Genomic DNA, 119,275 nt, shown 5'->3' on the forward strand with positions numbered 1-119,275 from the left:
AACAGAATGTGCAAACCATCTCAACATTCTCCCAAAGGACCCTTTGGAGGTATTTTGGGATCATCATCCCTTTTCTTGATTTTCCTTTACTGCCCTCTCTGGACATCCTGCCATGTTTTACACCCTGAGGGTCCCACTGCACTCACTGGTGAGATCTCCAGTGGTCTTTTCCTGTGGACTCTTCTTGGTCCCCCTGGTCTGCCTCTTGTCTGTCACCTGAACAGTCTCAGGTACCCCATCAATTGCCCGCTGCTGGCCAGTGCTGGAGGGATTTGGGCCCCCAAAAACTGGGCAAGGCACGCCTCCAACTCCTCTTCCTGTGTGCCAGGCCCAGACAGTGAAAGGACCCCGGATGAGTCCCCCATCTTGTATGGAAAATCATGCTATGAGAAGCCAGTGTTCATAAAGGAGACAGAGAAGTTATGCAACTTTATTTGAATAAAGGGAGAGAGGCAACTGGGGTACATGCCCATGGGGTTTTATCTCTCCATGTTTTGGAGGATGCAGCCTCCTTTTATCCTAAACTCTTGGCTGCATGTTGCCCTCTTCCCTTCCCCATTGGCTGAGGTACTAGGAGGGTACAGCCTCCCTGAACTGCCTACCACATATCCCCCCTTGAACCTGTCATTTTCCCCCAAAGTTCAGCAGCTCCGGCTTGTGCAGACTCATTTGTCTATTTCAGGAGTCGAACCTAACCCCAGCCCAGCTCTGGGTTCTGTAACAAACATGCAACTTGAAGTCAAAGACATTAACACCAATACTTTCACCTATCGAATTGTTTGTAAAGACATTAGTACACATCTTTCTTACCACCTTCACTGCCTCCCTTGTCACCTCGCAGTCAGCTCTGTGTCCTCTCTGTTCCCATCTTTCTCCTTTTAATAACACATCCTGGTTGCACTGAGGATCTTCAACCCTGCCAGGAGCAGAGACACACTCATAGTCTGTTTCCACAGTGTTACAGTTTAAGAAAGGTATTTCCCAATTTAGTGTTCGAAGTGAAACCTTCCAAATTATGCACCACCCTGCGGGTGGCTGGAGAGGAGAATTGGAGGCACAAAAGGTAAAAAATCACAGGCTGAGATAATAATTTACTGGAAACATCAATGAAATAAGAAACAGAACAGTAACAGAAACAGAACTAATAACCGAGTGTACAAGATGGGAACAATTCACATGTGAGTGCTCACCAAGTGGAATCTGATGTTACCCTGATCACAGGCTCCACACTAGCCACCAGAAGAGACCCCTTCCCCACCCTGTGCATAATCTGAGGTGGTACAGAATAACCCCCATCCTGGCCTGGCCCCTTGTGCCTACTGCAAAAATTAACCCTGTCATGGCTGGAACAAGAACATGCAGCAATGTGCTCTCCATGTGTTTCAGAGAAGGAAAAGATAAAATATACATAGTGAGGCAGAGGCCTCATTTCAACCCACAAATCCACAGAGAGGTGAGGAGCATGTCACCACTTCCCTGAAGCGCCTTTGAGTTTCCCAAACTTGCCATCTCCTCTTAGGAAAGTCGAAATTATACCTGAGCTTGACCCAAAAAATCTCTTTGTAGATCCCTGTTGCCAGAACAGACTGTCCTGCCCTGACTGGCATGTCCAGCAGCATCAGTGATGGCATTCTAATGGTCCAAAAAGGAACTGACCTTATGGATGTGAAAAATGGGATTTAAAAATATCCTGCTGGTTTTCTTCTGAATGTGCAGCAGCTGCTATTGACTCAGACTTTCCTTGAAGATGCAGGGACCTGTGTGTCTGCTATTTTTTGTGAGCCTGTTACCTGGGTCCTGTGGAGTCAGGTTGCCTGCTTAGAGGCTCTGCCACGGGGACAGACAGGTCTGAGGCATCAGCACTGGATTGTGAACCAAGGTCTCTTCTTCTAGTAACTTCTCATCAGGTGTGACACTGGTTGTCCTCTTCTGGCATATGAGTCAGCCATGCAGGGCAGGGCTGACACTGGATGGTTCAGAGGACTTCTTGCTGCTCTGCACTGTGCATTCTGCATTAAAAGGTCAGGATTTGGGTGCTGATAAACCTGACTGCCCTTCAGCAGCAAAAGAAATCACAGAATCACATGTGAGTGATTTGTTTCATTTGTTTGAATGGTTTGAGTTGGAAAGGACTTTTAAAGGTCACCCAGTCCACAGCCCTGCCATCAGCAGTGACATGTTCCAGTAGACCAGGTTGCTCCAAGTCCCAGCTGACCTGGCCTGGGGACACTCCCAGGGATGGGTCAGACACAACTTCTCTTGGCATCCTGTGCTGGGGCTTCTCTCTTAACTTATTGCCACTGAGCTGTCACCTGGGATCAGGGAGAGTTGAAGAGCCGGCATTGCACCACCACCATTCACTCATGGGGAGTGAATTTAAGGTTGAACACAACCTTCTCCAAAGCACTCTGGGCAGTGAGAAGGTGGATTTTCCAGGACCACAAAGCAAGCTGTCAGTCAGGACAGTCTCTCCAGGCTCATCTTCCCAGATTTAAAGTGGTCCATGGAATATGGGCTGGAGTTTATCTTCTGCAAGATAAACAGGCAACAAGGCTTTTATAAGTTTCTATCAGGCTGCCCCTTCTCTTTGGGGCTTTAGCAGCAGAAAGGGAACGTGTCCACACACAATGAAATGTTCTGCTTTAGGCGCCATGTGTGTCCTGGGCTTTGGGGTCCAGAGGGCATTGCAGGCCTTTGGCAGCCTTCCTGAGGGCTCAGAAACTGGCTGATCTGAAGGTGACAACATGGGACCACGAAAATTACCAGACTTCACCATGCAGTGTCCTGCTTGCAAAGCTCACACACTACAGACTGAGATGCAGGTGGGCACTGTGTGAGTCGCCCAGTGTTTGATCACATCCAGAGATGAGATCCTTAGGGATGAGTGGGCCAGAGGCTCTGCTGATGACCAGTCTCCTGGGTTATCTCTGGAGCACACTTTGCTATTAACCTGGCAGGCTAACATAATCAGATATAACAGGCTAGCTCTGACATTTGCATCCCACCCCAGAGTGGCTCAGGTGGTGGGCGGGCACAGCTGGCCAGCTGCTGGCCTGGTGGAGCAGAGGGGGCACAGCCATTGCCACCTGCAGCTGTCAGAGGTGAAAAGGGCTGGAAACTCTCCCAGCAAGGCAGGTCTGACTTGCTGGGCTGTGAGTGTCCAGAGGTCACTGTGGTAGCTGGGAGAAGTGTTGGGGCAAGGAGAGGCTGGTGGTGTGGAGCTGGAGCTTAGGAAGTGAGAGAAGGATGAAGGATGCTAAAGAAAAGCAGAGGAACACAGGGAAAAGCGGGGGACTTTGGAGGAAAGGGAGAATTTGGACCTGTCTGGAGAGAGGTCTCCAAGGAGCTGGAGAGGTCCTGGGAGGTTGGCAGGCTGAAGGATGGTGGACTGGGACTCTCAGGTCCCTGTGGCTGCTGTACCTACGAGGTGGATGAAGCGGAGGAGATGCACCATCAGCACAGGCCCAGGCTGCACTTCCGAGTGGAAGAGGGACCTGGTTGGCACCTGGTCAGCCTTGCTCAGGTGCCTGTTCCAGGTGTATCTGTAGATGACGGTCCCTGCTGAGCCCTGCCCAAAACTGAGGCCTGCGATGGGGCACTGGGGTCACTGCACCAGGGAGAGGGCTCTGCAGGTGGGAGGGATGGCTAGCTTCTGGAAGGGGCTCCTGCTTGGACTGATAGCTCTCATCAGGTGAGGTACCTGGAAAGTGTTAGGTTATCTCTGGAAGATATGCTTCTGGAAGATCCTGCCACACACATGTAGCCAGTTTGGTCTGAGTGGGGTGTTTTGCACTGGGTGCTGCTTGCAGGGGTGTGCTGGGATTTACAGGGAAGCACTACACAGCTTGGCATCGAAGATCAGAGCCTTGTGAACATCATTGACATCAGTGAAAAAATCATTGACTGGCACTTCCTGTACCCTGAGACCTGAAACAAGCACTTGCCATGCCTGAGGCTCACCATCTCTTTAATACAGATCTCTGTATGCAGGCATATGATGTACTTGGGCCAGTGCTACTAGAGGGAAGGCATTGGTTCATCCCTGCATCCCCTAGGCAGGAGAGCTACTGGGATGGCCATGCACAACAGTTCCTGGAGCTCCAAGTTGTGTTTCACCCACTGATTTTTAGGTTATATTTTGCTATTGGAAGTTCCAGATGGGGAAGTTTCTGTTTCCCAAGAGAACTGTTTCCCAAAATGTTGTTGGTTGCTCACTTTTATTTTTTGAGTAAAGCCTGTGTTGATTCCACTCTGCCTGGGTGTAGCCGCAGGGAGCAAAGTGGCCACAGGCAGTTGAAATGTTTAGCAAGAACAAATTAGGGATGCGAGCAAGTAGAATTTGCCTTTCCAGGAACTTAAAAAATGGTGCAATGTGTACTGAGTTAGTGCAGTGAAAGTGATGAGACGCATCTGGAGAGAGAGGAATTGCTGTGAGTAACAGGTTCTTAAGGCACATCTGACCCTGCAGGTGGCAGCCAGAATCAGTGCCAGGTTGCCTGCTCCGTGTGTGGGTGTGTCAGTGCCTTGCCAGGACCAGCAAAGGCCTGTTCTGCTGGGGGCAGGAGGGGCAGCCTGAGAACATGAGCAGCATCCCCAGCACTGAGTGTGGTTCCATCCTGCTCCTTGCTCCTGCAGGATGGAACCAGGCTGGCACGGGCACTGAGGCTGCCTGGTGCACCACCAGGGTCTGTCCCTCTGCTGGGATGGAGGGCAGCTCCTGCCAGCTGCTGTGCTGCTGCTGTGGCAGGGCTGGACCCCCATCCACAGTGACCCCCCCCAGCCCTGCAGTGCTCTTCCTCAGGCACCCTAGCTTCAGGGGAGACCTTCCCTCTCTGCTCCTCGAGAAGCATCTGTCAGAGGCGTGTGAAGGCTGATCACTGTCTCCTCAGTCTGTGTCCTCAACAACAGGGAGACATTGTCCTTTATGCCTCATATTTGTGAGAAGCCATCCTCCAGTAATCTTCACCCAGCCTTCCTGATCCCCTCAGCTGCACGAGTCCCCTTGTACACTCTCATGTGTGCTGTGACTTCCACATGCTCCCCGTGCCCCTGCAGCTCCAGCAGCTCTGCTCACCAGGCTGTCAGTGAGGAGCAGGCCATGACCTGACCTGATGATTCCTTATCTTCTCACACCTCCCTGGGGCACACATAGCCACAGCCACCCGGGTCCTTCCCTCCTACCCGTTCTCCTGGCCAGGGTGACTCTCCAGGCACCACCCCGATCTGCACCCACTCTCCCTCGTCCCTTTGGACAAATCTGCACTCACTTCCCCCAGCCCACCCTGCACTTACATGTTGGTATACTGCACAAAAAGCAGCTGGAGGTGATTTCACAGTGCTGCAGTGTCAGGTTGCTGTCCATCTGCACTATTGCAGGACAGCATTCCTGTTCAGGGGCCTGGGAGGAGCCCAGTGCCCGGAGCTCCTGCATGGAGACACCAGCACTGCGGACGTTCCACTCTGCAAAGCCCTGATGATAACACAGAACTCGCCAGGGCTGCCAGCCGTGGCCTGCTAGAGTGCCATGGCATCTGTCCCAGCTATCCCAGAAGATCCAAGGCTCTGGCTCTGTCGCTTCCTAAGAAACTGAAAGTGCCAGGTGACATCAGGGCTGATCCTCACTCAAAGTGCTCATGTGCCAGCTGAGCACTCCTTCTCCTGCCCACGGCCCTGCCTGCACCTGCTCCCTCCCCTGCACTGCTCCATTTGCACAGCCTCTCTCCCTTGTTCCCTTTCCGCTTCTGCCCCACCCGACTCCTCTTGCAGGACTTCCTTCCCAGGGGAATGCAGGGCAGGGATGTGCAGTCAAGGGCAGAAATTTTCTTGTAAGGAAACATTGAAGCTGAGGCTTCAATCCAGCCTGGAAAGCAGGTCTGGGGATGCTGGAGGCTCCACCACTGGGTTATGGGTCACCCCAGCACCTGCCCATCACCCTGTTCCCTGCATCTCCCTGGCCTGCCAGGGCTCCGCCTGCCCCAGGCTGCACGGGACACCCCCTGCCCTTGTCCCTGCTGCAGTGGCACGAGGGGCTGTTAATTCTGGGGTGCTGGGAGGTGAAGGGCTGCAGGTTGTCATCTCCATGAGAACTGCAGAGAAGGCAGAGAGCTGGGGGTTTGCAGCACCGTGGGCAGCTGCGTGGCACTGCTGGCACAGCCCGGTCAGCCCTGCAGCGAGGCACCGCTGTCCCACGTGGGGCAGACCCGCAAACTGGGCCCCAGAGCACCCATTGCCACCACCAGCAGCACGGCTGAACAATGCCCCAAGCACCACAGGGTGCCTGGGTCAGCTCAGGAGCTGGGCAGGGACTAGTGGGGCACGACCTACTTGTGACATTTCAGTGACCAACACTGCAGTGCAGGCAGTGCTCAGTGAGGGAGAGGGGTCAGGGTGATGGAGCCAGTGCCAGGAGGCCAAGAAACAACAGTCATGGAGGCATGCACTGCCCAGTAGCTCTGTGAGGTTTTTGGGGAACGAAGGACCTCTAGACATCCATCCCTCTGGGCTCCTGCCCTGTCACCCCGCAGCAGGCAGAACTGCATCTCTTGCTGTTCCTGGGGCAGCGCAGCCCCACAGTACTGCTCATGTCTCACAGTCCCACCCCTGGCGTGATGTCCTTGGATGTGTAAGGTGCAGCGGAACAACCCCAAATGTTTCCACTTGTGGAGCCAGCTAAACATAGAATCACAGATTGGTTTGGATCGGAAGGGATTTTTAAAGGTCATCTAGCCCACATCCCTGCCATTGGCAGAGACACCTTCCACTATCCCGTGTTACTCCAAGCCCTGTCCTACCCGGCCTTGGACACTTCCAGAGATGGGGCAACCATGGCTTCTCTGGGCAACCTGTGCCAGTGCCCCACCACTCTCACAGGGAAGAATTTCTTTCCAATATCCAATTTAAATCAACTCTCCTTCATCTTAAAGCATGGCCACCCACAGCTTGTGATAGAGCTTGCTGTCAGGATAATTCCCTGCAAACCCATTTACTCCTACCAAGGCTCAGTCCTTGCTGTTTGCTTGCATAGGAACAGTTTTTTACACCACGGGTCAAAAATCCTGCGCTCCAGGAAAGGTAACAAAGGTGTGCTAGGGGTCCCCGCTGCCAGCAATCCCCCATCCCATGGAGGCACAGCACCACCCGCCGGGACGCTCCTCAGCTGCCTGCAGACACTGGACAGGGGAGCATTGCTCCTGTCTTGGAATCGAGGCAGTTCCATAAGGACCCATTGTCGATCTCCCAAGGCTCTGGAAGCACATGGGTCCCTGGAGCTTCTACACTGGAATGCTCCATCCTTGGGTAGTTTTTTTTTTTTTTTTACCAGCAGTGAGAACTGCAGATGAACAGCCCAGTTAAGCCACTCATCCCACTCAGAGCAGGGAACTGAAGCTGGATATTGAAGCACAGTGATCTGCCTGGAAAGCCTTGGGACTTGTATATTTGCGGTGTAAGAGAGCAGTGACCCGAGACAAAACTGTCTGGAGGTCGGGGAGAAAACTTTCCTTTGTACCCAGGGTGATGTCAAAAGTCATCCACTGAAAATAAAGGACAGATTTGGGGTATGTGATAGAAAAAGGCACAGAGAGATGCTGACACTGCTAGATGACATGATGGGGAGGGAAAGAGTTTTCTGGGGAGAAGAAAGGTTCCAGGCAGGAGGAAGCGGAGAGTAGTGCAGATCGTTGTCTGTGGGGGGGGCGGGGGGCAGAGACGTGAATCCAGAACGAAAATGTAAAAGCAAGTGACCCGGGAAGGGCCGGGCCGGGGTATTTCAGGTGGGCAGGAATAGCGCCGGCAGTGGCAGCCCCGTGGGACCAAGCAGAACCAACTGCCCGGGGGCAGCGGGGACCGCCCGCCACGCGTGTGCCGAGAGCGGGCAGGAACGGCGGGAGCTCCCCCACGCGTGTGCCGAGAGCGGGCAGGGTCAGCAGGGACCGTCCGCCACGCGTGTGCCGAGAGCGGGCAGGAACGGCGGGAGCTCCCCCACGCGTGTGCCGAGAGCGGGCAGGGTCAGCAGGGACCGTCCGCCACGCGTGTGCCGAGAGCGGGCAGGAACGGCGGGAGCTCCCCCACGCGTGTGCCGAGAGCGGGCAGGATCGGCGGGCACTTCCCCCCACGCGTGTGCCGAGAGCGGGCAGGATCGGCGGGCACTTCCCCCCACGCGTGTGCCGAGAGCGGGCAGGATCGGCGGCACCTCCCGCTCCGCACCCGCGGCGGGGGCGGGCCCCGCTCCTGCCCCGCCCCGGACCGGCCGCGCTCCTCCCGCCGCGCTGGCACCGCCGCTGCTGCCCAGGTAAGCGCGGGGGGCGGCGGGGACGCGTCCCGGGGAGATGCGAGGCGAGGGGAGCTCCCGGTGCAGGGCCGCTGTCCGGGACCGCACCGCACCTCGGTCGGGGGCAGCGGTCGGTGCGGCCGCCGCTGCCCGCAGGAGCGGGGACACCGCGGGGATCGGCATTGCCGGGGCGCGGCGCCGGCCCGGGGGCTCCTCTACAGCCGGAGCTGCCGGCAGGGCCGGGGTCGGAGCAGGGGGCGGGCGGTGAGAGAGCGCCGCATGTCTCCGCATCTCTTCTGAGATGCAGCGAATGCCCAAGAAATCAAAGCGGCATAAAAATGGGTCGCGGAGAAAAGCTGCGTTTGTCCTGAACGGGGTTTAGGTCCCTGTGTCATGTCCTCCCGCCAGCTTGTTCTCCAAGTTTGCTTCCTCCTGACCAGGGGGGACCATGATCTTGCCTGGACAGGGGTGAATGTCTTTAAGCTGAAGAAAGGTAGGTAAGGTTAAATATTAGGAAGAAATTCTCCACTGTGAGGATGGTGAGGCAATGGCAGAGGTTGCCCAGAGAAGCTGTGGCTGCTCCATCCCTGGCACTGTCTAAGGCCAGGCTGGACAGGGCTTGGAGCAAGCTGGGATAGTGGAAGGTGTCCCTGCCTGTGCAAAGGGGTGTGGAAGGAGATGAGCTTTAAGGTCCCTTTTAACCCAAGCCATTCCATGATCCTTGTGTGTTTCTTCCAACTCATGACATTCTATGGTTCCATTAACTGTGTGGTCTCCTTTGAGAGGGAACATCTGAGTGTGATGAATGGAGCTGGACTGTGGTGTTATACTGTAGCTGTTAGGAAAACATTGCCGGGATAAACTCCTTCTGCCCTGCTCCAGCTCCTGAGGAACGCAGATTGCTTTTGTGCAATGGGGACCTGGCAGTGGCAGCACAGCAGGGGCTCGGCTGCCTGTGGTGGAGCAAATGAGAATTAAAGGTCTCTCGTGTTGTGAAATGATTTGATTTTTGCATCAATCACTCTTCATCCGTGGAGAATTTCCAACATTTATGATTTTTATTGGCAGATCTTTACGATCTGAACCAAATCCCATGATTAATGATTTCCAGTCTAGCTCACAGAGGAGTGCGGAAGGGTGGCAATGATAGTGCTGCCGAATGAGCCTTTAACCTGGCGCCAGTAAATTGCTGAAGCAGCAGCCAGGAACACAATCCTGCCTTGACTGTGCTCTGACACGGCGTTCCCGGGGTGCATGAAACGGCAGCTTTGCAGCTCCGTGTGCTGCTGCAGTCACAAACTCCTGGTGACAAGGGGAAGAGCTCGGGGCAGTCACTCCTGCCCACGTCCCTCCCTGCCCGTGCTGCCCATCGCTGGGCCCCGGGCTGGTCTCGCCCTTTTGCAGCGTGACTTCTGCTTCTGTTTCTTGAGGCCATCTGAAAGGAAATCACCTGGCAAAGCCGCTTTCTCCAGGTGGGTGTAAGGCAAATCTTGGACCCCACCAGGAAGTGGCTGGAGAGACAAAGCTTTGGCAGGAGGGCTCTACGGAGGGGCTGGGCAAACAGGGGGGAGGACAGAGCAGGATGTGAAGGAGGGGTCCAGTGCTGCTCTGGGGATGTCGGAGTTACTGTGAATCAGCAGCTGGGGGACCCTGAAGCAGAAGCCAAGCAGCAGGACTGGGATGGGTATGGAAATGGCAGGAAAGTGAAAATGGGAGAGTTGGCCAGAGGGAAGGGGAAGCTAGCTGGAGAGCTATCAAGAGGGAAGAATGGGGTGAAAAGCTAGAGAGGAGAGGTTGGGGTACCAGGGAGACAAGAAAATGGGGTTCCTATGTGCCAGCCCCTTTGATTTTGGCTCATCTGCTCCATGGGCAGAGGGTGGGCAGCAGTGCATTGCATATCTGCACAGTGTTACCATGTCCTGTGTGCAGCATCTTCGAGGTGGAGGGACAAGAAGCAGTGATATGAACACAGGAGTGGTCCCCCAGTTGGGCATCCCATTCTGGAAGGCTGATCTGCCAGTCTGGGAACCACAGCTAGGGGTTGTGGGACTCTCTTTTCATCCTTTGTAGCATCATTCCTGACAAAAATGGTAACTTCAGGATGGAGACCATCTGTTTTCATCCTCATATTATTTTAAAAATACAAGCTCTCCCTGCCCCTAAAAACATCATCCCCTGTCATGCTGTCTTCTGTGTGACTTGATTCTCTTCCCACTGTCTGCCTTTCTCTTGGCAGGCAAGCCCTGTGCCCCTCCCTGGGGTCAGAGCAGGGTTTCTGCAGGTGGTGTTGATAACACAGAGTGCACAGCATGGTCCACGGGCTGGGGGTAGAGCCTTGGGCTCCCCAGTGCTCCAGCCATGCTGGGCTGTGTTCAGAGTCCTGTGTCCTGTGGAGAGAGCTGCTTGTTTTGGCAGCAGAGTCTGGCTTGCCCTGGAGACAGGGCAGTTTGATTTTGCTGAGCCAGACCTTGCTGGGAAACATGGGGGCTCCTCATTGAGATCATGGGCTGTGGCACCCAGGGTGTTGCAGCAGGTGGAGGATGGACCCCAGGGTGAGCAGAGAGGGGAGCTGCAGGCAACTCAGGGTGTCAGAAGGACTTTGTGCCGGTGGCTGCTGTGGTTTTTTGGGGAGCAGATCTCTGTGGGATGGTGAGGATGGCAGGAAGGTGCCTGTGGGCTGTGGAACACCGGTAGTGTGGCTGTGCTCGGACAAGAGCTGGAGCCCAAATACTGTTTCACCTGCACTGTGCACCATGAGGAATGTGGTGTGTTCACTGTGGGGTCGGTGCTGGCTCCTGCTCTGACAGGCTTTGTGCAGATGGACTGGAACTCTGCCATACCAGCGGAGACTGGCTGATTTTGGGAAGGGAAGGAGGTGAGCTGTGGGAGAGTGCTGGTGCACCTTTGGGCTGAAGCCTGGTCCCTGGCGGGATCACTAGGGCCAGGAGGATGCTGGAGCAGAGGCAGATGTACTGCTTGGTGAACTGCAGGACTCTTGGGATCCATGTTATATATTTTTATTAATGTCCTCTGCCCACAAAGCAGCTGAAACTGGCTGAGGAGTTGGAGGTGGAAAGCATCACTGGTGGCTGGAGTTGCACCACTGAACACAGATGGAGGAGGAGTGAGCCTGAGACTGTGCATGGTGGCACTAATGTGAAACAAGAATGGGCCTTCAGGATATGATGGGGAAGGACAGTCTGGGTGTACTCAAGGACAGGGGGATGGGAGTCATCACTCCAAAGTCTTTCTAATACTGGCACAGGTATGGAGGGACCCGGTGGGGTGGTGGCTTAGTTCTGACTGAACACTGTGGGAGTCAAACTAGAGCAAATCCCCAGAAAAGTGAGAGAAATGGGCAGTTCTTGTAAGAACACACCATGACTTGAGTCTGGTGTGAGGGGGCTGGTGATGTGCCGGGTGTGTGGTGGCTCAGGGTGGGTGTGTGGGCCTGGGATGGAGCCACAGAGGGGAGGTGGGGCTGAGGGATGGGGTCCCTGTTGGGTGCCATTGTGTGTGGTGAGGAGGTAGATAGGAAAGAATGCTCTGGGTCCTGCTGATGGTCAGGACCAGGTGGACCAGGGTCCTTGTGTCCAGGGACCAGAGGACATGGGACAGACAATGCTTTGTGGGATAGGCTGGAGAGGCTGTGGTGGGATCTGTGCTGCCCTTTGCTTGTAGGGTGTGACCAAAACAGGTCTGCTGCTGGGACTGCTTCACGGCTCCTGCTGGCCTTGTGTTAAAGACAATATTTTGCATGTATGGAGAATTGGCAGCACTGAAGTGGACAGAGTGTGGTTTGGGATCAGGGCTTGTTTTTTCCCACAGCAGGGACCAGAGTCAGAGCCAGCTCTTCCCTGCAAGCAGGGATGGTAACACCAGATGCTCTGAGACTCCAGCTGCCCCCTCCTCTTGTGTTCCTGCTTGGGGGATGTGGAACCAGCTGGCAGAGCTGGATGTGAATGGCTGGAACGGGCACACGGTACCCTTCACTCTGCAGAGCAGACAAGCAAGTTTTCCACATGTTGAGCTCAGTCCTTAAACAGAGCAGAAAAGAAATTACTTGACCTGGGCCCTTTAGAGACATCCATGAAGGATGTCTCAACAAGAAAGTGCTGAGCTCTTCAATTAGCTGTAACATCGTTCTGAGTCCAAAAATTGTCTGTGAGAACTGATAAAGCTCCTGAAGGACAAAGTTCTCAGGGCAGAAATAAGCAAATGTTTGCAGACAACAGAGCCCAGATTCAGTAAAAAGAAATTTTTTTTGTATGCAGGAGCAGTTAAAAACCAGCAGCTCCTGTTCAGTGCAGAGCTGTTGGACATTGCCTTAGAAGACCTATGCTAAAAGTGACTGAAAGCTAGGAAAACAAAGCTGCCATGGGGAAGAGAGGTGGAGAGATCACACACACAGCTGGACTCCTGGCCCTGCCACAGCAGGCAATCCCTGGCCAGAAACAGCCTGAGGAGCCTGGCAAAGGGCAATGTTTAGAGCTATAGAGGAAGGCCAAAGCTCCCTGGCACTTGTGCCAAACTCCAAGGGAGACCTTTCCTGATCCCAAACTGGCAATGAGCTGTTACCTGAGCATGTGAGCAACCCCTGTGCCTGACCTGTGCAGCTGTCATCGCTCCAGGGCACAGCACAGCTGCCTAACCCCTTTCCTTCCTCTACTGGAGGCACCTCAGGGGGGCTCAGCATCACAAAATACTCCAGAAGTGGGGTATCTTGGGAGTAAAAATTAATTTCCAGTCCCATCAGGAGACCATTAGTGCTCCAAAGTGTTGAGGGAGTGAAATCTTTCAACATCTCCTTTTGTTCCCATTTTTAATGGGTGCTGCATCTGGCAAATGTGTGGATGGTCTGTGGTGGTCTCCAGATGCCAGGAATGGATTTTCTTGTTCCTTGTATACCATTGAATCTTTCCCACTGATACCCATCTAAAAAGGTCTTATACCCTTTTTAGGACCTCCAGATGTTAGTGGGTCCTGTCATGACTCGTGTTGGGTCCATTCTCCAAAGCTTAAGGCAGAATTATGGTTCAGTCCAGGCTAGTGTGTCACCCTGCTCACAGCTGGAATTGGGTCAGATGGCCACTAGAGACCTCTTCCAGCCTGAATTCTCCCATGGTCATGGGCAGAAGGTGCAGAGCAAGAGGTGCTATGCTGATGTGAGATGAATACCAGCCTAGTCATGACCACAACTGCCATGTTAATGCTCCCTGCACTGAAAGCTGCTGAGAGGTGTAATGTCTCTTTGATTGGCCCTTTGATCCCACTCCCTTTGAGAAACAGCCACCCCAGGGCTCACAGTGCCTGCTTTCCCTTGTGGTTTTCTTTAGTTCTCCAGTACTGAGTTGTTCTCCCTTGACCTTGGGGAAGCTCTCCTCCTCAGCCTGACAGAATGTCTTTGGGAGATACCTCTTACTGACCTCTGCTTTGATATCCTGGTGTGTGTCTGATGAGAGACCTTCCTCATCCTCACTTGTGTGGACCTTGGCTTTCCATGGACCTGTAGCCCCTCTCCTGCAGACTGGTGATGTCAGTGAAGAGACAGAAGTCATCTCCTTGGGAACAGAGCAGGTCCCAGATGTCCCTCTTGTTCACTGAATTCTAGTGGCTCTTCAGAAATCTCCTCAAAGGTCTTCTAGATGCTCTGCCAGCTTGCCCCCAGCTTTCCTCCAGATCCTGCTGCAGAGCACTGCAAAGCAAGCAGAGAGCTCACCTATGTGAGGACAAAAGTCCTTGGAGTCTGCTTGCTGGACTCATGGCAGAGATCATTCAGGCATTTCCAGCTGTGGGAGGCAGCCAGTCCAAGCAGTAGTGCCTGGACATCAAGGGAGGAGGAAGGCTGGCTGAGCACCGGATCCCGAGCTCCCTGGGAGAACAGAGGTTGGATGTGGGTGATGGCAGGATGGGAGCACCCATTGTTGTCTAGTTTCCTTGGAATGATAGGCATGTTCCTGAGCTTTGGGAACCTGAACTGTGTCCCAGCAGACCTAGGGCTGGCTTGGGTCCGTCCCAAGAGGAGGACAGGGCAGTGGAGGAGATGCAGCTGTGGGAGGACCAGGGCTGTGCAAAGCCTGCAGGATCTGGGACTGTAAGACCCAGGGACAGAGATGTTTCTTATGCTGGCAGCCAAATCCAGGATCCTCAGGAGCTGGCAGCTGCTCTAGCATCTTTGTCTCCTCCATGCTTCAGCCCCAGGGCAGGGTCCCTTCTCTGAGAGCATGTGGTGAGTTGTCACCAAGCCCCTGCCTTCTGTGGCAGCCCCTGCTAGCCCCTGGTGCCAGGAGATCACATCAGTCGTCTTCTTGATGACACTGGGAGGTCCCACATTGCTGAGGAGAGGAAACTTGGGTCCAGGGCTTGAGAGGAGGGGACAGAGGGATGGGGAGGGGACAAAGCTGCCTTGAGAGGTGGAGAAACCCCCTCTATGTGTCCAGGGGACCAGGTGAGGTGACTTGTGCTGGGCAAGTGGGAAGGGAATGGGAAGCAATCCTCTCACCTCTTCTTCCTCTGGTGGCACCCAGGGCTGGTGTGGCAAGGAAATGGGAGTCAGGGTGATGTCCACAAAAAGGTGAGTGTGCAGCCAGAAGCTCAGTGAGAGGGTCTGGAGGAGCCTGGAGAGGGCACGGGTGCAGCTGGTGTCCATGTGCACAGGCCCCCCTCACACAGCAGAGCAATCATGGCTGAGGGACTCGGGCATCGTGGCACAAGTGTGTCTCTGCTCAGTGCTCCACAGAGGCCTCCAGCTGGAGCGAGCTGGGACTGACATCTCTGGGAAATGTCCGTGTCACAGGGCATGGCCTGGTGCTCATATCTCTGCCAGATTTCTAGGCAGGCAATGCAGGATCACTCACAGCAGCAGGACAGATGCTGACAGATGCTGCAGCTGGATGGGAGGGACCTGGGTGCCAGGTAAGGAAATTATACCAGGGCAATAAACACAAACTGATGCTCAGGGGAAAAACATTTTTTCTACCTATGGTGTACTAATACGCCTATATAGTTATATAGTTGCCACATTAGGTCTTGGAAAGGATTTTGGAGTCACAGCAGAGCACTGGATTAAAACAGGAGCCTGGGGCACTGCAGAGAGCAGAAGCACAGTGCTAATAATAGCTCTGCCAGCACTGCACTGCTCAGAAGTGGTGCAGGCTCTGAATTCTACTCTGAGCCCAGCGGGGAGTGTGGGCTGGAGTGTCCCTGCCTGCCTGCCTGCTCCTGCCTGCTTGTGGCAGATGGGTGCTGTTGGCCACGCTTGGGCAGTGGACACTGGGCTGAGCCGGGTGGGCTGTCTGCTCTGATACCCCTGACTTGCTCTGAAGCTTGATGTTGCCATATTTTGCATATTTTGCTGCCTTGCAGGGGAAGTGCTCATGGTCAGTAGCACTAGACTGTTTCCCATGTTTCTCCTGTTAGATAACTTTCCCAGTTTTTCCTGTTGGGGACCAGGCTGGTGTCCCTGGTTGTGTGCTGGGGCAGTGCTCTCTGTGGATGATGGAGTTCTGCAGACAGCCTGGTGGAGGGGCCGGTTCCTCAATCACACTAGAGTTTTTAGGGATGGGACCTGTATGTTCCTCAGCACCACAACAGTTACCTCGTATTTTGGTAGCCCACTCCTTCTTGCCCTCTCTGAAGGTGTTCCTGTTCAGCTGTGTGCCACAGAGTGTGGTTTTGTTCAGGGAACAGATGATGAATTCTGAGCATGGTCACCTTGTTTAGGTCAGGCTGTCACCCTTCAGGACCTAGCAAGGTTTTAGAGGTGATCCTGTGTTCAGCTACCTTGTTTTGTTTATGGGCTTATTTCCTTCTCCTAACAGAGCTTATGGCTTTGGCCACAAATCCTGCAGGATGCAGCTCTGGGTCGATGCCTCTGGATGCCACTAACAGTGACATGGCCCTGTTGTGTCCCCTGAGTTGGTCTGACAGGGGAGGCTGGTGCCCTTCTGCAACCATCTGAGTCTCAGGTGATTCTGAGACATCTCCATGTGCATGCTGGGACTGAGGCTGGGAGCAGCCAGGTGGCTTCTCCTCTGATGTCATCAGCTGAAATCCTACCAAGAACCATTTTGGTTTTGCCTGGGGAACTCTGATAGCAAACACTTCCCTCTGACCTGCTTTGGGAGGTGCAGATGTCTCAGGCTTTGGAAAGACTGGAGGGACCATCAGTGGAGAAATTAGGAGATGTGAAGTGGGCTTGAGGGGATGGCTGCAGATTGCCATCTTTAAGGTCCAAGCAAAGCAAAGGCATCTTGGATGAACGGGTGACATTCTGACATTCAGGAACTCTGACATCCCCCCAAGTCCTTGTTAAAACCAGTCAGACCAGCTAGAAACCAGTCCCACATCAGCATCTCTGAGATGGTTGGAGAAGTGGGAGTGATTCTCTGGGGAAGCATATTTGGGAGCTACCCTTCAACCCACCACCTGTCCAGGGCTCCCTGCTGTGGTCCCCTGTGTGTGCAGCATCCCAAGGGAATGCTGCCATGGTGCCAGGGCACTGCTTGCCTGGGCCATGATCCTGCCTTGGGTCACCCACAGTGTCCACTTCTGCTGCAGGAAGTCCACTGCAAAGAGCTGATCTGGGTCAGTGGGACTTGGTTTGCTCCTGAGGTACCAGTGCCAGTATTTTGTTATATGCACTAAATTGTTGCCCTGCATCACTGACACATCAGTGACCCAAGACTCGGTTTGCCTGGTACAAAACCATTTTCCCTTTCTTTCTGCTCGTTCTGGCAAAGGGCTCTACAGCAGCTACTGCATGGGACATCCCCACTCTGTTTTCCCCCACTGCTCCCAAATCCTCCTCTGCATTTATGCACCTTCTGACATGGTGACTTTTTTTTGCATTTGCCTTTGTATAAACATTGTCATGCTACTTTCCTGGGATTCTCTTGGAAGAAGAGCTCTCCCCTCTATATTTAATAATCCCTCTTTGCCGAGTATCAAATAGCACATGCCTACTTTGCACCATGGGCAAAGCACCAGGCTTGTGTTCCTCTATAGCTTGGATGGCTTATTCATCATAATCCAGGCTCTGAAGCTGCTTCTGCAACGCAGCTGGGGCTTAGCAGAGGTGATGCTATGCATGGAAGGAGCGTTGGAAGTTGTGTTTTGGAGGGATATAGCTGAAAACAGAGGAATACATCCTGATATTTTGAGTTGATGTTTAAGCTAAGGAGAGAAGGTGCTTGGTATCTCTCTCCTGGCACTTCTCTAATTTCTTCTTATTGTAAAGATCTCGAGGCATTTTATAAGATACAGAAAAACCTACTTTGCCTGTCTCAAAATATAATCCAGAAATTGCATTTATCTTCCTGCCCAGATCAGAGGGCTTTTTGAAAAATATACGGCAAACCCATAGGAAATCAGTTAAATTCAGGACTGAATAAAACAAATTAAATATACTATTTTATTGCCAGTGTGTTGGATGACTCTTTGCTGTTTTCAGTCATGGAATGGAATTGGAAAGGTTTATCTAAATTCTTAGTCTGTACCAAATCTGAGAGCATCTCAAGTCAAAGCTTATAAGAGAAACACAACTTGACTTTATGAATTAAAAAAAAAAAAAAAATAATGAAAAAAAAGGAGGTTGATGCAAATGTCCTGATAGCAAAACCCCTTTCTCTAAATAATTAATTGTTCCTAAGTCAATGGCATTTCTGCAGGAATGAGCATAACTGGCATAGGGGAACTTGCAGGACTGTGCAATAGAATAGACTTCTTTTTTTCAATCTCCTAATAATAACACAAAAACCCCAACTGAAATGTATTTATGGTTCAGTCATTGTATTTGTGCTGCGACCTGTGCTCTTAGAGCTTTAATTCCCAAAGGCAGGGCTTTGGGAAGTTATTAAAGTCTGGCCATAAATGATATGGGGGTTTTTGTAATTAACTTTGATGACTGAATTTATAAACTTCATAGCTGAATTTGGCGGTGTGTCCCAGCACGGTGACCCCAGCAGCGGCTGTCCCCGCGTCCCTCGGGACACACAGCGTGTCCGTCCCTCCGCGGTGCTGCCGCCGGTGCGGCACGGGCGGCCGCGCTGTCACGGGTTCGGTTCCCGTGCCGGCCGCCCCCGCCCTCCGGCCGTGCCCGCTCTCACGGAGCTTTTCTGCCCGACGCAGGTGGGGATCGCCGCGGGAGCCGGGAACCAGCCGTACCATGCGAGGATGTGCCCGCGGCCTCGCTGACCTGCCCGGCCCCGGCGCCGCTGCCCGTCCCGCCCGGCACCATGGGAGGATGCTTCTCCAAGCCCAAACCAGGTGACCGCCCTGCGCGCCGGGCCCCCGGCCCACCGGCCCCGGGCGAGAAGTAGGTCAGCGGTGGACGCTGGCCGGGGGAATGTTAATGCTCGGCTCCTGCAGGGAGGATTACCGCACTCTTAATCCCCCCAAATTCCTCAGTGCTCTCGCTGCCAGGCAGGGAGCTGTGGGGGGTTGCAGCAGTGCCAGGGGCGCGGTAGGTGGGTGGGATGGGAGCTCACCCCGTGCCACGAGGGAGGCATCTCTGCCTGGTCACACTGCCTTGCTCTTGTCCACCCACCTGCTTCTACCTTTCTGCCAGATCTGGAGCAGAGTTGCCCCCCTCGTGCCCCAGTGTAGGTTTGGGTGACAGCTATCCCAGCATAGACACATGGGGCTCCAGCACCTTCCTTCTGCCACGGTTTTGTCACTCTGGCACACTGGCCAGCTCTTATTTCTTTCCCTGTGGGAAGGGGATGACTTGGGAAGGAGCAGACCAGGTCCTGGAGCTGCTCTGCTTTTGGGATTTTATTTTCTTGGTGAAGCTTGTTCATCTGTTCCATCTGTACTGCTTTCGGTGGGGAAAGCAGCTGTAGACACCTGCACATCAAGGATTCTCCCCTTGCCTGGCACATTCCTTCCACGGCTGGGCTGGCTGGGCTCCCTGCTCTCTACGGTTTGGGGAAGGTTGGGTGTATGTGTGAGGGGCAGGGGTGGTGCCACCTGCCCAGGCAAACTGGCTGGTTGAGGGGGGCCTGGTGTGGCAGTGTCAATGCCCAGCCTTGTCCTGAGCAGGCTGGGCATGAGCAGGCACTGTGTGATCACCCATACTCACACCGCTGGCAGCACCTACATGGCCCTGGCACAGGAGCCTGGGGAGTGATGGTTGGTCCTGTCCATGCTTCTGAAGCTGTCATGGAGGAGTGCTCCCAGCTCCCATCCTGCAGCTTGTTTTGGCCACCTCAGAGAGAGCTTACGGTGACCTTGTCCCTATTACTTGCTTGTGTCCCAGGGCAAGGGGAATCAGAGAATGGTGACGATCTATCAGACCAGTCAGCATCCCTGTGTAGCCTTTGTGGGTGGAAGGATGTCTTTTGGAGACCTTTCCTTGGCAATCTGTCTTCACTGTTTGAGGCAGGAGGGATTGCAGGTTGAAGGACTAAATGGGTCAGAAGGGCAACAGAAGTTGTGCCTCACCAAACATTCATGGAGTGACGTCACTGCCTTTATGCAAGGCACAATGAGAAAAATAAAGGTGCCTTTTTGCCTTGACCTGTACTGTGATTATGGGGCACCACCAAGGTAATATGGCACTGGACACTCTGGCCTGTAAGTCTTCTCTGTGAAAGCCCTGTTCATATGTTTCTTTAAAATGTTTGAGAGGTAAAAACACATCCAGGAATAAATGCTTTTGTTGACTAAATTTGTGACAAACTCTGCTATGAGCTCCACTTAATTTTGTATCATATCAGCAAAACTGCATAATCTTGGACCAGTGTTGGAACACCAATGCTCAGTTTTCCTTAGTTGCCGATTTTTGCAGCTAAGAGAGAGAGCTGTATTTGCATAGCAGGGCCAGATGCCTGAAAATGGCACCCTGCAATGCCCCTCCATCCCTCAGCTCTGGTTTGGATTAGCATCTTCAAAGGCTTTGCACAAGCCTTCCACAGCCCCCGGGTCGCTCACCACTGGCTGCAGGACTTCATCCAGGCTTATCAAACCTGCAAATGCAAGGAGCTAAACAGAGGCATTTGAGGATACTGATTGTTCTAGCAAAGGGTTTCACTGATGTTTCATATGGGAATTGTATAGTATAAGAACTGAGTACTGGACTTTACAATTCCTTTTCTGAATAAGAAGCAGGGACAGAATAGAGCTATTTGCTCCACCAGTGCTGTTTCCACACGAAGGGAATATTTTGGATGCAGCCTGAAGTGAACAGAATTGATTCAGACACTTTGTCAAGGTGTACATGAGATCTTTATCTGCTCCACCTCCTTCATTACAACAGAGACCCTCAGTTGTCCTGAGAACCCTCGAGATAACCTTGGCACTGTGCACATATCACCTTTTGATGGGCAGATGAGTGATACAAGAGCTCTGGGGAGTGGAGTCTCTAAATAGCTGTGCTGACTGCACTGCTGGCCAGCCATGAGGTCTGGCTGCTGCTGCAGCACCCATCCCTGTCTGAATATTTCAGTGTTTAATTAAGAGCTCATGCTCAAACAGTGAAGCAATCTGCTGTTATCTCCAGTGCTGCAGTCCCGTGATGCCAGATCCTCTTCTGAAGGCCCAGTTCTCAGTCTCTGCATAACTCTCTCCTTGGGTTTGTCTCGGGTGTGTGATGCATTGGGGATGAGCTGCCCAGCTGGCAGCCTGCACGGTATCCCAGCACCCGCTCCCACAGCACAGCCAGATCAGGATAATGAGTGTCAGGAACCATCATGTGCCAGGTCTGTGTGAGCTGCAGCAGCTCTGTCTCTGCCCTGGGCATTAGGAGAGTGGCTTCAAAATCTATAAATTTTGATTCTTCTTCTGCTGGGCTCAGTGTTTGATAGCAGGGCAGTCGCTTCGCAGCACATGGGGTATCTTGGGGTGGGCTTCACCCTTGCAAGGAGGGTGCATTTAGAGGGAGTGTGCTCCCTGCACACTGCTTCACACTGCTGGAGGGTGCTGGACCGGGTGCCATTGGCTGTGTGATCTGAGCTTGGCTCTGAGCTTGTCCCCAGCCTTGCTTGGTAAGTCCTACCTCCTGCTTTTGGACTGTAGCATTTGCTCACAGAGCATCTGGGAGAGCAGAGCCAAGCACATTTTACATGGTGGTTTTGTCATTGGCTCTGTCATTTTTAACAGAATGATGGAATCATGGAAGGGTTTGGTCTGGATGGGTCTGTAGAGACCAAGTAGTTTCAACCGCTTGCTGTGGGCAGGGACACCTTCCACAAGGCCATGTTGTTCCAAGCTCTGTCCAGCCTGGCCTTGGAAGGAGGGGAGAAGTGCTCCATAGAAATGGTTTGGAATCTCTTTGAGACCACCTGAAGTCACAGTCATTGGGGCTTGCAGTTGACGTGGGGTGGGCAAGCCCAGGGGATGCCTGGAGAGTGCAGCTCTGGCAGGGCACAATGAGCCCTAAGCACGTCCCATGGTGGTGGATTACTCTTGCTGGCTTTGGGAAAATAAACCCTGCTGGGGTAAACTGAGATTTTTGGCGGTGCCTGCTGGTCCCTCCAGCATCATCCCTTGATGCATTTCTGGTTTCCAGTGCTCCCAAAGCTGTTGGCACCTACAGCCAGCAGCAGGTTGTTCCCTGCCCTCAGTGCTCCTGTGCCCTGTGCCTGCAGCCCTGAAGGGGCACACCCTGGGGCATTGCAGGGTTTAGGGCTGGGGAAGGCAGACACACTGCTCTCCCCTTGCCAGCTCAGCTCCTCCATCCTTTATAGCTGGACATCTTCATCTTATTCAGACTCCCCTTGGCTCAAGTCAGCTCTTGGCTTGTGTCAATTCTCTCTTCCCATATTAGCTCAGTATTTTCCTGGTTTCCAGTATTTTAAGTATCGGGTACCTGGAGGTACAACCTTTCAATGTCCCAACATCCATAATTTAAATTTAGCCTCCAGAAGGGCTCTGAGCCATACTGGGAACCCAGTCCTGTGATAAAGAAGTATTGGGGCATCCAATTGCCCTAATTTTTAAAAAATAATGCCTGTGACCCTGCACTGCAGCCCAGCCACCGGCCACCACCCTGCTTTGGGATCAATGTCAACAGTTCCAGTCTCACATCTAAAGTACCTCTACAAGAGCAAGCAGGGATTTTGACTAGTCCCACCAGGCTGTGAATAGTGATGGAGAGGGAATAAATTTACAGGAGATGTAATGGGATATTAAGCTTTGACTGCTTGGGTGAATGACACCAAGGCAAAGCACAAGAACATGGTGGCCACAAGAGAAAAAAACAACACCAGAGCCAACAGTGATAAATGGTGTTGGGACATGGTTCCTGATTGTATGTGAAGAATGCCAGCAGTGCTCGACCTGAGGCTGAAAACCTGGGAGAAAAAAAAAAAATCTATTAGCATTTATAGTCTTGTCAAGAACCTGTGTTTTAAATGATTCTATGACTCTGAGAAGCTGACTCAGGATTTTCGAGTAGTGAGAGCTTGCAGTGCTGGGGTATATGTAGATATGTGATATGAGCACTTGCTAATGCTCAGCTAGTTTCTCTGCTTTTTTTTCTATATTCTTATAAACTATTTCCAGCCCTGGCCTTCTGGTTCTTCATCTATGTAAGTGTGTATCTATAGAGATATCTTAAAAATGTGCATGAACTTATACAAACACCTACACACACATATGTGTGTGTATAAGTGATGTTGGTGGCACAGGGCAAGCAGGCACACTTCTGTCTCTTTCTGTCATCTATATCTATACCTACACATCTCTACATCTCTGTTTATATTTTTATCTGTATCATCTATATCTATACCTTATGTCCATACCTGTGTATCAATATCCATATTTATATCCGTATTACTACCTATATTCCTGAGGAGTTGCCTACTGTCTAGATTTGTAGTAACGTGCCTAAAACTTTCCAAACAGTTTGCTGTCTAGACCCTCTTCTAGCAGCTGTAGGATATGACTGTCAAAGAGCTGGAACACACTGGCCCCAGCCCCTTACCAATCGGATTTGGTATTAAATTAAACTTGGGTTTATAAATATTTCATTTAAATGTCATTTTCCCTGATGGCAACTGAACCAGTTTGCTGGATCAGCTCAGGTGCTGCTTAGCCCTGGATTCCTGGAGGGATCATCCCTCAGGAATGCAGGTTTCAGGCCAGAGGGACACTCCATGAGGGGCTGAGAGGCATGAGAAGGAGGAGGAGATGGGGGTAAAGAGGGTTCCTGAGGGGCAAGTGGGATATGCCCCTCATAGAGGCAAGTAGTGAAGTGTGGGGTCCGAAATAGGAGAGGGAAGATTTTAAAACTCTTTTTCTTTTCCTCTGGACATTTGTCCAGCAATGTTGGTGGGTGCCAGGTGGGGATGGCTGAGTGCCAGAGACTTGCTGCTTCCTGCATATGTTTTTCTAGCTGAGGAAGAAGGGGAAAGCTCAGAGCTACATTTCCATCTTTATCCCTGCAGGTTCATTTGCCTGTGAATCAGTGGGCACTCCATGTGCTCACCTGACCCAAATGTGCTCTGGAAAACAAAGTCCTGGGGCATCAGCCAAGTGAGAGATGGAGTTGGTCCCTGCAGATGAATTCACTGATATCCATGTCCCCCTCACCATTAGGGCTCAGAGCCACAAGCTTTGCCCAAACTTTGTCTCATCCTGCGACATGGTCTGGCTCCGCAGTCTAGCTGCAAGGATGCACTGATACATTTTGTGCAGATTGACTGTGAAATTAAATGACATCAGCTTCCTGTTTCTTGGGCCAAAAGTGTTTCACTGGAACTGGCATAAATGGGTATTCATTATATTTCCAAACTCTGTCCTGGAAAATCCATGTCTGCTTCTTCCAATGCCCTAGGAAAGAGGTGCTTATGGGGAGCAGCCTCTTCACTGGGTGCCTGCAGCAGCCTGGCTGCTTCTCTAGAGCTCCAGGAACAGATTTGCTCATAGCAATGTGAGGTTTTTAATTTATGGTGCAGGGCCTATTCATTTGCATTAACTCCTGCAGCTGCAAGAGCACAGCAGAAGGTGATGTTTTCTGTTGGTTCAGCATTCATACACAGAAAATCACTTTCCTGGATCTATCTGTCTCTACCGTTGGTGAATCCTGTCCAGGTGAGCACAGGGATTTGGCACTTTGGCAAAAAGCCATGCATCCCTTGCCTTGCTGAGCAGGCACAAGCAGCAGAAATGTGCAGGACTCCTGAGACAGCTGCCTGCCTCCAGGGCCTGAATGGCCATGGTCACCTGCTTTTCTCCCTTCCAAAATGGACAACCTTCTCCCTGGCTTGTTCTACCATTGTTCTCTCAATATTCTTGCAATAAAAGTTGTGGGACAACAGATCAGGCTGGGAAGACCCAGCATCCCTGTCATTCACAAGCCTTGCTGAAGGGCTTGTTTTTACCCTTCCTCTGCCTTTCCTTACCTGTTTAGTTTGGGAACTTCAACATTTATCTTCTACAACAGATTTTCCCATTCATGACATTTATAAGATGGGGGAAGCTCAATGATTTCCCATTTATTTGAGTCACTTCACCAGTCCCTGGCACTTTCCCCTGGTTTGCTATACAACTCCCAGGCATTTATTATTATATTAATGGCTTTAGTTTGATGAAGTCCCTTGGAGATAAAGTGATGTTTTCCGCTTTGTGATGTGAGAGCTTATCAGTGGCTTCTGATGTTGCTGTGACCAGCTTGCCCAGCCCAGGGATGGAGTGGAACACGGGGGTGTAGCTGGGTGGGCCTGTGGCAGGGGATGGGTGAGCACTGCCTTCAGGGAGCTCATATTAACACAGAATGACAGAATGATTTGGGCTGGAGGAGGTTTCAAAGCTCATCCAGTTCCACCCCCTGCCATAAGCAGGGACACCTTCCACTGTCCCAGGCTGTTCCAAGCCCCGTCTAACCTGGCCTTGGACACTGCCAGGGATCCAGGGGCAGCTACAGCTGCTCTGCATGTCCTCACCTGGGTGGCCGAGGAGCATGCCTTTGCTCCCTACAGTCCCTGCGTCTTCTGGTTTCCAGGACAGGGATGATTTATTGTCAGACCTGTTCACCGGTGCACACATGAGAAAAATGGACCATCCTTGCTTCTCTCACCTACTGTTGAAGAGTGACTCCACACTCAAAACCTCATGTGGAAATAATTTTGGATATTTCTAATTCCTTATTAATTGGTCTCCATCTAATGAAGCAGCTTTATGCACCATGCAGTGTTGGCTTTCTCTTTCAGTTAACATTACCTACAAACAACTAAAGGGGTTTTTGAAGTCTGTCTGAGCCCCAGAGACCTTGACATGCTTCATATGGAGCTGCCTGAAACTGTTTTCCACTAAACAGGACAAGAACTGTAACTGAGAGGTTGTTTTGCTTTCAATAATAAGCATGTCTGCTTTCAAGAATATGTACTTTATGAATGCAAAGTGTCCAATGCAGAAAGAACGGAGGAACAATGGGCTCAGGTAATCAAGGCAAGGTTGATGTTAAATGTTTTATCTTCCAAGTCAAGCCAGCAAAAAATATCTGTTTTGATGTCTGTTTCCAAGTTCAGGGAAAGAAGGAGTGATAGAGCAGCGAACAGCAGCAAAACCTCTGGCTTCATTTTAACAAAGGTTTTGGATTATTCCTGCAGTTGAAGTGAAAATTGAAGTTGTGATACCTGAGAAGGAGAGAAGCAAGGAGGAGATGTCACCCAATGGGAAAGCCAGCCCTCTGATCTACAAAGTCAACGGGACTGCCCGGCACTACCACCTTGAGGAGCATCCAATTGCCAGCAACCCCTACCACAACCCCAAGGATGTGGTAGAAGCATCTGTGTGCCACGTAAAGGACCTGGAGAATGGACAGTAAGTGCCCAAAGTTTTTGCAGATAAAACTTGAGAAACCTTCTAACCTAATCTGAATGCCCTGTCTTGTTCTATAGGGTTGTTGGAGATGATAATTTAACTTAGTAAGCCTTTTTTAATCTTAAAAATTACATCATGGACAAGTGACAACTGTTTTTACCAGGAGGTCTTCTGTTCCCTGCATGATCTGCACTGGGACTTGTCTCAGAAAGAGGTGATGTTCTGTAGCAGAATTTCTCAGAAGGCTCTTCTCAACTTGTATTAACCAACCTAGACATTTTAAAATAAATTTATAGCCTCAGTGACTTTACAAAGCAGCAGGAGAAGCACATGGGTGGAGCTGATGGGGCAGGTCATGTGCTCCATCCTGTCTGCAGTGCCTGGCTCTTTCAGCTGAGCTCATCAATTTGCTCTTTCACTAAGGATGCAGATTTTCAGATCTTTTGCAAATAACAACACACTTCATCTGGGCACCCTGATTTAATATTCTGAAATCTAAAGAGTGCCTGTCCCAGTCACTGTGCTTTACAGGTGCCTCTTTTCTGGGGTGGAAGTGTAGGTTCCGTTGACATCTCAGAAGACTCCATCAGTGTGTAAAAGAAAATAGTTTGGAATAGCTTTTGTTGCAGTGAGGAAGCAGTGTAAGGTGTGTGGGACACAGCAGGAGTCTGGCAGCTGTTTGCTTTAAATTGAAGTATTGCCTGTGATAGTATCCAAGAACAATCCATGTGCTTTGTGCTAAACTTAAGAGGTTTCATGGGCCATAAATTCATTTTCTTAGCTAAGTTCATCCAGGAGTAAATTGGGTTTTTTTCTTCATTGCAGTGGGAATTTATGTATTATACCATTCTGCAGAAGGATGCACTGGACTCTGTTGGAGTCTTTTCTGGACTCTGTGGATTAAATCTTCACATGATGTGGAGCAGTTGAGGTTGCTTGGCTTGTATCCTGGTTCCAACCAGGACAAGGTTAATTTTTGCAGTAGCCAGGAGGTGCATGGGCAGGACTCAGAGGTTATTCTATACAATCTCATCTCGTTGCTGGGGCAGGGGAAGAGAGTCTCTTGTGGGAAGAAGTGATTCAGTGTGGTGCCCAGGATGCTGGGGTAATGCTGGTTCCAAGGCATTGGAAGGAATGGGAAGTGGGATGGTGAGCTCTGAGCTCTGGGTGAGCAATTTGGCATGTGACTAGCTCTCTCTTTTGTACACTTGTGTTATTAATATTCTGGCTGTTTCTGTTGGTTTTCTTCTCTCATTGCTGATCCCAGTAAATTGTTATCTCAGCCTTGTCATCTTTGCCTTTTGTGACTCCCATTCTCCTCCAGCCACCCACAGGTAGGGCAGGGGGGAGGGAGGGTGAGCAGCAGCATGGTTTTGGTGGGAGCACTAAATTGGGGAATTCCATTCCTACACCACGGCAGCCTTATTTAATACCCAGCATGGGATGGGAAGGCTTGAGGTATCAACAGATCTGCCCAGAGAGGGTTGGAAACAAAATTTGATCTAAGCATTTGTTGTATTAGGTGCAGAGCAACTAGCTGCAACATTGCTTGGTCTGTTCACGTGGGCATGGTACCTCACCCTGTCTGTATTTTCATATATACTCTCTGTGCCCAGCACAGTGCTCCTTTTGAGAGCAGGGCGAGGGATCAGGATCATTCTGTGGGATATTGGTTTATGACATGATAACACGAAGGACAATGAGGGCTGTTTGGGATGTGTATTCAGAGTTGACCTCCTGCCTTGTCCTTGGGTGCTGCCTCTGAGACTCCATTAATTATCATACCCAGACTCTGGAGACTACAGGAGACAAAGATTTTTCCCAGGTTTCACCACCTTTTCTTCCTTCAAGCCTGTGACAACAGCTTTTGAGGGTTTTGAATTTCCCTTGTATGTTAAGGAAAGCCCGTTCTTGTTGCTAAGTCTTCCAGGTCTCCTCAGGCAGTCCACACCATGTTTAGAGTTACAAAAGAGAATTTTAGGAAGGTCATTTAGAGATCTGCCCCAGGGGTGGATAGTCAAGAGTGGCATGTAATGTGGCAGAAACAGGACTGTTTTGCTCCAGTGGTTTGGAAGTTCAGCCCTGAACAAGATCCCAATAAAGTGGGAGAATATTTGAAAGAAAAATGCTGTGGCAATTCCAGAGAGGTGTGAAGTTATGCAAAGTGTTGGGCCTTGGGTACTGTTTATCAGACAGTGCTCCATGCTAGACAGCACTCTCAGGGAGAAAAGGAGCAAGGAAGAGCAAGAGGCACCATGGCTACTCCAACTGCAGCTGAAGCACAGGGACAGCCCACCCTGGAGCACTCGGCCTTACATGGAAGAAGACATTCAAGGCAGAATCTGTCTGCTTAGTGAGTGATGAAGAGGAAGCAGGGCCCTCACAACAGGGGAGGAGGCAGGGCTGGAGACAATCACCCAATCCCTGTCCCCGTGTGAGTTGTGGGATATCAAAAAGACAGGATATCAGGAGTCAGGAGAGCCCCTGGCGACATGACTGCTCCGGTGCTGGGATATTGCGGCCCGTGGTATGGAACTAGGTGGTAATGAAACCAAGGAACTGGGATCCCTGTCCCGGGATGTAGGCACTGACAAGGTGTTGGGGGTTAGGATGTTGGGATGTTTTTTGAGTTTTTTTTTCCCCCCCACAGAATTTAGTCCCATAAATTGACAAGGAAACAAGAATGACCGGGTAAAAGAAGTGACCAAGCTCAGGAAGGAGGGCATCTGGCTCCACACCTCTTATCTGAGGTGTCTCGCACAGGGGCAGAGATACCGAGAAAATGGGGCTGGTAAAAGACGGAGCTTTAAAAGCTCTAAGAGACGGGGCAGCTGCTAGTTCTCTCTCTCTGTCTGTCTCTCTGCTTGGAGAGGTTGGAGCTGCTGCTTGTGGGAAGGAATTCACTGCCACTGCTGGAGCCCAACCCAGTCCTGCTTCTTCTGCTGTGGGGTTAGCCTTTTGCTTGGGATAGCAGGCACTGAACCGGGACTTTATTAACATCTACCTCACTAAAAAAGGGCTTTCACCATCTGCTCAAGAGCCGGGCTGCCTCGGCCCCACTCTCACCATTCTTTTGCCACTGCTCCGAGTTTTCAGTGCACTGTAGGCCTGCACCCGCACCCTGCTGGGACGCCCCACCGTTCCACCCACAGCTGCGGGGTTCAGTACACGCCGTCTGCTCCCTACGGATGTTTTTGCCCCCTCCTGACGTTCAGTACACGCCGTCTGCTCCCTGTGGATGTTTTTGCTCCCTCCTGACGTTCAGCTCGCCCGTCCCACAGTCCCGCCGGGCCCCGGCAGCGGCCGCCCCTTCGCCCGTCCCCTCCCGGCCCGGCCCGGCCACAGCGCCCCCTGCAGGCGGGGGGGAATCATCGCCCCCGCCCTGCCCGGAGCCAGCAGCGCCCCTGGCGGCTGCGCCCGGAACGGCACCAGAGGGGAAATGGCGGGACTGCGTCTCTGCCTCTGGGTGTTGGGAATGCCGCAGTTGGTGTCTGTTTGCCTCGGAATGCATACTAGGGAAGAGCTGCTATTCCTTTTCCCAAATCTTTGCCCAAAAGCCCCTTAATAATTTGGAGGGAAGAGGGTCATATATTCTATTTCGATGGAGGCTCCTGCCTTCCTTAGCAGACCTGTCTTTCAAACCAAGACACAAGGGAATTGGGAAGAAGACAGAAACTATCACCTCTGGAGGTGGCTCCTGTCAAGTGTGAGGGAAAGGTATTCTCTCAAAGGTGTCAGATTCCAATGAATGTAGCCTAAAAAACACCAACTTTGTTCCCACCAGCCGACAAGAAGACACAGGCTTTCCCGGGAGCTATGGGTTTTTGGAGGATGCATGTTCCAGAGTACAGTCAGATTGTCAGCCCTCTCTATCATGTGATACAGGAGAATAATTATTTAAAGGGGGGGGGGTCTTGAAGAACAAGGAGCCTTGAAACAAATTAAACAGGAGATTGTTGATTCAGTAGTCCTTAAGCCAGTCAGGACACAACACACAACAGGGTGACAAAAATGTGTTCTGCACCACAGTCAGGAAGAATGGTCCTTCTGGAGCCCCTGGCAGAAGGTACTTGGGGAGACTTGAGGACAATCCCTGTGGTTCTGGAGCCAGATATGCAGAGGATCTGAGGCCTGTTACGCCCCAAATGAAAAATAGATACTCACAGTTTGTTAAGAGGTTTGATCTGCTTCAGAAGTGATTAGCACAGAAGCACATCCTCTTTTGGCACCCCAATTACCAGTGCTGGGCTGGGTGTTCAAAGAGGAAGTCTCTGCCATACATCATGCCATTGATGTGACCTGGAGTAAGTAGATTGGTCTGATCAACAGTGGTCTCGGATGGGAAACCCCAGTAGTCCTGGGATCTTGGAAATAATCACAAACTGGCCCTAAGGTGAAAATTTCAGACTGTCATCAGAAGAGGAGGAGGAGAAGGTGGCATGTGCTGAGGAGGGCCCACCCGTATAACCAGCTACCTGAAAATGAAAAGCAGTGTGCTCTCTTCACTGGCAGTTCCTGCCTTATTGCAGGGATGCATGGAACATGGGAAGGTGCTGTATGGGGTCCTACACGGCGAGTGGCAGAAGGGACAGGGTGCATCAAGTTGTAAGGTTTTCAGCTTGCTTTAGATATTGCTCAGTGAGAGAAATGGCCAACCTCTACAATGACTTGGGCATAGTAGCAAATGCTCTGTGGGGCTGGCTGGAACGATGGAAAAAGACAAACTAGCAGCACAGAGAGCAACCCTTCTGGGCTGCTGATTTGTGGTGAGACATCGGTGCCTGGGCAGAGGAGTTGGCTGTCAAAGTCCGTCATGTGCATGCACATGTCCGTGAGAGTCCAGCACTGAGGAGTGTCCCAACAATGGACAGGTGAATTGAGCTGCCAAGATTAAAGTGTCTCAGGTAGGTCTGGGCTAGCATCATAAGGGTGAATTATTTCTGGCTCAGTAGGCCCATAATACCTCAGGCCATCAAGGAAGAGAGCAACATGGCCTCATGATTAAGGGGTGGACTTTAATAAGGACACTATATCCTGGGTAATCCATGATTGTGAAAAGTGCGCTGTGGTCAGGAAGGCCAAGTGGATAAAGCTCCTGTGGTTGGGGAGGTGGTGGTTGCTGTAAGTATGGGGAGGCCTGGCAGATTGATTGTATCACCCTGCTGCAAGATCTCTGCCAAGGCAAGCATTATGTGCTGACAATGGCAGGAGGCATGACTGGGTGGCTGGAGACATACCCCGTGCTTTACACCACTGCCTGGAACACCATTTGGACCCTTGAGAAACAAATCCTGTGGCAACACAGCAGCACTGAAAGAACTGAGTCAGACAAGGGGACTAATTTCAAAAATATCCCTATAAACACCTGGGCTCTTTAACACCTGTTAAAGGTTCAGAGGAACTGGGCTTATCAACACTGACCAAGGTGTTATACCTTACAAACACAAGGTATTGAGCAGGTTTACCATATTCCCTGTCATGCACCAGCCCCTGGGAAAGTGGAATGGTGCAATGCACTGTTAAAAACTACATTGAAATCAGTGGGTATGGAACCTTCAAACACTGGGGTCTGTGTTTAGTGAAGGCCACATTGCAGTTAATGCCAGAGGGTCCACCAATCAAGCTGGCCCTGCGCAGTGAAAACCTCTATGTACTATAGAAGGGCATAAAGTCCCCATGGTGCACGTGAAGGAAGAATGTGTTAAGGAAGTAAGTTTGGATCCATTCTACCTCAAGCAAAGACAAACCCATCTATGGGATTGTTTTGCTCAAGGATGTGGGTGCTTTAGGTGGGTGATGCAGAGGGACAGAGAAGTACAATGTATCCCTCAAGGAGATTTGACATGCAGAGGTGTGGGTGACCTGCTGCCACCTGTGCAGGTGAGCAGTGGCAGCAGGGCTGGAGGGGAGCAGGGCAGAGCACAGGCAGCACCTGGAATTGCCTTGATGGTGGAGTGAAGAAAAAGGGGGAAACACTCTTGGGAAATACTGGTTGCACCGGTAGGGTTCTGTTCCAGGGTCAAGATGCAGCCTTACGTGGTCTATGGAAGGTGTCCCTGTCCATGGCAGGGGCTAGAATGAGAGGGTCTTTAAGGTTCTTTCCCACACAAACCACCCTATGATTCTGTGAGTATCTAGGTTGACTGGGGAGCAGGGAGTATGATAGATGAATGGATTAGTAGGAGAGCTCTTCTGGCTGCAGGGAGGTGAGGAAGAGCTGGCTGCAGCCTGTGAGAGCGTACTTGGCTGCAGGTGGCCATAGCAGGGAGCTTTAGCTCCTCAGCTAAAGCCAGGGCTAGGAGCTGTTGCTGCTCTAGGAGCCAGTCCCACACGCTCATCAGCTGCTGCAGCATGCTATGAGCGTGACAGCAGACGTGCCAACACCAGATATTTTGGGTTGAGAATAAGGTGTTCTCTAGCAGGCTGGGCCCAGGTCAAGATAGGAGTGCTGTGAGAGGGTCCCACAGCTCATGTAAGCAGTAAGCCAAACTGAAGGAGTCCCCTTGTGCTGGAGTGTGCTGGGTAATGTGCATGGGCATGGCATCAGCGCAGGGTGCTGGCATGAGGCTGCAGGCACCTCTGCCTTGCATTAGTGGGGACTGCAAGCACAGAGAATGCTTTCTGCCCAGCCTTTATGTCTTTCTGCTACCAGGACAGTCTCAGCAGAACTGAGATGCAGAAAGATACTGGAGGATAAACTGGTGTTACTGTACCCATCCAGCCTCCCAGGAGGCTAACTGGAGGGGCAGAAAACAGCCCCTCAATGCTCTCACAGCTCTCAAGCAAAGGTCCTTTCCAGGCCAGAGCTGAGATTTAGCTGTGCTTCCAGAGTGGGGAGTGGGGTGGGACAACAGGACAAATTCCCAACTGAGTAAACAGCTCAGCAGGGTGCAGGGCTGTATAAATCATTCTCTGGATTACTCAGGATGGGAGCCTTGCAGGTGCCTGTGTGCTGGCTTGAAGACACCAGGTCTTGTTTTTGACTCTCTCAGTTCACACAGCTCCTTGGGTAAGCTGTAAATTCTTTAGCTTATCGTATCTTCCCTGGGAGTTATGGTTGCCATTGAACAGGTTTTATCAGCTGAGGAATGCAGCAGGACTCGTACTGCTCCCTTCCCCTCCTGCAGAGGGAAGAGCTCCTGCTCGGGGAGGGAGCAGAGCTGCATCTCCGAGGAGCCAGGTGGCCAAATTGATGGGGCAAAGGGCAGGAGTGGTGAACTCTGCTGGTTTTCACCCAAGGTGACAAGGAAATTAGGGAATTGAGCATTTGTCATTGGACAGTTGATGCAGGTGAAGCACTTGCCCAAAGTCTGGCTTGTCTGGGTTTAAGGCTGGAACCACAGTGTTGGTGAGCTGAGCCCTGTTCTGATCTCCATGGCTTCAAAGCAGAATGGGGCAATTGTCTGTGTAGCCTGAGGGCAAATAATGGGATTGAGCTGGGATGTTATCTGAGAAGGAATGAGCACACAAAGTCTGTCCTATTCTTCTGAGGCCCTGGAACCTGGTGTGCAGGAATAGCATTCTGGAATCACACATGGCCAGTGGCTTCCTTGAGCAAGTGGGGTTTGCTATGGCCACGGTGATGTGTTTGGCACCCCAAAGGCAACGTGCTGGGATAGTTGCAGAGATGGTCCTCTTCATGCAGTGGTAGCAACCAGGATTTCCAGATAAACGTCAAGCTGTGTAGGGATAGGCTTTCTGGCTGGAAGAGGGGAAGCAGGGAGCAGCAGCTCTGTGCTCCCTGTCCAGCTCTGTACAAAACAAGGGCTGTCTCCTCAGCTCTTCCTTTCCTCCATGGCTAGCTGGAAGACCCTGCTCTGGGAAGCAGCTGCTGATAGTTGCATTGGAAAGAGGTTCAGTGCCTCAGACAGACCGTGGATTGCACAGAGTGTGTTGGGACTATTGGTTGGAAAGGGAGCATCTGGGAGGTGAGCAGAGACAGGATGTGCTGAGAGGAAGGTCTGGCAGAGCTGGTGGAGGCACACTGAGAGGGCAGAGAGTAAAGATCTGCTCAGTGCAGAGCAACATCAGCGTCACTGAGCAATGCTTGGGCACTGTTCGGCAAAGCTGTGGAAATGTCTCTGGCCAAGGTCTGGGCAGGTGGAGCAGTGGAGGCCTCAGTGCTGGAGCCTTCTGCACCCCAGTCTCCAGCCTCCAGCAGAGAGCATCAATGAGCAGCTTCCTGGGAATGATGGATGGCTGAAAGATTCATGCTCCTGTAGGTAGTGCCACTGACCAGTGACACATGGCCACCAACACAGTCTGCAGGGCATGGCAACTCTGGCAAATATAAGCACGAGTTGAAGGTGCAGTGCAGAGCCTGTGCCCAGCCAGTCTGCAGCAGCAGAGGCAGAGTTTCTGGGCACCATGGAGGAGGCACAATGTCTCTACATCCCTGGGAGATGCTGTGGACAAATTCGCCTGCATGTGGATGCTGTAGAGGTGTGTATTGCTCAGTTTATCCCTGTTGGGACAGAAGGCTATGGAGCCTCTCTTGGACAACCCCAGAGGTGGTAGAAAGGATTTTCTAAAATGCTGCTTTTCAGTGCTAGTGGCATCATCAATCACTCATTCAGCAGAGGGGTGTGCTCAGTAGCTCTTTCTGGCTTGCAAACAAGGTGCATGATCAACAAAGAGATGCTTTTGGCCAGGATGGGGCTGAATCTCAGCCTGGCTTAGTTGGTCAAGGAGAGATATGTGGCCCAGTGAGGTGAAAAACTGCCAAGCTCCGTGTTGTAAACAATTCCTGCTGTGCTAATCATGCTTTAATCCAGGGTACTGCACCATGGAATCATTGAATCAGAATGGCTGGGGTTGGAAGGGGCTGTTAAAGGCCACCTGGTCCAACCCTCTGCCGTGGGCAGGGGCACCTTCCACTAGACAGGATTGCTCAAACCCCATCCATAGAATCACAGGATATCCTGAGTTGACAGACTATCAGAAGGATCATCCAGTCCAACTCACAGCCGTGCACAGGATACCCCAACAGCCCCACCCTGTCCATCCCTGGCAGTGCTGCCCAAAGGCTCCTGGAGCTCTGGCAGCCTCGGGGCCGTGCCCATTCCCTGGGCAGCCTGGGCAGTGCCAGCACCCTCTGGGGGAAGAACCTTGCCCTGATATCCAGCCTGACCCTCTCCTAGCACAGGTTCATGATGTTCCCTCATAACTGCTCTCTACTTCCATTTACCATCAAAGTGTTTGGCTGAGGCATTGGTGAACCAGACATCTTTAACTTCAGAGTATGATGTAACTGCAGGATCAGCAAGTATAGCACTAAACTTTAGTAGGTGTTGCAAAGCCAGCATATCTAGGATCATGACTGTCTGTAATTTTGCAGGTTTTGTTGGCCCTTCAGTTATATCCATTAGACCTGTGACTCCTGAGACATGTACACAGCATTCGTGCACTCTTGGTCTTTGTGCAATCCCACCTCATGGAGCATAGCCCTTCTTAATACTGGCTAACAGATTAAAGGGTTTTTAGGTTTGCACAGATTGGTGCTGTTGAATTTTTTATACTTGTTTAAGAGCTCAGAGATAGTAATCCCTTTTCCCAGTCAGAGTATATCTCTTCTCAGGATCTTTTAATGCTGCAGAACTGAGCCCTAATGGTTGTTTAGCTCTGTGTGGGTCTTGGTGGAACATGTTACAGTAAGTCCCATGTTCAGCAAAACCCCATTCAGCTCTTGTAGGATCATTGGAATGAACTGCTCCAAGTGATGACTATATTTTTAACTCTTCTATTAGCATTCGTAAAGCCTTCTCTGACTATCAAGCCACCCCTAAGTCTGGCTTTTGCTCATTAATGCATACAATGGTCTTCTCTATAGAAAATCCAGGAATATGATTTCTCCAGTATCCTGAAATGGAACCATGAATGAAATAAACAGGGCAGGAGATTTTTCTCCTTTTAATGCCATTATTAAAAGTGATCAGGCGGAGGAGGAGGAGGAGAAGGGGAGGAGGAGGATATGCGCAGCTTTGTCCACTGGGGACAGAGCTGGGGGTCCCATACTTGTGGGAGCCTTTTGGGCGTGGTGACCCAGATGTTGATCTCTGCAGCCTCCCCTCTCTCTCTGGGTCCCGGTCCAGTCCGAGAGGATTTTCTCGCTCAGGGTGAGGGACAGCGAAGGCCCCCAGCATCTCTGCAGGCCCAGCACTCTGCTCCTCACGTCCAGACATCACTCCAATTTCTTAACTCTATATTGGCTTGTTGTTTTGGGGGTCTTTTCAGTAGGTTTGGAGTAGTAGCTTCTCATGGCATGCTGGTCCTGAGGTTATTTTGCATGCCCCCCTCCCATGTCTCGTCTCTTCTCTTCACTGTCTTGGGAGAAGAGCCATTAACTTAGCCCTAGGCAGGGCCTTTACTGGTACAAAAAAGAACCATTAACGACAACGACTTGTAATTACCATAACAAACAGGTGGCAGGAACACTGGTCTGACTGGTTTTTGTAACCTTTTTTTTCTACAGAAAAATTGGCAGAATTTTGTTTATAACAGTTCCCCCTCTTTTTCTTTGATCGAGCTTAAATTTAAGCTCGCATCAACTTAAAATTTCTGACTCATGAACTTCATATTTCTTTAATTTTTTGTACTGACTATACATTTCTTGGGCACTCTGGTAATCATGCTTACTTAACTTTGTTACCTTTCTTGGTTTCTACAGGTTAGAATTTTTTGATTGCAGACCAATCTTTAGGTTAGTCTGCACGACCAATACTACTATTTTAATAAAACAGGGAAATAAGCATAGTAAAAAGAGCAATCCTCCAAGTATACACACAGTGAGAACTACTTTTTCTCATACATCCTTTTTGAAAATCCATAGGTTATCTCACCAACTCGAATCAAGTGTAGGAGTTTGTTCTTGATTATTTACACATGCTATTTTTTTTATTTAATTTGAAATGTTTTTAATAATTACATTCTTTATCTCTAATACTGCCTGGAGCCTGATGATTGTATTTAACATAGATGTTGGGGTCTGAACTTGGTCTTTACAACTTTGGATTTTCTCAATTTCTATTGTACTTTGCCTGTTCCGTTTAGTTTCTCCCAAATCATTGTATATAGGAGCTTCTAAACTTGATCCAGTTTCTTTGGGTAATAAGAAGAAAGTTGGTTTTATCATTCTAGTGGTGCAGCTGCCAGACCAGTCTCCTGACAGTTTAGTGTATGCTGTAGTACTAGAGATCAAAACCAGGTGTTTAGAGCTCCCCTGAAATGTGTTATCAGTTTCTGTTGGGCATTCCCTATATTTACACAGTTCCTTCTTTTCCAAAAGGGGTTTATCCTTTTTCAGAACACTCATAACATTCATAAACTTCATGGTGAGTACACTTGTCTCTTTCTTTTTTCTCAACAGACCCTAATTTATTTGGATCTCTTGGGATCCACTGGGTAGCTGAATACCTTACTGCTAAATATTGTTACAAGCCATCTTTCTTACTGTTTTTACCATTTCTTTTCTTTTGACTAGATCTACTGAGCTTGCTTCAGCAGCATCACATTCAAAGCACAACCAGGCTTCCCCTATAGGGCACTCTCCTAGGAGTGGCTGCCTAAAAGTGGCAGTATTGTATGCTCTCCAATACGCTGTCTTATTTTTCTGATAAAGGACCAATTGGGAGGGGTTAACACGATCAGGGTCAGAACTGATGTGGACTCTCGACAAGGAGCTCACTTCCTCCTCATAGAGGGGTTGGTAGCATTCACTGCACCGCTCAGCTGGGCTTCCCAGAGCACCACCAGCAATCAGAGCCATCAGTACTACCCTTCCCAAGAGTCCGGTATGGGTCATCTTGCACAGCCTGCCCACCCGGCCTTGCCTCTTGGGGAATTTTACTGAGGAAAAGCTTCCAAGCTCTTTAGAGTCCCTTCTACCCGCTTCTCTGGTTAAACCCCTCTTGGCCTGTTCCCTACCAATTTTGGTTTCCCCTCCCAGGGGAGTGCTCTGTAGAGGATTAACCTGGAGTCTTTAGAACCAATTTGGGGGAACTTAACTAGAATTACTTATTTACAGTTTAAAACTTTTTACAAACTTAATTTACACACAGAACTGTCTTGAGACATTTTAAGCTATGTTAGGGCTCTGATACTAATTATTTTCCCATACAGTTCAGTCTTTTTCACTCTTCCTTCTGAGAGTCAACTTTAAATCTTTTGGTTTTTATCACAGTATACTCGGGTGAATTAACTTGTGATGTGGTTGAGTCCTGTTCAGTGCCTGGAGGTGATAGTGGTGTGGAATCTGGTCCAATGCCAGAAGGAGAAGCTGATGTTGGATCTGGTCCCGTACCTGGGGGTGAGACTGGCCCTTTTATTCTTGTAATGTGAGTCCAACCTTTTTCTCTGGTCTGCACAGCCGAATTAGTTATGAGGAGTACCTGAAAGGGGCCTTCAAATTTAGGCATTAATGGTCCCGTATTCCATGATTTTATCAAAACCCAATCTCCTGGGTTAATGTTATGAACTTGTATGTCAAGAGGGGAAGTTTGGGGGAGGTATCCTCTTTTTCTAAGTCCTTCCAGAGTTCTTCCAATTATCTCTAAATACTTTCTGGTAGCCTCTTCTCCTTCCAGATAGTCTCCTGTGCTATAAGGTGTTAAGAATGGCAGCCCAAACATCATTTCATAAGGTGAAATTCTTATGTCAGACCGAGGTCTTGTTCTGATGCACAATAGCACTAGGGGCAAACACTTTAGCCAATTCATTTTTGTTTCTTCAATCAATTTAGTCAATACATTTTTGAGAGTTTTGTTCATCCTCTCCACCCTCCCAGAACTCTGGGGATGCCAAGGAGTATGTAATCTCCATTTTATTCCTAAAGCTCCAATTATATTTTGCAATGTTTGGGACACAAAATGTGGACCTCAGTCTGAGTCTATGGTGTTCACCATTCCATATCTGGGGATAATGTTCTCTGGGATTGCTTTTGCTACGACTTGAGCTGTTTCCCTTCTGGTCGGGAAGGCTTCTACCCAATGGGTGAGATGATCAACTATAACCAGTAAATATTTGTGTATCCTTGCACTGGGGCCATCTCAGTGAAATCTATCTGTATGCTTTGGAAGGGTCTCAAAGCTAATTCTCTCCCTCCAGGTGCTACTTTTCTCATGACTTTCTGGTTCACTTTTTGACAAATGACACACCCTCTTGTAACAGCTTTAGCCAGGCTATATACACCGATGCATAGGTTATTTTTTAAGAAATGATCACATAGTCCTTGGACTCCCCAGTGAGTTAATTTGTGTAGTTCTGTTAGCACTGTCCGAGCCAGTGCTTTATTTAAAAACACCCGTCCGTCTGAGGTTAACTACTCTCCTCGTTGCCTTTGGAGTAACTTTAAATCTTTTATAGCCTCTAATTCTTTTTCACTAAATACAGGTTCTTCTCTTCTTTCTCCTTCTTCAGGTGTTGTTCCTGCTTTAAAAATGTTTACTGAATCCTCTGGTTCTAAAGCTGCTTCTTTTACTATCTGATCGGCTAGGCAGTTTTTTTAAACTTCAAGACTGTCTCCTCTTTGGTGCCTCTTTATATGGACCACTGCTATTTCTGTAGGTTTCTGTAGAGCTTCTAATACTGCTCTGACTAGGTTCTCATGGGCTAAGCTTTTTCCCTTCGAACTTAAATACCCACGTTCCTCCCATATTTTCCCAAATGTGTGAACTGTCCCATATGCATATTGGGAGTGTGTATAAATGGTTCCCCGGTCCCCCTCCAGTAAGTCCAGTCCCCTTTTCAGGGCATATATTTCACAATTTTGGGCTGACCAATTTGGGGGTAGTTTCCCTTTTTCATCAATTTGTAATGTTTCTCCATCTATAATGGCATAACCTGAAGCCCTTTTCCCATCTACTACCCTCAAAGAGCCATCTATGAATAAGCTTCTTCCAGTTGCTAGAGGCTGATCTTCTAAATCTTCTCTTAGTTTTGTTTGGAGGTTAACTAATTCAAGGCAATCATGTTTTAAATTCTCTATAGGCTCTCCCATTAGGAATTGTGCTGGATTGAGGGCATTGGATGTGATAAATTCTAAGCCTTCTGTGTTCATTAGTATTATCTCATATTTTAATATCCTGGCATCGGTTAGCCACTGCTGAGCCCTCTGTCTCAGTACTGCCTTAAGGTCATGAGGAGTATGCACTTTAATTTTTCCTTGTAAGGTCAATTTTTGGGTCTCCTCTGTCAAGATTGCGGTTGCTGCTACTGCCTGTATACAAACTGGCTGACCTCTAGCCACTGGATCTAACAATTTGGAGATGTAAGCCATGGGTTTTCTGCAACCTCCCCACTCTTGAGTTAGTACACCATAGGCTATACCCCCTTCCACACTCACGAACAGGTCAAAGCCCTTCCTGAGGTCTGGTAAACTTAGGACCAGGGCAGAAGACAATTTATCTTTTAGGTTCTCTAATTGTTGGTCATCTTCAGCTGTCCAAATTAGGGGATCTGGAGCTACTAATTTATTGTATAAAACTTTTACACTCTGCATGTATCGATCTAATCATAACTTGCAATATCCGAACAGGCCCAGGAGTTTTCTCACATCTCTTTCTGGTTTTGGGGCTGGGAGAGCTAAAATACCTGAAATTCTGTCAGGGCTTAATTTCTTATACCCCCCTCCTATTATGTGCCCCAAGTATGCTACTTCTGATTGCACAAATTGTAGTTTTTCTTGGGAAACCTTTAGTCCTTTCTCCCCCAGAAAATTCAAAAGCTTAATGCTAGTTTTTCTGACCTGATCTTTTCCCTTCCCTGACACCATCAGGTCATCAACATACTGCAGGATCTGCACTTCTTCTTCAGGGACAAATTGTTCCAACAAACTCTCCAAAGCTTGTCCAAAGAGGCTGGGGGATTCCGTGAACCCTTGTGGCAATCGGGTCCACCTTAGCTGTTGTCTCCTTTTCGTACTCGGGTCCTCCCATTCAAAGGCAAACCAATCCCTACTTTCTGTTGCCAGAGGACACGCCCAGAAAGCATCCTTCAAATCTATGACAGTGAACCAAGCATGTTCTCTTGGAATTCTGCTTCAGAGACTATATGGGTTGGGCACAACTGGATGTCTGGCAATGGTTCTTTTGTTGACTTCCCTCAAATCTTGTACCAGCCTATATTTCCCTTCAGCTTTCTTAACGGCCAGTATAGGGGTATTATGTGGTGACATGCAGGGTTCTAAAATTCCCTCTTGCAACAGTTGTTCAATGACTATAGCAAGCCCCTTCTTTCCTTCTAGAGAAATCGGATACTCTTTAACCCTTATGGGTGAGGTATCATCCTGCATTTTTACTGTTATCGGTGGAATGTCCAACAAACCTCACTTTCCCCCTTCAGCCCATACCTCAGGGTTCATCTCTACGACATCCCCTTGGGATAACTTCATCACTTGTACTACCATCCTCCCTTCTCTTGGGACAATCCCAACCCCCAAATGAACTTGCAGATCTCTTCCTAACAAACTTTTTTCTAGCTTAGGCAGATAAATAAAATTAGCTTCACACTGTCTTGAGTTTCCAATTATTTTTACATCTTCAATCACTGATGCTCTAAATGGTTTCCCTTCAGCACCTAACACTTCACAGAATTTTCTCCCAATTTCCATACCTTTTGGTACTTTGTTGAGACGGGACTTATCTGCTCCTGTATCAACCAAAAGTTCAAATTCTTCATTTAGGGGTCCCACCTCAAAGTTTACCAAGGGCTCTTCTAGATGTTGCATCGGGTCCCCTAAAGTATAGAGCCCTTGACACCCCTAATTGTCACCCCTAAGGATCCTCCCTAAATTATCCTGTTCCCGCTATTGCCGCATCGAGACTGAGCTTTCTACAAAACCTCCTGATGTGTCCTGCCTCTCCACAATAATAGCAATGTCGTTCTCTTAAAGAGCCTTGAGGTCTCTCCATCCTCCTTGTACCTGACAGTACTGACCTATCCTTGCCCCCTCCTGGTGGTGGATTCGCCCATTCTTTTGTTAACTTGGATTGTGGTATAGAATTGCTTGCCCCTGCACTTCCTCTAGCTACAGCAACCATGATCCTAGTCTTGGCCTTTGCTTTTTCTTCCTCCCTCCTTAAATACACCTTTAATGCCTCTCTTAATAACTCATTAATGTCCTTTTATTGCCATTCTTCAATCTTTTCCAGTTTTCTCTGTATATCAGGCCAAGATTTGGTAACAAATTGGACTTTTAGTAGCATTTGACCTTCTAGAGTGTCTGGGTCTATTCTAGAGTACAACTGGAAGTTCTGCTTTAGGCGGTTAAGCCAGGCAGCAGGAGCTTCATCCCTCTCTTGTGTACCCTCAAATGCCAATTGGGTGTTAGTTCCTTTGGGAACTGACTCTTTAATCCCCCGTATTATCAAAGATCTATATTCCTTCATGGCCTTCCTCCCCTCCTCCTGGTTAGGGTTCCAGCTGGGCTCCGTTAGTGGCAATTTCTGTTCACCTGTTGGCACCTGGGGTCCTGGACTGTTATCTTTCTCCCATATTCTTATGCCAGCCGCCCTTATCATCCGGACCTCTTCTGGGGAAAATAATATACTCAGGATGGAATTCATCTCCCCCCAAGTGTAGATATTTGGACCTAGAAATTGTTCCACTTGGTTGGCTATGCCCGCTGGGTCCTCAACTAAATGCCCCAACTCTTTCTTGAACCCTCTCACCTCAGAAGCAGTTAGGGGAGCATTCACAAAGCCAACACCTCCCGCTATTCCTCCCATGGGAACCTCTCTGAGGGGAAAGAGTCTCTCTGCCTTGGAGGTCTTGGATCTGGTGCTACAGTATGGTCCATCTTCAGACGCCAAACTACTTTGAGGAATATCTGGGTTACCCTGAACTTTCTGCCCATCAGCAAGTGTATTTGCTGATAGCTGTTTATCGGGCAAGGAGGCATTTGTGTCCCAACTAGGAGGAGGTAAAGGGACAGCAATAGGAGGGGGAGAAGAGCCTGAGTGAATATTAAGCGGAGCTGGAGAAGGGGTGGAGAATGCAGCAGGTGGAGTAGGCGCTCGTGGTGATGCAGAAGGAACTGGAGGAGCTGAAGGGGGCGGTGAGGGAGTGGTTACTGGAGGAGATACTGGGTTTATCATAGCAGAAGCTGAAGAGGTAGAAGGAGGAGTTTGAGCAGGTGGTAATGAGATGGCAGCCGGGGGAGGAACCGGACCTGCCATTTGAGGTGTTTGAGGAAGAGGATTATAAGGTGGAGGGGCAGAAGGAGGCAAATAATCCAGGGGGTCCCATCTTTTACTAATTCCATCATCCCCTCCTTCATTCCCCTCTTTCTTCCTCTGTACCTTACAGATTCGCACCCCTTCATCCCCAATAGCGCTCTTTAAGCAGCAAGATACATACAGTAATTGCTCAGAATCAGTATCACCTCGAGCTGTCAGATAATTATTTAATTGTTGGCACATCTGCTTGTCCTTTGTCCCACACCAAGGCCATCCTCCTTGCACCTCTAATTCCAGCCAGACTTCTACATAGTAGTGGATCATCTTCACCTTATCTAATCCCTCTGTGGCCTCCATAGAATCCCATTTCTCTAACAGTTCCCCTAAGGGACTATTGGGAGGTATATCCCTCAGTCTCTTGCCTGTCTTTTCACTATTACACCCTCCCATTTTTCAGGTCTCCACAGAAAAAAATCCCAAAGGTGCCTCTACTGGCACGTGATCTCAAGAAAAATCTTGCTTGAGGAGCTTCAGCCTCCTCCACTGAACTTCAAATTTTTGCCTAACGCTCAAGAATTTATACTGAAACAGCTGCCTGATCTCTTGATTGCCTAACTTTACCAGTGTCAGGTCTTATATCTATCAGGACTTGAAAACACGAAACCCTGGCGTAAGAAGCCGGTTCGTGCCTGACTCCCCTCTGTCAGGAAAAACAACTGCCTGATTTCTAGTTTGCCTAACCTTCCAAATGTTAGGCCTCGCCTTATCAGGACTTAAAAACAAACCGCAGCCTCCTTCGCTGGGATTTGTGCCTGACCCCTTTGTCAGGACTTACTTTGCCTGCGGGGCTTGTGAAACACCCGAATCCTTCTCGGGACTTACAAATCTGCCTGATTTCCCTCTGTCAGGACTTACTTTAGGTGTGTGCCATTCATACACAGTAATTCCCTCCGCACGCCCAGAGGTGGGGGGCCCTCTTTCCCCCTTGGGAGACGACTTCACTCACGCTAATTCCAAGCACTGCCCCCTGTTCCCGGCCGGCCCCTTCGCAGGGCTCCAGAAACGCGGTACTAAGGGGTCCACTCTCACTTCGAAAGTCCAGCTGCCGGCCTTCGTCTCACTCACACACACATGTGCACGTCTCCCACTCCCACCACTGGATTTCTCACCAGTCCGGTGCTCCGGTGCTCCTCTGCGTCGCTGCTCCTGAGCCGATGTCTCTGGTCCTGGTAGCCAGCTGTCCTGGAGGTCAAAGATGGCCAGTCCTGGTGTCCTCTTCTGGCGTGGCTATCCCAGATGAGTACCCCAGCTGAAATAAACAGGGCAGGAGAATTTTTCTCCTTTTAATGCCTTTATTAAAAGTGATCAGCTCAGGATTGGGCAGCTCGAAGGGTCTGCAGTCTCTGTTGTCTCTCCCAGGGCGACGAGGAGAAGGAGGATATGCGCAGCTCTGTCCACCAGGGGCAGAGCTGGGGGTCCGGTCCTCGTGGGAGCCTTGGGTGTGGTGACCCAGATGTTGATCTCCACAGCTTCTCTCTCCGGTCCCGGTCCGAGAGGATTTTCTCGCTCAGGGTGAGGGACACCGAAGGCCCCCAGCATCTCTGCAGGCCCAGCACTCTGCTCCTCACGTCCAGACATCACTCCAATTTCTTAACTCTATATTGGCTTGTTGTTTTGGGGGTCTTTTCAGTAGGTTTGGAGTAGTAGCTTCTCATGGCATGCTGGTCCTGAGGTTATTTTGCATGCCCCCCTCCCATGTCTCGTCTCTTCTCTTCACTGTCTTGGGAGAAGAGCCATTAACTTAGCCCTAGGCAGGGCCTTTACTGGTACAAAAAAGAACTATTAACGACAACAACTTGTAATTGTCATAACAAACAGGTAGCCGGAACATTGGTCTGACTGGTTTTTGTACAGAAAACCAGAAAAATTGGCAGAATTTTGTTTATAACAATGAAGAACATGTCTTTTACATCTAGAACTGCTGTCCATTTGTGTGCAGGTACTTGCAGGGTGGCACTGAGACTGGCAGTGTTTGAGATGAGTCTTTCCATGTTGGCATTCAGCCACTGATAATCAATCATTAAGCGCCAACTCATGTCTGGTTTCCTCACTGGCCAAACAGGAGAATTATAGGGGGTATGTGTCCTAAATATAATACCCCTTTGTTCTAAAGTTTTAATAGATTCATTTTCTATTTTTTCCAGAAAATTTATTATATGCAGTTTTTGTGGGTCAGGATGACGATACATTTCTGTTGTACAATTGCCAAATTTTTTTTGAGAGCACCATATCCTAAAATGTTTTCTTCATGATTTGTGATTGCAAATGTGTGTGAGGTCATTTGTTTTTCCCCAGCTAGCCATAAACAGACTTTGACAGTGGAATATATAATACTTTGTCCTTTGAATCCTGTTAGATGGACTCTCCTTTTTTAAAGCTTAAATTTATTTTTTCAGCATCTGTGGGGGTGATTGAAGATATTTGGGCTCCTGTAGTAATTAAAAAATTCAAGTATTGTTTTCTAGGTCCTACTGGTAAGTAGATATGGGGCCCATCCTTATCAGATCATTGATAGGTCATAATGAGCTGGGTGAGAAGGCCCAAAGTTCACCCAGAGGTATTTTTTTCCTTTTGTGTTTCTGTTAACTCAGGACTGAGGGGGGTTTCCTGTGGAGGCTTTCCATTACTTGTGTTCTCCCCATCCTTCACCACTTTGACTAAATCTGCTATCCTGCATTGGGCTGTCTCCTGAGGGAATCGCAGGGGACTGCTAACATCACTGCCATCCACACCTCCTTTTTGCTCTTCCCAGAAGTAAGCAGAGTTTTGATCTTTTGTTTCTCTCAAGTAGGGTATGTTTAAAAGTCTTCACCCAGCATTCTGGAGGTACCTGCATTTAAGTTTTTAGGCTCCTCTCAATAGCCTGAGTTTGCTCTCCAGAATTGCTTTCCTAGCCCATTTTCCTTGTCTGGTTCCCAAACCATACAAGAATTTTGCCCATGTGGGGATAATCACCTTCATTATGTATTACATCTGTTCTAATTTCATCTCATCACCCCACTAAATAAACTTTTATCATTGCAGGGGCACCTCTCAATAGAAGTCTTAATTAGGAGCCACCTCTGTGGAAATTGGGGTGTTTCTGTTTTCACATAAAAGCTGCCTTTGTAGCAGCAGCAGAGATTTCATTAGATGACCATGTGGATATGGAAGCTGTGTCTCCTCTTCTCATAACATTTATTGCTCCTGCCCAATATGCAGCCTCACTGGTTATTGAATAGGGTTGATTGGCAAGCTCAGGTCCAAGATTTAATAAGATTCCCCAGTATCCCTTAGCTTGAGTTCCATTCAGCAATATTCTAGCTTCCCCAGAGACTCACTCTCCACAAATACTTGGTTTCTGACTCCCCTGGTGTTTTTTCCATATTTTTCCTGTAGATTTGCTAGTTGCAGGGGGTCCCAGGCCATAAGTTCTGTCCGTGTTCCTCCTCTGACCTCCTTGGGGTTGTTTGGACACTGTGGTCCTTATTATGTGTTCCATTTTAAAATCTGGAACCTCTTCCTCTCTAGGAGGTGAACATTCAAGTATTTCATCAGAGCTCCATTCTCCCTCATCAGCATTTTCATCAGGGCTTTCCCAAAAATCACCATCCCAATCCTCAGGTGATACTAATAATTTTCACATTTTTTCAGCACTGGGGGCTTTTTATAATACAAGTTCTAATTTTTCTTCCAAGGCTTTTGTCTTTTCCTTGAATTCTTTTAGCTGTTTCTTTAATTGGTCGTTTTGATAACTGTAAAGACAGTTTTACATGTTTCCTGTCTTTTATTTCCTCTTTCAGATAATTAGTTTCTTTTATGATTTGTTCTCTCCATTGCCATGCAGACTTTAAGCATAACCTCACTACATGACACATGATACCTCTTCCCTCTTCCTTTTTTATCCTCCAGTGATCCCTTTTTTATTTAATTCTCTTGTATCCTTTCCCACTCATACCAATTGTTCAGTGACCAAGGATTATCAGTGTCAGTGTGTGTCCTCTGCTGCCATAAATATTCTGTTAAGCCTTTTGTCTCTTTCCCAAAATTATTTACCATCCTGCTGAATATGTCAATTTGTCATGGGTAGAGTGGGAATTTCAGACAAAGTTTGTGAGAGAAGATGTTGTTGAGTCATGAGGTGCAGAAGGGACTCCCTGCCTTTCCAAACTCCTTCTCTAAGAGAAGCCTTGGTGTGGCTGGATCCAATCCCAACCCTCATTGCCAACAGTTTAAGGAATTACAAAGATGGGACTGAACCTTTGTACAACTTTGTTCTGCAGGGATAGGGATGGCAAACCAGATATATTTGTATAAAAAGAAATAATTTATTATGATAAACGATTAGACAAAAATATCTTAATCAGAATTATGTACTATACAGGATAAAAGCTAAAACTAATAGTAGAGTAGAACAGAGTATATGAAAGTAATTTTATTAAAGCTGGAAAAGCCCATGATTATGAAATAGAGATTGATGTCACTCACCCAGACCAAGTGTGGGCAAATCTCCTTTGCTCACTCTTGAGGAGTGACCTTGAAGGGTGTCCTCACCCCAGGGAGGAATCTCCACACACACTCCAAGAAGGATCTGTTAGGAGAACCTGCTGTTTGTTAGGGGCAGGACTTTTAGAGTAGAAAGTGATTGTCAGGTATCTGCAGGCCAGCTTTTCCAGCTTAACATTTTTAGGTAAGGATAATTCACCATATCTGCCCCATCTTCCTCTTGCTACCAGAATGATTAACTTTGGGGTTGATAAGTCAGACTGGATTTAGCATAATTCAAGACCAAAAGCAGTGTGACACCCCCTCTCAGTTCCCCACTCACGGCTTTGCAAAACTGGGTGTTGTTTGATTTGTCTTACCCTATTGCAGGCAGAGCATCCTGCTACTCACATTATAAAAACTTGTTTCTTACATGTAGCCTACACTGATCCCTTTTTGTTTAAGAATGTTCCTCCTTGTTCTGTGAGCAACTGTGAGGTTTCAAAGAGAACCTGAACCCCTCCATAGGAATGGCTTGAGGGTTTGCTGGCTCCTCTGCAGAGCAGAGCTGAACCCAGCAGAGCTGGGGCCAGGAGCCTGGTGCTGCTGGGAGGTCACTGTGTGAGCTCCACTCTGCAAAAGCAGCTGAGGAGAACATCAAGAAGGTCACACACAGGTGTCTGCTGTCCTGAGGGATTTATCAGGAAAAGTGACCCTGGGACTGGCCAGGACCAGAGCAAAAACCCTGAGGTGTGGGAGGTAGACCACAAAGTTCAGAGTCACCTCTCCTTGTTTTCAGCTCTGGGAGATGTTGTGTTTGGTTTGAAAAACTAACCCAAGCCTGGCAGGGGCTGGCTGAGCTGCTGGGGCCAGGAGGGGAGCTGATGTCCCAGTAAAACAAGTTTGGTTTCTTGCTCCCACTGCCAGCTCCCCCAGCAGCTGGGGAGGTGTTTTGAGCTGCCTCTTGGCACAGTGATGGATAAATTAGGTGCTGCCACTGAATGGCCCAGCTTGGATGTGCCCCAGTCTGGGACAGCAGAGCCACCTGCAAAGCTGGCTTGGTGACAAGGAATGACCTACACCTGTGGTCACCTGAAGCCAGTAATGAGCAGGTTGAAGGAGGAGGGGAGCCTGGTGGGACTGGGGCTGGATTGTAGGGTGGGGTGGTGGCATCTGCTGTGAGGTGGATGCTGTGCCATCTGTTTCCATATTCCTCCTGTCCAGGATGCGGGAAGTGGACCTGGGCTGCGGGAAGGCTCTGCTCATCAAGGAGAGTGGGGAGTTCCACGCCGTGGGACACAAGTGTCCCCACTATGGGGCTCCGCTGGTCAAAGGTCAGTCTGCATCCTGTCCTGGAGAGCAGCCAAGGGCGTCACAGGACAAAGGACAGCCCCCTGATGTGCTGCCCAGCATGCAGCAGCGCTGCACTGCACACTCAGCATCACTGGGACATCTTCTGGCTGGGGAAGGCATGGGAGCAAGCTGGAGTTGCACAAACTCCCCAGAGCACTTTGCCAGCTCTGGTTTGCAGCTGCCACTGCTGATCACAGGGCTGGGGCTTCTTCTTGTTGAGGGGAAAGAGGACACTCTTTGGGCTGATGGGATCCTTTCAGTAGCAAAAAGAGCATTGCTCATGTTATTGACTGAAGTGAGATGAAGTAGAGTTGTTTCCCATCTTGGCATCTCAAAACATGCATCCTGGCACTTTCTCAGCACAGGCTTCAGCCAGGTCTCTGCCCCGAGCCTAAGCAATGGCAGCAGTCTGTGTGCTGACATACATCACCAAAACTGGGGGTGGGAGGGCGCTTTGCTGGAGGTGTGATCCTGGGCAAGACACTGAGTGTCTTCTGGGTGTGCTGGGTGTAGCAGCCATGCTCTCAGCCCCCCACCCTGGGATGAGCCTCTCGCTGGGCAGGGCAGAGGAGCCCCACGCTGCCCTGGAGGTGAGAGCTCAGCGCCCTTTAGAGACCTGTGCTGCATTCCTCAGACTGGCTGTCACACTGGGATCTCTCCGGGGCTTTGCCGCAGCTGCAGGTGCAGGGGGGCTGCCCCTGTGCCCCATCCATGGTGGTGATGAGATGTGTCACTGCCGTCCCTCAGCAAGCAGAGACACAAGCTGAAGACCAGTCCATGGCTGCATGGTGGCCTATTCCCTGCCCTGGCACTGCAGCAGGGGAAGCTGAAATCCAAGGTAGCAGCCTCTGAACCAACACCTAGAGAAATGAACCCATGGCTTTGGGCATGCCTGTGCTTCCCAGTGTGTGCAGATGCCTTGCTGTGCCAGGGTCTGCTCTGAAACATGTGCACTCTAAATCAGTGATGCTCTGCTTGAGGCACCACTCGTTCTGGGTAATAGTGGGGCTTTTAAGAATGACCATGAGACTCTGGGGATGCAGCCCCATCCTGGCTGGAGAGTGAAGTTATACCCCAGAGCAAACAGCTTTGGAACTGCGCCCAGAGCTACTGGAGGGCCCTGCCTTCCAGGGCATTTTAGAAGGAATTGCTCGTAGAGGATCCCAGCTGGTCCCAAACATGCCCAGTGTGCATGTTGGGAAAACTCCACTGTTGCCCATCCAGTTTCACATCAGCTGCCACGTGTCCTGGAGGAGAGGTGCATCTCACAGGAGGGGAGGCAGCTGCAGGGCAGCACCAACCCTGCTCTGCCCTGTTCCCTGCAGGGGTTTTGTCCAAAGGAAGAGTCCGCTGTCCCTGGCATGGAGCTTGCTTCAACATCGGCACCGGTGACATTGAGGACTTCCCTGGCTTGGATAGTTTACCCAGGTTCCAGGTGAGATCCTTGTCCTTGCAGCAGAGGAAACCATAGAATCATGGAATGGTCTGGGTTGGAAGGGACCTTAAGGCTTACCTCATTCCGTCCCTTGGACACCTTCCACTGCAGCCTGGTCTGCAACACCTCCAGGAGTGGAGCAGCCCCAGCTGCTCTGGGCACCCTGTGCCAGGGCTTCCCCACCCTCACAGAGAACAATTCCTGCCCAATATCCCATCCAGCCCTGCCCTCTGGCAGTGGGAGCCATTGCCCCTTGTGCTGTCACTGCAGCCCCTTGTCCAAAGTCCTTCTCCTGCTCCCTTGGAGCCCCTTCAGGCCCTGCAAGGGGCTCTGAGCTCTCCCTGGAGCCTTTTCTTCTCCATGTGAACAATCACAGTCTGCCTCAGGGCTGCTCTCGATTCCTACATCCCTCAGCCTGGACTGGTAAGGCAAATTGCTCACATCCAGCTGCAGCAGCTTGCTTTTGCCCTTATTGAAACCTTATAAGATTCCCATGTGATCACTTCTCCAGCCTGGCCACATTCCTCTGCATGGATCCCTTCCCTCTAGAGCATCAAGCACACCACTCAGTTCCGTGTCACCCACAAAATGACTCTTTTAATTGAGATAAGCAACGTTCTGTATGGCACGGAGCAAATATTTTCCAAGGATGTGCTGGTGTCATCAGTGGAGGGCAGCTCCCTCCCCCCTGAAGCTCCCTTGCACCCACCCATAGGCATCAGGTACCTCCTGGGAACCTGGGAGTGCCCAGTCTGGGAGGTCTCTGGAGCAGGAGTGGGATGGGAATGAGAAACCATGTGTAAGATTTGGGCAGGGATCAGATTGCACACTGAGCGTCTGTGTGGGGTTGATCCAAGGCAGGAGATCCCCAGCCTCGAGCTGGGATGAGCCCTGCCATGGCCTGAGCTGCTCCTGCAGGTGACCTCGTGTGTCCACAAAGCTCTCCCCACTCGTGCCATCACCCCCTGCTCCTTAGCTGTTGCCCAGAGGGAACCCTTGCTGCTCTGCAAACCAGCACTGTTCTGTTACCCTCAGGTGAAGATTGAGAAGGAGAAGGTGTACATCCGAGCAAGCAAGCAGGTGAGGGGCCACTGACATCCAAAAATCAAGGCAAATGCTTTCATTTTTTGCTGTATGTGCATGGAGGGGGGAATGCTTCTCTCTGATCCTCTGGCCTGGGCAGAGGGATGTGTGAGTATCCAGTTTATGCAGAGATGTTGGGTCCCCCTTGCACCCAGCCTCCCTGCAGCTGCTGGACACCTGGCCTGGGCTCTCCACACTCTCAGGCCTTACAGGTGTTTTTCCTGCACTTGTCCTGTGTTTCCTTAAGCTCAGAGCAATTTTTAATTTAGCAGGCCCATGGGAAGAGGCCTCTTCCACCTTCCAGCCTTTTGGCATGGTAATGGAAGGGACCACTTGTGCTTCCTCCTGAGCCCACACCTCAGCTCCTGCTGGAGAGGAACCTGATGCAGGGGTAGAAAGGGCTCTCCCGCCCTGATGGAATGCAGAATGAAGCCCATTCAGGCCACTGCCATCTTTCTTTCCATGAAAAGCCTTCTTTTGATGCATGGTTGTATGTCCACGTGTGCAAATCCAGTGGCTCAGAGCCCCAATGGGCCCTTAGAGCACTTGGGTTAGATCCAGAGATGTCACCTGAACGGCAGCACTCCAGCTGATTTGGGGGTGTGATGAGGGGAAACTGAGTCTCTTTGCTCTATCAGGAGCAGATTTTGGCCTCTAATGCCTGGGAACAGGGGGTCTGTGCAGCAGGGCTGCCCTGGCACAGGTCTGTGCCTGTGCTCTGGTGGGTTGGACAAGTCCATCAGCTTTGGATATCAGGTTCACAAGCTGTGCTCAGGTTCAGGATAAAATTCCTGACAGAGTTTCTTCATTTTTGTCTCACCTTTGGTGCAGAATTGCACAAGGACACCTGCTTTTTCTATTGCCCCACCACCACCCCAGCTCTGAGTAGCTGCATGCCTTTGCAGAAGATGATGGATTTGTTTTACTTTTGTGCCTCGTAAGGGGCGGTGCACCGGACATTGGAATGGTATTTGCATGAGCAGGGGTTTGGAGTCCTCGTTCAGTACAAGGGTGTTGTTCCCTTCCTATCCAGGCTGGTTTGTGACACTGCTGCAGTTGTCCCCATCCCTGCCTGCCTGCCCAGGGTAACACTGAGTAAAGATAATTGCTTTTCTTCTTTTCTTTTGGTGGTGACACAGGCTCTTCAGACACAGAGGAGGACAAAGATGATGGCAAAGTGCATCTCCTTGAGCAACTACAACCTGAGCAGCACCAATGTGCTGATCATTGGTGCAGGTAAGGGTGACATGCTGGGGTCACTGTGTGTGCCCTCCCAGGCAGGGATGCATGGAGGGGGTGTCTGTGTCCCCTGCACCCTCTAACCATCACCCCTCTTGCATTCCTCCCTGTGCAAAGGGTCACACCAGAAGGTCATCCTGAACTTTTTTGTACTACATGCTAGTGGTCCAAAGATGCCCTGTGGTCCAGTCTGTGGAGCTTTACAGTTCCCTGTTGCCATGCTTTGGAGTGAACCCTGAATTCTCCTCCTGCTGCTCCCTTCCCAGTTACATTAGCAAACCCCTGATTTCCACAGATGATGAGTGTAAAGTCTTTTCAGGTCCCTGTGGTGTTGATACACCTTTTTCTCTTGGACCTTGCACATCACCATCTCATCCCATTGCACCTCCAAATTTCTCACCCCAAGATGCTTCTCTGAAGATAAAAGCCAGCAAACGTCAGATCCCAAAAATAGATTGCCAAAACCAGCAAAGCTGCCAAATTTTCCCTTCCCTTCCCTTCCCTTCCCTTCCCGAAACCTTCCCGAAACCTTCCCGAAACCTTCCCGAAACCTTCCCTTCCCTGAACCTTCCCTGAACCTTCCCTGAACCTTCCCTTCCCTGAACCTTGCCTTGCCTTGCCTTGCCTTGCCTTGCCTTGCCTTCCCTTCCCTTCCCTTCCCTTCCCTTCCCTTCCCCCAGCTCCATTTCTGTGTTGGATGAGCTGAAGCGTCTCTGCCAAGTTTTGGAATGGGTTGGGTGCCAAGGCTGGGCCGTGTTGGGGTGAAATGAAGGGTGGGAGGAGGACGGGAGCTTCTGTTCCTGGGTCTGGGAGGAAACATCTGCTCCTGGCACATGGGTTGTTCTCACTTGAGTCTCGAGGTCACCAGATCCAAGCTGGATATTGGATCATCAAATTGGGATCACCTAAGGTGCATCTCACAGTCTGAGCAGAGGGGAAAACCAGCTTGACTGGCTTTTCCGATGTTGCTGGGTGACATTTTTCCCTTCTTTGTGCCCTTGCTGATTGTTGACTGAATGCCAGGGTGGGACATACTGCTCCCTGAGGTCAGCTGGAATATCCTGGTGTGAGGCAGGTCTGGACAGTTATCACAATCCTCAGCAAGGTCACTCCACAGACAACATCAGCCATGGCTAAGGAAACTTTCTCAGGCTTTACCAGATAAATTTGCAGGTCTGTTAAAGACCAGAGTCTATTCTGGTGGACATCAAAGGAGATTTCAAAGCTATATTTGTGGGAAAGTGTTGGGGAAAGACTCCAGTCCAGCCGTGCCCAGCAGAGCTGAGAGCAATTGACTGCAGTCCCTTGCTCATGTGAGGCTCATCCTGACATCAGCACAGCATCAGCTCAGGATGCTCCTGGCAGCATCCACAGGATGTCCACCTGCCTGTCTCCTCTTCCACTGTCCCCCAGCTCCATCAGTGGGAGTGTCTTGTTGATGGACCAAACCATATGGTCCAGGTCCATCTTCTCTCGGTGGTGTTACAGAATTTGTGGCCCTAAAAACATTTATCATGGAATGAGGCTTCCTTGGCTGAGAAGAGACTCTGGACTTCTCACCTGAGCTCTCCAGTCTCACCAGTTCAGTCAGGGAAAAAGGGATGTGCCAGCCAGGCTGCCTGACTGCAGTGGGACAGATGTCCCAAGGCTTTTTGTTTGATTTAATGAGTTTTTTTCTGTGATTGAAACAAGTGAACAAAAAAAACTTTAAAGAAATAGATGGAGAATGGTCTGCAGTGAGTCACACAACCAACACCTTGTCCATGGAGGAGGGAGGACTTCCTACTCTCCGTGCTTGGCCATAAATTCACCATGAGCAAGGTGTGCAGACCCTTCTCTGACTAGAGAAGTCTAAGGTTCTAAGCGGCTGCTTATGGCCTGGAGTTTGTCAGAGTTTGTAGGCTTTAGCAACACTCCTCAGGTGTGCTCTTTGTGTGCTTGTGACAGTTTAGGGACAGACAAGAGGATTAATGTCATGGTCCATAGACAGAGCGTCCCTTCTGCTGCCTCATGCATCTGCTCCAACTGGCTTCCCGTGAGAGCTGTTTGAGTTAGGAGAGGCTGTGAGGGCTAGGGTTAGGGTGAGGGTGAGGGTGAGAGTTAGGTTTAGGGTTAGGGTTTGGGTTAGGGTTAGGGTTGGGGTTTTGGTTAGGATTAGGGTTAGGTTTCGGGTTAGGGTTACGGTTGGGGTTAGGGTTAGGGTTGGGGTTGTGGTTAGGATTAGAGTTAGGTTTCGGGTTAGGGTTTGTGTTGGGGTTGGGGTTAGGATTAGGGTTAAGTGTAAGGGTTAGGGTTAGGTTTAGGTTGTGTGTTAGGGTTACGGTTAGGATTAGGGTTAGGGTTTGGGCTGCTGTGAGGTGAGGCCAGGGCTGCTGCAGGTTGTGGTTTTGGGTTTTGGAGTCAGCCCCAGCGGGTTTAGCAGCGCAGACCTCCCAGGGTCACCCACACCCGGCTGTCACTGGTTTCCTTCTCCCTCAGGGGCAGCTGGGCTGGTCTGTGCAGAGACCTTGCGCCAGGAGGGTTTCTCTGACCGGATTGTCATGTGCACCATGGACAGACACTTGCCCTATGACAGACCAAAGCTCAGTAAGGTTTGTATCACTCTGGATATGCCACAGTTCCCCAGTTATAAAATTTGCTCCCCAATTTTAAAATTTGCTCTAGGGCCTTTCCCCTCTATTATTCATTGCAGCAGCAAGGTTCTGTTTCATTAGTCTCTTTATTAGTCTCTCTTTCCCTTGAATTTTCTTCCCTCTTTGAGACTGAAATATGAAACACAAAAAAGGAGTTGTTCAAGCTGAATTAAGATTACTCCAGCAGAAAAACAAAGGCATTCTTCCTTGTGTGGGTGTGCAGGCCCTGGCACAGGGTGCCCAGAGCAGCTGTGGCTGCCTCTGGATCCCTAGAAGTGTTCAAGGTCATGCTGGACATTGGGGCTTGGAGCAATCTGATCTAGTGGAAGATATCCCTGCAAATTGAAATGAGATGAGCCTTTAGTCCCTTGCAACCCAAACCATTCCATGATTCTTCCATGGATGAAGTGGTAGCTCTCTTAGCCAGCTTGTACCTGGATGGGTCTTCTTGAAGTGTTTCTGGATGAAAAATATTTAAGGCAATGAAATGGAGCATGTGGAAAAATGGTGTTGTCTACCAGAGTTTTTATTAGTGTCTGTTTCTTGCTGCCCAGGGATGCTCTGTGCCATAATTATGATGATTCTCAGCTGCCATCACAGCTTGATAACTTGATGGAACTGCAAAGGTTGTTTTTTCTGACACACATCACATTTTGCATTCCAGTTTATAGACACAGGATGGTCTTTAATCAGATTGTTTTGCTCCTGATTCCTGAGCCTTCTTTGATGTCAGGCAGCAGCTCAAGTTGGACAGCAGCATTTGACCTCGGAGCCTGAAGATAACATAAGGTGAACTATGTGTTCATCCTCGTGGCAGGAATGCTTACCCATGGGGACTACTACAATCATACCATCTTCCAGCACCCAAAAAAAGGGATTTTCAAAGACAGGCAAACATGCACATGACTCTTTGGGAGCATTCAGGCCATTTCTGTGCTTCTGCGAATCCTGCCTGGGGTGAAGAGCGCTGCCTGCGACCTGCACCCAGGCATCACGAGGGTTGTGCTGAGCAGCTGGGAGAATCTGAGAGTCCCTCTCCCAGCCAGACAGCTCTTCCACGCCCTCATCCCCATGGCTGAGTCTTAGACTGGCTCTTCTTCTCGCTGTTAAATAGTAAGAACATTCCACATGGCAGAGATGTTGTACATGCTTTGTTAAATCCTCCACTGAACACCTCTGGCAGTAGTTGCTTTTGAAAGGTACACAAAGCCCATGGAAGAGAAGGCAGAATTTTTGTGAAGAGGGTAGGAAAAACGGAATTTTTCTTAATCCTATTTTGTGTGGGACTACACCTGTACAAGCTACTGGGGGAGTACCACTGCTAGCTCTGTAAGCAGCAGAGCTCTTGCTCCCTGAAACTGCAGCAGTGCCCGTCCTCTGCCCTGCCGAATGCCTGTTATCAGTGTGTCCCCAGGTCCTGCTGAGCTGTTTCCCTTTGTCTCCTTTGGACCGTGACCTGTGTGTTGCCACATCTCTGTTACTGTCCCCAGAGCACCAAGCAGCAGCAAAAGGCATGGTGGTTGTGGACTGTTGTGCTTTGCCCTTCCTGCACACCGTCACAGAGGGGTCAGGTGTTTCTCTCTGTAAATGTGGAGTATTCAAAGAATTTGCAGTAAAACCTGTATGACCCTGCCCTTGCCCCAAGTCGTGTGACAGCAGTCTCTCCTGAGCAGAGCGTTGTCTGAAGTCAGAGTGAGGGCTTGTTCTTGTTGGGCTTGTTCCAGCCCCTGACCAGGCCACCTCCAGGGAGAAGGATCTTGCACATCCATCTCCATGGGCAAATAGGAAAGCCCTTGATTCCTGCATCTCCTGGGTCAAACCCAAACACCATCCCTGTGTGGCATGAGTGGATGCTGCTGCTGGCACTGTGTGATCTCTAGCAGGGCTTGAGCCTGGCATCCCTGCCTGTTCTGCCATGCTGCAGGCAGGCAGGGGCACACGGGCAGGGAGCAGCCTGCACACCCAGCTTGGCCACTCGATGCTCAGCTTGTTCTCAGCCTGAGTCTGAGCTTGTGTCCACAGAGTCAGGAGGAGAGATGAGCTCGGGCTCAACACTGTGTGTAAAGATGTACATCTCACTGCAGTGACCAGGGAGGGCTGGGAAAAGCATGAACCTTTATCTTGCAGCTCAAGATGTGCAGATATGGGCCCCACCCCCTTGCTTCAGCGTTGGATGGAACTTGTGCAGCATAACTTGGGTGCTTTTGAAAGTGAATCCCTGTGTGTTAATGCTGCTTGTTCTTACTGCTCTTCTAGCTTCCATTTGCCCTGGTAGCTGGCTGCTTTCCAAATACTCATAGAATGGTTTGAGTTGGAAGGGGCTTCTAAAGGTCACCCTGTGCCACTCCCCCTGCTGTGGTTTTTACTCCTGTTACCAGACCAGGTTTTGCTCTAGCCCAGCACTTTCAGGGATGTGGCAGCCACAGCTTCCCTGGGCAACCTGTTCCAGGGCCTCACCACCTGTGTTGTAAAATGAATCTTTTCTCTTGCTCCTGTGAACCTGTGTGTACTGGGAGGGGTTGCAGTTATGTCTGCTGACACTCTGAAGCACTTGCTGTGATCTTGCCATCGCTGCTCAGCACCAGCCCCATGCCAAACCAGCAGAGAAGGCACCAGAGCCCAGGCCAGCCTCTTGTGGCAACTCCTGCTTGAACAGGCTTTCATTCCAGCCTGTAGAACCATTCCCTTAACCCATGCAGCAAGTGCTGACCTGTGCTGGTAGCAGCCATTTCTCTGCTCACCTGTCCAATCCCCAGCAGCTGACAGAAAAATGGCTTTTCTTGCAGTCAATGGATTCCCACCCTGAGCAGATTGCCCTGCGCCCCAAGGAGTTCTTCTGCACCTATGACATTGAAGTCCTGACTGAAATGCAGGTAAGGAGAGTCCTGTGTGTGCATGAAGGAAAGTGCTAGTATGCAAGGGCTGTATTTAGGGAATGTGGCCACTGTCTCTGTCCTTGGCTCACTGGATGCAGCTGTATGAATGTTGGGTCTCCCCAAATCCCCCTCTTTTTGCCCAGGAGTGCAGGTTGCCTGTGCTTGTTCAAAACACAGCTCCTGTGTTCAAAACACAATGCTCCTGTGGGAGGAAGGGCACTCTGGGTGTGACCATGATGTGGCTCTCTGTGGTGACCATGGTGTGTTACCTGCCATTCCTCATGTGGATCTGGGGAGCCAGGTGCCGTCTGATAAGGATAATCAGCCTTCAAACAGTGCAGACAATGATGGCCTAAATATTTCTCCCCATTTATTATTTATATTGGGAGACCTTCAAGGATTTGTGAGAATGCAGTTAGGAATATTTAAGGTGTGGGTTGGCCAAGCTGAGGACATGGTGGGGCTGAAACTAACAGACTAACTAAAAGCATCCAACTAACTAACCAAAACTGACATGGAGGACTAAAACCTGGCAGACAAGTTGATTGGGCTGGGACCTCGGTGAAAATCTGGGATTTCTTCCCTTAACGTTATTTAGGAATGATTTTAGGTGGCGGCTGTGGATGTCAAGAGCAAGATAGCTGTGTTCAAGGATGGGTTTAAGATGGAGTACAACAAGCTGCTGATAGCAACGGGAAACACGTAAGCTTCAGACAAACATCTCAAAGATCAACAGAAACTGTTTTATCTGAGAATGTGAGGACCTGGGGATAAGGGATGAAATGTGGCAGGTGAATTTAAACACTGGATTTGTTTGAGTATGGAAAAGTCAAGGAACACAAAAGATATTGGAAATGTCTGTATGTATCCACATCTATATATCATCATCTATATATTTAATACATATGTACATCTTGTATTATAGAATCACAGAATCACAGGATGGTTTGTATTGGAAGAGATCTTAAAATTCATCCAGATCCACCCCTGCTGTGGTCAGGGAACACTTTCACTAGACCAAGTTGCCCCAAGCCCCATCTAACCCGGCCTTGGATACTTCCAGGGGTGGTACCAGGACCTTGAACATATTTTCTTTAACAAAAGCTCCAAAGTGGAAGTATCCTAATTCTTTTAGAGAGCATTTTTGCCACATTGCTTTTCTTTTCACTCCTTGGTAACACTCAACCCTGACAACCAGATAATTCATCCCTCTGAATTTCCATCTTTCATTTTCTGCCAACCTTTAAGATCTTTTTCAGCAATTAAGGTTTAACACTTTGCAATTGTAGCCTTAATTAGGTGTTGCTGTTGCCCCATTCTAACAGACCCTTTGGGAGCCTTGACCCCAGAATAGGAATTTTCAGGACTGGACCTGCTCCAGCCATAGGGAAAGGTGGTATTGATGTGCTGGCATGCTGAGCATCACTCTGGATTGCTGTTGTCACTTGTGCCCTGGAAGTAGTGGGTCAGTTTGTTTTTGATTGGAGGTTTGTCAAAATCGGCAGTTTAAGCTGAAAATGAGGCGTCCTGGCTCTCCTTCCCTGTGTTCCTTACATCAAGCCATAAAATGAAGTAGGAAAAATACAGCCCCTGCATAATGTACCATCTGGGGAAGGAATGCTGTAGATCAGCCAAAACAGGGACTCAGCTGGAAACCAAAGTGCCACCAGTCATAGCCAGTGCCACAAGGTGTGAATAGCTGGTGCTAGGGTGTACAGGATCACAGCCAAATGCCATGTGCACCAGCCACCCAAATATGTTCAGAAGAGGATTAAACCTTTGGCAATAATTTCAAAATCCTCATGCCCAAGCTCCAGGTACACTGGCTTTTTTAGGGTACCTAAATTATTTAGGCGCTTCTGTCCTGTTTCCAGATGTGAGTCAGTTATGCAGGGGCCGGATATTTAAAAATATATGGGCTATATATGGGCTACAGTAAGTGCCTGGGGAGGGCTCAGTTAAGCTGCTACAGCATCAGCAATGTGCCCTTGGGAATGGAGAGTGTAGCCTACATCTGCAGAGCCTTATCAAACTGTCAATATCTGCTGGAGGCCAGAGTGAGTTTTCTGTGTCCCATTAAGCTTCTAAAAAATTTGTGACATGCCAATGATTGAGCATAGGCTTGTAAAGCAATGCCTATCCTGCACTGGCTGCACCACTCCAGCAAGGAGCTCCCCTGGACCTGTGGGTACACCAGTCCACGATGGGGTCTGGGGGGGCTGCTCAGCATCCCCTGCTCCACCACTGGCCACCAGCATCTGGGTTTTTCCATGTAATGTCTCCAGCCCAGAGAAAGGTGAAAAAAGGAAATTTGGGAATGTTCTTGGAGCCCCGGGAGGAGTGTCTGCAGTCCTGACTGGGCACTGAACCACACAGAGTTGAGAAAAGCAGCTGTATCACCCTCAGTGTTTTCCAGGCCCAAAACTCTCAGCTGCAAAGGTAAGGAGATGGAAAACGTTTTCAACATCCGGACGCCTGAAGATGCCAATCGTGTGGTGAAGCTGGCCACGAGCAAGAACGTTGTGATCGTGGGAGCATCCTTCCTGGGTGAGTGCTGGCCTGGCCCGTGGCCCTGTCCCAGCTCTCCACCTCTGCCTGCAGATGGGGAAAGTCCTTTGCCCAGTTTGTCACTGCCCAGGTAGAGGTAACACTCCCATGAAATTGGATCTGGGGTAGTCCAACCTCCAGCCCCAGGTGGGTGTAAGGACATTTCCATGCCAGAGAAATGGATTTTTCAAAGAGACTGAGCTGGCATGGGCGTAGCTATTGCTGTCCTAGTCTGAAAAGTACATGGCAAGACAAATACTGGTGCTCCTGTGGGTCCAAATCTGGTATGTCTAGAGTTGGCTTCAGTCAGGAGAGGCTTGTTGGTGGATGGGAGCCTGTGGGATTTTTCTCTTTTATATTTCAGTAGTGTGGTAAATTTTTAAAATGCACAGGAAAAATCTTGTTTCTGTGATGATTCTTCTTTTTGCTTGATATGGTTACAAAATTATTGTGGGTCCTAACAAAATAAGAGTGGGTCGTGCAAGCCTTAAACATAAATGGTTATCAGTCAGGAAATTTATTATAAGATATTAATGATTTGTTTTTCTTCCTTCATAAAAGATAAACTTGTTTTCATGGTTGAATCAATATGATCTACAGAAAAGCTTGCAGTATGGGGGGCCAATTGCAAACTGCAGGTCATCAAAAAGATTCATTTCCAAAAAACCCCCACAGACAGAAGATGTCTTGGTGGAGGTTCCCATGTAATTCCGAGCACCAATATTCTACCATTCTGATGGGAGAAAACAGCTACTCCCAAGAGCAGTTTTCAGGCCATAGCTGAGGTTGTCCCAGCTGTAGGAGGAAGGTTTCCCTAGGCTGAGGTCCTTTGTTCCATGTTTTGCCCAGGGCAGTTTGGAATTTCCTGGCTAGTTCCTCCCTTTGGTCTTTAAAACCTGCACCTAAGAACACCTGAATTGGTGTGAGCCCTGGTGTGATCAGGCCTGGTGGCTCCCCAGTTCTCCCAGGAGCGCAGCTCCAGCCTCCCCAGTCAGAGCGGGTGAGGCTGCTCCCCGTCTGCAGCCAGGGACACGGGGCAGTGCTGGCTGGGCTAACGTGGCTCTTTGGACCTGCTTCTCTTCCCCAGGGATGGAGGTGGCCGCCTACCTCGCAGACAGGGCCCACTCGGTGTCCCTGGTGGAGCTGGAGCACGTCCCCTTCAAGAAGTTCTTTGGGGAGAGGGTTGGCCGTGCTGTCATGAAGGTGACCTTGCTTTCCCATCTGGCGGGGGTTGGTAACAGAGCAGATTTTGCTTGTTTCACTTATTGCACTAATTAATTTACTTCACATTTATTGACAAAGCTGTGATGGCAGCAGTCAGTGAGAATGGGCTGTGTTTTCCCTGTCATGGTCCATGTGCTATGGAACGCCTCTAGAGCCACGTTGGGAATGTGGGGATGCTGACCTCCTTAGCAGTGCAGGTTGAGACAAGCCTGCAAGGTGGGCAAGGCAGCGTAGGGGGCAGCAGGACATCAGGACCAGGGTGGTTCAGGGCCCTGATGTCCCCTGCTCTGTCCCTTGTCCAGATGTTTGAGAACAACAGGGTGAAGTTCTACATGCAGACAGAGGTGTCGGAGCTGCGGGAGCAGGACGGGAAGGTAAGTGGTGGGCAGGGGCTCCCTGGGGGCACTGCTGTGGCACCCCCAGAGCTGCCATTCCCTTCCCGAGTGGGGTTCTGCTCTCCCCTCTTTCCTGTCCCCTGACATTCATGTTCCTGGATTTGGCCCCCAGGAGCAAATGTATGCCAGTGTGGTGTGTGGGGTGACTTCATTGATCCCACTCAACTCCTGCTGCTTTTCTAAGGAACTATGGTCAATTTGCATTTCACAAACGAGGCGAGCTGCCAGCTTGGCTTCCTGCTGCTACAGAGGGGTTTTGTCCCTGAAATAGCTCTGATGTGCCCCCTGCCCCTTGTGTCTCCTGCAGCTGAAGGAGGTTGTGCTGAAGAGCGGCAAGGTGCTGCGTGCCGATGTCTGTGTCGTGGGTGTTGGTAAGGGCTGTGTGGGGCAGGGCACGGAGGGAGGGCAGGGAAGAATTGCAGGGGATGTGGCAGCAGAAGATCACTGGGGCTGGGTGGCCAGAGGGGCTGGCAGTGGTCTGCTAGCCCTGCTGGACTACCACACATGAGTCTGCATGTCTGAAAAAGGCATTTCTAGAGCCCCCACAACAAAATGCAACTGAAAATATATTTCAGAAGTAATATTTTTTTTTTCTAGGAAAAAAAACATTTAAAGCAGTTTCATCCTCTCAAACTGTGTTTTATTAAATCTTCCCCAAACTGATTTTTTAATATGTGTTTTTTTAATTGCTGCTGACAGCAATCAAAAATGTATTCTATACTATAAAATAAAAGTAAATATCCCGAAAAATATGATATATTTCTCCTTTACACTTTGTGGTGGTGGTGGGGAAACTCCCTTTCCTTCCCTCTTCAAAATGCTGTGGACTGGAAGAATCACAGAATTAATTTAATTCTGGTTTTGTTGTTTTTATTGACTACTCTGATTTGTGAAGAGGTTGGAGGTAAAAAAAAAATAAATTAAAAAAGGAGAAGGAAGGTGAAGGAAATGCACAGACCGGGGGGAGGCTGTAGAGCCCTGGCTGGAAGCTCAAAGGTTCCCTTTTAAATACAATTTTTTTCAAACTATCTATAAAAGAGAATGAAATTGAAAATTATCTCTGAGCCCTAGAAAAGGGCGGTGGACAGGCTACAGTGATGGCTTGGGCAGGACAGGGATCCTGAGGGGCCAGAGGCAGTGGCGGCCCTGCAGGGTGCCTGGCCCTGCTCCACACTCGAGGGCAGCTGCTGCCTGTCCCTGGGGGCAGCCCCCCAGTCCTGGCGTGAGAAAAGGCCTCAGGATCAGCCCCCAGGGCTGTGGAGCACTGGGAACTGCAGCAGCAGCCTTTGGCTTCCCCCAGGTGCAGTCCCAGCGACAGGCTTCCTCAAGCAGAGCGGCATCAACATCGACTCCAAGGGCTTCATCGTGGTCAACAAGGTGAGCCCAGGGGCAGCCCCTGTGGCAGGGAGGGCAGGAGGAGCTGGGTCAGCTCTTTTGATCTTGAGCTTCCCTGGGGCTCCAAACTGCTGCCACAGGGGCTTTTCATGGCTTTTTGTCTGCCAAGATTGGCAGAATTTGGATTTTCTAATTCTTTGGGTTGGCCTGTGCAGGGCCAGGAATTGAACTCAATGACCCTTGTGGTTGCCTTCATCTCAGGATATTCTGTGAGATGGTGAAATTCTGGAAGCATCACCAGGAGTGCCTGGGAACCCCCTGTGCAAGGGGCTGTGCAAACCCCAGACCTCGATGCTCTGGCTTGGGTCTGGCTCTGAGCTGTCCTGGAGTGGTATGGATATTTAGAGGGGAAAAATTTGAGATAGCTCCATCTTTTCAAGGATCCCAAAATATCTCATCCTTTCTCCCCACCACCAGGGACTGTGATGGAGGAGCAGTGTTGGAGCTGGTGGGTGTTGGTGCCTTGGGCAAAGGAGCATGTCGGGAGCCTGGGGCTCAGTGCCACACAGTGCTCATCCCTGCAATTAGCTGTGCTCTATCAGCCAACACCAACGAGCCCCAGACTTCTGAGAGAGGCTCCAGGACACCAGTCCATGTGTCTTTTTATTGGATAATCCACTGGCTGAGGGATACTGTCGGTCCCTGCCTGTGTGTTCTCATTTGAAAGTGAGGAAGGCTGAGTGAAATCTCCCATGGGGGTCCCACAGCCAAGCAGAGATTTTCCCTGTGTTCTGAGGGACTGTGGCAGCTCTGGGCCACTCCAGCTGTGGAGTTTCTGTAGGGTGCCAACCCCACTAATGCCACCTCTGTTCTCCCCTGCAGATGATGCAGACCAACATCCCGGGGGTCTTTGCTGCTGGAGATGCTGTCACATTTCCATTGGCCTTGAGGAATAACAAGAAGGTGAATGTCCCCCACTGGCAGATGGCCCACATGCATGGTAGGTGCTTTGCAGAAAAGAGCCTTTTCCAGATTCTCAGGAAATTTCCAAACCCTCCAGGGCAAGAATGAGACAATGGCCAGCAGAGAGACTGAGTGGTTGTATTGAACATTTTGAAGCAGGTGTATCTTATGCCTTCATGTGTCAGCATTCTTGCCAAGCTTTGCCTAACAATGCCTCATCACCAGCACAGAGGAGCCCAGGGACAGGCTTTCTTTCCCATATTCCCTTTGCTCCCTGGCACTGCTGCAGGAGCCTGCTCTATTCCTTGCCCCAGGACACCTGGGAGCTCACATCCTAATGCCAGGCTGGGCTCAGGTTCCCAGCTGGGCTTCCCACACTGCCAGGCTGGCCTGGGAGTGTTCAGCAGAGCTCCAGCCCTTCTCGTCAGCCTGAACCTCTGGTGTCATGGGCTGCCCTCATGGCCACAGTGTCACAGAGAGGTTTCGGAACCACAGTTCCAAAGTCAGCCTTTGGACACCTCTCCCATGTCCAGATATGCGTCTGCAGCAAGGACCGTACCCCAGCGGTCTCCCTGTCCTCCAAGGGTTTGTCCGTCCCATCCCCATCTGGGTAGGAGCTCGGCACACTCTCAACCCTGTCACAATTGCACAAGCTGGGGGGAAAGGGTCTCATGGGTCCATGGCTCACGGCACTGGAGGTGACAAGGAGGAGATGCACCATGGGAAGCAGTCTGAGCCCATCCTTGTGTGCTTCCTGCTTTGTCTTGGTTGCTGTGGGGTTTTCTCAGCAGCAGTTTTTTGTCTCCCTGCTGGTGTTGATGCTGTGGCCTGAGTGCAGAGCCTGGAGCTTGCCCAGGGGTGGCAGCTCCCCCATCCTGTGCTCTCTTGCAGGCCGCATCGCCGCGCTGAACATGCTGGCCCACGGCACGGAGATCAGCACTGTCCCGTACCTGTGGACAGCCATGTTCGGCAAGAGCATCCGATACGCGGGTAAGGGGCTCCCTGGGGCTGCTGAGGGTTTGTGCTGCTGGATGTGTCCTGGACAGAGAAGCCAGGGTCACCTCCTTCACTGTGAACCCTCCCCACCGACCTCTGCCACAGGGCTGCTTCCCTGCCTGGCTTCCAAAGAGGTTCAGAGTCTCCTCTGAAACCCATCTGCCATGAAGTGCTCTTCTCTAAACAGCATGGAGGATTCACTTAAATTAGATATTGGGAAGTAATTCTTCCCTGTGAGGGTGATGAAGCCCTGGCACACGTTGCCCAGAGAAGCTGTGGCTGCCCCATCTGTGGAAGTGTTTAAGGCCAGGTTGGACAGAGCTTGGAGCAACTTGGAACAGTGGAAGGTGTCCCTGCCCATGGTAGAGGGTGGGAACAAAGTGTTTTTCAAGGCCTCTTCCAACCCAAAACTCTCCTGTGATTCTGTGGTTTTTGGTACCTGCATCTCCTGGTGCTGGTCTCTTGGTCACTGCAGGACATTGTCCATTTAGTGCTGGAATGAAACACCCTGTCTTAGAGCTGGATCTGGAGGAATTGCTGCTGATTTCACTTCTTCTTTGCCTTCCAGGTCATGGGGAAGGATTTGATGACGTTGTCATTCAGGGAGATCTGGATGAACTGAAGTTTGTGGCATTTTATACCAAGTAAGTGTTTTTCTTGTCCATATTCCTACACAGGCATTCATCTGAGATTGCTAGGCTGGAAAATAGTTTTGCCAGAGCTTCTGTCAGTCAGTTTTGTTCACCTCTGCACAATGAGTTTGTGGAACACTTATACAAGACCCTGGAGAAATGATGTTCTGATTGTCCAACAAGTTAAACTGGTCTTTGGGCCTGGTGTCTCTGCCCTTTGCCCTCATAATCCCTGTGAGCAGATGACAGCTTCTACTGGCAATTCCTATCAAATATTTCCTTCCCATCGAATCACCATGTTAATGATTTGAGACCAGTGCTGGACAGAGTGCTCAAGCATCGCTGTTTCTGCTTCTGGTTTGACAAATTGAGCTCAAAAAACTCTTCTGTCTATCACAAGCTGTGAAGGTTTCAAGGAACTTGGGAGCTTTGTTATATCTGTAGTGAAACCCAGCTCCCCCCAGGTTGGGACCCTCCCTGGGAGCGCATCCTTGAGATGTGTTGGCAGCTGGGATGTGTTGCCTCAGCTGTTCTGGAGCCATGCTGGCTGTTTAGACTGGAAAGTCACTGCACCATGAATTATCCCAAAAATATTTGCTGCTGTTTATTCTTCTGTTTCCTTTGTCCATCCCGGTCTGAAGCCAGTGACCACAGAACATCCTCATGCTGGAGCCAGAGGGGTTTCTCTAAGTGCTTTCTGATATTAAGGATAGGGAGAGGGAAACCAGGGAAGCAAAGAGCTGCCCAGCTCAGCTCTCAAACACTTGGCAGCAGCATCCAGGCAGGGATCAGGAGGGAGCTGAGGACAGGAGCCAGCTCTGGCTCTGCAGACATCATCTCCCTGTCCCTCTGTCCCATCCCCAATGTACCCCATGCCTTCTCCCTCCCTGAGGGTGGCCCACTTGCCCATGTGGCTCAGAATGGAGCCTGGTGGTTGGATGTGTGCATTGGGCTTGAAGAGGTGTGGAGCTCACTGCATCACCCTGAGGATCCCCAGTGCTCACCCTCCTCTCCCTGGTACCTGCACACCTTGAGTAAACACCTGCTGCAGGGATGGGGCTCCAGCTGGCACCCAGGGACCTTTGCACACTGGATACAGCTCAGAGTGTGCTGGAACCTTGGTCAAAATTGCCTCAAGGGGTGGGTTCGTGCCAAGGCACCACCTGTGCTGGGGAGAGCTGCTGTGGGGATGTTCCCCTCCTGCAGCCTTTCCACACGAGAGCCTTTTATCTCTTCATGCCAACCCTAATTTGCAAGGAAACATCAGGTTGCTTTAATGAAACATCCGAGGAGGCTGTTCAGAGGGAACGCCCTGAACAAGGTGCATAATCCCTGCTCTGTGTGCCATGGTGGCTGCAAGGGACAGGGGCTGCCAGGGGACCTGGGCTTGCTGGGCAGACCTGGAGGTCCCTGCTGAGGCTGTGTTGTTCTGCCACCCAGGAGGGTCTCCCGGAGCTGGCGTGTGGGTACCAGGACGGCATTCCGTGCTGAGAGCCGGAGGTACTGGGAAGCACTGGCTGGTGGGGGTCAGCCAGTGTGCCCCCCCCGCTTGGCTCTCTGTCTGTGAGAGGCCGCTGGAGCATTTCTTTCTCTTTTCTTTTTTGGTGGTGGTTCTTCTAGTTGGTGCTAATGCTCTTGGACTGAGGACAGTCCCAAGCTGACCATTTCCTCCTGCTTCCTTCTGCTGTGCCCACCCTGTGTTTGAACTCTTCTCCTCCTGGTCCTCCTTGGTTGTTGCAGGAACCACTGGTGGTTCCCACTCCTACAGCCTGTCCTCAGCATTGGCTTTCACAATAAGGCTTCTTCTGCCCCAGAGTTTGAAGAGGAAAGCATTTTTCTCAGAGCTGTGTAGAGGCCAATAAAAGGCCCTGTGCTGGGAGGTGTAGGGGACAACACTCTGCAGATGTTCTCATGGCACACTGCCTTGACAACAGACTGATGTCCTCCTGCCCCTAAGATCTTGGAGACCAGGGAATTGCTGGAATTGCTGTGGTTGTCTTCTTCATGGTTCCCCACCTCTGTTACGTCCGACGCTGCAGAAGAAGGGAAGACTATGTAGATACATTCACTGTGCTTCCCTCTTCCCTATGTCTTCACAAAGATTTCTGATTGCTCCAAATCCCAGGTTCAGGATGGGAATTCTTGTAACCTTTGAAAACCTTTTGAAAAATAGGGATTCTTCTTGGCTTCCCCCATCTGTCTGACAAAGAGTTCAAAAGCTGCTGCTGGTGCAGGGTGCTCCAGCTCACCAGCACACCATGAATTATTTTGCCAAAGGAGCATCTACCCTATGTCCTGCTGACAGAAATGTCTGGCTTCCCACAGATGCCAGGGTGGCAGAGCTGTCTCCATCACCCAGCCACCTTCCTGGCTGGCCCCTTTGGGGTTTGGGGGTGAGACAGTGGGCAGCTGGTAGTAGTCCATCTTCTGGTTCCCTTGCACACCTTGGTTATTCATTGCTTGGAACAGCACATCTCCCCCTGGTTTTGATGGGCAGGTCTCTCCAACCACTTGGTGTTTCCCAGCTTGGAGCTGGCTCTGCTCAGGAAACTGCTCTCCTTTATTTGCTATGAGCTTATTTAGGAATGGGAGTTTTTTGAAACAGTCTGTGATGGAGCTGCCCCATGGCTTTGTAGACAGATGTGAGAGATAGCACTAACTTTCGTGGCTGCACAGGGCTGAAGTGTCCTCTGAAACGTGGCTTTTGCTCTCCTTGTCCTGGAAATTAGGCATATATCCCTCCCCATCTGAGCTGATCTTTGCTCTGTTGATTCCAGAGCTCTTTGGCAGTTGATTCAAGAGCAGATCTTGGTTTAGTGGGTGGTTCTATTTATCAGTTTATTCAACAATATCACCAGAATTTAAGATCTTACCCACACACCTTCCCTGATCTCACATTGTGCATTGAGTTATCTCTTCATGGTCAGGCTTTGAAGGTTTACACTTGGATTGACCTCGGCAAACTCCAAATGAGAACCTCTCTTCTTATTTGCCTGTAACCTTTAGCCAAAGTTCCTCCAGCAGTTTTACATCCTCTTCCTTCTCCTTCATTTGTTTTCCTCTCAGCCTTTGAGGCTGCATTGGGATCCTGCTAGGGGAGCAGTCAGCCAGCCTGGACATCCCATATACAGGGGGATGTCCTTGCTGGGGCTGTGGGACGCAGGGGTTGGGCACCCCAGCTGTGCCAGTGCCCGTGGAGCAGCACAGAGCGGGGCACTCTGCCTGTTCACAGGGAGGGATCAGGAAGGGGATGTGGAGCATCCCAACTGACTGTTCCACAGGAAAATCCTGACCACCTGCCTCTCCACTCCCTCAGCACAGGGCAGCAGCGTAGGGATCACAGCTGGGCATCTTTCATGTTGTCCAGGTTTTTATCCACCATCAGATCTACCTTTGGTGGTGTTTTCCCACAGATGCCGGGGTGGCAGAGCTGTGTCCATCACCCAGGCACCCTAGTGATGCTCATGACATCACTGTCAGCATTGGTACGACCAGTGGGGCCTGCTGTGCCACTCCATACCCTCTCCTGATCCTTGTTCCAGCCACCTTTTCCCAGTCCCTGTGGTGCTCCTACCTTGGGATCAGGCCTGGCTCTGGAGCGGGTGCTCCTCTTTGCCTCCCTCTTCTCTCCATCGTGGTGGGTTTTGGGTGGTGGGACTGTGCCCATCCAGGCTGCCCTAACTGCTCTGCTCTGCCCGGCCCCAGGAGTGACGAGGTGGTGGCTGTGGCCAGCATGAACTACGACCCAATCGTGTCCAAGGTGGCCGAGGTCCTGGCTGCGGGCAGGACCATCCGGAAGCGCGATGTGGAGTAAGTAGACAGGCAGTGGGAAGTGGCAGTGCCAGGGCAGAGGCTAAGCACAGCCATGGGGTGCTGGGCAGAGCTGAGCCTTCCACACTGATCGGTCTCTTGCATCTCCCTTCCTGTTCTGCTTCCTCCATCCCCCCTGTGCTACCTCCCAGCTGCCTCCAGGTCTGGCATCCCCCACACATGGGGTTTGTCTTAAACACCGGGACCCAAATCCTTGCACAGACAGGATGGGATGGGAATAGTCTCTGCCTTTGGGCACTAACACATCATCAAGGAAGCAATGCTGGATGTTGGGGCGCACCTGGGCACCCAGACCAGCAGAGAGGGACTGGGTGTGTGGCCTGTGCATAGCCCCCTATGCACAACCCAGCCCAAAGAGCTGGTGGTGCCAGTATGCTGGCCTGTGGTGTCTCAGCCTCCGTGGAGCACACCTCATAGGCAAAGGACATTTTTCTCCCTTCACTGTGTTTTTTAGACCATGCAGAGGAAAGAGCATAGCTTTATGCTGAGGGTGGGTGCTGGAAGGCAAATTCTAGGGAGGTGATAACAGCTGGGAAGAGGTCTTTAGAGTGGGAATCAGAGCTGCTGAGGAAATGTGGGTCCCTGTTCCAGGGGTGTTTCCACATCTGGAATAAAAACAGATTTTCAAAAGCTCAGGGAGAGGAGCACTCCCAACCCCGAGGAAGCTTTGTGTCTCAGACTCCCTGGGCATCCCTGGGATGGGGAGCATGTCATGGCCCCCCTCAGCTGAGACAGGGTTCATAAAATGACAGAATAGTTTGGGTTGGAAGGGACCTTAAAGCCCATCCAATTCCACCCCCTGCACCCTTCCCTCCCACTATCCCGGATTGCTCCAAGCCCCATCCAACCTGGCCTTGGACACTTCCAAGGATGGGGCAGCCAGAGATTCTCTGGGCAGTCTGTGCCATGGTCTCACCACCCTCAAAGGGAAGAATTTCTTGTGCCATCACCCCGGCACATCGGGAGATGGTTGCTGGTGTCCCACTTTGTGGCTGGGAGGGAGGTGGCATCTTGTGGGTATCCTGGGGGTGGGGAGGAGCTGCTGGGACTGTGGTGGGGCTCAGGGGCTCGAGGAAGCCAGATTAAACCTGTATGTCTTTTCTCTCTTTGTCTCCTGCTGCTTTCACAACTTTAGGCTGTTTGTTCGTCACGGCAAGTACGTTCGGTTTGGGGTCCTGAGTGTGCTGGATGTGAGGGGCTGGCAGGAGGGACAGCTGCCCCCATGACTGGGCCATATCCCTCATTCCCATGTGGAGACACTGGTTACAGGGCGGGTGTCCTTATTTTGCTTCCCCCTCACATGGGGGGCAATGCTGGGTCATAGGGCTGGGGCTGCCAGGAGCCACATCCAGCACAGATCCTGTTGGCTGGCACCTTGCTTGGCTGCGGTTTGGCAGCTTTCCATGGACTTCCAGCTGAAGGGCAGCTTTTAAGTATAAATAAATAAAATGTTTGAACTCAGTTTTACACAGAATTGAGGATCTGCAGGTGACTTTTTGGACAGTTTAGTGACAGATGTGAGGGCAGAGGAGGCAGCTGATTGCTGGGATGGACACCAAGTACTGGACTAGCACCAAGGCACACCAAAAGCATTTGCCTGTGCACGTTGAGAAACCCCTCACAGCGCTGTTGTTTTTCTCTCTTTTAGAACTGGAGACATGTCATGGCTAACAGGGAAGGGCACCTAAAGCCACGGCTGGCTGAGCTCTCCTGATGCTGCACTCGCCGTGGGGAGATGGGACAGCAGCTCCATGGCCTGGTGGGAACCCCATGGCTCAGCTATTTCCCTTTGAGACATTGATGAACCTGCCTTCAAGTCTTCCAGGAGGATCTCACACAGCTCCTCTGCCCCTGTGCCTGCTGGGCTGGGGATGGGGCTCTGCTGTTGCAATTGCTGTGGAATGCTGGAAAAGCAGCCCACAGAGAGCGTGAGGCTTGGCACTGGCAGAGGGCATGGGCGCCATATGGCTCTGGACGCTGCCATAGGGCTGAGGGTCCCCAGGCGGGTGTGCCCCACGCATGTCCCTCACTCCCATAAGCAGCACGAGTGCCTTTGGTTGCTCCTGTGCTTGCATGCATGATGCTCCTTTCCAAATTCTCTTTGCTCCCAGCAGAGCTCCAGCGCGCATCCCTGCGGAGCCTGACATCCGCTCCTTGCCTGCATGGCTGCCGCTTTTGCCACAGCTCTCCCTGTGCCCACCCACCCCCGGGGGCGTCTGGGTGGGCCAGGAGATTACCCTGGGTGATCTCTGTGCAGCTGGTGCTTGTGTTGTCCAGGCTGGTCCTGTGCAGCCCCACCAGTAGAGGTGGGTCTCTGTCCATGCTAAGGGCTCTGGAGCTCATCAGTCCCCATCCCAGAGTCTCCTATCCTGGAGCAGCCAAGGGGCTGGGGTTTGTTCCCTGTCTCCTGGGGCTTGGTCTGGGCTGGGGCACTGGCAGCTCTCGGGCCCATTGCCGGAGTGCATTGCAGGGGTACCTGAGAGCTGTGATGGCTCAGCTGCAGCCCTGGGCTGGGTGGCCACCCTTCCAGCCAGCCTTGGGATATCTCTCCTTAATGCTATCATGGGATCAGTGCTGCTGCTGAGGTGTTATTCGAGGAAAAGTAGCTGGGGGAGCATTTCTGGCTGTCCATTCTCTGGCACTTGTCCAGTGTAGTGACAAACCTGCATAGCCCACCATGCTCGTACTCTGCTGTCCTGTTTCTGGCCCCATGCTGAAGAAGAGCCATGTCTCCAGCTCAGGAGTGGACCTGGCCAGTCCAGAGTCCATCAGCCCAGCAGAGTGGGCGTTGAGAGTCCCCCTTGGAGAGACTCCAGTGCTTTGTTCTGGGCGCATCTCCTTCCCCAGCAGTGTTTTACCCTGCGTCCCAAACAAGAGGATTTATATTTTTAATTTGATTCACCCCCTGTGAATTAAAGCAATACTATTCTTGGGGTCTGGGTCATTTCTGATTCTTTCCAAGACCTTGGGTCACCTCTGCATGTTGGCCAGGTTATTCAACAACCTCTTCTCTGGAGACTTCCCACCTGTGTCCAGCTCACCTGTATTTCCAGTATTTCAGATCTTGGCTGGGTAGAAATGCCCCAGTATCTATCACATCTCTGGTTGGTCTCTCCTGGCTTCACTGCGGAGCTTTTCCCAGATGGAATGACCAGGAGGGGTGGTAGCAGGATGTGCACTCTCCAGCACACATCCTGTGATGAACAGGGACCACTGTGTGTCTGCTGGATCCACAAAGCGATGGGAACTTGCAAGTCTCGTCTCAGGCTCTGAAAGACAAATGTCCACAGGTCCTCCTCCGAGGGCAGGGGTGGCTGGAGCTGCTCAGATCTTGGTGCCCCAGGCAGGGCTGTTCCAGGGTGGCCTAGGGTGGGGGCACTGCCCAGGTGGAGGCAGCTGCCCAGGTGCTGCCTCAGCTCTGCCCACTACCCACAAAGATCTGGCTCTGTATCCTGTGTCCTGCTGGTGGGATAGTTGGACTCAGCTTTGGTAGCTCCCCAGGGGACCCAGCTGGAGTGCCAGGGCTCTGCGGCACCACAGGGTGGCATTCCCTTCAGCTGTGTGTTTTCCCCAAGTTCTCTGTCATATTCTCCATGCTGGGTGAGACTGGCAGCCCCCCCAGCACGACTTTGCTACTCTGGGGACACAGTGGCAGAGCACTTTGCTTTTCAGGAAGATGCTTTTTGACCTCCTTTGCCTCTGATGGGGCCTCATCCAGTATTGGGCATGAGTTGCATAAAATGGGCATCACCACCATGTTCACAGGGCTGAAGACCACTCAGGGGCTGAGGAAGGACCTTCTGTCCCAGCCCACAGCTGCAGTGGGGGTAACAAGTCCCATTCCCTGCTTTTTACGGAGGAGTTGTTTCAACCAGGGCTGGAAATATCACCCATGACTCAAGAAATCCCAGTCACCGCTGTAGCTTTCCTTGGGACGTGTGTCAGGTCATGGACAGGGCTGGCTCAGATGGCGATTGCTCCTCTGCACAGGTGTGGGGTGGTGTTGAACCTGGGACTCCTTATCCAGTGCCTTGGCAAATGCTTCCTGGTGGTGAGTCTGTCCTGGAGCTGGGCAAGCCTGGGTTGTGTTCTCTGCCACTTTTCCAGGCCCGTCTTGCAATCTCTAATGCCAGGACAGAAAGTTTCCATCTCTTCTTAATAAGCTGGCTGTTCCCATGAGGAATGAGAGCCCAGCTGGGGCACATGCCCCGTGTCATTACCTCCACCAGACTGCCCAGGTATCATCTTGGTTGCTCACCTTGCCTGCCCATGCAGACCCGATGCCCCCAGATCCTGAGCTCTCCACCAGCTTCTGCTCCTCAGATTCTGGGGCCGTGCCTGTCACCCTGCTCATGTCTCACTTGTGTGCTGGCAGGACTTGGGGGACAGCTAGGGCTTTGCCTCTGCCCCATGCAGGTGAGATCCCATCTGGAGAACTGCATCCGGCTCTAGGGTCCCAGCACAGGAAGGACCTGGAGCTGCTGGAACAAGTTCAGAGGAGGCCACAGAGATCCTCTGAAGGCTGGAGCCCAGCCAGGAGGGCTGGGGGTGCTCAGCTGGAGAGAAGAAGGCTCCAGGGAGAGCTCAGAGCCCCTTGCAGGGCCTGAAGGGGCTCCAGGAGAGCTGGAGAGGGACTGGGGACAAGGGATGGAGGAATAGGACAAGAGCAAGTTGGAATATTGGGAAGAAGATGGGATATAGTGAAGAAATTCTTCCTTGTGAGGGTGGACAGGCCCTGGCACAGGGTGCCCAGAGCAGCTGTGGCTGCCCCTGGATCCCTGGACCTGTCCAAGGCCAGGCTGGACATTGGGGCTGGGAGCAGCCTGGGACAGTGGAAGGTGTCCCTGCCCATGGCAGGGGTGGGATGAGATGGGCTTTCAGGTCTCTTCCAAGCCAAACCATTCTGTGATCCTACAACTTCAGCTGGTCAGATGCTGGTTTAACCATGCTTTCAGTCCCCGATGGTTTGGTTTTGGCAGAATATGGCAGTGAGCTCTGCAATTTCACTTTAGCTTTATCCAGGAAAAGAATCATCTCTTTGGTTTCTTGTGTTCCTTGACAGTTCCTGGCCCTTTACGGACCTCATTTATAGCACTTGCTCCCACTGTTTGAAGCGGCTTCTCTGATGCACCTTATGGGGTGAGTTGGAGGCTGAAGATCATGAGGTGAGACCAGATCTGTTGGGTAGAACTGACTGACATTTACAGAGTGTGTCCAGAGAAGGCTGCAGTGCTGGGAATGGGCTGGAGCCCCAGGAGAGGCTGAGGGAGCTGGGCAGGGGCTCAGCCTGGAGCAAAGGAGGCTCAGGGGGCCCTTGTGGCTCTGCACAGCTCCTGACAGGAGGGGACAGCCGGGGGGGTCGGGCTGTGCTCCAGGGAACAGGGACAGGAGCAGAGGGAACGGCCTCAGGCTGGGCCAGGACAGGGGCAGGGTGGGTTTTGGGGAATATTTTTTCACAGAAAGGTTTGTCCAGCTTTTATACAGGCTTCCCAGGGCAGCAGTGGAGTCCTCATCCCTGGAAGTGTTCAAAAAAATGTGTAGATGTAGCACCTGGGGATATGGTTTAGTGGTGACCCTGGCAGTGCTGGGATAATAATTTGACCTGATGATCTTAGAGGGGTTTTCCCACCTTAATAATTTTGTGATTTTAAACTTGAAGTTCCTGAAGAACGTTTTCCTCTCATTCACCTCTGGCTCAGCCACCCCCTAATACATCATCCCCCACTGCCCTCCAGCACCCCTGAGCCTGGATGGGGCTTGAGGAACTCACAGTGATGGGTAAATGCTCCATGAACCTGGAGGCCTTGAAAAAGCATTTCAGGTGAAGAGTACCATCCTCTCATGAGGCATCCTCATCTGTCAGGAGTTTTTGAGCAATATTTGTGTTGATAGAGCCTGGCTGGGAGAGGGTGCAATTGCTGCAAGTCACAGTGACAGGTACAGGCTGCTGTCACCCCCTGGAGATGCTGTTGAGGGGAGATGCTCTGTGACTTGTGATTTCCTGGCAACTCCACCTTGTGATTCCTGCACGGGCTTGGTGTTCCAAGGTGGGAATTCTTTCCCAGATCCCCCTTCCAGATCAGCAGCCCTGTCCCCAGGGAGCCAATGGCCGCGTGGCCCTGCGCATTAGCCTGGCCCGTCACCTCACTGATTCCCTCCTGGCTAATCCGGGCTGAGCCGGGCTGTGCTGAGCAGGCTCAGCTGCTCACAGGGCTCACAGCCCATGGCTGTGCCCACCCCGCTGCCCCCCAGCCTGCGCCGGGGCCTGGTGGTCTTCAGTGGCTCCCTCTTCATCAACAACAAGACGTGGGACAGCGGCACTGCCCCCAGCTCTCAGCCAGGTATGGGCACGGGGCTCTGCAGGGGGGGCTTGGGAACAGGGGCTGTCTGTCCATCCCCATGGCCCTGCTCTGCACACACCAAAGCCCCAAAGGGTCCCTGAACCCACCCACCAGGGAGGGGAGTAAAACTAAGAACATTTGCTGCAATCAGCTGCTTGTGGGAGCCAGGGTCTGTCGCTCCCCTCAAGCTGTGAGGGGGGCCCCTCTGGGCAGGGGGACCCCGCGGCTGGTGAGCAGCCTGCCCATCCCTGCCTGTCCTGCCTAGCTCACAAGGTGCTGTCCAGCCTGCCCCTCCAGGTGATGCTCTACTTCAACGTCTACTACTTCCCAGTCTGGTGCCTGGCTGAGGGGATTATGCTGCACCTGAAGGTACCATCCCATGGGGTACGCAGGGATGGGGGGAGCTGCTCCTGCCATGTCTCCCTAGGCATGGGTGGGGGACAAAGGGGGCAGGAGATAGAGGAGCCTCTTCAGAATTAATGGATCCCCAAAATGCCCTGACCCCCAGGAGAAAAGATTGCTCATCTCTGCTAGAGATAGAAATCATGAAAACTTTCCAGGCAGGAATGGTCAAAATGGGGGGGAAGAGTAGGCAGAGCTGGGCACCAGCATGGTGAGAGCTGGCAGAGCATGGAGAGCTGGGTATGGGGAGGAGGGCACAGGGAGCTGGGCGTGCACAGGGAAAGGGAAGCTGGGCATGGACAGCCGGCCTTGGACAAGGCTGTGCCCCCATAACAGTACCACCTGCTGCCATGGCACTATCAGTTCCTGCTGGTCGCAGCCTTCCTCATCCTCTCGCTGGCTGAGGGCTCCCGCCTCTACCTGGGCTACCTGGGGAACCTCCAGGAGAAGGTAAGCACTGGATATCCCCTCGCTTAGGAGCCATGTGCCCGTCACTGTCCTTTCTTTGGAGGTCTACCTGGAGCTGTCCTAGAAGAGAATCGTGGGTAAAGGCCTGACCTGAAGAGAGGGATGAAGGGGACCCATTTGCCCTCCTGCTCTGTCCCTCCACGGGGGGGTGGGACAGCATGTGACCACAGCTCAATGGAGCAGGGACATCCCTGGTGCCCGGGTTCCAAGGCCAGCAGAGGCTAACGCAGGAGCCTCCAGGGGCAGAGAGGGTCTCCCCGGGCCACCACTGCCTCCTTGCCCTATCTCAGCAGGTTCTGATCCTGCAGGTGCCTGAGCTGGCTGGGTTCCTGCTCCTCTCCTTCCTGATCCAGCTGCCCCTCCTGCTCTTCCTGCTGTCAGACAGGCAGGTCATCCACCTACCGCTGGAGGTGCCCCTGCACAGCTTGTTCCTGGCCTTCCTCCTCCTCGAGATCGTGGCTGCCTTCCTGGTGCTGAGGACTATGACCAAGCAGCTGGCGGCCCAGTTCTACCTGCGGCAGTTCCAGGAGGGTGGCAGGGCCCGGCTGGAGCCTGGGGGCACAGGGGGACAGGCAGCCGGGATGGGCTGATGCTGCATGACCCCTCCACCCCGCACAGCTGGTCCTGGCAAGGAGCATTAAACAGTGCTCGAACCCACAGACACTGTTTCTGAGCTTTGTGGAGGCCCCAGCACAGCACCCAGGCACAGCCCAGCTGATCCCTGCCTTGCCCCAGCTAACACGGCCTGGGAAAAGTGGAGGGAGGGGTCAGCACCCCTGAAATGTTCCGGCTCACGCCAGGGCTGTGCCTGTCCTTGCTGAGCATCAGCCCTGACAGGAGGCAGCAATCAGGGTGCAGGAGCCACTGCACACCCCTAGGAAGTACCAGCCCAGGGCTGGAACTTAAAACGTGCCTCCTAAACCCTCCCGGAGCTTCCCAGGGAGCTTCTGAGGATCCAGGTGACCTACACGAAGCCATCCCAGCTGGAAGGGTGCCACGAGGTGCAGGAGCAGCACTCCACAACCTTCAGTCCCTCGGGGCTACAGACAGAGCAAAACCTCTTCCCACTTCCAGAACAGCTTTATTCCATTGCATCCCTGTTTTTCAAGGGAAATCAAGGCCCATGATCACTGGAACATGTAGAAATGCAAAATGCTTTAAGCAGCTGCTCCCCAGCCCCCTCTGGGGGAGCTCCGTGGGCAGCTGTGCTCCAGCACCGGCTGTCAGCGCTGGGAGCTGCCCCGGCATGGCTTGGTGCCCCGGGAGCCAAGAGCTGCTGCTGCTGTTGCTGCCAGTGCTTCTGCAGGGAAGGCAGACCCCAGCCCCAGCAGTGCCCACCTGGGCCAGCACGGCCCTCCCCCACCAGGGCTGCAGCCGTGTTCCCATCGTATCCCCCTGCAGGTGGCTCTGCAGGGAAGGGCATTCGTGGTGGAACGTTCCCGATGTCCCTAAGCTGTGGCCTTAGGCTTACCTTTAGGGGGTCTTGCCTGCAAAATGAACAGGGACATCAGTATACAGCAGGCATGGGGGCAGCCCAGGTGGCCCTTGGCTACTCTGCTTGGTTCCATGCAACCAGATTCACTGTCCAGGACCCCCACCCCACTCTGGATTCGAGATCAGGCATTAGGAAAGTTTCCCCCCTTATTGGGTGGAGCAGCTTTGGGACAGTTCACCAGGAGATGGGGGATCTCAGCCCTCAGAGGCTCCAAAGACTTGGCCAGACAAAGCTGGAAATGACCTGAGGCAGGGCTGCCAGCTCTTCTGGTCTGTAGGAGCCTCCCTGTGACTCCCCGATTCACCAGGGCAGTGAATTCCCACAATGTAATCATGCTTAGCACATGAACCTGTCAATGAACCATGGATCAGGATGTGCCCTGAGGAGCTGGCACCTCTCTGCACGGAGTCCCATAAGATTCCCTTTGGAAGAGGGTGAAAAGCACAGAGCTGGGTCAGTTTTCCAGGTAAGGTCTCCATGGTGACCCACTGATGGATGTTTTGACAGTAGCTGAGGTCATGGTGCAACTTTCCCTGACTCCCAGCACCAGCTGGATCCCTCTCCCAGTTCAGACTAGCAACCAAGCCCAAAAGTTGAAAACTAAGAGCTGCTCCACCAGGTTTTCCCCTGATCTTGGGAACTGAGTTTTAACCAAAGGGCAGAAAATCATTAAATCCAAAATGAGTCACTTCAAAACCTCCTCTCTCCCATGTGGCCCTCTCCTTACCTCTTCAAATTTCTCCTTCCAATAAAGGTCAGCCTTTGCATCAAGGTAGAGCAGAACCAGGTCACAGACCATTGTAGCCTGGAGACAGACAGTGTTACTGAAGATGGGAACCTTCCCACAGCAATGCCTGGCCTTCCATCCTGGCTGCCCCTGCGCCCTGCAGCCAGCTGTGGGCATTTGCTGGGGCAGTGAGCCAGGCCTGCCTCCAGCCAGCTCCACTGGCCCCTCTCTGACCCAGCCTGCCCCCAGGAGCTGCACAGGTCAGACAGGATCCCCAGGCTGCAATGGATGGGCAGGGAGGGCTGTTCCAGCACCTTCACAGTCACATCTGGACTGGGATGAGCGTGTCAGGGGGGAAAGGGGCACAGGTGGGGGACCTCCCTGTTACTCTGCTGAAAGGGAAGAGCCACAGAAGGGCTCCACAAGGGGCTGCCCCACCATAGTGACAGGAGACTGCATCCCTTCAGTCAGAGGAGAAGCAGAGAGGAGCTGCTCTCTCCTGCCAGCAGCATCCCAGTGATGCTCTGTCCCAGGATCCACACATAAACCTGACCACCATGAGATGTGACCCTGCCAGCACTCAGCATCCCAATGCAGTGGTGTCATTACTGATGGTCACAGGGAGACCTGAGCTGACACCCTGCCAGACCATCTCCCCTCTGTGCTGGCTGCCACTAAGGAAGCCTTGTGCCAGGCAGGCAGGGAAACAATGGAGAAGTGGCAATTCCCAAGGCATGGACCAAAGGAGAAGAGTGTGTCTGGAGTACTCACAGCACCAAAGAAGGCAATGCTGGTGCCACAGCTCACGGCAGTAGGAACAATGCTGAACTTCCCAGCCTGGTGAGAAACAGTGCAGGGGCAAGAGAGAGGGTGAAGAGTGGTCAGAGGGGTGAGAAGCTTGCGGGGCAGCATGCTCAAAGTCAGGAGGTGCTGGAAGGATCCAGGGGTATTTCCCCATGCTGATTTGTAGGAAATGCTGTTGTACTGACTCCAACCCCCTTTGTTGTCAAAGAAGGGACTGAGGTCCCTGATGACCTGGAAGCAGCAGAGGTTACTGTGACCCACCTGCTCCTGCTGGCACAGCAGGAACTTCCCTTTGCTGCAGCTGCCACCTATGGAACCACATCCCAGCAAACACAACCCTGATGTGATGTATCCCTCCCTTCACAAATGAGTCTGGTTCTTTCTCCTCTGGCTGTTCTCTCCTGCTCCACAGCTCCTGGACCTGCTCTCTCAGCCTAGAAGTGGCACACCGTGTCCTGCACTGTGTGCTTCACCTTCTTCAGGTACAAAGGGCACTGCTGAACATGAAAGACCAGCTGTGGACATCTCTCAGTGTGGGCAGTGCTCTCAGCACAGCTCCCTCTTTGGAAAGCTAAGCACTGAGTTTGTGAGTGATGCTGCACAGAGTAGCATCAACAATCTTGGAAACATGGAATAGTTTGGGTTGGAAGAGACCTTAAAGCTCATCTCATTCCACCCCCTGCCATGGGCAGGGACACCTTCCACTACCCCAGGGTACTCCAAGCCCCATCCTACCTGGCCTTGAACATTTCCAGGGATCCAGGGGCAGCCACAGCTTCTGTGGGCAACCTGTGCCAGGGCATCATCACACTCACAGGGAAGGATTTCTTCCCAATATCCCAACTAACCCTGAGAAGCCATCCCCCTGTGTCCTGTCCCTCCATCCCTTGTCCCCAGTCCCTCTCCAGCTCTCCCGGAGCCCCTTCAGGCCCTGCAAGGGGCTCTGAGCTCTCCCTGGAGCCTTCTCCTCTCCAGGTGAGCACCCCCAGCTCTCCCAGCCTGGCTCCAGAGCAGAGGGGCTCCAGCCCTGGAGCAGCTCCATGGCCTCCTCTGGGCTCACTCCAGCAGCTCCAAATCCTTTTGTTGGGGACACCAGAGCAGGTGCAGCACTGCACTCGAGCAGGGCAAAGAAGCAGAATCCCCCTTTACCTCCTGCCCACAGTGCCGAGGAGTGCAGGGCACAGGGTGTTTCCGGGCTCTCAGCACTCATGGCTGGGGCACATCCGGCCTTAATCACACCACACCTTTTCCCCCCCGAGGGCACTTTTAATCAAGAAGGGATTAATTGTCCGGGTTCAGTAGAGTTCACGTTGATCTTTGTCAGGGTGCTCCCACCATAAGACTGTCAGAGGGACACCCCAAAGCCCAGTTCACCTTGCCTACTGAACACTCCATGGCCCCCATGTCACACCCTCAGAGAGGGAACTCCCCCCTCTCAGGGCATTACCAAAAGGTTTTTCTTCAAACAGGAGAGACTGTTTTCTCCTGCTCTGCTTAGAGAACTCTGGGAAGAAGTGAAGAGCTCACCCAGGTGGGGAGAAGTGAGCGCAGCAGAAGCCACGGGGGCAGGGTGGGAGCCGTGGTGTGAGGAGTCAGCCCTGGGGCGGGGAGCTCCCGGTACCTGGCCGTGCACGGAGAGGTCAAAGCGGATCCCGTAGAGCTTCAGCAGGTTCCGGTAGAGCCGCCGCTGCGAGCCCCAGTAGTAGGAGGCAGTTCTGTGGGAGACAGTGGGATGGCTCAGAAAGGCACGGAGGGAAGGGGGTGCCAGTGCCAAAGGATTGCTGGCCCCCAACCCCCCAGGCTGGGGACTGGGCACACACGTGCAGTGATGACTCACTGGCACCAGCAGTGGGGCATCAGCATCCCCTCAGCATCCAGTTTGGGTCACTGGGAGCACGCAGCTCTCAGTGTACCCAGCCCAGGTGGGGACAGTCACAGGTCCCTGCCCTCAGGCAGGTAATGCCCTGCTGCGCTCCAAACACAAAGGAGCTACAAAGCCTGGGAATTGCCACAGCAACCCTGCACTGACAGGCCTTGCCCTGAGCTACCATTTCCCAATGCCTTAAAGGTCTCTAAGATCTTTAAGTCCAAACAAGTAACCCAGCACTAACCCATGTCCCCAGGTGCCACATCTACAGAGGTTTTAAATCCCTCCAGGGACAGGGACTCCACCACTGCCCTGGGCAGCTGCATCAGGGCTGGATAAACCTTTCAGTGAAAAGATTTTTTTCTAACATGCAATCTAGTGCAACTTCAGGCTGTTCCCTCCAATAAGGCTCCTTGTTGGGCCTGGGAGAACAGCCTGACCCCCCCGGCTGTCCCCTCCTGTCAGAAGCTGTGCAGAGCCACAAGGGCCCCCTGAGCCTCCTTTGCTCCAGGCTGAGCCCCTGCCCAGCTCCCTCAGCCTCTCCTGGGGCTCCAGCCCCTTCCCAGCTCCGTTCCCTGCCCTGGACACGCTCCAGCCCCTCCAGGTCTCTCTTGACAGGAGGGGTCCAGATCTGCCAGGACTGGAGGTGCCCCAGCAGTGCCAGCACAGATCAGGTGCCCTTCGCCTTCCTGCCCACCTGGGCACACCTGGGTTCACATTCATCTTCAGGTCCCTTTCTGCCTGAACCTTTCCAGTCACTGTGCCCCAGCCTGGAACATTCCATGGCATTGTTCTGACCCCAGGACAGAATCTGGCACTTGACCTTGTTGAACCTCTCACCACTGGCCTCAGCACATGGATCCAGCCTGTCCAGTTCCCTCTGCAGGGCTTCCTGCCTTCCAGTAGATCCACACCCACCCAGCTCAGTGTCATCTGTGAACTGACTGAGGCACACTGCCTGTCCCTGCTGCTCCTTTCAGAGCATCCATCAGAACTGAAATCTCAAACAACTGCCATGTGCTGATCCCACAGGCCTGTGTGGCCACTGTCCCAGCATCCTCACCTGAAATTGTACCTCATGTCCTGCAGGCTGAACGAATACTGTGGTTGGCACTGGGTAGCAGGGTGGTCCAGGTCGCAGTTCCACTCAATAAGAACTCTGATGCTTCCCCCCTGCAAAACACATTTTATTCCAGGAGAAGCATGGAATCAGATTAGATGAGTCATTAACTGTTCAGACATTCCCAGATCACATATTCCCTTAGCATTTCAGGTCAGTCCTCTGCTTCTTGCTTGCATTCTTGGGGAATTTTGAATTGCCTTCCATAGTTGTATAAAAAACAAGTACCAGCAGTGCAAGGTCTCCAAAGTTCTGTCCAGCTGCCTCCACTATGTCACGGACACGGAACACAGGGCAGGAGGGGTTGAAGACTGGATCATATGTGCAGCTCTTGAAATAGCTGGGGTCACTGGTTTGTAAAGTGTTGCACCTGAGACAGGAGAGAGAGGGGCAGGGGTGTGGGAGGTCATGGAGCCCAGCTGTGGGACTGCAAAGGGGACCCTCCCGTTGCATTGGGCCTGCCAGTGCTCCTGCATCGGCGAGGGGGACAGTCAATGCCTCGCCTAAAGCCTCAGATGGAAGAGGGTGGAGACAAACCAGCCCAGAGGAATCTCACATGGAGTTATCCTCTACAGCATGTGCCATGGCCTTCCCTTCCACCTCTTTGTGCTCCTTTGTTTCTTCCCAGCACCCAGCTCTGGTCTCTGCTACGATAACAGCGGGGACAGTTCATGCCATATCTCCTGCCATGGTAAGGCAGCACAGCCAGCGTGCCCGGAACTGTGGGGCCAGTGCAGCCCTTTACTTGCCTTCTGTGAAACCACCTTGCAAGGACTAAAAGACAAAACTATTAGTTTCACTTCCAAATGAGAGCTTGGGAATGGCTGGCCTCGTCCAGCTCTCTGCAGTGCTCTACATGGGCAGATGGACACCCGTCCCTCTCTCTGAGGTGTCCCCATCCCACTGCTCTTAGAGCTGCACTCCCAGGACAGCTGAAGTGACCTCAACACCTGTCCTGCCCTGACTGCCCCAGCACCACCTGCCCTGGGTGCCACTGGTTCCACGAGTGCTTCAGCTCCTCAGCCCCATCACAGGCTCAGTGCCAAGGCTGGACCAGGCTGCATGCTCAGCCCAGCTGGGAAGTACTGTACTTACTTGGAGAAGTTAAATTTGGTGAAGTGGACAGTATTTTTTATAAAAAGAGTGAAATTCTCTGCCTCAGCCAGAAGAGGTTTCCTAGAAAACAACCACCAACAAAGTCAAGTCTTGCACAGTGGCCAAGGCCCTATTTCCCAAGCTCTGCAGTCTCTCCTGCAACCCCAAGATTTTGGCTACAATGGACAGGTGCAAAAAATGCTCTTGGGTGACGCCCTCTGAGTTTAACTGACCAGAAAGTCAGTGTCAGAGGTCTCCCAGAGCATATGTGGTCAGACTCCTGGTAACACAGAGGGAGAGAGCCAAAGCTCCCAATATCTGCTGTCTCCTCATGTGTGATTACCTGGGCAGGGTGCTATTCTCCACAGGACACCAGCCATAGATCTCACAGGTGGAATGGGTGGCATTGAACATCAAACATTTCCCAGTTTTTATCCCTAGAAACAAGGCAATATAAGACAGGCTGAGAGAGTTGGGGTTGATCACCTGGAGAAGACTTTGGAGAGATATCAGAGCCCCCTCCAGTGCCTAAAGGGCCTCCAAGAGAGCTGGAGGGGGACTTGGGACAAGAGCCTGGAGAGACAGGGCACAGGGAAGGGTGTCCCAGTGGCAGAGGCAGGTTCAGATGGGATATTGGGCAGGAATGGTTCCCTGGCAGGGTGGGCAGGCCCTGGCACAGGGTGCCCAGAGCAGCTGGGGCTGCCCCTGGATCCCTGGCAGTGCCCAAGGCCAGGCTGGACATTGGGGCTTGGAGCAACCTGGGACAGTGGGAGGTGTGGAAGGGGGTGGAACAGGATGAGCTTTAAGTTCCTTTTTAACCCAAACCATTCCAGGATTTTGTTTCTTTAGCAAATCAAACAGTACCATTGCCATGAACCACAGGATTTCCCATGGGACAATCTGCATCTTCTGTGCACATCCCGTCGAGGACAGAGGGACTCTGGGAGGGACAGAGAGAGGTGCTGTCACTGTGCTGTGCAGCTGCCTGAGGCCATGCTGTCACTCCCCTGCATTGTTGCACTGCTGCTCCTGCTTCTCCAAGTGCTCCCCAGACAGACACGAACATCCACCAGCCTCTGGCCAGGCAGAAGAGAGGCATGTCCAAAGGGCAATCTCTCCTCTCCAGAGTACTTGTGTCCTGCTGCTGAGTGGCAGAGGAAGCCTCAGGAGCTACCTCAGACCTTCCAGATGGAACTGGGAACCAGCGCAGAGGGATTCAGGAGGGCCCTAACGACTGAGCCTGTTAAGCACCTTGTAAAGTACCATGATGAATTCCCTGGGGAAGAGCTTAGTAGACCCTAACTCTAGCATGAGTTTTTCAAGAGACCTTCACCCTTACTCTGGACCTACCTGATTGTCAGGAGCAGTAAAAACCTCTTATTCAAACACAGAAAGATGATTGTAGCTGGGGAAATGCCATTAACACCTCCCCCATCTAGCCCAGGCCATAACAGGAGTCACCAGCTCATCAAAAACCCACTCCCCAAGCTCTGAGGGCACAGAGGCCCAAATGCTGGAGGGAAATCCTCGGTTATGTGCTCAGAAGTGGGGTCTGTTCAGGCCTTCCCTGGGCTGCCCCAGCACAGCCATTCATTCAGGTGTAAAATCCACCAACGTGATCTTAGAGGAGCAGTATCTTTGGGCTGTGTAGGGTATTCTAGGGATCTGGAATCATTATGGGATGCAGGAGAACATCTGGGGATTGCACCAGGTGTTTAGGGAATGGGAGGAAGAGAAGGCATGGGAAGGAGGGAACTTGGTAATCTGAAAAGGAACATAAAGGGATAAAAGGATGCAAAGACTTCAGTGCATGTACAGCTGCTGAAACAGCTCGGCTCATGTTCAGCACTGCCTCTGGCCATAGACAAATTCATCTGCCAGCACCAAATACTCTGGTCATCAAGAATATTAAGGCAACTCAAACTCGCTGCAAAGCCAAAAGCTGCCACTGCTAAATATTCAAAGCTTTCCAAATATGAATGTCATGTACAGTCCCAGTGCCAGGAACTGAGGAGCTCTTGGAGACTAGCACGGGGTGTAGGCTGGGACAGGCACCCACACACACCCCAGCTCTGGAACAGAATGCAATCCTCAGCTCTGCGTGTCCTCGGCTTGCACACTGCAAACTCAGCACCTGGAGGTGCCTGTGGCTGCCTGGGAGAACCCCGAAATGCCCTACAGCAGTTGTCTTCCTTCCTGTTGGGACCTTAGGATTTCTCAGCATTTTAGAGATGGATCATTGGTGCCATTTTCCCCAACCCAAACCCAGTGTTTCTCCTCCTCTGCAGCATTTGGCCACAGCAGGAGCTGAAAGGACCATTAGGACAATTGGGGCTTGACTTGGGTACAAAGTGCCAGCAGTGGTTCAGCTTAAAGGACATGTGCTCCCATCTGCTGAGCTGGGTTCAGCCTGGGAGAGCTCAGCAGAGGAGCTGGCCTGACTCCAGCCTTAAAGGGAAGAATTCTCTCAGAGAACATAATCAATTAAGTGTGGGATAGCTGGAAAACCATCTAGACCTCGTGCTCTGCTCCTCCTAAAAATAGGACACTAAGATGGACACTAGTACTGCAGCAGGGAGCTATCAAGGAAACATGACACAGGTATCCATGGATTGTGTGTCAAGGCATCCTCTTGTCCAAGGGCAGCGGAAAGCCTGGAATAGTCATACAGTGCCAGCACACAAAGAGTTCAGAGCTGGAGAGGCCCCATGTCCCCTGTCCTGGCCAACAGAAACAGTTCTGGTAGAGCATATGCATACACATCTTGGCCAATGAAGGTATGACAGAGCAAGTGCAGATGTGCTGGGGAGCACTATGACCGAGTGAGTATGAGGGGAATTGGGTTTTGTGGGAATATAAATCCATTTTCCCTTTTATCTGGTCTTCCACTGGGTTCTGTTGAGCAGCAGAACCACTGGCTCCATCTCAGCCCTGTGGGGCTGGGCTGGGGCAGGTCCATTCACTCACCTCGGGGCAGGTGCCTTGGGCTTGCTGGACTGTGGCGATGAAATGGGTCACCAGGAAAAGCACATTTTCTCCCTGGGAAGCAAGAAGGTGCTGTCAAAGGGAGGCTGACACCAGGGTGGTCCAAGGGCACGCCCTGCGACACCACGGGCAGAACAGGCACTAATGGACTTGCCGGGACTTTGGGAGACCTGTGGTACCCGCGGCATCCCCTTGTCGAGATGACTGACCGTATGTGTGACCTCCCTGTCCAACCCGGGGCCCGGCCGTACCTGCGGGGGCCAAGTGAGATCCGCAGCGTCCCAGAGCCGCCGGCCCGCGGCCTCGGCGACGGCCGCCCCCTTCACCTTGGTGACCACGGCGACACGCGGGGCTGTGTCGCGCTCCTGGTACCCCTTCCGCAGCAGCAGCACCCACCTGCGGATGTGCGGGGGGCTCTGAGGGAGCCCCGGCCAGCCCGAGGGCTGGGAGCATGTCCCTGTCCCAGCGGGGAGCGGCCAGCCCGAGGGCACGGGCCCTACCCCAGCAGGTAGCCCAGCGCGCTCAGCTGCAGCAGCCGGTGCAACAGCCCCACCCGCCGGTTCCGCGTCAGAGAGAACTTGGCAGTCTTGTAGTCGAGCAGGGACCCGCAGGGTGGGCCCGGCATGGTGGCACCGGGGACAAAGGCGGGCACGGTGAGGATAGCGGCACTGAGGGCAGAGGGGAGCACGGTGAGGATAGCGGCACCAGGAGGGAAAGGCGGGCACCGTGAGGATAGCGGCACTGAGGGCAGAGGGGAGCACGGTGAGGATAGCGGCACCAGGAGGGAAAGGCGGGCACCGTGAGGATAGCGGCACTGAGGGCAGAGGGGAGCACGGGGAGGATAGCGGCACCAGGAGGGAAAGGCGGGCACCGTGAGGATAGCGGCACTGAGGGCAGAGGGGAGCACGGTGAGGATAGCGGCACCAGGAGGGAAAGGCGGGCACCGTGAGGATAGCGGCACTGAGGGCAGAGGGGAGCACGGTGAGGATAGCGGCACCAGGAGGGAAAGGCGGGCACAGTGAGGATAGCGGCACTGAGGGCAGAGGGGAGCACGGGGAGGATAGCGGCACCAGGACGGAAAGGCGGCCCCGGGGCCAGCGGCCGCAGTCACTGCAGCCCCGCCCCCCCCGCCCCCCCCGCCCCCCCCGCCCCCCCGCCCCCCCCGCCCCCCCTCCGCCCCGCCCCTCCCGCAGCCAAGCCCCGCCCCGCCCCGCCCGCAGCCTCTTCCCTCCCGCAGCCCGCCCCTCCCGCAGCCCCGCCCCTCCCCGTTGCCATGGCGGCGGGGACGTGCGGTGGTGGGTGGGGGGAGCCCTGGGGCCGGGCCTGCAGCCCTCACACCGGGACGGGGCCGGGGCACAGCGGCCGTGACGGGCTCACAGCGGCCGTGACGGGCTCACAGCGGCCGCGGGGCCTGCCAGACAGCCGGGCGAGCCTCCGCCGCCTCCAGACGCGGGCTCTCCCCGCAACGAGCATCCCAGAATGGGTTGGGCTGGAAGAGGTCCTGAAGCTCACCCAGTGCCACCTCTGCCATGGCAGGGACACCTCCCACTGTCCCAGGCTGCTCCAGCCCCAATGTCCAGCCTGGCCTTGGGCACTGCCAGGGATCCAGGGGCAGCCACAGCTGCTCTGGGCACCCTGTGCCAGGGCCTGCCCACCCTGCCAGGGAACAATTCCCAATTCCCAATATCCCATCCATGCCTGCCCTCTGGCAGTGGGAGCCATTCCTGTGCCCTGTCCTTCCATCCCTTGTCCCCAGTCCCTCTCCAGCTCTCCCAGAGCCCCTTCAGGCCCTGCAAGGGGCTCTGAGCTCTCCCTGGAGCTGCTCCTGTCCAGGTGAGCACCCCCAGCTCTCCCAGCCTGTGCTAAACCAGTACAGACCAGTTCCCGACCAAGGGAGGGACAATTTTTCTTTCCAGCTGATGAAAATGATGTCACTCCTCTGGATGGTGGAGCAGCCCAAGCTTTACATCAAGGATACGTCAAGGACCCATTCCAGTCTGCCCTGCTGGAGGTTTGGGGACCTACCAGAGCCCAGGGCTCACCACACGAGATGGATGGTGGCCAGCAGAGGGGATTTGCCATCAGACTGCTTTGAAGTGTTCAGGAACCAGAATCATCTCCTGCCCTGGATGCAGGTGGGATGGGATGTGTAAATGGATCAGTACATCTCAGAAAGAATTTTTCTTTATGTCATCTCCCCTGGAGTACTCCACATTTTTAAATGAATATTTTTAGGAAGAAATTATAAACCTTCTGTACATTCATGTCAGGTAGTCCCATGTGAAGTTGCTTTCAGCAGGCACAGCATCTTAGAAATGTGTAGTTTGGACCATAAAAGAGTACTTTCCTACTCATTTTTGATGATAAACTTTTTTGTTAAGTTTATTTCATCTGGAATAGTTCTCTGAGGTCCCTTACAGTTAATTTTCCTGTCCCTACTATCTGTGGATGGAGAAAATAATTTGATTTTGTAGTATCTTTTGTATAATCACAAGGTCATGGCCATGCTTCTGTTTAACTGTAAATATTTCTGAAATGCTGTGTGCCAGATCCATGTTTTCCCTGGGTGTCTTTCATGCAAAATTCAACGTCCACTCCATCCACTGCTTTACAATCCTCAGTCCTCACACATCTCACCCACTACAGCCTCCTCCTTGAACATCCTTCGTGTCTTCAGTGGCCTTCTTTGGCTCGCAGGAGAGAAAACCTTAATCCTCCCCACTTCTGGCCCCCAGGAACAGCCCAGCCATCCACATCCTTCATTCCAGGTTCTTGCTTGCTTTCCTTGGCTTTACCTTTGAAGGCTGCAGTGGCTGCTCGTCACCACCCCTGTCCTGCTCACCTCCTGGTCATTTTACTGTCCAACAGTTCTGCTCAGCTGGCTTGGCCTCAGGCATGGACATGTTTTCCTTTTCATTTGTCCTTGCCCACACCCTTATTTTTTTCCTGCCCCATTGGAAACCCACAGAACACTTGCTGAGGAAACCTATTTGGATTTCCAGCATCTCTGGGAGGGGTTCCAGGACCAGGAGCTCCCTGGCAGGCCCCACCAGCTGGAGAAGGAGCAGGGCAGTCAGGGCTGCCCTGTGAGCACCAGCCCCTGGCTTTGTCACGCTTTCAGTCCCTCTTTGCTGTCTTGGCAACATGAGGTCAAAGAACGGAGATGCTTCACTGTCTGGCAGCTTCTGCTTTGGGCTCGTGGCAAACAAAGTAGGACAAGATGTTTTAATCCCCTAGAGGTAATACAGACAGTTGCAGAGAAGTACATGAAGCAACCCAAGCTTCCTTTTAACTCTTAAGCTGTTTGGTTTCATGTATTTTTTCTTAGGGGAGATTTTTGGAAAGGCTGTAGCAGAAAACATTGGATTAAACTTAGAATCAGCTGGAACCATTTCCATAGCCAAGGGCAGGTGCCTTGGCCAAAGGCTTGGAGCAGGGAATTGTTTTCACTCCTGTTGTTAAACTGTGAAAGCTCACCTGAAGCTGATGTGCTGTTGGCCTTGTGCCTGTGCCTGTCCAAGAGTCATTTATGACCTGGGAGCACATGGACCTTGGAATTAAGAGGGGAAAATCATCCAGTATCTATGGACATGTCACAGATGATTTCATTTCTCTGTTTCTAGATTTTTCCTTTTTAGAGTCAAAATTACTACAATGAATGTTTTGAATGAAGGTGTTACAGCACACCAGCACTGCTGCCTCTTTCCAGGTCCTGAGTCAGAGCACAGAGGTTACACAAATCCACACTGATTGCCACTAATGGTATTTATCCAGAATTCTTGAGTAGCTCTTACTTTGCTCAGTGGCCTTTTGAAGCCTTGACTGTCCCTGTCACCTTTCAGAAGGATCTGCCAGCTTGTTTTGCTGCAGTGCTCTGGGACTGCTCCAGCTGCCTGTTTCTGGAAAATGAGCATTACTGCTCCAGGGAAGCTCACTGCCTGATTCCATGTAGAACTTCTCTGGTGTAAGTTACAGAGGTGATCCCAAAGTTCTTGCTGTAGCACTTACTAACTTTGGAGGCAGGGCTGGGCAGTGGATCCTCCAGCTTGGCTCCAGCTGCTCCTGCCACACAGAAAAGGGGGTTTTGTGTTTTCCAAGTATTTTTCTTGAGCACTTTCATCTCCTTTAGGATATTGAGTGTGCTGCCATGCCCAGAGGTGCATTGGCTCTTGTTCCAGCAAGGACTGGCTGCCCCAGAATGCTTCCAGCCTAGCAAGAGAGGTGTGGGGTACTGAGAAATCACCCATCCTGGCTCCAGAGGAGCCACTCGCTGCAGCTCCTTCCTGCCAGCATCTGACAGATGTTTCACAACCTCAGGCCAAGCTGTCATTGCCTCAGGAAACGTTTCTGGTCGCCTGCCTAAATCTTCCTCATGGCACTTTCAGTCCACTGCTTCATTCCATGCCTCCTCCTGTGTATGTGGGGAAGATTTATTCTCCTTTTATAGAATCTGTAAGGTTGGAAAACCCGCTAAGATGACCGAGGGCAGCAGCTGCAGTTTGGTGTGTGTGTGGTGTGTTCCACGTGGGGCAGTGGCCGTTTCCTGCCTTGCCCCAAAGCAGAGGCAGCGGATGCATCTGGTGTTGGATGGAGCCTGTGCCCCAGCGATGGGCCCACGGCGTTTGTGCCCTCGCTTGCACAGCTCCTTGGAAAGGGCTGAGACAAGGAAGAGCTGCGGCTGCAGGGCTGCTGAGACAGCACAAACACTCTGGAATGACCTGGGTACCTGTCTGCCTGGCCACCAGCACATCGTGCAGGGACAAGGGGACAACAAGACCACCCTGCCACCTGCCATTCCCCTGCTGATACACCGCTGCTGGCAGCCTGGAATGCTGCGTGGTGCTTACCTCATCCTCGGCTGTGTCTGCAGGAGGAGGAGGAGGGGAGCAGGGCAGGATAATGAGAGGATTACTTACAGCCAGCCTCCCCGAGCCCTGCAGCTCATCTGTGCTGCTTTCAGAGCTGGGGGGGGGGGGGGGGGGAGGGATAATTTAGAAACATGAGGCTGGGAAGTCATTTAATTAGGATGTGGAGATGCTCTCTCCTGGGTGCAACCCACCACCCCCTTCCAGTGCTTGGGGCTCCCCTTGTCTTCCCTCCAGCATGCACAAGACTCAACTTTGCAAGCAGCTGCTTATTCCAGTTATTAAACTGTGCACCTGCAACTCCTGCTCCCCTGTGCTTTCCCAAGCGAGAGCCCAGCAATCTATGTGGGTTCCACAACCCAGTGATCTCTGTAAGAGCTCCCACAGCCCAGAGATCTCTGCAGCTTCTAGTGGTCCCATCCCTGGGGCTGCATGGGCTGCAGCAGTGATTCTGTGCCCTGAAGCCTCCAAAATCATCCCTGGCTCAGTCCGTGTGTCCATCCCTGGAGCACCCCTGAGGTGCAGCTGGGGCTGAAGTCCACAGGCTCGGTTACTCACTGCCATTTAAAGGGGGTAGGTGGCAGCCCCAACACTGATTTTCTCTCTAGTACAAATCCCATTTTATTCCCCTCTGGATTTGCATTTCTCCTTGTCCTGCTGCAGCTGCCTTATGGGAACTGTCCTCCCAGGGCACAGCAAACCAGCACTGCCCTGCCAGCTACTCTCCCAGTCCAGCAGCATCACTGGAGAGGCTCAGCCAGCCCTGGCTGCTGCCTGTCCGCTCCCATGCTCTCTGTGGGGATTATCATCCAGGACTCACATTAACCCTCTTAATCCAGCTCAGAGCACGTGTGCCAGAGCTGCTGCTGCCCCATGGCCCATAAAGCCCTGCCCAGTTCCCAGAGCCCCAGCACTGACCCACATAGCTCCCTGCAGCTCTGCAAAGAGATTGATTTCCTGCAGCCTGACCACATCATTGTCATGGCTTCCAGAAAACAGAGGACTTTATTTATGCTTTTAAGCTAATTTGGAGAAGGATACTGCTCTGGAAAACAGGTGTATGGTCAGCCACAGGGAAGCAGCAAGTAGCTGCTCCTGGAGTTCCATGAAACAGAGTTCTGGGAGCTGCACATGGGAATGGTTTCATTTTACATCTGTTTGGAATGGAGAGTATGGATTGGGCAGCCAGTGTTTTCTCTTACAACAGGCTGCCATTTTAAAGCCTGTTGCTTAAAGCCTTCTTTGCTGATTAGTTTGGATTTTTTTCTCTGCTAATAAAATTTTCAGGAACAAATTCCTGTAGAATGGCTGCTGCCATCCCCCTTTTCTTCTGTGTACATTAATGAGTAGTCAATTAAAAATTAATTAATACATGTCCTGTGCAGAGCATGTTACCACTGTAGGATAGTGTATGACACATGAAACAACCAATTTTGTAATCCTACTACAAAAAAACCCCAAGTGTGCTTGTGAGGCCCCACCGGCTTTCCAGGCGCCAGAGAATTACACTCCAATCCTTTAATACCCTGCTGGCTGCATCCCTGGCACCTCCTGCTCTCCTGGGGAGGACCCTGTGCTTTGTGTGCCACAGCCTAACAGGGATTTCTGTGCATTTTTAGAAATTAATAGATTTAAATAGAATAAATATCAGTGGTTACAAGGCTCATTCAATAACTCTTTGGTCTTTTGCAGCTTAAAAGGCTGATTGAGACCCCTGCTAGGAGAGCTGAGAGATGTGACTGATATTGACTTTCCTCCACAGGGGAACATAAAAGTCACCCTCAGCCCATCCCTCTCTGTGAGGACTTTCCTGCCCTTCCCCAGCTCTGCACTGGGCTCCCTTTTCTTTCTGTGTCCCTGTGGATCTTTTTACCCGCCTTTGTCCTGCTGACAATGGCTTTATTACGGGGATTAAAGCTGAGTCACTAAGGAGGGTTCAGCCTGTGCCTCCCTGGGTGCCTGTTGAACACCTGCTTTTGAATGAAGGAGGACTCTGTTTTCTCAGGAAGGACATTTCCCTAGAGAACACCAGTGTGGGATGGGGGTCACTGTGGGTTATAAATAATTCCTATGAATTGCACCAGTCCTCACATCCTTGGGCAGCTTTAGTAACCCTGCCCTGGTGCTGACTCAGCACTGTCCTCACTGCTCACAGTGGGGTTCAGTCCTACCTGGGTCAGTATCAGGGTATTTGTGTACTGTAAGGATCAAGCCCCAGCCCACCCCACCCCTGTGGGGTCCTGGTTTCTGTGGGTCTGGCTGGAGCTTGTCCTCATGACTGGAACCCCGGTGGCAGCAGGGGGACAGGGGGCACCCCCCCTGTCCCTGCTTTCTGGGGGGGCTTTCCTGAGCATCAGCTGGGGAGTGCTTCCCACCTTGAGTTCTGGGGACACAGAGATCACAACCAGTCAGAGCCATGGCAGGAAACAGTGTTTATGAGGTGACCAAATCAGCCTGTTGCTCACAAGCCACGACACAGAGGTGCCAAGCGGGGCCACAGCACCGGTGGCGGCAGCGCAGGGACGAGGTGGGACACAGAGCAGGGCTGGCACACAGAGGGGCTCACCAGAGCCAGCATATCCTACTGGGGGTCCCCACAGCCTCTCTAGGGTCCCCCAGGGACTGGCCTGCAAGAAGTGATGGAACAGCCTGCCCACAGTCCCAGCTCCTCGCAGCATGCAGAGGATGAGGATGGGGCAGGGTGTCTGTGCTGCAAGGCCTGTCAAGTTGGCAGCCTCACACTTGACTGACCATGGGCTCATGGGCAAAACAGCCAGGGGTGGCTGCAGCAGGGCTGCTGGGGACCCCCATGGCATCCTTGCAGCTGGGGTGACCCCAAAGCATGGGGATGATTGCTGGGGAGGGGGCAATACCAAAAAGCACCTGCTGAGCCTGTCCCAGGCCCTAGAGAGCCTGGAAGGGGCAGCATGGGGGGTTGAGTCCCCATGGTGGGGCAGGTGGTGCTGCTGAGGTGCAGAAGTAGGGAGCTGGCTCCAGGCAGACCGGCCCAGGGATGCCACTGGGGACCTCCAGGGACAAGGCAATGTACGTGGGGTCCTGAGCACCCATATCCTGCTCAGGACTGGGGCAAGGGCCTGGCCATGGCATTATCTTCCTGTGGGCATGGCCCCCTGTCCGCCCCTCAGCCAGCCAATTTCAGCAGCTGGGAAGATGCAGCTGGGCTTTTGCTGTGCCAGCCTCCACTGGCTTTCCTGGGGTGCCTTCCCAGCCACCCACTCTGGCCATATCCCTTCTCCATGTCATGTCTCCAGCTCCCTCAGCCCCAGCTTTGAGGAGAGCAGCCCTGGGCAGAGGGATGGCAGGGGTGCCTGTGGGGATGCAGGATTGGCCCCTGCCTCCTTCCTAAGGGGCTGTGCAGGAGGAGGGGGGCTGCACTCAGATGAGGGTCAGCATGGGCAGCACTGGGCTGCCTGTCCAGGTCCCTGGGGAACCTCTGCATGCCCAGCTGCACAGATGTGCTGGCAGACAGGAGATGTACTGCACAGTGCCAGGGGGTGCTCGGGGAGAGGTGAACAAGGACACAGCTCCTCATGAGCAGGCCAGGCACTGGGCTGAGACCCAGCTCTCAAGTGCAGGGCGTGGGGAGGGAGGCAGCCAGCCCCTCCACAGCCTGTCAGAAGCATGTGGGGAAGGGTGAGCATGCTCATCCTCTCCAGGTGGAGCCCCACAGCCCGGGCAGCCGCAGTGGCTCTGCTGTCAGAGGGACCAGGAGCAGGGGCGCGGGGCTCTCGCCTGACCGCGGGAGGAGATTCCGCCGCTCCCGTCTCCAGGTGCCCCCGCCGGCAGGGCTGTCATCTCTTGCCGTCCTCGGTGTCGGTGTCCGGGTGCCCGGCGGCAGGCTGGCAGCTGGGCTGCACCGCCTGCACCCGCTCCTCCAGGCTGCCCCCCGGGAACACCACGTAGCGCGCGCTGACACGCTGGGCCCGCGGCTCCCGCAGGTTCTCCTTGCTGTGCCAGATGCCGTAGCCAAAGTAGACGAGCAAGCCTGCAGCGGGGACAGGGACAGCAGGGGCTCCAGCACTGCCTGGCTGCTGGCACCACAGCGGAATGTGGCACGGATGCGGGCAGTAACCCAGCACAGCGAGAAGCTACAGCACCACGGGGGCTTAACTGAGCCGCATGCAGGAGGAAAAGTGTCCTGCCCAAGGTTATGAGCAAGGGGAGCACCCTCAGTCCCTGGGAAAGGGAAGGACTTCCTGAGCCCCAGGGAGCTGCCTCAGGAGCAGGGGGTGGTTCTGGCCCAGGGCTTTAAGGAGGATCTGAACCTTTTAACAGGAACAAGCTGTAACAATCTGGGAAACAGAGAGGCTCAGGAGATGATGGGAGACCTCGCCTTGTTTCTCCAAAGGGGAACTGGAGGCAGAAAGGGGCGGGATACGCTTTACAGACCCATAAATGGGGAGTAGGAACTGCCAAAGGAGCTGGAGGGTGCCAAGGCAAACCCTGTTCCCCTCCCTGGAGCAGCCATGGGAGCACTCACCCAAGAGCAGCCAGACGGCGAAGCGGAGCCACGTCATGTAACTGAGCTTCAGCATCAGGTAGATGTTGAGGATGATGCTCAGCGCTGGGGACAGGGGCACCAGGGGGATCTGCAGGAGAAAAGGAGTTGGAGGGGGTGACACCTGCAGGACCACATTCTCAATCTTTAAAATTATAGGGACAAAACACAGCACTGGCAAATGTGTGGGACAAAGGGACTGTCACCTTGGGATTTCTAGAAGTGGCGCTTTTTTTAAGGAACAATGGAGCCAGGAGCTGGGAACCATGCTGGCAGGGTGGGCACAGGCATCATCATGAGGACCAAACAAGCTCCTGAGTGATCCTGAGCCAACGTGGTCCTTGCTAGAGGAGCCAGGGCAGGGGCATGGCAGGGAAGTGGTATCACCACTGGTGTTATGAAGCTGCACTGACTACATCAGGGCTCAGGTGGGCTGAAAACAGGAGAGGGATGCACGAGAGGCATAGAAGTGGTTTGGAGGCTGAAAATGGGTTCCATCACATAGCTGAAGGGCAGCCAAAGTAAGGAGCTGAGGTAGGAGAGGAGCACAGGAATTGTGAGGATGAAGAGAAGGGAGCCCAGGGTGGACAGGAGCAATCCCTGGGATCCATCCCATGGGATGGACACAACTGCTGGGGATGTCTTCTCCTGGGCACCAGTGGCCACACAGAGTAACAGCAGAGGCACCAACACTCCCCACACAGTGCCCACAAACACCCTCTTTCTCTCCTCTCTCCTCCTCCTTCAGCAGTTGTAGAGCTTTCAACAAAGGGCTGTGCCTGGGAGCCCTGCGGGTCCATCAGAGCTGCTCCCACCTCCCCTCACCCCTGCAGAGGGATGTCCTGCCTGGGCCCCGGGCATACCTGGAAAGTCTGGGTGCTGTGCTGCTGCTCGTGTGCCCAGATGAGGAGGAGGCTGAGCAGGAAGCCCAGACTGAAGAGGACCAGCAGCAGGGAGTAGCTCCAGGTGGGCAGGTGGAGGTGGGTGTTGCCAAACACTAAGATGGAGCAGAGGCAGATGGCAGACACCATCAAGGTCACCACAGCCACCGTGACCACCTCACCTGGGTAGAAGTCGCTGAGGAACTCCAGGTAGGGCTCAAAAGCTGCCTTCAGCTGCCCCGGCTCCCGCTGCTCTTTGCCCTTGTCCCTGTCCACCAGGTGCAGCTTGTCGGAGAAGGACTCGTACTCCTTCAGCTCGCCCGCGGCCGGGCCCTCGTGGGGCTCAGCGCTGGGCCGGCCGCCGGCCCCCGGGGCAGGGACATCCCCCTTGTGCTGCTGGAAGCGCAGCACGATGATGCTGGCGGCCACGAAGGTGTAGGCCAGCAGAGTGCCGATGGACAGGAACTGCACCAGGGCCTCCAGGTCGAAGACGAGGGCCAGCAGGGCCATAAGCAGCCCAAAGACCACGATGCCCACCACGGGCACCTGTGTGCGGGGGTGCACTCGGGAGAAGACCTGAAAGAAGAGCCCGTCCTCGGCCATGGCGTAGACGATGCGTGGCAGGGAGAAGAGGTTGCTCAACAGAACTGTGTTCATTGCTGAGGGATGAGTAGAAGAAGGAAGACCCCATCAGATCCAAACCCAAACTGGAGATTGTTCCCAGCCCCCAAGGCAGGAGGGTGGGGAGCTCCCTCCCACCACTGCCTGTACTCACCACAGATGGAGCCAGCAGCCACCAGAAACCCTGCCCAGGCGTAGCCCCTCCTGTAGAACGCATCAGCCAGGGCAGAGTCAGGGTCCAGTGTGTGCCAGGGCACCATCAGCGTCAGCACAACCGACACCAGGATATAGGCACCGGTGGCCAGCCCCAAGGAGAAAGCGATGGCCCTGGGGACAGCCCTCTGCGGGTTCCTGGCCTCTTCGCTGGAGGCTGCGATGACATCAAAGCCCACAAAGGCATAGAAGCAGGTGGCTGTGCCAGCCATGATGCCCGACAGCCCATATGGGGCAAAGCCACCCTCCTGGGTGCTCCAGTTCTTGGGCTGTGCGAGGACAAAGCCCATAATGAGGATGAAGAGGATGACGCCCATGCTGATGGCTGAGAAGACGTGGTTGAGCCAGGAGGACACTTTGGCCCCAAAGGAGATGAAGGCAGTAGCTACCAGCAGGATGGCAGCTGCCAGGAAGTCTGGATAGTGGGCCAGGAATGGCACCTGCCAGGCACCCACATGGGTCTCAGTGAAGTTCTTGATCTTGTGGTTAAAGATGGAGTCCAGATAGCCACTCCAGGCCCTGGCCACTGCGGCGCCCCCGATCATGTACTCCAGCAGCACATTCCAGCCAATAAGGAAAGCCCAGATTTCACCCACGGACACGTAGGTGAACATGTAGGCAGAGCCTGTCTTGGGCACACGGGCTCCAAACTCAGCGTAGCAGAGAGCAGCCAGGAGTGAGGCAAAGCCGGCGATGATGAAGGAGACGATGACGGCGGGGCCGGCGATCTCCTTGGCCACTGTGCCCGTGAGGACGTACAGCCCAGAGCCCACCATGCCCCCGATGCCCAGCAGCGTCAAGTCGATGGTGGAAAGGCATCTGTTAAAGGATGTCTCCATCATGTCATCCTCCAGGGTCTTCACTCGGTTGAGCTTCTGGCAGAAGCGGGTCAGGTCGGTGGAGCGGGGCAGCCATCTCGCCATCGTGGAGGCAGCGGGCCCTGCCCGCAGCAGTGAGGGGTCCTCAGCAGTGAGATCCTGCCTGGCGACCTGCTAGAGGGGGAGGGAGAGGTGAACGTTCCCTTGGTAGTGAGGTATCGAGTGCTGGGGACAGGGTGGAAAAGCCACCAGGGCACATTCCAGGTGTCCCTGGCTCCTCAGCCAGCATAGAGCTCAGCAGAGATGTGTCCTCCTCCAGGCGTGGCACAGGACAGGGACATGTGCCAGTGTGCCAGGTGGCAGGCAAACCACAGCACTCGCAGGGCAGCATCTCCCCACTAAAGCCCAAACCAGTTTGCTCTGGCCCTCATGAAGGCTTCCTTGCTGCCTCCTCTCCACCTCATCCAACATCTACTTGAACTTCGCCCTGCTGTGCCAGGACCCCACCATGGGGGCATGCAGCATCTCCCTGCTCCCAGAATCCTGCTGCTTCCCCGGAAGCTGCTGCAGAAGTCCAGAGCAGCTCCCATTGGAGTCTCCAGGGAGACCAAGAACATCCAGTGCCAGGGATGAGGCACACTGGCACTGCCATCATGACAGTGGGAGGACACAGCACTAGGGACATTCAGGTGCTGCTTCCCAGCTGCTCCATGGGGTGATTGGTGACTCTGGGGACACTCTCCCCTCCCAGCTGCCCTCCTTCCTGTGCCAGAAGCCCCACACCTACGTAAAAAAACATGCCCTGCTCGGAGGGCTGGTGCAGCCCCACAGCAGGGTCCACATCTCGGAGGCCAAAAGGTCGCGGAAAGCCCACAAGGAGGTGGAATGACAGCACCGATGATGGCCCGTGAGGACAACGTGCACAATCCGTGCTGGCTGAGACGCCCAGCCCAGCACATCCAGGTCCCCGCGACCGGAGACGTTTGGCAGTACCGGGGTCCCCAATCCCAACGAACGCAACAGGCGCAGCTGGGAGGATGCGGAGCTCGGCGCCCACTGAACACGGAGCATCCACGGAGATGGGGGTGGCCAAGGGTGGGGACCCCCAGACCGAGGAGGGCGTGTAGGGATTCCGGATTAATCCCGGGCGGCGAGAGGCGACAGTTTCGCCCGCGTTCAGCCCCGCCACGATGCCGGCTCCGGGCGGCGCCGAGCCCCGACCCCGATCCCGGCCGCGCTCCCCCAGGACGCTCCGCACAGCGCCGATCCCAGCCCGGCTCCCGGCCCCAGGGGCTGTCGCTCACCTGCGAGGGCGGCGGGGGCCCCGCACCGGCCCCGGCCTCACCTGCTCCGCGCCGCCGCCGCCGCCGGCTCCGCCTCCCGGGGCCCGGCGGAAGGGCGGCGGCAGGGCCGGCCCGCGGCTCCTCCCGGAGCGGGGAGCGGAGCCTGCGGTACCGGGGCTGCGCCTCCAGCCCCTGGGAGGGGCAGACACAGCGGGGTCTCCACGACCCCTGGGTGGGCACCCCCCGGCTGGAGCCGCACAGAAACGGGATGCAGAGTGGTCATGCAGACGTTCCAGAGGCTGCAGCCTGGGCTGCTCCGGAGGCAGGCTGGGAGAGCTGAGGTGTTCACCCTGGAGAAGGCTCCAGGAAGACGTTAGAGCTCTTTCCCATGCCTAAAGGGGTTCCAAGAGAGCTGGAGAGGCACTTGGGGTGACAAGGGGGAATGGCTTCCTACTGACAAAGGGCAGGATTACCTGGGTTATTAGGAAGGAATTCTTGGCTATGAGGGTGGGGAGGCCCTGGCACAGGGTGCCCAGGGCAGCTGTGGTTGTCCCTGGGTCCCTGGAAGTGCCCAAGGCCAGGCTGGACAGGACTTGAAGCAACCTGGGATAGTAGAAGGTGTTCCTGCTCATGAGCTTCTAATCCAAGGTCTCTTCTAACCCAAACTACTCTGTGATTCTGTAATGGAGCAGTTATCCCAAATCCCATCCCCTGGATGCAGTTCTGGATGGAGCAAGAGGCTGAGATCCTGCTCCTCACTCTGCTCTGCAGCCGCTACCTGAAGGGCAGCCACATCCTCTATGCTCAGGTGTTTGTCGTGAAGAAACTGAGGTGTGGAGAAAGCTGTGGGAGGAGGAGCTCCTGAAGAGGCCCCTCTGGCTCACAGTCCTCCTGCCTGGCCAGGAGCACAAATCCTGAGCAAAAGCCTGTGGTGTTTCCCCCTGGCTCTGCAGGGCAGTGAAGGGGAATCACCTCTATCCATCTCTAAGTCAAAAGGTGTTTCTGTTCCAGAAGTGCTTCACCTCCTCTTGAACATCCAGAAACCTTCTGCCTCTGCAGCCCCCTGGGGCAGGAGTTTCCCAGGCAGTCACTCATCCCACCCAAACCTGCCTGTTACAGGTGCCCTGCAATGCTGCTGCTCTTGTGTTTCTAGAGAGTGAAGTCCCTCTCTAGTCCTCTAATGTCGCCCATACTTTTATCTCCACCCTGCCCCCTCTTGTGCCCTTTGTCAAAGATAAAGGAGTCCAGCTCAGCTGGAAGGTGTTCCAGATCCCTGGTGTCCCCAGGGCCTTTGCAGAGCTTGTTCCATCCCTACCGTGCCTTTGTCAGGGTGAAGGAATTTATTTAGGTGCTTCACAGCAGCAACATGTTTTTAATTTTCTTCTCTGATCCCCTTCTCATGTTTCATCTAGTTTTCTGATGGCTCCCAGGCACTTAAACTGACATTTTCATGGACCCACCAGTCACCACCCCAAATGTCACCCTCAAGTTGCACCCACAACTTAGATCCCACAGTGCAACTCTTGAGGGCTCCCACCTGAACACACTCACCTTTATTACACTGGATTGACTTCCTATGTGGAGGGGACCTTGCTCTTCTCCTCAACAGCCCAAAATATAGGAAAAGGAAGGAATAAACAGGATTTGTCCCTTCCTGCCACCCATTACTCACCTTCCACCAGCTCCTGGGTGAACATGGGGCTGGCCTGGAGCCATAGCTCTCATGTCAGTCACCTGGCACCTGAACAGGGAACTTGATCCTTGGGTTGCATCCCCTCTCCATGTAATTTCTGGCACACATGGAGCTCTGGGCAGGCACCTTTGGTCCAGGTCTGTGGATGCCTGAAGCCAAACACATGTTCCTGGAACACCAGTTGAGAGTTTGGGAGCTGCACAGGTCATTGAACCAAGGAGCTGCGCCAGCCAAAGCCGAACAGAATTTCCAGCCCTGTCGGGTTGCTGTCACCAGGGCTGCCCTGTGTTACTGGCAGCACCACAACTGCAGTGGCTGGGGCACAGCAATGCTGTGGGATGGTGTCCCCCTCTGGTGACACAAGGACACTTGGGAAAATATCAGTATCCTCCATGTTGGACGGTTCAGCTTCAGGGGCTGAGCAAGTGTTCCTCTCCTGAAATCCTGCTGATCTGATCACATCCCAGGGGCTTTGCTCCCTTAGGATAACCTTTCCCACCAGCTACCCACATGTAACCCCCTGCAGCTCTCCACCCTGACCTTTCTGAAACCCAACCTGAGCACAGGCATGGAAAATTTCAGCTTGGATGCAATCAGCTGCCTGGCAGAGCCATCTGCAAACAGATGGCAGAAGCAGGAAGCCCGAGAGCTGCTGTTGCCATGGCAGTGCCAGAGCAGCCCCTGGCACCCGCTCTCCCTGCAGACAGCAGCAGCCCTGGGTCCCAGGGGCTCTGCACCCAGGTGGACTCCAGCCCTCACCCCTCAGGGCAGGAACCTCGATCCCAGCTCCTCCAAGCACACCCTCACTCTGCTGCTGCTCCAGCCATTCCAGAGCGCTTGTGTAGAGGACAGGGAAGCTTCTGGGAGGCAACGTGACACCCCCAGCACCTGGGCATCCTTTCCTGCAATAGAACCCACTCTCCACCCCTCCCTTCCCCAGCCTCACCTCAGGGAGCAATTTCCTTGCCAATTGCTCGGGTCACAAACCTGACCACAGAGGCTGACTTCAGCCAGCCTGCACCAGTGGCTACCCTGTGTCTTCCCAGGAGGATGGAGGTGTCTCCAGAGGGGAATGCTGCCCACCCTGCCCCTCACCACTGTCAGCAGTGTGGCACAGAGCTCCCACCTAAGGGTCCAGTGGCAACACAGTTCCAGCTCTGTGGGGACTTTGCAGTGGTGCAGGTCCCAAACCAGCCTGCTTTCCAGATGGGGACTTTCATCCAGGAGGTGAAGACTCCACACAAGCAGTAGGTCTTGTCTCCAGCTCTTGAATCACAGCAGCATCATCTCCATGGGGAGGGAACATCCACACATGATGGAAAAGGGAGGGAGCCCCAGCCCTGAATTTCCAAAAGCCTCCTTGGTCCTTGTAGCTCTGATCTTGTGTTGGTCTCCTCCAGCACCAGCTTTCCCCACCATAAGGCCACCCACAAGCTCTTCCAACACCCTGAAAGATCTCAGAAACACTCCAGGTTCCTCCCCAGCTTCCATCTAACCCACCACAAGCCCAACTGAGGACAGGACAAACACAAACCACTGGCATTCAGAAAGCTGCAGCCCCAAAAGAAAAGTGTTTTATTTTTCTTAATTTGGAAACTGGTTTAAAAGAAGAAAGCAAAAGATCTGCTTTCTGAATCAATGGGAACACTGCAAACACCAGTCCTGTAACTCTGGGCTGAGGCCTGAAATCCTCCTTTAATACAGATGATGCTGGCCAGCATACAGATAAACGAATACAGATAATGCTGGTACCAGCCTGGAGGAGACTCTGGGAAGGGTCTGCCTAAGAGGTTGTTTCTGCCTTAACAACACACAGAAGCACCCTTGGAATTGTTCCCCCCTCCCCAGTCATATCATCTAAACACAGGGCCACCCTCACACAGCGGAGCTCTGTGCTCAGCCCAGCCTTGGCTCAGTGATGGCCTCAGCACCACTGAGGACATTCCTGGCAGGTGACCATGCTCCATCTTCTCCCAGCTGAGCCAGACGCAGCTGACACTGCTCTGAGGACCTGAGAGCCAGGCTCCAAACCATCCCCTGTGCTGGGCTCTGCCTACCCCAGCTCTAATCTAAGTGTCTCAGCAATTTCTTCTACTCCTGTAGCCTCTTCCCGACACAAAACAAAGCAAATGCATGGACAGTCTGTTTAGAGGGAAGTCAGAGGAAAAACTCTGGGAGGTGAACAGTAGATTTGCTCTTTCAGGAAAAAGTCTTGTCAGCCTCAGCTTCCTTCTGCTGCAGCTTCCGAATCAGCTCCAGCAAATTCATCTGTAGAGTCAGCTCCTGCAAAGGGAGAAAAATGTTTGTGCAAAGAGATGATTCCACTCCCTGCTGCAGGAAGCAGGAAGGACTGGCCTGTACCACCTCCCCAAGAGCTTCTTGTTCTTAGGGAATTACAAAAAAATCAACCAGGCAGCTAAAAACCAAATGGTTCATCTTGTTCAGGTGTTTCTCTAATACATGGAGCAGTGACATCTTACCAGACCTGCTGCAAACTGTGGCTGTTTTAAGAATCCCAGCACTTGAGGATTCCTTAAGGATCCAGAGAGGCTCTTTCTTCTTGACCATGATAAATGTGCTAGGGGCTATGAGGGCTGGCAGGCTGAGGAGGGCCAGCAGCCCCAGGAAAGGTTCTCCAGGCCCCTCCCCACAACCTGTATCTCCAACCTCCTGACCCCTTCTCAGCATAGAAAGGCAGGAAGAGGAGGGATCACTTTGGGAACCCTCTGAGTGGGACCCAAGGCAGGCACAACACATGGCTGTGCTGGCGCATCAAATTCCCTGCAAGCATTTCATTCCCTATTTCTGGAAAACTCCCCTTTTCCAGGACCACAGTCTATTGGAGACATCAACATCAGCTCACAGTTCCTTTGCCACCTGCTTCTTCTTTAATTACATCTAGCTCAGGGACAACATGGTGGAGCCAATAATTTGCGAGTGTGGGTCTGTGACTCAGCCCTGCAGACACGGAGCTATGGAAATAAAAACCTATTTTTGTAAGAATATATCCCCTGCACAAGGAAGCATTTCATACAGACTGGGGGGGAAACACAAAACACATCAGCTGATGGGAACCGTGTGAACAGATTCCAGCAGGGATTGCTTGGTGGCACTCACAGGCACAAGCCAAGATCCGGGTTGGTCTTGGCATCTATCCCAAAGGTGAACATACACAAACACAGCAAAGAGGAACCCTAATGAGGCTCATTGCTTACACAAACAACATGAAGAGCAGGGCAGGAGGGAGAGAACAGGCTCTCTGCATTATACAACCAGGGAATGGCAACACTGAAAAAGTGAGAGGCTTGTTCAAGGCTCCACAACCGGGAATCATGCGGGTGGGTGTTAGAAAATGCCTGTTTGGCTTCATTTAAGCAGTCTTTTCTCAGCAGTAGGTTTTTAGCAAAGTGACATTTAATCAGCTGAAAAAACACAGTTAAGAACAGCCTGTCTCTGTGTTCCCTGCAAACTTGTATGGCTTCACAACAAGACTTGGGAATTTTGAGGTTTTTTGTACCTGTGGCGGCAGGAACAAAGGACATAAAGGAATAAATAAATAAGGACAATGTGCACAAACCCAGGTGACTCCTCAGATAATTTGAGAGCAAATGCCCTGGGGAAACTGGGAACAATTCTTTATCACAGCCTGAGATCATCAGCTCCAGCAAGTCACACGCAAGAATGAGCAAGGTGCCTAATAAACAGGCTTGAAGTCAGTTTTCATAGCTAAGCTGAATACAAATGCAGTTAATGAATTCTTTTAGTGCTTTTCAGACCCATTTGAGATTCACAGGACTGCAGGCTGGTGGCACAGTGTTTTGGTTCCCCACAATGGAAAAAAGTACTGTGGGAAGTTGGGAATGCTGCCAAAGGGTACCTGGGTTTCTGCTCTTTAGTGATGAACTGAGTACAAGTTCTGTCCAGCACACACCACCCACCCGTAGGGAGGCAAAGGACGGATTGTTCTGTCTGACACACCCATCCCCAATTTATCTACAGCGAGATTTTTTAAAAAAAATTAAAGATAGCAACCCAAGAGCACTGTTAAACAATCATGGAATGGTTGAGGTTGGAAGGGATTTTTAAAGGTCATCCATTTCCACCCCCTACCATGGGCAGGCACACCTTCCACTGTCCCAGGCTGCTCCAAGCCCCATCCAGCCTGGCTTTGGATACTTCCAGGGATCCAGGGGCAGCCACAGCCGCTCTGGGTAACCTGTGCCTTACCAGCCTTCCAGAAAAAAATTTCTCCTTAATATCGCACCTAAGCCTGCCCTCTGGCTGCGGGAAGCCATTCCCCCTTGTCCTGTCCTCCAAGCTCTGGTCAGAACAGCTCCCCTGCCGTGCTCAAACACCCACCTGGGGGTTGGTGGTGATGTAGAAGCCAGACACCCCGGCCTTCTCCAGGGTGCTCTGCTGGTCGATTACTTTTTGGTCCAGTTCCAAGACAATCTTCTCATCCATCATTCGCTGCTCCTCTCGGATCTGTTGCTCCATAGCCTGAAAAACATTAAAGTCAATGGGAAAGTGGAATATCTGTGTTCCTCCCATCTCTTTCTCATCTCTAAAATTTTTACTTGGAACTCAAGAGCAACCAGGCCCTGAATCTCTCCTGATGAGTCCAAGGACAGCAATGGGAATGGGAAACCCAGGTCTTAACACCTCCACCTGCAAAGCTGCCACTCCAGAAAATGCAGGGAAGTCATGGGAACAGCCTGCTCTCTGAGTGTCTGGAGGCCAGGAAAGACCATGAGGAAACATCACAGTATCTGAATCACTTTCTCTGATGAGTCACCACCTGAGCTATGGCTGAGCTCAGCCCAAGAACTATGTGCCCCTCTCAGGTGAGGCTGAAGGAATCCTTGGAGGAATAACCTGGGCCACTGAAGCTCATCAAGATGGCTCCCTGGACACTAATATGGTGCTGGAGCTGTGAACCCCATACAGATCCTATTTATTTCTGAAAGGATCTGAATGCTGGGCTCTATTTTTGACAGACTGAAAACATTATTAAAGAAGAACTTTGCCAGAATAGCTCCAACCAGGAGGACATGGCCACTCCTGTCTCACCAACTTCTGCCCAAGCTTCAGCAGAGTCATTCTGTGATGCCTCCAGAGAAGAATGGAGCCCAGCAAACAAAGGCATGCTGGAAATCAGGAGTGGAAGCAGAGAGCAGGACTACAGGGGACAAGCAGAGAATAGATCAAGTAAAGAGTCCCACGTGTGCAGAGGTGATACAACCTCACCAGACTTCCTTTGCAAGCCACAGGGAACACCAGGAATCATCAAACCCCACCAAAAAACAATGACAGGCTCATTTTTGTAGGGTGGGCAGCAGAGTGAAGGCGCAGATTCTGCTGCTCTGCTCAGGTGAGACCCCCCTACAGAGCTGCCTCCAGCTCTGGGGGCCTGGCACAGCAAGGACACGGAGCTGCCAGAGCAAGTCCAGAGGAGGGCAAGGAGATGCTCCAAGGGCTGAAGCCTCTGTGTGACCTTGAGCCCCTTCCAGTGCCTAAAGGGGCTCCAAGAGAGATGGAGAGGGACTTGGGACAAGGGGTGGAGAGACACCACAAGGGGGAATGGCTTCATATGGAGAGGGCAGAATTAAACTAGATGTCAAGAGGGAATTCTTCTCTTTGAGGATGGTGACACAATGACAAAAGTTGTCCAGAGAAGCTGTGGCTGCCCCATCCCTGGCAGTGTCCAAGGCTAGGTTGGATGGGGCTTGGAGCAACCTGGGATAGTGCCAGGTGTCCCCACCCATGGCAGGATGTGGGACTGGATGAACTTGAAGGTCCCTCCTAAACCAAACCATTCCATCATTCTGTGCTTCTCCTGCAAGAAGCAGGAAATAAATAAATCATTAGAGAGCATCCAAAGGAAGGCAACAAACATGGTGAAGGGCTTTGAGGGGAAACCATATGAGGAGCAGATGGTCTGTTCAGCTGGAGGAGACTGAGGGGAGACTCACTGAAAATTAAAACTTCCTTGAAAGGCAAAGAGGAGGGGCAGAAGCTAACCTGTTCTCTGTGGTGACCAGTGACAGGACCTGTGGGAATGACTTGAAGTTGTGCCAGGGAGGGTTGGGCTGGATATCGGGGCAAGGTTCTTCCCCCAGTGGGTGCTGGCACTGCCCAGGCTGCCCAGGGAATGGGCACGGCCCCGAGGCTGCCAGAGCTCCAGGAGCCTTTGGGCAGCACTGCCAGGGATGGACAGGGTGGGGCTGTTGGGGGTCTGGGCAGGGACGGGGGCTGGATCAATGATCCCTGGGGTCCCTCCTGCTCAGGAGATTTTCTGGTTCTCTGATCTCTCCCAGCCTGAGGCTCAGAAGGTGGAAATGCTTTCTGTAATTGTCTGGAAAGGATTTTCCATCCCCATAAAATCCAATGGAGCCAAATCAGAGGCATTTCAGATTTGGAGCTGTGGCTCCATCTGCTCTTCCCTGTGCCTGACCCACACCAAGGTCACACCCCAGCCTCCTGTGCCGCCTCCAGCCCTCCCTGCCTGGGCACACTCCTGATCCTGGAGCTCAGGGGAATGAGCCAACATTTAATGCAGGAAAAGCTCCCTGTGGGGCCCGTTTGTGTCAGGAATGAAGGAGTCACATCTGAGTGGGCAGCGCTGCCAGGGATGGACAGGGTGGGATTGATGGGGGTCTGGGCAGGGCCAGGGGCTGGGCTGGATGGTCCTTGTAGGTTTCTTCTGACTCAGCTTACTGTGTGATTCTGTGAAAAGCCACAAGTTTTCATCATTTCATTCATGCAATACTGCCCCTTTGTAACAGAGAACTCAGGCACATGTCCAGCTGGAAACATCCATGTGCTAAAACTATTCCCACTGCACAGAAAGGCAGAAGTCACAAACCCCAGTGGCTGCTGGTTAAAATGGCCTTGGAGGGGAGATGAATACCTCCACCCTCCCACAATTCCTGGTGAAAATTCCTGGTGACAGAACTCTCAGCCATGAACAGTGTGGGGAAGGGCTGAGGTGTGTCTGCACCAAGGTGTGACCTAACAAAGAGCAGCTCTCACTCACATGGGGCAGGAGCTCCCTCTTGGAACATCTCCTGGATGCAGAGCCCACAATTAGCATGTCACAGTGAGAAACCTTCACAGAAACACCTGCAATTAAGGAGAATGCAGAACTTGGATCCCCTAGAAGGTGACTGCACAAAAGCTGCTCCAGAGAAAACATTTAGGGCAGGATCTCATGGCAATAAATGGGAAGAAACTCAAGACAACTCCAGCTCCAACAGAAGCCAAGGCAGAGTGATGACTGCACCTTCACCAAAGGATGCTGAGGAACAAACCTAAGCAAGCTCTGTCCTCACACTTTCTTCAGTCCAGGGGTTCAATCCCTTTGTGGGAGACACAACATATTAAAATGCCTCATTCCCCAGATTTTCCCTCCTCCCACCCACCTAAGTGTGCCATTGCCTCCTTCACTTACTATGCTGGAGAACTGGCTTTCTTTGGACTTGAACAAAACACCCAAATTTAAGTGCCTCATATTGCTTAGTGTTGGCATCTAATTCTGGGTTAGAGAAAAGTGTCACATCTTGGACCAATCTGAGGCACACAAGTTTTGCTTCAGCCCTGCTGGCCACGGACCCTGCATGATGGGCTAAGCTTTTCTAAATGCCACGGGTTCCACTGAGGAGCCAAACACCTAAAACATACACCCTGTATTACCTGTCCTGTGAGACCAAGCCCAAGTTATCCCATGGGAGCTGGTCATGGAAACCTTTAACCACAGAGGTTACAATTACACACACATCAGATACAACAGAGATGATCAATCTGTTCCCAAAATGCTCTACAGCAGAACTGTCAGAGGATAAAGACAGGAAGAAGTGACTCTATTAACACCTGGGAGAGGAAAACAGAAGGGTAGAGGGCAGGTAGGAGGAAGTTGCACAGCATGTAAGACAAGGAGAAGTGAGACACATCTGGGCAATTTAATGAAATACTGGAAGTGTTGAAAACAGGCAGTAGAGATTACTGCTGGAAGTCTAAGTTACTCAGAGACAGAAGCAACAAGGACAGGTACCAGAGGTCCAGCCTGGCTTTAGTTACCTTGACAGGAAATGAGGAATGTGGGAACACCAAAGAATCCAACAACAGCAAGCACTGACATGGTGCTGCCATGGGCCAAGGCAGGAAACTGTTCTCATTCACCTCATGTGGACCAAAGTAGCTTACCCCCACATTTCAACTCCACTGACTAACATAACCAGCTACTTGCCATTTTCTTACATTACAAAACTGCCTCTATCTATCACCAAGAGGTGACAGAAAAGTCCTCTGGGACTGAATCTTTTTGAAATGCCTTGGGATGCTCTCAGAAACTCTTACCATAATTATGAAACTGGAGGTGTTTCCTCCTTATCAGTGGTACTCCCATAGGATAGGTACACCTATCCTATACAGGCTCCAGGCCATCAGTTAATGATGGATCATTAAAGTGCTGTGGAGAGCACTGCCTTTGGAACAGGCTCCTGAGTTTCCACGATTCTCAGATCACACCAGGGATGGCAACAGCCTGTGCCTCAACCTTGAGGGGACAAAAGGGAGAGCAAGAGGAGCAGGCCTCTAGACTGAAGTGGGGAAACCAGGTCTGTGCTAGTTTCCAGGCCAGCCAGGACAGCTGGTGTCTCCTGAGGCTGCAGGATAGGAACAGGCAAACCCTCTGGAGATGCTGCAGAGCTCCTGCAGCAACGGGGCTGTGAGAGTCCTGGGAAGGGACACAGCTCTGCACTCCTGCCACCTCCAGCCCAGCCCCTCTCACCTCCATCTCACGCTGCTGGGCTGCACGGAGCAGTGGCAGGTTGTGGGGCCTGCAGCACTGCTGGGCCTCCTTGTGCCGATGGAACAGCTCCTGCTTCAGCCCTGCCAATGGCACGGGGGGCTCAGGAGGGCACACTGCTGCCAGGTGCCCCCAGTGCCACCCCTCCCTCCCTCCAGTGCCCTTCCCACAACGTGCAATGTCATTCCCTTATGCCCTCACAACCCACCCCCAGGGCGCCACAAACCACCCTAAACCCCCCCCCAAGCTGTCCCTCTCAGCATCACCCCCAGTGTCCCCATCACAGTCCCCCAGTGCCCTCTAGTGTCACCCGCAGTGTCCTCCACTGTCTCATTGCCTGCCCCCTCACTGTCACCCCCCTCCCCCCAGCGCCATCCCCAAGCCCCCACTGCCCCCTCACCCTGTCTCTCTGGTGTCCCCCCACCGCCAGTATCCCCTGAACCCCCTCCCCACCCCAGATATGCCCCAGGCCCGTCTCCTCCCGCAGGGTCCCCATCATTTCCCTGGAGTGCCACCCCCATTTCTCCTGAGCTGCCCACCCGCTCTGTCCCCCCCAGTGCTCCAGCACGGCCGCCCTTGTGGCCCTCGCCCCAGCGCTGCCCTCTCCAGTCCCCCCACGGCGGCCCCGGTACCGCGGTGCTCGCTGTGCAGCTGCCGCCGCTGGCTGTACAGGTTCTTCTCGGTGAGGTGCTGGATCTCCAGCAGCCCCTGCACGATCTCGAACACGGTCCCGTCCAGCAGCGCCAGCGCCAGCTCGGACAACGTCGTGTACGAGAGGCGCTGCTGGCAGGCACTGCGGGCACAAACCGGGTCAGCGCCGGCACCGGCAGCGGCCCCTGGCCCCCCTCGGGCTCCGCTCACCTGGGCAGCGCCTTGACAAGCGCCTGCAGCTCGGCCAGCAGCCGGTAATGCCGCTCCTGCTGCCGGGACAGCACCTCCTGCTGCTGCTGCTGCTCGGCCGCCTCGAACCCGCCGGGCCGCGCCATCGCCCCGCCGGCTCCCTCCCCGTCACGCGCTCCCTCACGCCCCTCCTGCAATCTGCGGCTGCGCAGCGCCGCGCGACCCCTGCCTCCTGCCGCAACTTGCGCATGCGCGGGTTCGCCTCACGTCTCCATCGCCCCGCCCCGCCCCCGAGACTCTCAAGCCTCGCCCCTCCGGCCGTCACAATCCCCGCCCCCAGAAGCAGCCAATCCCGACCCAGTCCCTCCCCATGGCCACGCCCATTGCTCCGCCCCCTGCTCCCTGTCGCGATTCCCTCTCATGCCGGTCCTTGCCGCTCCCTGTCGCGATTCCCTCTCATCCCGGTCCTTGCCGCTCCCCATCGCGATTCCCGCTCATCCCGGTCCTTGCCGGTCCCTGTCACGATTCCCGCTCATCCCCAGCCTTGCCGCTCCTGGCAGCCTCGGGACCCACCCCGGGCCCCGGCCGGAGATTTCCAGGCAGTTCCACCTCAGCCCATCCCATGGGATGCACAGGCAGGAATCTCGGACTATCCCCCTGCTCCAGCTTGGAAGCAACTACAGATGTTTTAAATTATTTTATCAGGAGCGTTTCAGACGTAATTTGTCCGCTTTGGAGTGGATGAGTCAAAAGTGGGTGACAAGGTGGCTTCAACCAGGGCCAAAAATGTGGTGCATCTCCAGCACTGGTGGGATTGCACTCTGTGAAGTAATTCCAACATATGAAGTGAGGAACATTCCCTATGGACAGTGTGCCAGGGTCATGCTGGGCAATGTCTGGGGATGCCTTGGCAAGGATGAGGCCGCACGGCTGCCCAGATCCCTTCCAGTCCCTGAAATCACATGGAGTGTGCATGCTGGGGTGGTGATGGGTCCTTCCCCTGCACGCTGGGGTGTGGGAGATGAGAGGTGAAGAAGGATGAGCTGTGCATTCATGGCAGCAGAGCACGGGAAAAGGTTCCTGTGTTCAATTAGTAAGAGGAAAGATTAATTGAAATGGGTTAAGAATGCCTTAAAAATACTGGATTTAATAGGACCTCAAAGCCTACAGATGCTACCCTGCTGCTCAGGGGGACTGGAAATGGCAGAGAGAACACAAAGCATCTCCAGCAAAATGGAGTATCTTGAAAACATCCCTGAATGGAAATTACTTTCTTTCCCCCAGTTCAATGCCTTAAATTTCCATTGAAGGATCCCTAAATCCCAAGAGCTGGAGAGGCTTTGGGTGGCTGACTGCAGATCTCTATGCCTGGGCTACTTAGACCTTATGGAGTTAACCATGCTGTGTCCATCTGTCCAGCCTGCCCCTGCCTGTCCTTCCCCAGCCTGGTAGCAACACCTCCATGGAATGATTTCCCCAGGAGCCACCAGGAGGTTTTGCTGTGCTGGAGCAGCAAGAGGCTGAGTGCTGCAGCCTCTGTTGAGCTGCTGGGTAATGGCTCCTTTAAACAGATCTGAGAGCTGTGCTGCCCAGCTTGGACTGGGGCAATAGCCTGGATCAGTATGAAAGCATGCCAAACACTTTGCCATACTCCTCCATGAAGATTTGATGGCAGCTTTTGCTAAATATCCCCTTCTGCGTGTCACCTGCTGTCACAGAGTTTTGCTGTCTTGGGGAATACCCCCAGCAGCACAACCCAAAATCCCATTGATAGCCAGTGATGCTCAGGGATGGTTTCCCCTGAATCACGACCAGACCAGCTGCCTCCCCTGGCATGTCTGCCTGCACTGGTGAGGATGTAAAACCCACCTGCCTTGTCCTCTTCAGTGCCACAGCCTCATGGGCATGGCACAGTAAAGGCAGCCTCTGCCTTTACTTTGCTGCTCTCATGGCTTCATTGGGCTCCTGCTCCCTGCCCGAGGCAGTTTCGGGGGGCTTTCAAGCCCAGAGTTGTGTGGCTGTGGGGACCCTGTGTCACAGGGCTTGCAAGGGTTGCAGGATGAAGGCAGAGACGACAATGTTGACCTCACGTTCAGAAGGCTTGATTTATTAGTTTATGATATATATTACATTATGACTATACTACAAAGAATAGAAGGAAAGTTCTCAGAAGGCTAGCTAAGCTAAGAATAGAAAAGGAATGACTAACAAAGATCTGTGTCTCAGCAGAGAGTGAGACCCAGCTCTGCCGTGAGTGGTCAGTAAATCCAAACATCCACCTGAGACCAATCACGGATCCACCTGCTGCATTCCACAGCAGCAGATAACCATTGTTTACACTTTGTTTCTGAAACTTCTCAGCTTCAGCAGGAAAAATCCTAATGAAAGGATTTTAATGAAAAGATGTCTGTGACAATTCTGAGCAGCAGCAGGCCGGGGGCCGTGCAGGAGCTCTGGCAGTGTGTGCCCATGGCAGTGGCTGTGGGGACCTGAGCAGCAGCAGGCCGGGGGCCGTACAGGAGCTCTGGCAGTGCGTGCTTGTGGCCGTGGGTGCATCCCTGCACATCCCTGCGGGTGGAAAGGGGCATCTGAGAGAGGCTTGGCCTGGGGAAGAGCAGGGCACATGCCCATGGACACTCAGCGGTGCCAGCAAGAGAGCGGCACCATCCGTGCCTGTGCACCCCTGTGAGGGGGGAGGCAGGGGCGGCCAGGGCCTCCGCTCTGCGTGGACATTCCTCTCCCTTCCTTTGTGCCGCAGGAAATCTGCGCTTCCTCCCTTCCCAGCGCTGCTCCCGCCTCAATCGCTACCAGATGTGGCTCCCATGCATTTCTCATTAGCCCGGCAGCTCCGGGCGCTGCCGCTGCAGCCTGCGGGGCTGGCGACACAAATGCGGCCATCCTGGGGCGCCCGGGCGGGGATCTGAGCTGGTGTGTGCTCCATGAGGTACCTGGAGCTTTGCACCGGCATCATTGCTAGTCTAAGATGCTGATGGGGATGCAGGGATCTCTGTGGGGATGGAGTTGGGACAGGGTCCTCTGCTGGGACCTGCACAAGTGCCATGGGGACAGAGGAACGTGGAGTTGGGGTTGGAGGAAGGAGCTCAGTCAGCTGGACTGCAGCTGGGTCAGCCATTGGGGACAATCTGCAGCCCTAGGCTGGCTCTGGGCATGTAGGAGAGGTGGGTGGGTGGCACACATGGGGACTGGGGATGGAGAGCACGGTGACCTGGGGTGTCCCATGCCATGTATGTCCAGCCAGGGAGTACATCAGGATAGGTTGGGATGTGCAGGAGGCTCTTGGGGGGTGGGTTCAGGCTGAGGTGGTGCAGTCCCTGACCAGCTAACAGTGTTTGCAGTGGTGCCACAAGCAGCTCAGGTGACACAGCATGTGTGGAGGAAACATGGGTGCTTCCTGAGCTCCCTGGAACATGCCAGCACCAAGGACGAAACCATGGCCGCTGGACCCAGGGGCTTGAGAGCAGAAACAACCTGCAGGTGGGTTGTGATGCCCAGGAAGAGCCTTAACTAAGCCTGGATTGAGCTATGAAGGGACAGACAGACCTGAGAAAGCTCATCTGTCCTTGCTCACCCTGTCACCCCCACCATGGAGTGAGAGAGTGGCTGGGGAAGGGCCCAGTGGGACTCTCCCTGCTGGGCAGGATGAGGCCACAGTTGTGTACTCATGGCCACAGGACCTCTGCGCTGGGAGAATGAGATGTTCCTTGCCTTGGCACAGAGGAATCTGTGGCTGATGTTGTCCTGCTGCTGCTTCTTGAGCCCCCAAACCAGCTGTGGGGCTTTCCTCATGCTGGTGGTGCAGAGGAGGCTGGAGGGGAAGCAGGGGGACAAGAAATACAACAGGAGTGGAGTGTCTGTGGAGCCTGGTGCATAAGGGTACATTGCCATGGGGAATAATCCCCGAGCACCCTGAGCACACACCTTCCTGCAGGAGATGTCTGTCCAAGCCTGGAGTCCCTGGGAGAGCTGCCACATCACCATGGCTCTGAGTCACCACTCCAGAGCTGGGAGTGGCCTCCCCAGCCTTTGGTGAGCGTGGTGTCACCGGACAGCCAGCTGTCACTGAAAAAGGCCAATGTTCTGCAAATTCTGCCCCAAGCATAGCTTTACTGCCTTTCCTGTGGAGTCAGGGACAGGTCAGCATAGCTGGTCCTTGGGCTGGGAGCTGGCGAGCACCCCGGCAGTGGCTCTGCTGCCATGGCACCAGTGTGGCCCGAACTGGCCTGGCCGTGGCAGGAGCGCAGCCCAAGGCACAGGGCCTGCAGTCAGTGCCTGGCTGGAGCCTGAGCCAGGGCTGGAGCCAGGCTTTTCCTGAAGCAGCAACCCCCCACAGGCCGGGTCTGGGGGGCTGCTCTCCTCAAGGCTGGATCTGTCTCTCAGCCAGCTTGGCTTGGATGGTTTCCTCAAGCCTCCTCCAACTCCTCTTTGGACCCTCTAAGAGCTGCACCAGCCCTCTGGGGTGGGGACTCCAGCAGCAGCCCTCTGACTCCACCCTGCACTGGCTGCATGGTCAGCCACCACCCTGGCTTTGCCACCTGTCCCCAGCCTTGCCCCCTCCTTATTCAGGCCACTTTAACCTTTTGTGTGCCCTCACCTCATCTCCCGGGCAAGGGGAGGGCATGGCTGTGACTGCCAGAGCCTCAGCCTCAGGCTCACCGGATTTATTCCAATTTAAACACTTCAGAGTAAAAGTGTTTCCCCTGCTCTGGCCTCTGGAGCTGAATATCTGCACGGGAATTTCACCCCTGAGCTGCAGCTAAAATAAGACCTGGATCGAGGTGGTCGCTGGCTCGCGGAGGTGCCGGGTGAAGTCTGCACGCTCTCCTGCCCACTGGCTGCTGCTGCAGCTGGGACACCCAGGGCTCCCGGGCTGGGAGGGCAGCGTGCATCACTGGAAACATGGCAGAAAACATGTCCAGGCGTTGGCTGTCTGGGCCAAGCTCCATAGGGACTCAGAGGAGATGCTTGCCGCCACGTGTCCTGACTGCACATCATTCCTGGGATGGGACATGGATGTTCAGCCAGGGCAAATTCATGTGGGTTGTGAAGCTCAGGAGCATCTCATGTCTTTGGCACCTGCAGAGAGAAGTGTGTCAGGTCTGTTTGAGATGAGGTGACAGGTCTGTGTCACCCCATGGACAACACCCTGCCTGGGGAGCCTGGCAAGGGGCAGGAGCTGCTCCCCCTGGGCCAGCCGGAGAGGCTCCCAGCTGGCTGGGGCAGGAGCTCCCAGGTCACAGCACAGGGCTTCATAAGCAAGGATGACCTCGGGTGAGACTGAAGTGTGTGGACTTGGCTGGGAGTTGTGTGCAGGGCCCATGGGCTGCAAGGGGTGAGTGCAAAGCATGTACAGGATGCAAGTGACACAGCAGGCTGCAGGGGACACAAAGGATGCAGTGGGACATAAGAAATTCAGGAAGGATGCAAGGGGTGTAAGGGATGTACAGGATGCATAAAGGGCTGCAGCAGGCTATTAATAATGCATGCAAGGAAGCTGCAAGGGATTCAGAGAGTGCAACGGGATGTAAGAGTTGCAGTGGGATGTAAAGGATCCACGGGATGCAAGAGATGTAAAGGATATGACTCTATGTAGGGGTTGCAGCAGCCTGGAGCCAGCCCCTTCTATCCCTTGGCTGGGGCTGCCCAGTTGGCCCCGTGTCCCTCTGAGTCTGCAGCCGGACTTTGGGCAGGGACCCCAGTTCGTGGGTCCTAGGGGCCCCCTTGCTGTGCCCCTACGGTCACCAGCTGAGCAGGGACAGCTGCAGGCTGCACTCCCTTCCCCTCAGGATATTTTGGGGGTCTCCAAGCCCCTCAGGGGGACAAAACACCCGTCCCAACGAGGTGGCTGCGGCTTCTCTGCTGCAGACAAGGAGCCCATTCAGCCCCACGCCCCGACCCCCGCCCTGCATCCTGTGCAGCTCCTCGGGGGGAGCGCGGCCAGCCCCCAGCAGCAGCCAGGGCCGATCATGTGGCTCCTAATGAAATCCAGATCCGGGCAGAGCGATGACATTGAGCAGTGATTTGTGCTCCCACCCAGACTAAACACGGGCAGCAGCGATGGCCGGGAGCACAGGCTGGGGATGAATCAGGTACCCGGAGCCTCTGCCTGACTTCCGCCTGATTATTCCTCCTCTTCTGCTCAAAACACTTGGATAGAGTGCCCTCATGCTTTCCCTGCAAAAATATGGATTTTTCCCAAATGATGCTTGCAGAGGCTGAGATGAAGGCTCAGGCTCTTGGATTTGCCCAGCGATGGCTCTGTGTGTTAGAAGTCCCTTTGCTCTGTGCAGCTCATTGCAGCCAGGGATTAACTGGGGTCCTGGATCACGTGGAAACACTTCCACTGTTCCATGGGTGAGGGAGAGCCTAAAATGGAGCCAAGGTGGGTTTGCAGAGAGTGAGGCCGGGAGGTGCAGCATGCCCTCCCCAATGCCTGCAGTGGGGTCTGGTGCAGCCCCTCCCTGCGCACACCTGAGCGCACACCTTGCTGGGAACCCCATCCTCAGGATGGACAGTGGGGCTCCACAGGGCCCCTGAGCTCTCCATGAGCTGAAGGAGCGTCCCCACTTTGGGGGGGACAGGGCAGAGGAGGTGACCAGCCCTGAGTGCCCATCGGTGGGGACAAAACGGCTTCAGAGAGGTCCTGCTCGAAGAGCCTGGAGCTGTTGCTGGGATGGTGCTGGGAGGGGAACTCCCTGCCAGACATCCTGCTGCCCTGCTGCCCTGCAAGTCCGTGCTGGAGCCCCCTGAAGGCCAGGTCCTCAGGGAAGGACCCAGAAGAGCCCTTGTTGGATTCAGCATTACAAAACCTGGTCTGTGGGCACGGTGTTGAGATGCCTGGGTGGCACTGCCATGATGCCAGCAGGGATGGGGCTGGCACCTGGGTGCTGTGGGCAGGCTTAGTCTCACCTCAATCTTTGTCTCACCTCCGCACCTTCAGCTGCTGGAGCTTAGCAAAACAGGTAAGTACATAAGTTTTTGTGTATATATACATACTGTGTTTGTGTGTGTATAGATATATATTACCTTATACATAAAATTACACAAGTATATAAATCTATGTTATAAAATTGGAAGTATATGTACCATGTACTGTGGGAGTGTCTAGGAGAGTGTAGGTGTCTATATACAAAAATAAATATAGA

At 52.6% G+C, this 119,275-nt stretch overlaps 5 protein-coding genes across 9 annotated transcripts; 2 read left to right on the forward strand and 3 right to left on the reverse strand.

The window, feature by feature from the left end:
- Positions 1–8,222: 8,222 nt before the first annotated feature.
- Positions 8,223–73,202, forward strand: AIFM3 (apoptosis inducing factor mitochondria associated 3). 3 transcript variants are annotated; one of them, XM_054288507.1, is made up of 21 exons: positions 8,223–8,290; positions 18,398–18,535; positions 25,819–26,032; positions 48,952–49,061; positions 50,406–50,515; positions 51,551–51,595; positions 52,738–52,834; positions 55,316–55,428; positions 58,257–58,343; positions 58,957–59,048; positions 60,763–60,893; positions 61,981–62,096; positions 62,420–62,491; positions 62,820–62,883; positions 63,813–63,889; positions 64,730–64,847; positions 65,702–65,800; positions 66,375–66,450; positions 70,144–70,248; positions 71,405–71,425; positions 71,918–73,202. In XM_054288507.1, the coding sequence occupies exons 2-21, from the start codon at positions 18,505–18,507 to the stop codon at positions 71,955–71,957; spliced, it is 1,818 nt and encodes a 605-aa protein (XP_054144482.1). In that variant the 5' UTR covers positions 8,223–8,290; positions 18,398–18,504; the 3' UTR covers positions 71,958–73,202. The 3 variants fall into 3 exon arrangements, with proteins under 3 accessions (XP_054144482.1, XP_054144483.1, XP_054144481.1); XM_054288508.1 differs by having other exon boundaries at positions 71,405–71,421; XM_054288506.1 differs by lacking the exon at positions 71,918–73,202 and having other exon boundaries at positions 71,405–71,911.
- A 3,290-nt stretch (positions 73,203–76,492) lies between these two features.
- Positions 76,493–78,070, forward strand: LOC128944991 (transmembrane protein 17B-like). Its single transcript, XM_054288510.1, has 4 exons — positions 76,493–76,610; positions 76,876–76,979; positions 77,349–77,462; positions 77,789–78,070. The coding sequence occupies exons 1-4, from the start codon at positions 76,493–76,495 to the stop codon at positions 78,068–78,070; spliced, it is 618 nt and encodes a 205-aa protein (XP_054144485.1).
- A 1,026-nt stretch (positions 78,071–79,096) lies between these two features.
- On the reverse strand, positions 79,097–88,200 carry P2RX6 (purinergic receptor P2X 6). The gene is made up of 12 exons (XM_054288509.1): positions 88,074–88,200; positions 87,825–87,969; positions 87,556–87,627; positions 85,453–85,528; positions 84,932–85,025; positions 84,589–84,669; positions 83,722–83,863; positions 83,437–83,546; positions 82,128–82,221; positions 80,474–80,539; positions 79,703–79,780; positions 79,097–79,324 (listed from the first exon to the last, which is right to left on the reverse strand). The coding sequence occupies exons 1-12, from the start codon at positions 88,196–88,198 to the stop codon at positions 79,097–79,099; spliced, it is 1,311 nt and encodes a 436-aa protein (XP_054144484.1). The 5' UTR covers positions 88,199–88,200.
- Positions 88,201–95,710: 7,510 nt separating this feature from the next.
- On the reverse strand, positions 95,711–100,852 carry SLC7A4 (solute carrier family 7 member 4). 3 transcript variants are annotated; one of them, XM_054288826.1, is made up of 5 exons: positions 100,795–100,852; positions 98,614–99,664; positions 97,821–98,497; positions 96,940–97,048; positions 95,711–96,444 (listed from the first exon to the last, which is right to left on the reverse strand). In XM_054288826.1, exons 2-5 carry the CDS (start codon positions 99,593–99,595, stop codon positions 96,251–96,253), a joined length of 1,962 nt encoding a protein of 653 aa, XP_054144801.1. In that variant the 5' UTR covers positions 99,596–99,664; positions 100,795–100,852; the 3' UTR covers positions 95,711–96,250. The 3 variants fall into 3 exon arrangements, with proteins under 3 accessions (XP_054144801.1, XP_054144803.1, XP_054144802.1); XM_054288828.1 differs by having other exon boundaries at positions 100,836–100,851; XM_054288827.1 differs by having other exon boundaries at positions 98,614–99,661; positions 100,795–100,838.
- Positions 100,853–104,357: 3,505 nt separating this feature from the next.
- On the reverse strand, positions 104,358–112,309 carry LOC128945169 (protein DGCR6). Its single transcript, XM_054288831.1, has 5 exons — positions 112,134–112,309; positions 111,905–112,065; positions 111,255–111,355; positions 106,826–106,966; positions 104,358–104,749 (listed from the first exon to the last, which is right to left on the reverse strand). The coding sequence occupies exons 1-5, from the start codon at positions 112,256–112,258 to the stop codon at positions 104,666–104,668; spliced, it is 612 nt and encodes a 203-aa protein (XP_054144806.1). The 5' UTR covers positions 112,259–112,309; the 3' UTR covers positions 104,358–104,665.
- Positions 112,310–119,275: the final 6,966 nt, after the last annotated feature.

The sequence above is a fragment of the Melozone crissalis genome, unplaced genomic scaffold, assembly GCF_028551555.1.
Source record: "Melozone crissalis strain CALT ecotype California unplaced genomic scaffold, PUWL_Pcris_2 ptg000063l_1, whole genome shotgun sequence".
NCBI lineage: Eukaryota > Metazoa > Chordata > Aves > Passeriformes > Passerellidae > Melozone > Melozone crissalis.

Excerpts from the sequence above, each read along its gene's own strand:
- LOC128945169 (XM_054288831.1), bottom strand. The coding sequence starts at position 112,258 with ATGGCGCGGCCCGGCGGGTTCGAGGCGGCCGAGCAGCAGCAGCAGCAG. Across the intron at positions 112,066-112,133 it reads CTTGTCAAGGCGCTGCCCAG|TGCCTGCCAGCAGCGCCTCT; the intron begins GTGAGCGGAGCC and ends TTGTGCCCGCAG. Across the intron at positions 111,356-111,904 it reads GCTGCACAGCGAGCACCGCG|GGCTGAAGCAGGAGCTGTTC; the intron begins GTACCGGGGCCG and ends TGCCATTGGCAG.
- P2RX6 (XM_054288509.1), bottom strand. The coding sequence starts at position 88,198 with ATGCCGGGCCCACCCTGCGGGTCCCTGCTCGACTACAAGACTGCCAAG. Across the intron at positions 85,529-87,555 it reads CCCAAGGCACCTGCCCCGAG|AGTCCCTCTGTCCTCGACGG; the intron begins GTGAGTGAATGG and ends TGTCCCTCCCAG. Across the intron at positions 85,026-85,452 it reads TCCTGTGGTTCATGGCAATG|GGATAAAAACTGGGAAATGT; the intron begins GTACTGTTTGAT and ends CCTTGTTTCTAG.
- LOC128944991 (XM_054288510.1), top strand. The coding sequence starts at position 76,493 with ATGGCTGTGCCCACCCCGCTGCCCCCCAGCCTGCGCCGGGGCCTGGTG. Across the intron at positions 76,611-76,875 it reads TGCCCCCAGCTCTCAGCCAG|CTCACAAGGTGCTGTCCAGC; the intron begins GTATGGGCACGG and ends TGTCCTGCCTAG. Across the intron at positions 77,463-77,788 it reads TGGGGAACCTCCAGGAGAAG|GTGCCTGAGCTGGCTGGGTT; the intron begins GTAAGCACTGGA and ends CTGATCCTGCAG.
- SLC7A4 (XM_054288826.1), bottom strand. The coding sequence starts at position 99,595 with ATGGCGAGATGGCTGCCCCGCTCCACCGACCTGACCCGCTTCTGCCAG. Across the intron at positions 98,498-98,613 it reads GGCTGCTGGCTCCATCTGTG|CAATGAACACAGTTCTGTTG; the intron begins GTGAGTACAGGC and ends CTCATCCCTCAG. Across the intron at positions 97,049-97,820 it reads ACAGCACCCAGACTTTCCAG|ATCCCCCTGGTGCCCCTGTC; the intron begins GTATGCCCGGGG and ends TTTCTCCTGCAG.
- AIFM3 (XM_054288506.1), top strand. The coding sequence starts at position 18,505 with ATGGGAGGATGCTTCTCCAAGCCCAAACCAG. Across the intron at positions 50,516-51,550 it reads ATAGTTTACCCAGGTTCCAG|GTGAAGATTGAGAAGGAGAA; the intron begins GTGAGATCCTTG and ends TGTTACCCTCAG. Across the intron at positions 66,451-70,143 it reads TTTGTGGCATTTTATACCAA|GAGTGACGAGGTGGTGGCTG; the intron begins GTAAGTGTTTTT and ends GCCCGGCCCCAG.